The sequence below is a fragment of the Erythranthe guttata genome, chromosome 6 (genome assembly GCF_056151865.1).
Source record: "Erythranthe guttata isolate IM_541 chromosome 6, IM_541, whole genome shotgun sequence".
Taxonomy (NCBI): Eukaryota; Viridiplantae; Streptophyta; class Magnoliopsida; order Lamiales; family Phrymaceae; genus Erythranthe; species Erythranthe guttata.
This window is the reverse complement of record NC_142538.1, coordinates 13,437,985-13,582,163: the sequence shown is the minus strand read 5'-3', so window position 1 is coordinate 13,582,163 and position 144,179 is coordinate 13,437,985. Positions and strand designations below refer to the sequence as shown.

Here is a 144,179-nt window from a genome sequence, read left to right as displayed (position 1 = left end):
GCAGGTCCCCGTGGATGTAGGGTACAGTTGTATCCGAACCACATTAAAATTTGTGTCTCGTTTATTACTGTTTTTACGAACTGCTTCACGAACTGTTGCAACACTTCACGCAACAGTAACGAAAAACTGAATCTGACACAAATAATTTATATCTGCACGAAATAAATTCTAACAATTGGCATCAAGAGCCTGTCACTAGATACACTTAGTGAGATTTTGGGATTTAATTTTTTAATTTGTTTTGTGCAGATATGTTCCATCGTGAAGGAGCGTCTACAGTACGACCACCTCTCTTGGATGGATCAAATTACTCTTACTGGAAATCGAAGATGAAGATGTTCATCAAGTCCGTTGATGAACGAGCTTGGCGTGCTATCGTGACTGGTTGGACCCCACCCATGGCTAAAGGAACGGATGGTATGCAAACGGTAAAACCAGAAGAAGCATGGACTAATGAAGAGATATCACTTGCCAATTACAACTCAAGGGCGATAAACTCAATTTTCAGTGGCGTTGGTGACAATCAGTTCAAACTGATAGCATCATGTGAATCAGCAAAAAGGGCATGGGAGATCCTACAAGTGACGTATGAAGGCACATCAACTGTTAAAACATCTAAGCTGCAGATGCTAGCCACGAGATTTGAGAGTCTTCATATGGAGGAGGACGAGACGATTGCTGATTTCCACGCTAAGCTGTGTGATATTTCAAATGAATCGTATGCACTAGGTGAACAATACTCGGAAACAAAGTTGGTAAGAAAGGCACTACGTTCATTACCAGAAAGATTCGCTTACAGAGTTGCAGCAATCGAAGAAGTGAGAGATATCAACACACTGAAGCTAGATGAACTCATGGGTAAACTGCAAACCCAAGAAATGAATTTTAGAGCAAATATTCGAGAAAAGAAAAAGGTGAAGAATGTGGCATTCCAAGCTGAAGCTTCCCATGGCATCTCACAAGGCCAAACATTTCATGAGTGTGACATTGATGTTGAAGAATCCTTAGCAATTATGTCAAATAACCTCGAAAGCCTGCGTCAAAAAATTGAAAATAGAGAAAATTCCTCTCAATCAGGTAAGTCTGTTAACCCTAACAAATTTAAAAAGTTTTCTAATAATGGTTATTTTGGTGATGCAAAGTCTAGGAGAAAGCAATGTCGAGAGTGTGGGGGTTTTGGACATATTCAGGCCGAGTGTGCGAACACTTTGAAGAAAAACAAGATGTCACTCACCACTGTTTGGAGTGATAAAGAGGACAGTGATGAGGATGAGAACAACAAAGGAGATCAAACCACTAACTTTATGGCATTCAGCGGTACTACTTCGATGAGCAGAACCGAGGGACGAACTGTTGCAACAGTCTGTCCGACAGATTTCAGGTATGATGAATTATCTTTAAATAAGGACAATAGTCTGACTTCATCATTTAATTTTGCAGGTGAATCTGAGAGCAGTAGTGATGATGAAGAGCCAACCCTCGAAGAGGTGAAAGATGTATATGAAAAAATGTACCGGAAGTGGCTTGAAGTATCTGACGTAAATAAGCGCCTTGAAAATGATAAGCATGTTCTCATAGAGGAAAATAAAGTGTTAAAGGTAAGAATTTCTACTCTTGAACAAAATGTTATTTCTTCTAGTAGAGAAATAGATAGCTTGCAGGCTAAATTTGCTCAAACCCAAGATGTTATTTCTAAGTTTAATACTGGTAGAGTAACTTTGAATGAAATTTTGAACAAAAATCAGCCGAACTACTGTCGTATAGGTATAGGGGGTAATCAACTATCTAATGATGCATTGAAACAGAAAGAAGATCCAAAAAGAAAAATCAATTTTGTTAAACAATCCACTGTTTCACAAACTGTTGCGACAGTTGCACCAACACAGCCATTTCAAAGAAAAGTTTTTGTTCCTACCTGTCATTTTTGTCATGTTTCTGGTCATATACGACCCAGGTGTTTTAAGTACTTGAAAATGGTTAAAAGAATAATGGCCCGCTCACCACTTTCCGCTAAAATTGATCACACTTTTGTGTCGTCTCAAAAACCCAAGATAAAGGTTGATTTAGTGAATAAAACTCAACAAAAAATCTGGGTAAAGAAGTCTGATCTTAATTGTTTATCTGCCATTACTTCTTTAAACTCATGTGATGATAGTACTAACTGTTCCAACAGTTCTGGTGACAAAGCTAGTTTTGGGAATAAAAAACTTGGTAATCTGAATTGTGATAATTTGAATGCGAAAAATATGTTTATGAATCCTATTCAGCATTCGAGAACTAAGCTTACTGATATCTGTCATTGTTTCATAAGGGGCTTGGTCGAAAAGGGGGTTGTCTCAATTGATTATGGTGCAATGGAGAATGAATTAACTGATGCTTTTGCAAAAACCCTTGATGCACAGAAATTTGATTCCTTGCGAAAATCGCTGGGAATTTATGTTGTTTAATTTGATGCAGTTGCATGAACTGTTGCAACAGTCTGTGTGTCCAGACTTGCAACTTTTAGAGGTAGGACACTTCATATGTTTTTGCATCTCATATAGGACCTGCATTAAGCATATTGCATATGATTGAGACAAATGTGAATTTGATACTTCGTGTATTTCTATATTTTGTGGGGTAGAACTTCACCAATTCCCAAAATGATTACTTAAAAGGCTCCAACTTATTTATTTCTCTGAATAGTCTTGTCATGGTTGGATGTTTATATAGGGAAAAGCTGCCTCTTTTAATGAGTGAAAGCTACTCTTGAACTACTGTTACTAATATATATATCTACAACCATTTGGTCAGTGAATAGTTCGAAGCCTTTTTGAGTCGAGTCAGTAAATCACGTGGCCGAAAGCTCGCTACACGGCTCAATTAGAAAGCCCAGGGGACTACACATTGCACGGCCAATATAAATTATACATATGGTCAGTGAATAGTTCGAAGCCTAGTTGAGTCGAGCCAGTAAACCACTTGACCGAACACTCACTACAAGGCTCAATTAGAAAGCCCAGTGGACTACACATTGCACGACCACCATAATCTCGTTCATTTTAATTGCTCTGTTTTTCATGGGAAAAAGCTACCATTAGACGTGTGTGTACGCTACCTAATAAGAGCATCTTTGTGTTTGACTTGGGATTATTAAGTTTGTTGGTTGCATTGGCAGTCGGATTTTTGGGGATTGCGCTTATCGTGAATGTGAAGATAAATCCCATATGTTTTGTTTGTCCATGCAGTATCCTATTCACATATGTCTCTTCACTCATGTCTATTTCTCATGTTTACTTTTTGTACTGCATTAGGCATTATTTAAAAAAAAAAAAAAAAAAAAAAAAAAAGGAGAGAGAGAGACGGGATTTTTGTTTATGTGCCGGTTAAATTTGATTTTTTTTTGTTGCAACCGGATCGATTGGGCTTACTCCTCACATTTCCACGTTTCTTATGAATTTTGGCAAAGTCTGTAGTCTTTGCTATTTAATGTTGGATTTGATATCACTATCCTTTGATTTTCGCATTGCAATTATCGTGTGGTATTGAGTTTGTGAGTTTGTGATTTTCTGTGCACGTTATGTATAGTGATTCTTCTCACTTCCTTCCAAGATTCTCTCTTCGTTTTGATCTTTTTGTTAAGTGTTTGAACAGCTTGCTTGAATCATCAAGATCATTAGTCCATGTTGAGTTATCTCTGCATGGTGATTGCCCAGAAAGGGGGAGAAAAGAACAGGAGAAAAGAACAGTAACGATGGCATGAACACAGGGGGAGTTCCGACAACTGTTGCGACAGTGCATCAGACAGTTGCTGGAACAGTGCAGGAATGCAGGGGGAGTTCAGACAACTGTTGAAACAGTGCATGAGACAGTTGCTGGGCAGAAATATAGGACAAATAATAAGCATTGTGAAGAGAAGTTGTTTCTGCTACTGCATATCCTTTTATCTCGTGCTTATCTGAACGAATTATCTGCTTTTATTTTGGAACTATGGTTTATTTACGGTTTACACTATCTGGTGAACTGTTTGATAAACTGTTGCAACAGTTTATATGTGCAGATGTTATTCTGAATTTGCTAACCCTTGTTCATGCAGGTATCATATATTTAGGGGGAGTAAATATTCTGACCAATCAATGCCAAAGGGGGAGAGTGTTAGAATCTCGGTGGGATTCTAAGTCCACAACACCAAGTGGAATTCTGTGGAGATGTGTATTAATATGAGGAACATATTTTCCTTAGTTATCTCATTAGATAATTTGAGAAGATATAAATTATCTCTCCACACTAACACCTGAACGTGTGTATTCAAAAGAGAAGGAATTTCACTTTTTCTAATATTGTGTTTATTGTCATTAATTGGTTTAGATCTTCACAAGAATGAAGTCATTTACAAGAGGAGCTGCCTAAGGATCATTCACAGAGGGAGATACACATGCAGGGGGAGCTGACTCCGTTGTGAACCACCTGCCGAAGCCACTACTGTGGGAACAGTTGCTGAAACTGTGGCACTGACTATTGCAGCAGTTGATGCCACTCTTGTTGAAAGAGTTGATGATGATCTTTAGTTTTATTTGTTTTCCGTCTAATCATCTGATTGTTTTATTTTCAGGTTTTTTACTCAGTGAGAGAAAATGATTATAATCAATAAACGACAAAGGGGGAGATTGTTAGAATCCCATGGATTCTAATTATACGAGAATTAAGGAAACTTGTGCCACAAGTTTGCATATACCGTGAGCTAAAGAAGGGAAGAGTCCTTGTAGCTTTTAATTCTTTTAATTTGTCATTAATTGATTCATAATAGGAATTATTGTTCTAAAGAGTTTCCTTGTATTGAAAATATTGTTTCCTACGTAATTAAGAGTTTCCTAACCCTAATGGACTCTATTTTCCTTGTAGGATTCTTATCACCCGTAGATGTATAAACACAGCAGAACGGCGCCTCATACTTTATGTTTTTTGTTTTGGAGAGAAAAATTTTATTTTTCTGCTCTTATTTTTGCTGCTCCCGGAACGTCTTTGATCGAGAGAAATTTTTCACAGAAAATATTTTTCCTCTCGTTTTTATAGTTCCATCGTGATACGTGATTTTCATAGAAAATATATCGGCTTCAAGGCTTTGTGGTGAAGACACCAAGATTCAAGGAGTATCACAAGTTTGCTTCTTCTATACAAAAAGAAGATCGGTTCTTCGGGAGAGGGGCTTAAATAGATCTCGGGAGGAGATCGATCCGCCGACTGAGGGATTCAACGTTGAAGGGAGTTCAACCGTGCGGAGCAAGGGACGTGCTGCAAATTAAAGATTTATAATTCAGCGTAGTTTACAAGAACGGCGTCAACAAAGAGGGAGTCTTTGTATTTTGATTAAGTCCTATTATTGTATTCGTAAAACTAAAAATTAGTAAATTTTATTTGCAGGTCCCCGTGGATGTAGGGTACAGTTGTATCCGAACCACATTAAAATTTGTGTCTCGTTTATTACTGTTTTTACGAACTGCTTCACGAACTGTTGCAACACTTCACGCAACAGTAACGAAAAACTGAATCTGACACAAATAATTTATATCTGCACGAAATAAATTCTAACACTCTCTTAGTCTCCACCTCGAACCCCTAGGGCATAGAGTCTGAATCAGCTGCTCATAGGTTGTTGCCATCTTCAGTTGTTGAAACGGCTCGGTCAGGACATCGGGTACGTGGAAAAATTTGTTGATTGTAGCGGCGTCATAGCGCACCTCCTTGTCTCGAAGAACGACCACCGGCCCCTTGTGAAAACCGGCATTGGCATAGAAGAGCCTCACTAGATTCTCGTTGTAGTCCTCCGGTCTTTTGGCCAGTTACTTCCATTTTCTACGATCAAAGTTTGTTATGATCGATTCTTTTTCCATGCCGTAGATATCCAATTCCCTTTCGGGAACAAACGGTCGGCTATGGCGACGTATGAATTCTCTCTTGGCCTCGACGTTCACGTACAAAAATTCATCGCCTGGTTCGAGGACTACGTGGTCAAGGATGAAGTGTTGATGGCACCTCCGACGCTGGTGGTGTGCTCGAAGTGACTTCTTGGCCTCCCTTGCCTCGAGAGTTTGCCTTTTTGTTTGGTGGGGCTTTTCCCTTTGCCGGAGCCTTCTCCTTGACATTTGGTTGGGCCTTCTTGGTGGTCTCGCCCGTTTTTAAGAGTTTCTTAGCCGGTGACATCATTTCGTTTGAATTTGCGCGAGATGGAGGGTCGAAAGCTTTCGGAAGTTCGTTCGAGAATTTTGTCGAACAAGTGGCGTGCCCAACTTGGTATGTCTTTTGGATTCCACCGGTTGTTCGGTACCTATCCCTCCTACATCAATCACAACACCTTAAAGTGAGAATCCGCCACTACAAACCACAATAGATAGTTAAACAACCAACCCAAGTCATTCAAATTTTTTTATTTTTTTTCATTTCGAAATTAAGAACAATAGGGCAATTCCTATATCTAAACATTGGTTCACCCACAATTCATGCTTTGAATCTCAACACCAAGTACACAATCACGTAATAGCACACACATTTAACAAACAAGGGGAAAATCATGAAATTTTTGGGGAAATTCGAAAGAGTTGAAGAAAATCAGAAAAAAAAAAAATGAGGACTAGATTGAAAATTTACTTTTTCTAGAAGATTCACCCACAAATTCTTGAAGTAAATGTAACACCCCGCATTTTCGATAAAATAATTTTTACCACCTTTATGTGCATAATTGCGAAATTAGAATTTATAATAATTCTTGCATGGTTAGTATTTAGGTGAATTAGGTAGTTATGTGACATATATGAATTATGTGATTATGTGAATTATGTGAAATATGTGATTATGTGAATTATTGTGTGCATTATGTGATTATGTGAAATATGTGAAATATATGAATTATGTGATTATGTGAATTATGTGCTTAGGAAATATTTCGAGATATTATTTCGAAATAAATTATTTTCATGAATTAGAATTTTAATCTTGCATGTAATTTAAATGAGCATTTCATCATATTACGCATGCACAAAATTTTAAAAAACTGAATTTTCATCATGCATTTTAGGATTTTTAATTAATGTCGAAAATTAGAAAATGCTCCCCACATTTTCTTGAATTTTCGGACATCACTCACACACACACACATGATTTTTAAATTGCATATTAATTAGTATTAGACATGCATTGGTGTGGTTGTACTTTGAGCATAGAAAGAAATACTCAAGCCTAGTTCCCTACTCTATAGACTAGGCATGCTTTTCACTCCTTTAAGTAAGACCAAAGGTCTTTCTTCTCCTCCCTTCTTCCCCTTCATTTCGGCAGCCACCACCACCACCATAGCCACCACCTTCTCAAGCTTGAACCACCCTAGAACCACCACCACCTCATATTTTCGGAAATTGCAAAATCACCCCCACAAAAAGATGTATTTCCCTTTCTTCTCCATTGGCTTTGAACTCTCCAAAAACTCTATAAATACCTCCAATGCCCAAGATCAAAATACACTCTCCACTTCCAATCTCACTATCTATAAGTTTAAGGTCTCCTTCTATTTCAACAAGAGGAGAATTTTCGGCCAAGCTTAGGAGTAAGCTTCTCCTCCCTCTTCTTTCCTCTCATTTCCCGAAAGAGCAAAGCTCTTCCTCCTCCTCTTTCTTTTGTTCATCTTTTTATTTTCTTAATGCCTAATCTAACTCTTAATCTCTTGTTGTATTAGAGAGAAAAGAGCTAACAAATCATTCCCCTAAAGAGTATAGGTGAGAATTCTTGAATTCTTGCTCAAACCTACAACACCACTAGTATTTTCGGTTTTTATGTGTTTTTATGTGTTTCTATGTGTTTTATTGTTTATTATGTGATTATATGTTTTAGATGATGATTGCATGTTAGTGTTTTGAAAAGATGACTTTGTTCTTGAAGTTCTATGATTTTTCTAAAATTGGGGAAAAATGTTTTAAATAGCTTATTTGGCTTAATTAGTGCCTTGCATGTGTTGATCTAGTATTTGATTGCTGATTTTTGAAAAGAAAATGAATTTTTGGCCTAGCCATGAAACTTTCGAATTTTTGGGGAAAAATGTTTTAAATGGCTTATTTGGCTTAATTAGTGCCTTGCATGTGTTGATCTAATGTTTGGTTGTTGATTTTGAAAAGAAAATGAATTTTTGACTTAACTAAGGAACTTTCGAATTTTTGAGGTAAAAATGCTTGAAATTGCTTATGTGGTTTATTTTGTGTTTTGCATGTGTTGATCTTGTGTTGATTGATGTTTTAAAGCCTTGCATGTTAAGATTGGTGATTGATTGTTGATCTAAGGTCTTGCATGTTAAGATCTAGTGATTGATGGTTGATCCAAAGTCTTGCATGTTAAGATCTAGTGTTTTCTATGAAAAATGGTTTAAGAACTAAGAATTTGTGCTAATTTGGTTTAAAATACTCTTGCATGTGAAGATCTAGTGTATTTGCTTGAATAAATGTAAAGATGGAAGTCTTGAATTTTATTCTTGTAAAAATGCTAGATCTAGTGAACTTTGATGTTAGATTGTTTTTGCATGTTAAGATTTCGGTTATTTCTATGTTTTTATGACTAAATGATTTTGTGAAACTTTATGTGAAATTTCTATGTGCTCCTATGTGCTCTTGCTTGCTTATGTGAATCATTGGGTGTGAGGATGAGAGAAGGGTAAGTAGAAGGGTGCATGGGTGGGTGCATTAAGTGTCATGAATTTTTAAAAAGATAAAACTATGTTGGAAAGTCTTTCGAGGTTACGGTAAATTTCTCGGGTACGGCGAGCCGGTACCGTAGGGCCTAGGGGTGGTTTGATCCCACGTAGTTAGTCATGGTTCGAAATATATGGGGTTATTTACCGGTAACTTAGATTGGCTCCTCCGAGGGATTCCCGACAATTTTTCATGTCATGCATGTTGCATTATGGTGTTGATGATATAGGGGGAAAATCTCACTCTATGGTCTTGGGATCGTAGGGTTATAAAGGTGGGAAATTCCTTCTATAATCTTGAATACGTGTCATGGCATAGGGTTATAAAGGTGGGATATTCTCACTCTATGGTCTTGGGATCATAGGGTTATAAAGGTGGGAATTATCTCACTCTATGCGTGTGGCAAATATGTGAATGAAGAACGGCGACGAAAAAGGGAAGTATTTGATTGTTTTACTTCATGTTGTATATTCATGTATAAGATATATGTATGTATATATATGTATAGATATATGTATGCTCTATGTGCTATGTGTATTCGATATTACTTCAAGATTCTCATTGAGTCCTCAAAGACTCATATAGGTGTTGTATGTTTGTAGGTATACCCGATTTAGGGCCCGAGGAGTGAAGTTGGGAATCGAACTCGAGAATCGGAAGGAGATCGTATGGAGGGGTTGTGGATAGTGTTGGCTCTAAATTTAGTTATGTGGTTTTATTTGTATAATATGCTTGTAAACACTTTTGATACGGTTTTAGGTATTTTCTACCGATCGCTTCCTCCGATCGGTGGGAATTATTAAAAGACGGCATGTGTAATAGTAATTAGGATTACCCTATTTTGGATAATTAATCGGTAATCCGTAGCCTTTTGTAAGCGAAAGCAAATTTTCACTATTTATATGCATGCATGCTTCCGACTAGTAATTTCTTCGTGTTTTGTCTCCATGTTCTAAAATTATTCTCATATAGGTGCTCTGCTTAGAAAATTATGAAATTTTAGGAGTCTCTGCATCTCTCTGTTCTCATCATTTAGATAGGTCTTGTGCATGATTTGGGTAAGTATCCATTTAGTTATGATTTATTTCTCACTGCTGCATTGAAACAGGGCCATTCGGGTGTTTTCTGGTCTAACTGGAGTTTTACTCACTCAAATGCCTTGTTTCCACTTGAAAAATGTTAAACGTATTTTTCGGCCTTGGGGTAAAATTTTATAGTTTTTGGGTCAGTAAGGAATTTATTGTGAATTTTCAAAACTCCCTCCCCTGTTCTGGATTTTAAACCGAGTGACTGTGCCATTTTATTTATTTCTCCTAAATGGCCATGCACATTTCAAAACCATTTTAACTGAGTGATCTAGACCCGTGTTAGGTGGTATGGTATTATTTTGGGGTCATTTTCATGAGTGGTGTAAGAGGAATTAATTTTTAAAGCTTCTGCATTGAATCTGTCCGCATTTGCATTAAGTCCCTCATGCCTAGTTACTTTCTAGTCTTGCATTTAGCATGCATTGGTGTTAATTGATCGATTAGGGTTTAGCAAGCTGTGCCCTCTCTTCCTCTGATTTTAAAAGAAAATTTTTACGTAATTTTATATCCACAAAAAAAAAAACATGTTTTCAAAAGTCTTCCGCTGAGATTACATATAATAAAGGTAATGAACGACAACGACCGAATCCATTGCGCACTATTCTTGTTGAAGAACGAAGCCCGAAATTGGTGGGAAGGCGCAAAGAGTGGAATCGATCTAGCAAATACCACTTGGGAAGCTTTCAAAGTTCTTTTCTTCGAAAAGTACTTTTGCAAGAATGTTCGAGCCCAAAAGCTAAAGGAGTTTCTCGAACTCAAGCAAGGAAACCTAACCATTGCCGAATTCACACGCCGTTTCAAGCAAGGAAGCCTCTACGCACCTTTCATATCCAAAGACGACACCGAAAAGATGAATCACTACCTAAGAGGCCTCAACCCGATAATCAAGCGCGACGTTCGACTAACCTCTGCCTCTACATTCCGCGGAGTAGTGGACAAAGCCTTAGAAGCCGAACAAGACGAGATGGAAATCCGACAATGGAGACCTCCTCACGATGCCTCTTCTCGACCATGGAAGAAACCGAACCTCAACAACGCCAAAGGAAAGAAACCGATCAACCGAGCAACCGTGATCCCGAGCAACAAGCCCTTTTGCCCCAAATGTAAGCGAGAACACTCAGGCGAATGTGTTGCCGCAACCGACCATTGTTTTCGATGCAAGAAGCCTGGACACATGGTCCGAGACTGCCCTATCGCCCCGAGACAAGTGCCGGGACGAGTATTCGCCATGACAAGAGACCAAGCCGAAGCTGACCCGTCAATGATCGCAGGTACCGTTAACGTGTATAGTAATTCCGTGTATGCCCTCATCGACTCCGGATCAACTCACTCATTCATCTCAAGTACCCTCGTTGCCGAACTCCGCCTAGTCCGTAGTCAAGCCGATGCCTTGTTTAGCATACTCATTCCTTCCGGTGATGAACTTAAGTCAAATTTCATCATCAAAGATTGCCCTATTCAGATTCATAGCCAAACCCTAGCCTCCGATCTGATCATCCTACCCATTAAACATTTCGAAATAATCCTCGGAATGGATTGGTTGTCAAAATTCGACGCCCAAATCAATTGCGCTCACAAAACCGTTAGTTTCTCCTTACCTACCGAATGGAAGTTTTCTCGAATTCCGAAGCTCGTACAATCCGACGATTCCTATCATTTCCGCCATCAAAGCGAGCAAGCTTATTCAAAAAGGGCATCTATGCCACTTGGTCGACATAGTGGAAGCTCTCAACGAAGATAAAGCCGATATTTCCAAAGTGCCAACCGTTTGCGATTTTCCCGATGTCTTTCCCGAAGATCTCCCCGGTCTTCCGCCCGATCGTGAGATCGAATTTGAGATTAACTTGATCCCCGGTTCCGCTCCTATCTCGAAGGCACCTTATCGCATGGCGCCGTTAGAACTAAAGGAACTCAAGGACCAAATTCAAGATTTATCGACAAGAAGTTTATCCGCCCTAGTATTTCCCCATGGGGTGGTCCGGTACTCTTCGTGAAAAAGAAAGATGGAACCCTCCGAATGTGTATCGATTACTGAGAACTCAACAAGGTCACCGTCAAAAACAAGTATCCATTGCCACGAATTGACGACCTTTTCGACCAACTTCAAGGCTCCACGGTCTATTCCAAAATCGACCTCCGTTCCGGATATCATCAATTGAAGATCAAGAAGGAAGATATTCCGAAAACCGCGTTTCGGACTCGCTACGGCCACTACGAATTTGTAGTGATGTCGTTTGGTCTAACCAACGCCCCCGCCGCTTTCATGGATCTCATGAATCGAATCTTCCGCAAATATCTCGATCAATTTGTGATCGTATTCATCGACGATATCTTGGTGTATTCAAGAAATGATGAAGAACATCGAGATCATTTGGAAATGGTGCTCCAAACCCTCCGAGAGAACCAACTCTATGCGAAGTTTTCCAAATGTGAGTTTTGGTTAAGACAAGTCCACTTTCTTGGTCACGTAATTTCCAAGGAAGGCATAGCCGTCGATCCAAGCAAAATTGAAGCCGTTTGTAATAGGTCAATCCCTCGTAATGTCGGAGAAATTCGAAGTTTCCTCGGCCTCGCAGGCTACTACCGACGGTTCGTTCCGAACTTTTCCAAGATAGCCGCTCCACTGTCTCGTTTGACCCGAAAGGAAGTCTAGTATCAATGGAGTCCCGAATGCGAGTCTAGTTTCGAAGAACTCAAGAAGCGATTAACCTCGGCACCAATCCTCGCTCTACCGGACAAAACCGGAAATTATGTGGTCTATAGTGACGCCTCCAAGCACGGGCTCGGAGCCGTCCTAATGCAAAACAGGAATGTAATTGCCTATGCCTCTAGACAATTAAAAGACTACGAGAAGAATTACCCGACGCACGACTTGGAACTCGCGGCAGTAGTGTTCGCCCTCAAAATTTGGAGACATTACCTTTACGGCGAAAAATGTTCGATCTTCACCGACCACAAAAGTCTCAAGTACTTCTTTACTCAAAAAGAGCTCAACATGAGGCAAAGAAGATGGCTTGAATTAGTCAAGGACTATGATTGCGAAATCCTTTACCATCCCGGTAAAGCCAACGTTGTCGCCGACGCTCTTAGCCGAAAATCCATGTCCGCCTTGATCATTAAACCGCCGCTCGAATCAACTATCAAGTCCGCTCAAGACCATGATGATCAACTTGTCAAAATCCGAGAAGGCTTAGCAACCGGTCAAAATCCAAATTTCTCAATGACCGACGACAAAATCTTGAAATTTCAAGGGAGAATTTGCATTCCGACAAACAATGAGATAAAGGGATTAATTCTCGACGAAGCTCACAAAACGCCCTACTCTTGCTATCCGGGTGAAACCAAAATGCATCAAGACTTGAAGAAGTTGTACTGGTGGCCAGGCATGAAGAAGGATATAGCCAAATACGTATCCGAATGCCTAATTTGTCAACAAATCAAAACGGAACACCAAAGGCCCGGTGGACTTCTACAATCCAACCTTATTCCCGAATGGAAATGGGAAAGAGTAACGATGGACTTTGTTCAAGGTTTCCCGAAGACTCTTAAAGGATCCGATTCAATATGGGTAATCGTCGATCGCCTAACCAAGTCCGCACATTTCATACCGGTCAAGACCATTTATAGTCTCGAGAAGCTAGCCGAACTCTATATCGGAGAAATCGTCCTGCTCCATGGCGTTCCAATATCAATCATCTCCGACCGAGATCCCCGATTCACTTCCAAATTTTGGAAAAGATTGCACGAAACGATGGGAACCCATCTATCCTTTAGCACGGCCTACCATCCCCAAACCGACGGACAATCGGAAAGGACAATCAAGACCCTCGAAGACATGCTTCGAGCATGTATAATGGATTTTGGTGGAAATTGGGAAAGCCGTCTACCGCTCATCGAATTCTCGTACAACAATAGCTTCCAATCTTCGATCGGAATGGCACCTTACGAAGCCTTGTACGGAAGAAAATGCCGTTCTCCAATCCATTGGGACGAAGTAGGAGAGCGAAGATTATTAGGACCCGAGCTAGTCCAACACACCGTCGACATAATCAAGAATATTCGAGAGAAAATGAGAACCGCCCAAGATCGCCAACAAAAAAACGCAAATAAAAGAAGACGGGATTTGGAATTCCAAGCTGGTGATCATGTATTCTTGAAAGTCGCTCCGCTCAAAGGAATCATGCGATTCGGAAAACGAGGAAAGTTAAGCCCTCGATTCATTGGACCCTTCGAAATACTCGACCGAATTGGTGGCCAAGCCTATCGCCTCGCCCTACCGCCTCAACTATCCAAGATCCACAATGTCTTTCACGTCTCCATGCTCCGAAAATATATTCCCAACCCCAACCACGTCCTTGAAACCGAACCCCTTGATTTATCCCCGAACCTATCCTTTACCGAAGAACCCTCCCAAATATTAGACCGAAAAGTTAGGAAATTCCGAAACAAAGAAATCCGCCTAGCCAAAGTCCTTTGGAAAAACCATTCTCCGGACGAGTCAACGTGGGAACTTGAGGATGAGATTGTGAGTCGTTATCCGGAACTAATTGAAAAAGGTACAAATTTTGGGGACAAAATTTTTTTAAGGGGGGAAGATTGTAACACCCCGCATTTTCGGTAAAATGTTTTTTACCACCTTTATGTGCATAATTGCGAAATTAGAATTTATAATAATTCTTGCATGGTTAGTATTTAGGTGAATTAGGTGAATTAGGTAATTATGTGAAATATATGAATTATGTGATTATGTGAATTATGTGAAATATGTGATTATGTGAATTATTGTGTGCATTATGTGATTATGTGAAATATGTGAAATATATGAATTATGTGATTATGTGAATTATGTGCTTAGGAAATATTTCGAGATATTATTTCGAAATAAATTATTTTCATGAATTAGGATTTTATTCTTGCATGTAATTTAAATGAGCATTTCATCATATTACGCATGCACAGAATTTTAAAAAACTGAATTTTCATCATGCATTTTAGGATTTTTAATTAATGTCGAAAATTAGAAAATGCTCCCCACATTTTCTTGAATTTTCGGACATCACTCACACACACACACATGATTTTTAAATTGCATATTAATTAGTATTAGACATGCATTGGTGTGGTTGTACTTTGAGCATAGAAAGAAATACTCAAGCCTAGTTCCCTACTCTATAGACTAGGCATGCTTTTCACTCCTTTAAGTAAGACCAAAGGTCTTTCTTCTCCTCCCTTCTTCCCCTTCATTTCGGCAGCCACCACCACCACCATAGCCACCACCTTCTCAAGCTTGAACCACCCTAGAACCACCACCACCTCATATTTTCGAAAATTGCAAAATCACCCCCACAAAAAGATGTATTTCCATTTCTTCTCCATTGGCTTTGAACTCTCCAAAAACTCTATAAATACCTCCAATGCCCAAGATCAAAATACACTCTCCACTTCCAATCTCACTATCTATAAGTTTAAGGTCTCCTTCTATTTCAACAAGAGGAGAATTTTCGGCCAAGCTTAGGAGTAAGCTTCTCCTCCCTCTTCTTTCCTCTCATTTCCCGAAAGAGCAAAGCTCTTCCTCCTCCTCTTTCTTTTGTTCATCTTTTTATTTTCTTAATGCCTAATCTAACTCTTAATCTCTTCTTGTATTAGAGAGAAAAGAGCTAACAAATCCTTCCCCTAAAGAGTATAGGTGAGAATTCTTGAATTCTTGCTCAAACCTACAACACCACTAGTATTTTCGGTTTTTATGTGTTTTTATGTGTTTCTATGTGTTTTATTGTTTATTATGTGATTATATGTTTTAGATGATGATTGCATGTTAGTGTTTTGAAAAGATGACTTTGTTCTTGAAGTTCTATGATTTTTCGAAAATTGGGGAAAAATGTTTTAAATAGCTTATTTGGCTTAATTAGTGCCTTGCATGTGTTGATCTAGTATTTGATTGCTGATTTTTGAAAAGAAAATGAATTTTTGGCCTAGCCATGAAACTTTCGAATTTTTGGGGAAAAATGTTTTAAATGGCTTATTTGGCTTAATTAGTGCCTTGCATGTGTTGATCTAATGTTTGGTTGTTGATTTTGAAAAGAAAATGAATTTTTGACTTAACTAAGGAACTTTCGAATTTTTGAGGTAAAAATGCTTGAAATTGCTTATGTGGTTTATTTTGTGTTTTGCATGTGTTGATCTTGTGTTGATTGATTTTTTAAAGCCTTGCATGTTAAGATTGGTGATTGATTGTTGATCTAAGGTCTTGCATGTTAAGATCTAGTGATTGATGGTTGATCCAAAGTCTTGCATGTTAAGATCTAGTGTTTTCTATGAAAAATGGTTTAAGAACTAAGAATTTGTGCTAATTTGGTTTAAAATACTCTTGCATGTGAAGATCTAGTGTATTTGCTTGAATAAATGTAAAGATGGAAGTCTTGAATTTTATTCTTGTAAAAATGCTAGATCTAGTGAACTTTGATGTTAGATTGTTTTTGCATGTTAATATTTCGGTTATTTCTATGTTTTTATGACTAAATGATTTTGTGAAACTTTATGTGAAATTTCTATGTGCTCCTATGTGCTCTTGCTTGCTTATGTGAATCATTGGGTGTGAGGATGAGAGAAGGGTAAGTAGAAGGGTGCATGGGTGGGTGCATTAAGTGTCATGAATTTTTAAAAAGATAAAACTATGTTGGAAAGTCTTTCGAGGTTACGGTAAATTTCTCGGGTACGGCGAGCCGGTACCGTAGGGCCTAGGGGTGGTTTGATCCCACGTAGTTAGTCATGGTTCGAAATATATGGGGTTATTTACCGGTAACTTAGATTGGCTCCTCCGAGGGATTCCCGACAATTTTTCATGTCATGCATGTTGCATTATGGTGTTGATGATATAGGGGAAAAATCTCACTCTATGGTCTTGGGATCGTAGGGTTATAAAGGTGGGAAATTCCTTCTATAATCTTCAATACGTGTCATGGCATAGGGTTATAAAGGTGGGATATTCTCACTCTATGGTCTTGGGATCATAGGGTTATAAAGGTGGGAATTATCTCACTCTATGCGTGTGGCAAATATGTGAATGAAGAACGGCGACGAAAAAGGGAAGTATTTGATTGTTTTACTTCATGTTGTATATTCATGTATAAGATATATGTATGTATATATATGTATAGATATATGTATGCTCTATGTGCTATGTGTATTCGATATTACTTCAAGATTCTCATTGAGTCCTCAAAGACTCATATAGGTGTTGTATGTTTGTAGGTATACCCGATTTAGGGCCCGAGGAGTGAAGTTGGGAATCGAACTCGAGAATCGGAAGGAGATCGTATGGAGGGGTTGTGGATAGTGTTGGCTCTAAATTTAGTTATGTGGTTTTATTTGTATAATATGCTTGTAAACACTTTTGATACGGTTTTAGGTATTTTCTACCGATCGCTTCCTCCGATCGGTGGGAATTATTAAAAGACGGCATGTGTAATAGTAATTAGGATTACCCTATTTTGGATAATTAATCGGTAATCCATAGCCTTTTGTAAGCGAAAGCAAATTTTCACTATTTATATGCATGCATGCTTCCGACTAGTAATTTCTTCGTGTTTTGTCTCCATGTTCTAAAATTATTCTCATATAGGTGCTCTGCTTAGAAAATTATGAAATTTTAGGAGTCTCTGCATCTCTCTGTTCTCATCATTTAGATAGGTCTTGTGCATGATTTGGGTAAGTATCCATTTAGTTATGATTTATTTCTCACTGCTGCATTGAAACAGGGCCATTCGGGTGTTTTCTGGTCTAACTGGAGTTTTACTCACTCAAATGCCTTATTTCCACTTGAAAAATGTTTTCAACGTATTTTTCGGCCTTGGGGTAAAATTTTATAGTTTTTGGGTCAGTAAGGAATTTATTGTGAATTTTCAAAACTCCCTCCCCTGTTCTGGATTTTAAACCGAGTGACTGTGCCATTTTATTTATTTCTCCTAAATGGCCATGCACATTTCAAAACCATTTTAACTGAGTGATCTAGAACCGTGTTAGGTGGTATGGTATTATTTTGGGGCCATTTTCATGAGTGGTGTAAGAGGAATTAATTTTTAAAGCTTCTGCATTGAATATGTCCGCATTTGCATTAAGTCCCTCATGCCTAGTTACTTTCTAGTCTTGCATTTAGCATGCATTGGTGTTAATTGATCGATTAGGGTTTAGCAAGCTGTGCCCTCTCTCCCTCTGATTTAAAAAGAAAATTTTTACGTAAATTTATATCCACAAAAAAAAAACAAGTTTTCAAAAGTCTTCCGCTGAGATTACATATAATAAAGGTAATCGAGAGAGGGGTATCACAGTAAATATGCAAATCGTGAATTTTTAATGATCAAGTGTGTGATTGATGTGCGTTTTATGAAAGAATTTGAAGATTTTGGAATTGGGGAGGGGTTAGGGCTTGGAATTAGAAAAGGGAGAATAAGAAAATGAAAGGGGTTTGTGCCTTTTCAATGTATTTTTTCGATCCCAGATCGCGATCCACAATACCCGGATCGCGATCTGGAGGCTTACCTTGAAGCTTCTGGAAAAAGGCCCCAGATCGCGATCCGGTGATAATGGATCGCTATCAGGCCCCAAATATCGTAGCTTCTGGAAAAATGTCCCAGATCGCGATCCGAGCCCAAAATTCGTTGCTTCTGGAAAAACGCCCCAGATCGCGATCCGGTGATGCTGGATCACAATCCGGGCCAAAAATTCGTTGCCACTGGAAAAACGCTCCAGAACGCGATCCGACCTACCTGGATCGCGATCTGGTCCACCTAAAGCCTGCCAAAAAGGAAATTTAAATGGAAGAGATAGAGATATTGAACCCTAAAATATAAAAATGCACGAAAAGGCTAAAAATAAAAACAAAAACAAGAACAAAAGGAAAATGACAAAGAATGAGCAACAATGGGGTGCCTCCCATTTAGCGCTTATTTTACATTCGACGGTTTGACTTCTTTTGGATTTATTGGGAGAAAATTAGTGCGACACACTCAACTTCCTCGGGAGCACCATTTGGGTAGTAATGCTTGACTCATTGCCCATTCACTTTGAACGATGGACCGTCTCGTCCTCGGATTTCGATAACTCCTTGTGGGGTTGTGCTCAGGACTACGAATGGACCTGACCAACGGGACTTGAGCTTTCCCGTAAATAGTCGTAGCCGAGAATTGAATAGCAGGACTTGGTCACCTGCCCGGAACTCTCGCTTTGTAATTCTTTTGTCATGCCACTTTTTTCGTCTTTTCTTTGTAAATCTTGGCATTCTCGTAAGTATCGTTTCTGAATTCCTCCATTTTGTTGAGTTCAAGAAATCGACGATCGCGGGTAGCTGTTTGATCGAAATTGAGCTTTTTGACTGCCCAATAAGCTCGGTGCTCCAATTCCACTGGCAGGTGGCACGCTTTCCCAAACACGAGTTTGTACGAAGACATCCCAATCGGTGTCTTGAATGCGGTTCGATAAGTCCAAAGTGCATCATCGAGCTTCAACGCCCAATCTTTTCGGTTCATGCTCACGGTTTTCTCTAGAATCTGTTTGATTTCTTGGTTCGACAATTCAGCAAGGCAATTTGTTTGTGGATGATAGGCTAGCGCAATTTTGTGTCGGATCCCCAACTTGTTCGTGAGATTAGTGAGCAGTTTGTTGCAGAAGTGGGATCCTTCATCGCTAATGATTGCCCTAGGTGTCCCAAACCTTGAGAATATATTCTTGTGGAAGAATTTGAGGACCGTACGAGCATCGTTGGCAGTGGTGGCAATTTCTTCGACCCATTTGGACACGTAGTCCACAGCAAACAGAATGTACAACTTCTCGTTCGAAGACGGGAATGGTCCCCCATGAAGTATGTGCCTCAAAAATCGAAAAGCTCCACCTTTTGCATGTTGTTCAGCGGCATTTGGCTTTTGTTGGATAAGTTCCCTGTCCGTTGGCATCGATCACACCGTTTCACGAACTCGTAACTATCTCGGAAAATGGTTGGCCAATAGAAGCCTGACTGCAGAACCTTGGCGGCTGTGTGAGATTCCCCGTGATGTCCGCCACAAGGTGAAGAGTGGCAATGTGTGAGAATCTCACGTACTTGGGTTTCCGGAACACATCTTCGGATGACTCGATCGGGGCCGGTTCTGAAAAGCAACGGCTCGTCCCTTACATAAAAATGACTGTCGTGAAGGAATTTTTTCTTTTGGTGATAAGAAAGATCGTCAGGAATGATTCCACTGGCCAAGAAGTTGGCCACATCAGCATACCACGGAGTGTGAGTACTAATGGCGAGCAGTTGCTCGTCTGGGAATGATTCCTGAATATTTCCTTCGGCTGGAACTTCTTCTAGTATGAGCCTGGAAAGATGATCTGCTACCACATTCTCGCTCCCTTTTTTGTCTCTGATTTCCAAGTCGAACTCCTGGAGTAGTAGTACCCATCTGATGAGTCGGGGCTTGGCGTCCTTCTTTGCGAACAAATATCGAATAACTGCGTGGTCGGTATAAATGATCACCTGAGAGCCCAAACTATACGGTCTGAACTTGTCAACGGCATAGACAACTGCAAGCATTTCTTTTTCGGTCGTTGAATAGTTCTTATGTGCCTGGTCAAGTGTACGACTCGAATTGTAGATAGCTTTGAGGATTTTGTCCCTCTTTTGTCCCAATACTGCACCTACAGCATAGTCGCTTGCATCGCACATGATCTAGAATGGTTCCTCCCAATTGGAACTGTAATCATAATCGGTAATTGGGTTAGCTTCTCCTTGAGAAACGTGAAAGCCTGCAAACAAGCAGAATTAAAATCAAAGACGGCTTCCTTCTCAAGCAAATGACATAATGGTTTTACTATTTTCGAAAAATATTAAATGAATCTACGGTGAAACCCGGCATGCCCCAAAAAACTTCTAACCCACTTGACATCTGTCGGTGGAGGCAATTTTTCAATTGCTTCGATTTTTGCCCTATCCACCTCAAGACCCTTTTTCGAGACCTTGTGAACTAGAACAATACCTTCACGAACCATAAAATCACATTTTTCCCAATTTAAAACAAGGTTCGTTTATGTACATCTTTTCAAAACAAGTTCTAGATTGTGCACACAATGATCGGAAGACGATCCAAACACAGAAAAATCATCCATAAAAACCTCAAGAAATTCTTCTACCATATCATGAAAAATAGACATCATACATCGTTGAAAGGTAGCAGGTGCATTACACAAACCGAAAGGCATCCTATGAAATGCAAAAGTACCGTAGGGGCAAGTAAAAGTAGTTTTCTCTTGGTCTTCCGGGGCGATTGAAATTTGATTCTACCCCGAATAACCATCAAGAAAACAGTAATACTCGAAACCTCCTAGCCTGTCTAGCATTTGATCGATAAAGGGAAGGGGGAAATGGTCTTTTCTAGTGGCTGCATTCAATAATCGGTAATCGAAGCATACACGCCACCCAGTGACTGTCCTAGACGGAATAAGTTCATTTTTATCATTCACAATAACCGTCATCCCACCCCTTTTTGGCACAACCTGCACTGGACTGACCCACGGATTGTCTGAAATTGCATAAATCATACCAGCGCCTAACAGTTTTAAGACTTCTTTTTAGACTACCTCTTTCATTGACGGGTTCAACCGCCTCTGAGGTTGGACTCTCGCTTTATAGACGTCTTCCATTAGAATTTGGTGTTGAACAATAGACAGGCTAATTCCCTTAATATCCTCAATAGACCAACCTATAGCCGACCTATATTCTCTAAGGACCTCCAACAGTGTGTTTGTTTCGGCCTCGCTTAAACTGGAAGAAAGGATCACCGGATAAGTCTTGTCTGCTCCAAGAAAAGCATAACAAAGATAATTCGGTAATTGTTTCAATTCCACTACGGGGGCCGTTTTCACACTAATTGGTATCTCGGGGACGATTCCTACCTCGTAAAATCTCGGCACATTCGAGAAACAACACACGATCAAGCACATCATTTTCAATAGGAGTTTCAGGGGAGGCACAATGCAAATCAATAGAGTTAACAATGCAGTGCTCAACAGAATCACATAATTCATACAAATCAAAAAAGGAGGAAACACAGTCCTCGATCACGTCTATTCTACTGCAATGCTCAACATGCTCAGAGTGTTGAAATGCATCTGTCAAATTAAAAACAACTTCTTCCCCATTTACCCTAAGCATTAAAGATCCTAATTTCATATCAATCATCGCCTTACCAGTGGCTAAGAATGGACGACCTAAAATGATTGGTGCTTCATCATCTTCAGGCATTTCAAGTACCACAAAATCAACAGGCCAAATGAATTTATCTACTTTAACTAGCACATCTTCTACAATCCCATCGGGATATTTCAATGAAGGATCAGCTAGTTGTACAGTCATGCGAGTGCGGTTCAAATTTCCTAAGCCCAGTTTTAGAAATACAGACATAGGCATCAAATTAATACTTGCCCCCAAATCACATAAACCTTTATCGAAAGTAGAGTTTCCAATAATACAAGAAATAGTGTAACTCCCTGGATCTTTCATTTTCGGTGGTAGATTTGACTGAAGAATGGCACTGGAAGTTGCCGTGAGTGTCACTGGTGTGTCTTCTTCGATCCGAATTTTCTTGGATAGGACTTCCTTTATGAACTTGGTGTAGTTTGGCATTACCTCCAAGGCTTCTGCAAAAGGGATGTTGATTCGAATTTGTTTGATCTTTTCGATGAACTGCTTTAATTGATCCTTGAACTTCTTCTTCTTCTGTCTTTCTGGAAAATGAATAGGAGTTATTATAAGAGGAGGATTATACGGAAAATAAATGTTATTGGGCTTACTAGCCTCTTTTGTACTACTCCCTAAAATGGTGATTTCCGGCTCGATCGGGATCGGTTGTACAGTTGGCCTTGGTGACTCGTCTGTCGGATAAGGAGGATCGGTCATTTGCAAACCACTTCGGGTGGTTATGGCTTGACAACTTTCTTTTGTGTTGACTTGGGTATTGCTTGGAAATCCACCCTTGGCCATCGTGGACATGGATTGGGCGATTTGCCCTATTTGCTTTACCATGTTCTTCATTGTTGATTTCAGGCCCTCCATCTCTTGTTCTTGTCGGTGAAGACGCTCGTCATACGTCGGTCCTCGTTGCTCTCTTTGATGGTTAAAATCGGAAGGTTGTTGGGGAGCGTTCCTGGGTAGTAGTGAGTAGGGTTTTGGTTATGATTGTTGTTTCCCTGGAAATTGTTGAATCGGTGGTTCATAAAGTGTGTTTGCTCCCAATCGTCGTTTGTGGCTTGCGAAGTACTTGCCGCTGCTACTCGTTCGGTCTGTGGCCCTCAAACTGATAATTGGGCGACATGATTTGTTAGGGTCGCTAACTGTGCTGAAACCGAGGCTAAAGGATCGAGTTGGTGGACTTCGGCCACCTTTTGTATACCACTTTGTTCGTACGGCCAATGGTAAACATTCTCACACATTCGCTCGACAATGTCTCGAGCGTCTGTGGAAGTGTTGTTTTGCAATGATCCACCTGAGGCAGCGTCGACTAGATATCGGGCAGGTTGATCGAGCCCATTGTAGAATAACTCCATTCGATCCCACGGGTTGAATCCGTGTTGAGGGCATTGTCGTAATAAGTCCTTGAACCTCTCCCAAGACCCGTGCATCGGCTCTTGGCTCATATGTCTGAAGTTGCCTACATCTCTTCGTAGTTGTGCGCTCTTCGAAGGTGGAAAGAATCGTGCCAGAAAGGCTTGTGATAATTCTTCTCAACAGGTGAGTGATCCTGGATGAAGACTCAGAAGCCAACTCTTCGCTTTGTCTCTGACAGAAAATGAGTATAGCTTCAACCGAATGGCATCATCAGAAACACCGTTAACTTTGATCGTGTCACAAATCTCCAAGAAATTAGCAAGATGGAGATTCAGATCTGTAGTGTCTGCTCCGGAGAATTGGTTCGCCATAACCATATTGATAAGCCCCATCTTTAGCTCAAAGTTGTTTGCTGCTATCGTTTGTTTCCTGATTCCAGAATAGTTCTCATTCACAGATGGCGTTCGGTATTCTTGCATTGTTAGCTCGGGTGGTAGGTTCGGTCTTGGTTGCTCGTGATCTCGCCATGGCTCTCGATCGTACTCAAAGGCCAGGTGCTCTGGATTTCCTTGATCGTCGGCCATTGGTTCACTTTGTTGTTTGCGCGTGGCCCTTCGTCTTCGAAATGTTCTTTCAATCTTGGGATCGTAACGTATGATTTCCAAATTTCGACGCCTGGGCATAAACAAAGTGATCGGTTAAAATCAAGGTAAAAATCGAAAATAAAACAGGTAAATAGCTAAATTAATAATCAGATAATTGGTAACACTATCAACAAAGATAAAATCAAATTGGTCCCCGACAACGGCGCCAAAAACTGATACGCATTTTCCTCACGTATAAATTACCGCAAGTATACAGTATCGCATTTTGCAGAACAGTGGTTCCGGATATGGATCCACAGGGACCTTGTAGATTCACATGTTAAGTAGAGTAATTATATTATCGTTATATTATCTAGCCAATCATAAATATTTGGAATGGTGATAAACCCTAATTTAAAAGCATGCAAGATCGTAAACATGCAATATAGAATGTACGTAAATAAAATAGCGACAACTCAACGCGGGAGGGCTTCGGTTTAAAAGGGACTTATAGGGCCACATCCACCTATGTATAATCAACAACGATCTACAAATCCGTTATCTAACAGCACATTCCTATTCGTTAACCCAGACGCTAAAGTACTCTAACCCCCGTCTCCAGTGTAGTTAGAGTCTACCCACAGGTCCGACGTCTCCCTTCAGAACCTCCTATTAAGAGAGCATTTAGGTCAAGTCCTTAAGGACTACCCGAAGTGCATCACGTCTCCGTTTCCACACCCCGAGCTATGTTTTCCTAACTTCAAACAAGAAATTCTCTCTCGAGTTCATTCCTATTTAATATCAATCCGAGAGCTGATCAAACAATCAGAAGCATTTAATACAGGAAAACATAAACGAAATCGAAACACGACAAATAGATAACAGAAATGACGATCGAAATCAATATATACAATGCTTCATTGCCCTAGAACAAAAAAGTTCTTAGTTCATAACAAACATAGTGTCAAAAGAATGTACACAAGAAATGAAGAACAAAATGTAAAGAAATTGCGTAAGAAAAACCCAAGTCGAAACCCCCGTTGATGATTCCCGTGAAGAACTGTCGAAAACCGTAAAAAGTCAAAGAAGAAATGAATAATGAAAGGGCCTTTCTATTTAAAGTAAATTGCAAAGCTTCCTCAAGAAGCTTTGCTTTTGAAAATATCTGCCCTCGAAAATCGTGCCAGATCGCGATCCAATAAAGTCAGATCGCGATCTGGCTTCTCGTAAAAAAGTGAACCGCCTTCCGGATCACGATCCAGGAAGTGCGGATCGCGATCTGCCCCAATTTCTTGATGCTACTGGAATTTGCACCAGATCGCGATCCGACCTTCCTGGATCGCGATCTGGGTCTTAATTTGCTGCTCACTGGAATTTGCATCCAGATCGCGATCCGACTTTCTTGGATCGCGATCTGGGTCTTAATGGCCACTTTCTTGGCTTGAAAAATCGGTTTCGCTTCCAAATGGCTTCGACTCGGCAAAAATAGCTAACAAAACCTAAAAAAGGAAATAAAACAAGAAACGCAATAATATATACAAATAAAGCCGAAACTCGGACGAACGAAGACCAAAACTCGAAGATTTGATAAGCAAAAATCGTACAAAACGAACACTTATCACTCACGCTCTTTGGCGTCTTCTAATTCTCGTGCTTATAATGATGGAACTGTTATTCCTTCGGATTTGGGCGACTTTTACCTGATTTATACATTTGTGTTTCATAAAAAAAAATTAACATAAGGTAAGGAAAATAGCAGAAGAAAAAAGAAAAAGAATTGTTATTTGCAGCTCACATAAACAAAAGTTGCAGTAAAAAAGAGTATGTTGCAGGATAGATACGGACATTGTAATAGCTTGTTCAAAAATATTCAAACACTGAACATCAATCTCCAGTTTCCACAAAATCCAAATAAATGTACGAATTCCGCCGAAACTCCGTAATTTCCTTTGACGAGCTTGTTCGAACTTCTTACCAACGGGAGCTGAACTGTTGTCGACATCGGATTATTCCTGATCCGGTTTGTGATCAATGTGGCCACCATATATAAATGTGTTTGTGGTGGGCAGTTAGAAAAGTGGTGGGCCGCTCAAAAGCTGTGGAGTGTGAGGCACATGCGGATCTAGAAACCATAACAAAAGCTCGAGCTCAAGGATGGAGTTCGATTATCTTAGAAGGAGATTGTCAACAACTAACCGAATCTCTCAAATCAGGGGAACATTCATTCTCTTCATTTGGAGCATATGATGAAAGCATTTCTCTCATTTTTTCTTGGTATATCCACATTTTTTAAATACCTTGATTCGAAGAACAAAACTTAGGAACCCAAAAATGCAGAATAGTGATGTGTTGGGATGAAGATGATTCAAAGGTGTTGGACCTATTTTTCCTTCTTAAAACATGACCAATGGAGGTTGTTTGACGGTGTTTGAAGTGGAATGCGTATATTTACACCCCAATACCTGAATAATCAAAAACATGCCTTGATATGGTTACTGCGTTGAAGGGGATAAAATCATATTCAATAATGAGTGAGAGGGTTCTCACTAATAATCCAATTAAAGAAACATGTCATTGATCATGTATCACTTTCACATATTAAAAACGAAGTACGCCCTTCGGGACAAAATTTTAAAAGGGGCGTGCAAAATGACATTTTTCTTGTACGGATTGAACTCAAAGTCGAAAAAAAATTCAAAAACTAACCCCAAAAAATTCTAAAAAACTTCCAACATTAATCTAAGTATGCAACAACTACCAAGAGCCATAAACATACAACTTGTAACACTCTTCACTACCACCATAGAAAGACTGCAATATGTCTTAGCTTCCGAAACATCATTCGCCAATCCTCTTATAACCAACTTCTCGATACAATTCCTCGTGACATTAGTCATATCCACAAGCTTCCCCCGAAAATCCATCAACTTATCCGAAGGAAAATCGATATTGATGTATTTTACTATCTCCTTGTCATAAAATTGTTGAAGCTTTTCCACGACAGCCTCCGCCTCCTCTTGCAGGTTATGTAAAGATACAATCTTTCGTTTCTCGGTTGAAGGCAAGTAATATCCATACGCAAAACTCCATTTCAATACTCGCTTGGATTCAACTATCTGCTCCAGAGCTTCGATCACAAACTGCAATTCAGAGTCCGGTACGTTCTGAATTAGACCGTTTTTCACCCGACGGAGATTTTCCATAGCAGTTTCCCAGGATTTGTCATGATTCGAGGCCCATTTCTGGTAGTAAAATGCATAAAATGTGTTAGCCTCTTGACCCCTATCCTCGTACTCTTAGCAATAAATGTGGGTGTCGTCGTGTTTCCAGGGCCCGAGGCACAACCAGAAAAAGTGGTGCCCGCAGGGGATTCGACAGGTCATGTGATTGCAGCCCTTGTTTTTCTCTATGTTCCTGCCACACTTGGGGCATGGCTTTGTGAAAGCCTTTATCCACGTGTCATTGTTCTCCGACCGCCACTTGTCGACTATTTGGCAGTCGACAAGGCGGTGGGGCTCTTCCTTGAGTTCCAGCAAAACCTATGAGAACAATCGCAATTCACTTCTTCGTAGTTGTTTTCGGAACCATCAGTAATCTGGACCGCTAGATCGCATGCGGGGCCCGGGCACCACTTCCGGTTCTGACAGCCCTCCACGTAGGACCGAAGAAGATACCGATAGTACTTGTCTTTATCTTCTTCGGAAGCCAAGGAATCCACGAATTCTGGGCTCACCACAGCTTTGCATTCGGGCTCTGGACAGCGTAACGACAAGCATCCGGGTCCCATCTTTGATCGAGAAAGACACGTAACTCTTCCAGCAATCGGGACAAAAGGGATGGCTGCATGGGCCGCATGACAACATTTTTACATGTGGCTCGATTTTGTCGAAGCAAATCATGCAGAGGTAGTTATTGTCCGGTTTTAATGATTCTTGTGGCGGCCGACAATAAGCCGACTGACTTGCGAACTTTGTCCACATCGGAAAACTATTAGTCGAAGATGGAGTTTGTGCTCCAATTGTTACGGCGCAAGAGTGTGAAGGCTAAGCCTCTCGAAATGAAGAGATGTGTGGAAACTATGGAGATATCATTATTTTGGAGTTGTCTGATTCTTTTTTCATTGAGGATTGTGTAATTTTTCTGATTCATTTCGCCGCGACGTGTGTTGGATGTAAACAGTAAATTAATAACCTAATCTTTTTTAAATTTTTTTCTTTGAATGTTAACTAGTAATCGTGCCCGTGCGTTGCACGGGGTCACATTCAACAAAGGAAAGAAAGTAATTGTTTAAATAAATAATAGTACAAATTTTAATAAAAAATCTTTAATATTGAAATATATATGTATTACGCTGCTATTACCTTATTTTATTGGAGCATTTATTTTTCTTTTTCTTCCTACAATAACTATATAAATATATATACACCGAGTGTCAATATATAAAATATATGTTAAACGATAAATAACAAATTTAACAAAGGGGACGACTATTTTAAATACTAATTGTTTCTCACTTTAGTACCGCCTAAATAATAAATAAGTAATGACATCTATACTATTAATGAAAATCCGTATCACACAAAAATAAAAAGATCTCATTTTTCTTTCTTTAATACCACACACACAAACCCATCCCCCTGTTTCTTCTTCACAAACATTCCCTCCCACTCGTGTTTCTTCTCCTTTTTCTCTTTTTTTTTACTTCTTCGTTTCCTCCTACTTTTACTTCCTTCTTCTTCTTTTCCTCCTGATTCTTCGTTCTTCTTCTTTATTGTTCTTCTTCTTCTTCTTCTTCTTTTCCTCATCCTCCTTCTCTTCCTTCTCCTGCTCCTTCCTGTTTGCTTTCTTCTTTCTCTCCTTATTCCTCCTCCTTCTTCTTCTTCTTCTTCTTCTTCTTCTTCTTCTTCTTCTTCTTCTGCTTCTTCTTCTTCTCCTCCTCCTCCTCCTCCTCCTCTTCTGCTTCTGCTTCTACTTCTACTTCTACTTCTGCTTCTCCTTCTGCTTCTCTTTCTCTCATTCTCCTTCTCCTTCTCATTCTCCTTCCTCCTCCTTCTCCTCATCCTCCTCCTCCTCTCTTGCTGCTCCTCCTTGTGCTCCTCCTCCTACATCCTCTTCCTTCTTCTTCTCCTCATCCTTCTCATTTTGCTTCTACTTCTGCTTCTCCTTCTGCTTCTCTTTCTCTCATTCTCCTTCCTCCTCCTCCTGCTCCTCATCCTTCTCCTCCTCCTCCTCCTCCTCGTGCTCCTCCTCCTCCTACTTCTCCTTCTCATTCTCCTTCTCCTTTTGTTTCTCCTTCTGCTTCTCTCCTTCTGCTTCTCGCCTTCTCCTTCTCGCCTTCTCCTTTTTCTTCTTCTCTTGTCCATCTTCATCATCTTCTTGTTCTATATCATCTCCTTCTTCTTCTTCTTTTTGTTGTTCTTTTTCTTGCTGGAAATACAAACATAAATCTCATATTTATACTAATAGGAATTAAGTACTGTTTAGATATATGAAAATACATAAGACTAAATTCATTGTTCTTCAAGATACATCTTTAATTATCCAAATTGAGGAACTTCGCTTTCTAAATGTCAAATAGTCAGATTCACCTTATTTTAAGTTGAATTATCCAACATAGCCTCAAATGAAATAAGAATACATATCTCGTTCCATATGTTGATGATACACAAATAGACCACCAAAAACAAAATTTCACGAATTAAGATAGTATTTACTTGGTTGTGGGGTGTTAACATTTGGCTAATTAGTAATCATAATGCAAGAGTCTTATGTTTATTTCACATAAAATGATCTTTTTCTTTGAATATGAAGAATCCACATTTGAAATAAAGCTAAAACCGAGTCAGAAGTAATCTATTGTTGTAGAAGAAAAAAAATTATGAATAAATTTAATAACCTCTTTTTTTTTTGTTTTTTAAATGTTGTGATATTGCGCCAAAAGAACCAAAAAATAGGGGGAATATGAAAATTAAAAATACATCACATAATATATAAATGGCATATTAATTTATGAAAATTAAAAATACCATGGTCAACCAAATAATGAAAGAGATGAACATTATCTGAAAGTATATGGCTATCACACGGGGAGTCATTGTGAATGGAAATTATGCCTGAGTTGTACAAAAAAATCAAAATCGTTAGCAACTATTATGTGATGTAAAATTTAAACATATGATAAAAAAAAAATCTAAATAGATAATTGTATTGTTTACCTGTAGAAATCAATTGCTTATGTTCTAAGATGTTGTAAAACGAAGAAGAAAACGAACAAAATTTTAAATGAGCAAGAAGAAGAAGCTTGGCAAAAAAAATGTGATTTTTTGTGGAGTCCTCATGAGTTTAAATAGATTAGTGGGATCGGTAGGGGTTAAGATCATGGTATGATAACTTCTACCATGATGAGTTAGTGGGTGGTTAGAGTGGAAAAGAACAATAAAAAAAAATATATAAATAATTAGAAACATACCTACGGTATATGCAAGTATAGGAGTTAGTGTTAAATTAGAAATTTATTAATTAGTGTTTAAATTATACATTTATTAATTTACAAAATTAGCCCTAGGTTTAGATCTAGGTTTTAGTTCAAAATATCTTCCTTTTATATATAAGATTACCGAGTCAAATGCAAAAAACCACCCGTCTAACCCCAAAAGGCCAAAAAAGCCCACGTGAAAAATTAAGTGAACCAAATCCATAACTCTTCCAGCAAGCGCACTCGACCCTTTTATTTTTGGGGTAATATGCATGACATCCATCAAGCCAAACCTAATTAGATGTAGGTGACAAGCCCAATTAGAATTTTTTTATTAAATTCTTAATTCTGAACAAAAATTGATATACATCATTTTATTTTTTTTAAACCCAAAACTACCCGTGATGTAATTAATAAAAAATTACAGTATAATCTTATTATATTACTTCTCTTTTTCTCCCCTCTCTCTATTTTCCGACCGCACAACTACTCATCTTCTACTCTCTCTCTCTTTCTCTCTCCTTCTCCCCATCTCTCTCTATTATTGAGCCGTCAACTCCTCTTCTCACCCTTTCTCTACTTCCCAGTCACAATCACTCTAATTCAATGTTTTTCTTTCTTTTGATTTCTTTTTCTTTCTTTTTAATTATTAGATCTGAATTTTTAAAAATATGAATTCACTGTTTTTCTTTCTTTTGATTTCTTTTTTTTTTCTTCTAAATTATTAGATCTGAGTTTCTAAAAATATGCGGGGGAACAGTAGATCTGCAACGAACGGTGGTGGCCATTTCAGACGCGCTTGTGCGGCGGCGCCAATGTCCCTGACTCGCCTTGGGTCGGGGAAGTGGCGATTGCCTCACGGAAGGGTTGGCGAGTGTGTGCGTAGATATTTTCGTTGCTTTTTGAGCGATGGTTAGGGCTGGTTATGATGAATTCATGGTATGTGTGCGTTGAATTGCATATACAACGGGAACGGTGGTTGATCTACGTTTGCTAGCGGTGCTAAGGTTCCAAATGGCAAAAGTAAGGTTTTGAAAATGACTCTAGTTGTCTACGAGACTACGAGTGTCTAACACGATTGTGAATCAAAGAATCAACTATTATTGAAAGAAACAATTTTTTTTTTGACTAATTGCATTTGAATCTGATTATCTTTTATGAAATTTTGCTTGGTATGACTGCTAGAGTTTGGCGGCAGCTTCGTTTGGCTGCCAGGGTTGGCGACGGCTGAAAGTTATTGGCAGCTAGGGTTTGATAGTACACAGTATACCGTAGTATACAATTGTACTATACTATTGTATATTGTAGTATACTATAGTTTACTACAAAAAAATATGTATACTGGATTAAAAAATGAACAAAAATAATAACATGCTTTTGGTTTTTGTAATAATATTATTTAAAAGAAAAAGGAAAAAAATAATTTTATTTTTATAATTTTGTATAAATGCTAAAATAAGAAAGAAAAGTAAAAAAATGAAAAAAAATGTTAGAATTTACTAAATGCAAAATAAAATAATAAATGAAACTATTAAGTGCAGAATAAAATAATAAATGCAGTTTGAATTTACTAAATGCAGATTTTGAATTTGTAAGTAGAAGGGCATTTTTGGAATGAATTTTATAAAGGATGTGAAGCAAAGGTTTAGTTGGACTTGTCATTTATTTCTAATAAGTTTTGTCAACAGGGACCTATATCTTAAGGCCCCTTTATTTTTACCCAATCGGATGACTGCTTGCAAAAAGACGAAACTAGAAATGTCCAACCTCTACAATCTTATGACCCAAATGAAGTTTTCAAAATTCTCAATTCAGTTCCTAATATTTTTAATTAATCCCTTTTCTCTAATTGAAACAAAAGAACACAACAGGGAATGTTTGGTTATATTTTCATCTCAATTTAATTTTTCCCATGAAACAAATTCGTGTCTTTTAAGGTTTTCAAAATAAATTCCAAAACAACTTCTAAAGTTTCTCTTTGTTTAAGCCATAATGTAACTCCTATAGTAAAAAAATTGACTGTTACAGTAAAAATTATCTTCACTAAAAAATAAACCAACATCAATCTTTTTTTTGAAATTCTACTTCTAGAATACATTTTTGTAACATCTTTTAACATGATTTGACCCTACAGTGTATTTTGTCTCATTTCTATTATAAACAAACATTACTTTCATTCTCCAATTATTCTCTCAAAACAATATTCCCCAAATAAAATAAACATAACTCCCAAAAAGTATCCAAACGTTGCCACATAACACATAAATACACACACTTCAATTTTAATTTATCTGCGTACATATACACATCTCATCCCACCACTGTCGTCGCCGCCACCTTCATATCATCGTAAAAATCTCAAACCCACTCGAGATTCAACCCATCTCTGTCTCGCTCTCGCTCCCGCCACCGCCACCGTAGTCAATTTTGGATGAGACTTCAACTTCCCTGCTGTGCCGAATCATTAATGAGCGGTGGCGTTGGAGAAGATCTGAACTAATGCCAATGACGGCGGCAGAGGTGGGCCATTTGCGGGTGAAGACGACAATTTTGAGAGGGGTTTGCGGTGGATTTTGCTACTCGTCAGAGTCGGTGAAGCGGAGGTCGTCAAACCTTGAATTGGGGATGTTGGAGAAGATTTGAACTAATGTCGGCGACGGTGGTAGCTGGCATGTTGGGCAGGGGCGGACCCAAGGGTTTTGGATGGGGGGCTAGAAAAATTTTTGGACTAAACTGGTGTAAAATTTAAAATGTAGGGTCAAACGTGTATAAATTAATAGATAAATAACACAAAATATTAAAAAAATAATTAAAAAAAAGGTAAAAAAAAGATTTCCTGCAAGGGCGGGGCCCTCTTCCAAGACATTCCTTGGGTCCGCCCCTGATGTCGGGGAGAAGATGGGTATGTTTTGTTGGGGAGGGGGCGTTGGTTTGACGGGAAAAAGAAACTCCTTATCCTGTTGGTTTTTTTTTTAGTTATTTTTTAATTACTAGCAAGCACCATGTGTGTTGCATGTGATTGATTACGTATGATTTTACTTAATATATAGGGTGAATGACAAATAGGTCCATCACATGGGACGTAAATGCATATTGATCCACAAAAAAACAGTCTTTCAAATAAATTCATCTCCATGTCTTTAGTCTAAAATACCCTCCATAATATAATTCTTATCAATTCCATCCATTATGCTCTAACTTCCTTAATATTACACATTGACCCCGGATATAAACAAATATATCACATTAACCCCCAAAATAATAATTTTTTGAATTTTTTTTTTCAGAAAATAATTTTTTTTCCGGCCAGATTCCGGCGTTGACTTTTTTTTTTCTGAATTTTTTTTCCGGCCGGTCAACCATTGTTGACCGCCGGTCTCCGGCATTGACTTTTTTTCCGAATTTTTTTTTTCTAAGAAAAAAATATTTTAATTAATATTACTGTCTTGGCTACTAAATTACTGTCTCAGACAGTAATATTACTGTTTGGGACAGTAATATTATGAATATTAATTTCCCGAACAGTAATATTATTAATATTACTGTCTGAGAGAGTTAAATTACTGTTGTAGACAGTAATTTAGCAACCAAGACAGTAATATTATTTAAAATATTTCTTTTAAGAAAATAAAATTTCAATAAAAAAAAGAGTCAATTAACAGTTAAATTACTGTCTCCGACAGTTAAATAACTGCTGGAGACAGTAATTTAGCAGCCAAAAATATTTAAATCAAGCACATAATTTCATATTTAAAGCAAGCATTAATGGAAAAGAGATAGATTTTAGACTGGGAAAGAAATTCTTACCAAGTTGAGATTCATGTAGTTCTCCGAAAGTTGTTGATTGAGGAGCCGAGCAATTAACACCCATTGATCATGAAAATATCTGAGCAAATACGCCAGCAATTTTGAAATCCCTAATCTGTGAAGTGAGGCCGACGATTCAATGGCGGAGAGAGAGAACGGTGTTGGTGGTGTGATGCATCGCTGAGAAGGAGTGACTTCTGCCACCTAGAGAAATAAAGTATTATTGCGTATGAGATCTGACCAAAATGAGAAGGGCAATTCCGTCTGGCTATTATCAGAGCTCGATTATTAAGTTGGACCTCAGGAGACCCAACTAGTTACCCTCTCATAAGCCCATATTAGCCATGATAAAACTAATTTTTGCGGGTCGACCCGGAAAATAGTAATGTTAACCAAACATCATATTAAATCCAACTATTTAGTTAATCTTGACTTACTTTGGCAACCAAACGTGGTATAAAATAATTGACTATTATTTAATAAGATGTTTGTTATCAAATTTTAAATTTTTTTATTTCCCCATTATTTAAAAGTGTTTGATGTTTGGTTTCCTTAACATCAACCCAATTACATGAAAATGACCGAATTACCCATTCTTATTTTACAATAGTTTTTCTTCTTGTTTTTAATATTTATACTTTGTTATTTTTTATTTTTCGAAAAGAATATTTTATTTTTAATTTTTCGAATTTTTTGTCTTCTTCAGTTTTTGAAGAAAAAAAATCGATTTTTTTGTTTTATGTTTTTTCCAAAAAAAATTAAATTTCGAATTTTTGTTCCAAAAAAAATTAAATTTCGAAACATTTTTTTTTTATTATTTGTTAATTTTTTTCAGATTTTTTTTTTCCGAATTTCTTTTTCTTCAGTTTTTCCGATATTTATTTTATTTTTCAATTGAATGTTTTTCACTGTCATATTAGTTTTATCTGTGATTTTAAAGCAGGTCAGTTAATAGGTTCCAAATATTTAATAATCTGTACTTTCTTTTTTTTTTTTCGGTTATGACTGTTTTCGGTTAAGATTGATTGTGCCTATGTTCTGCACAATTTTTGAAAAGTATTTAACTTGGGTGTTTTATTTAGTTGAAATAACATTGAGCATTTCACACGTTGTTCAGATAACCGCTTTCGCCACTATACATCTTCTTTATTTCGTTTCTTGCATCGCACGGAGAATCCACAAACGAATGTGTTTTTTGTTGTTTAAAATGTTCATGGGATCACACAAGACATCGTATCCATTAAGATAATATAGAATCACCATTGTTATCCCTAGCTGAGGGATTGTATTCGTATTAGTGAGTCTTCGTCTACGCTTAAACAAAGTGTCGACGACGAAACCAACTTACAATATCCACCATACATATATATATCATGTGAACCAATCAACAGATGCTTGCAAATGATCTCGGTTTCTACGCATACGACACCGTGTTGACAACCTCAATGTTTGAAACTTCCCTTCCATCTTATATTGAAAATGCCTCTTGATCATGTTCACATTTTTAGTCGTTTTATTATATTACTCAAAAATAAAAATAACAACCAGAAATAACAAGGGATATGATCAAATTTTCTTTGATTTATTCAATCTATTTCTCATTAAGAAGTAATTACAAATTACATTATTTTATTTCTTTGATTTATTCAGAAAATGGAATAAAATACTTATGATACAACTCGATCTATATATTATTATCAAGGGAGCCAATTCAAAAATTATTCGCTCCATGAATTGAAAAATTCCTCTCTCCAGCTCTATTAGTGATACATACAAATTATTATCTAATAATAATAATAATAATAATAATAATAATAATAATAATAATAATTATAATAATAATAACTTGAAATTCTTATAATAACTTGAAATATTTTCTGTTAGAAAAATTAACACGTGGGTCAATTAAAACCTAGAGGGCTATGTAGCACGAAAACTTCAATTTCTCAACGTTTCTGCGTTTTGGACACATTTCGTGTCCGACACTCTAGAGTATCTACAAGACACCTTATAAGTCATTTTGCAATTTGTGAAAAGTTAGAAATATGTTTTGATAACAAATTTTCAATTGCATTCCTAATTATTTACATGATTAAATGATCAACTGCAAATAAATAGTTGATAATAATATTTTATTTTGAATACATTTGTATGGAAATATATAAAATTAATTTATATATAAATAAAAACGTATATATGTTCATATAGCATATTTACAAATATGTGCTTATACTTTTAATATTTATACGTTTCCCCCAAATTCTCGTATCCCCATTTTTTGAGACATGTTGTTTCTCCGTGTTCTGTTCGTTGCATCCCTATTTCCGTGTTCGTGCTACATAGCTAGAGGGAGATTTAATATTTCAATTATATGCAAAAATATAAAATAGAAAGATGAGGTTAAGATAGATACTTCACGCAAAACCTTAAAGTTATAGATTCTAGCCAGTTGACCCTGTCAAATGATGGTCTGTACATAATTCGAGTCGTTGACCTGACTTTATGTATACATACAAACATATATATGTATATATGTAACTAGTATATATAAGAAGATATATATAACTCGTTAAACTCTCATTCATAATAATCAGCAGAGCATATATACATACACACATATATATAGAAGCAACTGTACACAGATGGCGCCACCACCATCGACAGCCGTTTCACCGGTCGTCGTACTTATTATAAGATTGATGACTTTAATTTCCTTAGTTATATGTGTGATCATCGTCTCCACCAACACCGCCACCACGTATACCCGTTACGTAACAATCAAGGTCAAGTCCACCGACTTGTATGCATACCGGTAAGTATGTTATACATTTATGTAATTGTTCTGCCCTTAACAGTAAATTAACGTAATATTATTATTTTTTATTTTTTGTTAGTTTTTTTATTTTTTTTATTTGTTGGCAAGTCAACGTAATTATATTACTGTCGTTGACAGTAAAATAACTGTAAACACAATAATATTACTGTCAACATCAATATTATTATTTTTTTGGATTTTTTGTTTTGTTTGAGTTAGTCACGGAGTAACGTAATAATATTACTGTCTATTATTGTAATATTACTGTAAACACAATAATATTACTGTGGTTGACGGTAATATTACTGTTGTTATAGTAATATTGTTGTCAACCACATCAATATTATTATTTTGTTCGGATTTTTTTGTTTGTTTGAGTTATTCACGGAGTAACGTAATAATACTACTGTCTATTATTGTAATACTATTGTGGTTGACGGTAATATTACTGTTGTTATAGTAATATTACTGTCACTCACATTAATATTAAGTTTTTGGCTTTTTATTATGTTTACATTCGTTAAACGGTCAACATAGTAATATTACTCTATTACACAATAATAATGAGTTTTGTTGTGTTAATATTACTGTGCTAGAGATTAATATAGCAATATTATTGTGTTAAACTGTAGTTTAGTTAATTTTACTGTGCTTATTAGTAATATAGTTAATATTACTGCCAATCAAAGCAATATTGTTGTTTAAAGGAAAAAAAAGTAACAGAACGAAAGAAAAGAAAAAGTAAAAAAATTAAATTCGAAAAAGTCAACGCCGGAAACCGGCGAAAAAATCCGGAAGAAGAAAAAAAAATAAAAAATATATATATATATATATATATATATATATATATATATATATATATATATATATATATATATATATATATATATATATATTTTTTTTTTTTTTAATAAGTCAACACCGGAGACCGGCGTGGTCAACGCCGGAGTCCGGCAGGAAAAAAAATTTGAAATTTTTTTTTTTGAAAAGAAAAACGTTTTGGATCAAAATTGAATAATTTGTGAAATTTGAGGTCAAATTGAGGTTAAATTAAGTTAAGGATGAAATTGGAGCATATTAAAGTATGAGGGGTTATTTTAGTCCTTAACAAAAATCTGGACCATGTGTGGACTTATTGGTAAATGAGATTTTTGTTTAGATCTCTTTATGAATAAGTACCCGTTGATAGCTTTTTTTTCCCTTTGGCAATAAATTATAAATTATATAGTAACTTTTGTTCAAAGTTACTTTATAGTATATTTCAGGGTTTTTTGCAAAATCCACCCTTGTGTAATTTCGAATGGTAAAAAAAGTTCATGTGTTAAAAAAATTAGCAAAATCCCCCCTATGAAAATTAGTCAAAGCCAAAACCCACTAACAGCCTATCATGTACTGCACGCGCGAATTGCGCGACTGGGTGTTTATTTTTTACCCAAAATACCTAAATGCTCTTACAAATAAGTTTCAAAAATTATATATTCACCCCAAAAAAATTTAACCCAGAAAATTCAAAAGTTTCAATTCAATCCTTAGCATTTTCAAAACATCCATCTTCCCAAATTGAATAAAAAATGTCCCCTCCAACATCTAACTCATCGAAAAACATCAATCTCAATTTCTACCTCCGAAATGGTATCGTCGGGCTCAACCCCGACCAGAACCCGAATCTCTAAAACCACGTTGTTTCGAAGCTGGCAGGGAATGGTTTGCAGAGCTTTTCGAATTATGTAGGTAATTTGCAGAGCTTTGAGATGTGAATCTCCATTGGTAACTTCCAAGCTTTGAGATGCAATATCCGTTGGTAAATTGCAAAATTTTGAGATGCAGTGTGGGGGCGATTTCAATGGCTGGTGGACAGTGGCGGTGACGGTGATAGAGAGTTGTCCGGGTTTGGGTGTTGGTGGGTAGGTGGGTGTGTTGGGGGCGGGGCGTGGTTTGACGGGAAGATGGGGAAGATGAACAGTGCTTCAATTTTAACATTTTTTATGGGTTGGGTATTTTTTTAATTTTTAATTAAGGATATTTTGGTCATTTTATCCAAGTCAACGGCAACAAAATGAGATAAGGGGCAGTGTGCATTTTAAATGATAACATGGGGGGTCTCTTGCTAATTATTTTAACACGAGGGCTTTTTCGGCCATTCGAGATTACACAGGGGGGTCTGTGCAATTACCTCTAAATTTCAGGACTAATTATACAACACACTGACTTTGACTTGGTGCAGATACATGTTGGCGAGTGCTGCGATCGGAATAGCATATACGATCCTTCAAACTGCATTCGCAATATTTCACGTGACCACTGGACATCGCCGTGGAGGCGATGGATTCGCTCTCGTTGAATTCTTCGGTGACAAGGTATACACTTTAAAAATTTATTTTATTTTCATGTATTTTTTTTCTCAAAAACCTTATGCACTTAGTTAAAGAATCAATTTAATGTCAAAATTTACGAGAAAAAATAGAAAATTAAATATATTTGATGCATCGGGCAGGCACTATCGTACGTATTGGCAACTGGAGCAGCTGCATGTTTCGGGCTATCGGTGGATTTGAACAGGATAGAAACGAGTGATGCTGAACATAATTTTCTGGACAAAGCAAATGCGGCAGCTGGTGTTCTCTTCATTGGATTCATATTCTCTGTCGTTTCATCCGTATTTTCTTCTTTCTCTCTCCCCAAAAGAGTAACCTAGCTAATTAATTTATGTTTTTCTTGAAAGATAAGATTTGTATTTGGGGTTTAATTTAATTGGTGTTGGAATTTTAATTATGTATTGTAAAATGTTTTATACATGACGGATAAATGATTGATGAAATAAGTTTGTATTGATTTATTTAATGGATGGGTATCTATGATTTTTAATTATGGAGATATTAAATATTTAATAAATTTTATTTTTTGTCAAAAAGATTTTATTATTCCATTATTGTAAAGAGTTTGGTGACTTGTTTAAACCTTGTGGGGTTAGACAAAGGAAAAAGAGCAATGTTTTGAAAACCTGACCGGAGATTGAACCGGACACACAACTGGATCACGGTTCAACCGGTTCAACGAGGTTCGACCGGGTTTTTTTAATTTTTAATTATTTATAAATATTTAAATAGTTATAAAATAATGAAATTATGTACATTTTTTTATACTGGCAGGTCCGACAATTCATGCGCAGACCGAAGCCAGTTGATGGAGAAGCGCAACCGGCCAGGATTGCGGTGGAATTAGCTCGACAGAAAGGATGTAATTCGGTTATTGTGTAAGGAGATTGCCTTCGAGTCTTTAGAGACCTCCGTGTTTGCATGAAGTCACTGGCTAGTTAAGGTGCTACTCTTGATAGTATTGTTGGTTTGATTCAATTTTTCACTTTCAATTTGTTAAGCATACTGACAATCGGCTAGCTCACGCTTTGGCGTCTTCTAATTCTCTTGCTTATAATGAAGGAACTGTTATTCCTTCGAATTTGACGACTTTTGCCTGATTTATACATTTGTGTTTCATAAAAAAAAAATAACATAAGGTAAGGAAAATAGCAGAAGAAAAAAAAAAAAGAATTGTTATTGCGAACAACAAGCAACATATGCAAGTTCAAATAAGATTTGCAAAACGAAAACTGAAAATACTAATAGATAACTTCTTGCAAACATGTGGGAAAACAGAAAAAAAATAATCTAAAGTTATGCCTATAAAATTAGATTTGAGTACAACGCATACTAAAGACACACGAGGGAGACCCGTCTACTGGAAAGGCCCACGCATGAGAAACCACATCTTGAAATGAAGGGTGATCAGCCCACATACTTTGGAAAATAAAACCCCGACGAATCGTGCGAGTACCGTGTTCAAATCGCACGCTCATAGGTGCATGGTGTGACACAGTCCTCTCAAGATGATGCACCTTCGGAGACGGAAATAGAAGGTGATGAAACCCGTGGAATTCCACAATTTGTTTTTAACTCTCTTATTTTTGAAACTAAATTTTAGTTATAGAATAAGTAGTGCTTAGTAGGCTAAGTATAATGCTTAGTGGGCTAAGTTGAGGATATTATCTTATCTACTAAACTAACCCACTAATCCATGTTCTTGAGTGCTCTAGTAGTCGGTTTTCTTGCAGATCATGGGCTGATGAGTGGAAGCTTGGAATGTCTATAAATACCGGCTTCAAGACTCAAGGAAGTTGATCGATTCTAAGAAACAAAAACCGAGAGCTGAAGAGAATACATGAGAGTTTTAGTGTGTTTTTAGAATCTGTTGTGTACTCCTCATGAGTACATTCTTTGTAGTCCAGATTGTTTAGTATATAGTTTTTATGTTTCTAGATTTGGTTGTAAGAATGATCAAGATAGTGATTCATTCATAAGAAAGAGGTTCTTGTACTTCTTCTCTTTGTATTCTTGTAATACTGTTTTTAATATAAGTTTTACGTCCTTTAAAGGGCAAGTTCACAAGTTTTACTTGTGAACATTTTTAAATCTGAGTATTGTTTTTATATTTCCGTTGCATGTTTATACAAGTGTCATAACACTTAATATAACACCTCTGTATTAAAAGAATTCGGGACCATAAATTCTTTCAATTGGCATCAAGAGTCAACACTTGACGTATATACTAAGTGTTTGTTCCTATTTCTTTTCAGAAACGAATTCCTTATGGATACTCAGATGACTGCTACTATGCGACCTCCTGTACTTGATGACGCAAACTACACCTACTGGAAAGTCAAGATGAGGGCATACATCAAAGCCATTGATGAGAGGGCCTGAAGATCTATTCTTACTGGATAGAAGCCACCAACTAAAACAGATGCGGATGGGGATGTATTTCCAACACCAGAATTACGGTGGACAGCAGACGATCTATCAAATGCCAATCAAAACTCAAAAGCGTTAAATGCAATCTTTAATTCAGTAGATTTAACAATGTTTAAATTGATCTCAGTGTGCACTTCTACGAAGAATGCATGGGAGGTTCTTCAGTTACATTGTGAAGGATCACACAGTGTCAGAAGAACTAAGCTCAGATTACTCTCTTCCAAATTTGAGAGACTGAGGATGGAAGAAACTGAAACAATTTCTCAATCCAATGAGAAATTGATTGATTTAGCTAATGAATTTCAATCCTTAGGTGGTCCTTTGAGCAATGCGACACTGGTGAATAAGGTACTGAGAACTCTTCCAGAAAGATTTAGCATGACAGTTACTGCAATTGAGGAGGCCAGAGACACATCATCTCTACGTCTGGATGAATTAATTGGTAGCTTAAAGTCTTGAGAGATGAACTTTGAAGATCAGAGAAAGGAGAAAGGTAAGGCCGTCTCAAATGCATTCCAGACAGAATTAGAAAATGAAGAAGTTGCTCCGGAGTATGAAGAGGATGCAGAGGAATGTCTCAACAATGTGGCATTTGAGATTCAGAAATTCAATAGGGCATACAGACGAAGTGGAATCAAGCCGAGACAGTTATTTCCAGATGGCTCTTCACAAAATCGAAAAACTCAGCCCCGGAACAGATCTATTCCACAGAGAAAATTTCCTCAAACATCCTCTCAAAACACCTTAAAAAATTCTCCATTTATTCGTTCAAATTCTGAACCACCTAACTTGGATCATATTAAATGCAGGGCTTGTTCAGGATTTGAACATTATACTAATGAATGTGCAAATACCTTGAGAAGAAGAGGAATGAGCCTGATTTGTGCTGTCAGTGATGAGGAGGAAGAGCAACCTGAACAGACAGAGGAGCAGCAACCCACTAAACAGGCTCTTTCTGTCAGATATATCACTGAAAATTGTCCTGAAACAGAATCACAGGGAGTTTCTCTAGATGCTGCAACACTTTGTGAAACACTTTCAGTAACTGAAATTTCTGAGTTAGATAATAGTCATTATACATGTTTGAACTCTATTTCTTTGAATGCTGCAGAATACAGTAAATAAGCAGTGGGAGATGAGGAAGCAATGTATAAGAAATTGTTCAGCGACTTGGAGAAGAAGACTCATGCTCTAGATGCAGCCAACAAGGAAAATGCTTCCCTTAAATAAACAATCACTCATTTGGAGGTTGGAATCACCAAGAAGGATCTTGAACTGGCAAAAGTGAAAGATGAACTCAAAAAAGCAACTCTAGCAATCAAGAGGATGAATACCGGCACAACTAAACTTGAAGAGATTGTGTCACTGGAGAAATACAACAAAAATGAAGGTCTAGGGTTCAAAAAACAAGTGAAGAAACACAAGCCAATAAAGAAGAAGGAAATTGTCTTTGTAAAAGAGAAAGGTTCAAATGGAAAAGAATGCAGAAATTCCACAATCACCACTCCAGAGTCCAGAATAAGGAGATACATTTGTCATTATTGTTTCTCACCAGGACATATCCGTCCATTTTGTAAGAAACTAAGTAGTGACAAAATGTTGTACAGAATGAGTCACTTCACTCCAGGGAACACCTCCAAGAAAAATGTAGAGTTTACCAAAAAAGAGTGTAGAATATGGACTCCCAAAGGTAAACTTATGTGCAAAGCAGTATACACTTCTTTAAATGCTAACATTTCAGGTTCATGGTACTTTGATAGTGGATGCTCTAGGCACATGACTGGAACTAAAAAGTTTCTATCAAACTACTATACACTCAATGGTGGAAGTGTAACCTATGGAGGAGGAGCTAAAGGCAAAGTGGTTGGACGTGGAATACTCAATGTTGAGGGACTTCCAAAACTTTCAAATGTCTTACATGTTGAAGGATTGGGGTCAAATCTCATCAATATTAGTCAATTGTGTGATGATGACTACGTGTTCAATTTGATAAGTATTGTTGTTATGTGTTTGATAATCAAAATCATTGTGTAATGACAGGTTCCAGGTCAATGGATAATTGTTATCAAACAGGTGACACCATCTCATGCAAGAGCTCAAGAGTAACTGAAGTAGAGCTGTGGCACCAGAAACTAGGTCACACAAACTTCAAAAATCTGAAGTTGCTCAACAAGTACAATGTCATAAGAGGAATTCCAGATCTCAAGATCAAGGACATCCCTATATGCGGAATGTGCCAGAAGGGGAAGCAAACTAGAGTGCCACACAAAGTGTTATAGCACGTTGGGACCACTATTTGTTTTGAACTTGTACATATGGACCTTATGGGTCCTATAGAGGTAGAAAGTCTAGGTGGTAAAAAATATGTATTTGTGTGTGTTGATGATTTTTCGAGATATACTTGGGTGCATTTTTTAAGAGAAAAATTTTATACTTTTGAAGTTTTCAGAAATTTGTACAGGTTTGTTAGAACTCAATTTCAAGTTTCTATTCGAAGAATAAGGCCTGATCATGGAAAACAACTTGAGAATGCTTTATTTCATACTTTTTTTAATAAAAAGGGCATAATGCAAGAATTTTCTGCTCCAAAAACTCCTCAGCAAAATGGTAATGCTGAAAGAAAAAACAGAACTATCCAGGAGATGGCTAGGGTAATGATGAGTGCAAAAAATATGTCTAAAAGATTTTGGGCTGAGGCTGTCAACACTGGTTGTCACATCTCAAATCGTGTGTATCTAAGATTAGGGTCTATGATGACTTCATATGAAATTCTTTATGGTAAGAAACCTAATCTAGAATACATGCATGTGTTTGGATGTGTTTGCTATGTCCTAAATGACAGAGATCATCTAGCTAAATTTGATTCAAAAAGTGATTTGAGTTTATTTGTTGGATACTCTAATAACAGTCATGCCTATAGAGTATATAACTTAAGAACTCGAACCATTATTGAATCTGTAAATGTGGTATTTGATGATTTTGCTGATCTGTAGTAAAACATCTGAAGATGAAGTTGATGACCTGATTGCTGAAGGAGAAACAACCGGTGGAGACACTACTGCCACATATGCTCTAGATATAAACAGTCCAGTGTCAAGAGAAGAGAGTGTTGAGCTAAGTGTTACCACATCTGAATCAATACTTCCTACGGAGAACACAGAAGCTGAAACGCAGCCAACTCATGATGTCTGCAGAAATGAACCATCAAGTAGAATCCAGAAAAATCACCCCTCTACTCAAGTTGTGGGAGATATCTTTGATGGGATAAGGACCAGAAGAAAAGAGAGGGTGAATTACAGAGATATGGTAAGATTTGCAAATTTAACTTCTGAATGTGCACTAATTGGAACTACTTGCTTTGTATCTTCAGTTGAACCAAAGAATATTGCAGAAGCACTGAAGGATGAGTTTTGGATCAATGCAATGCATGAAGAACTGAATCCGTTCATCAGGAATGATTTTTGGTACTTAGTTCTTAGACCAAGTCATGTTAATGTGATAGGAACTAAGTGGATCTTCAAAAACAAAACTGATGGAAAAGGTACAGTTGTTAAAAATAAGGCTAGGTTAGTAGCACAAGGTTACACTCAGATAGAAGGTATAGATTTTGATGAGACCTTTGCTCCAGTAGCTAGAATTGAATCTATTAGGTTACTTCTTGCTATAGCCTGTTTTCTTAAAATCAAACTGTATCAAATGGATATCAAAAGTGCATTTCTAAATGGTGTATTAAATGAATAAGCATATGTAGAGCAGCCCAAGGGTTTTGAAGATTCTGCCAAGCCTAATCATGTGTTTAAGCTTAAGAAGGATTTGTATGGTCTTAAAGAAGCTCCTAGAGCTTGGTATCAAAGACTCACTGACTTCTTACTTGAAATACAGTTTAGTAGAGGAGAGGCAGACAGAACTCTATTTGTTAGAATAATAAATAACCATATCATTATTGTACAGATATATGTTGATGATATTGTTTTTGGTTCTACTTGTGCTAACTTATTACAATCTTTTTTAGATTCTATGTCTCGCACTTTTGAAATGAGCATGGTAGGAGAGTTTAATTACTTCCTAGGACTCCAAATTAAATAGACCGGTGAAGGAATTTTTGTAAATCAAAAGAAATATGCTCTCAATCTGGTCAAAAGGTTTGAGTTGGAGTCAGCCAAACACATGAAAACTCCAATGGGATCAAGTCAAAAACTGTACAAGGACGATGTTGCTGAGGATGTTGACAGCACCCTATACAGAAGCATGATTGGAAGCAATTTGTATCTAACTGCAAGCAGACCTGACATTATGTTTAGTGTTTGTGTGTGTGCCAGGTACCAAGCTAATCCCAAAGTCACTCATCTAAAAGTTGTGAAAAGGATTATTAGGTATGTTGCAGGTACAGTAGACTTAGGTATTTAGTTTTTCAAAGACACTAATACCAATTTGATAAGTTTTAGTGATTCTGATTGGGCTGGGGATATTAGTGACAGAAAAGCACATCAGGTGCATGTTTCTTTTTGGGGAATAACCTGGTTTCATGGTTTAGTAGAAAACAAAATTGTGTATCACTTTCAACAGCTGAATCAGAATATGTAGCTGCTGGAGGATGTTGTGGCCAACTAATTTGGATGAAACAAATGTTGGGGGATTACGGGTTAACTAGTGACACCTTGACCATATATTGTGATAATTCAAGTGCTATTGATATTTCAAAAAATCTTATTCAACACTCACGAACTAAACACATAGATATTAAACATCATTTTATTCGTGATATAGTTGAGAAAAATATAGTGTGCACAAAGTACATTCCTACAGAAGATCAGCTGGCTGACATCTTTACAAAGGCATTAGATTATGAGAGGTTCTCTAAACTTAGAAAATCTCTCGTGTTGTGTACTCAATAAACATGTCCTGAAGCATGTTGCAGCACCTCATCAAACATCTTAAGCTGCAGCATACTTTACTGAAGCTCAGCTTCCTTGAATAATGGCTTCACTGTGATATATTATTCTCTAAATAAGTAACTTGAAGTCTTTCACCTTGAAACGTGATCATGCTTCATGTAAACATTCTGAGAACAATCATAATTATATAAGCCAAACTTCTCTATCTAGAATAGTCAAATCTTAGTAACTGAGGAACTTTCAAACTGAACACTTGATCATGTTTCATGTGAAATGTTTGACTTGAAAATAAGAGTTTAAAAAAAAAAAAAAAATTATATATATCTATGCCTGCTAGCCATTTTTTCTTTCACTATTAATCATTAAAAGATATGTTTAGTAATTATGTGTAAATTTTCGTGATTATTATTATTATTATTATTATTATTATTATTATTATTATTATTATTATTATTATTATTATTATTATTATTATTATTATTATTATTATTATTATTATTATTATTATTATTATTATTATTATTATTATTATTATTATTATTATTATTATTATTATTATTATTATTATTATTATTATAATTATTATTATTATTATTATTATTATTATTATTATTATTATTATTATTATTATTATTATTATTATTATTATTATTATTATTATTATTATTATTATAATTATAATAATTATTATTATTATTATTATTATTATTATTATTATTATTATTATTATTATTATTATTATTATTATTATTATTATTATTATTATTATTATTATTATTATTATTATTATTATTATTATTATTATTATTATTATTATTATTATTATTATTATTATTATTATTATTATTATTATTATTATTATTATTATTATTATTATTATTATTATTATTATTATTATTATTATTATTATTATTATTATTATTATTATTATTATTATTATTATTATTATTATTATTATTATTATTATTATTATTATTATTATTATTATTATTATTATTATTATTATTATTATTATTATTATTATTATTATTATTATTATTATTATTATTATTATTATTATTATTATTATTATTATTATTATTATTATTATTATTATTATTATTATTATTATTATTATTATTATTATTATTATCACAATTTATATGGGTCATGGGGTGCATGGGTTAGTCTTTTTTCTTCCACTAAGTCCACTCCTTATTGTGCCATGTGTCATTTTTTTTTAAGCTGACGCATAACTTTTATTCCCCTTAATCACACTCTCTCCAAGAAAAACGCACGCCACTTCTTCACCTTCTCCACTTCAATTTTTCTGCAAAAATTTGGACTTATAAATTTCTTGTTTCTCTCTCTGAAAATTAACCCTCAAAAATCAAAAGCACAAGAAGCAATTCAATTTTTTTTACCTTCTCTCTACTGTACCATGGCATCTCCTCCTAGAAATCCGCTTCTGGCCGTTGATGATGTGCACAACGATGCTGCAGCACCTGAACCAGCAGGCCCTTATTTAGCCATCATCGTTCATCCTGTCAACCTTGAAGCCATGCTGATCAGCTTCATTGAGCCCGGCAACGAGCTGAATCCGATTGACCCAGACGTTTCCCAGAACATGGGTCCCTCTTCCACTGCATGAAGGTTCCCTACTCGCCGGTCTAAGCGCATGAATCCCTTCCCAGATCTGAATACTACTAGGTCATAACGCCGGAGGGGAGCAAACTCTCCCAGCAGAGGCAGTAGAGGTGGAAGAAGAGGTGGCAGAGGCGGTCGTACTCCAGTTAGACAAAACCCACCAAGAGGTCTCCATTTGGTTGATGAAGAAACAAATGATGAAGAAGGAGATCCTACCTTTGCAGAACCAGAAGCCCAAGCTCTCTGCTCAAGCTCCACTGAGTCATCTTCTAAAGACTCGACTCCACCAGCATCAACTCAGAGGGAGACACTTCAGACTAACATGGCAGCAGCCTCTTCTCAACATCCTGCTTCCGAAGATGTTGCTGCACATGTTCCTGAAAATGCTGGTGCACCTAGTGTCTCAGACAATGCCCCTCAGAGTGTTGCTGAGGATGCTGTTCCTTATCAAGATGAGGAAATGCAAGATTTTTCTGGGATGTCCTCTACTGAGCATGTAGATATCCCCACTGTTGATGCCCAGGATTTTGCCACCACAGAAGAAACCTCACTTCCTACACCCTCAGCTTCAAATGAAGATCCTCTAGAAACTCTGGCAGAGGCAGCTGTTCAAGTGGATGCACCATCTTCCCAGGCTGAAGAGGAAGAGAAAAGTGATGACAGTTGGGATGTGCCCCTTGCCTCTTTCCTCAAGAATCTGCCATCCTCAGAGTCAGACATTGACTCTTCTGAGGACTCATTCCAGATGGAAGAAGATGCTGCTCCACCTGTTGCATCACCTGAAACAGCATACATCCCTAATGAGCTTGAAGACTCAGAAGAAGAGGAACCCTCAGAGGATGAGGAGCTAGACTTGGATGGGAAGGATCTGTCAACCCCTTTTGAGGTAAACAATGCTTCCAGTCCCATTTTTTTTTTGAATCTGATTCATACATAGGTCCTCAAATCATGAATTGCCAATTTATTGAGGAAAAGAAAATTTCCAAGGATGAGTTTGATAGGCATAGGATCACTGCTTTTCTTTATCAAAGAAACATCCTTAGTCTAGTTGAGATTGCCTGTCCTTATGATCCCTCTGTTGTGAAGGAATTTTATGCCAATTTACAAACCTTTTTTTTAAAGAAAAATTCTCCAAATTTTGGAAAAGTTTTTGTGCGCAATTCTATTTTTTCTTTTTCTCCCAAAATTATCAACTCTCACTTAAAAAATCCTACTGTGATTGATGAGGATAATTATGGTGATTTCACTGAGGTTTGTAATACTCTTTTTGGAAATCGTCTCAAATATTGGCATGCTCACCCCAAAAAATTCAAAGTTTCTCAACTTACTGCATTTTACTCTGTCATTTTTAGACTCACAGTGATGAATTGGATTCCATCCAAAAATGTCTCTGTGATTACTAAACCTCATGCAATACTCATGTACAAATTGGGGGTGGGGTTACCTGTTGATTTTGGCAAACTTTTCTTCAACAACATAGGTAATCTTGCACATAAAATTTCTTCCTCCACTCATCTTCCCTATCCTTCACTCATCTACTTTATTATGCTTTCTCAAAATTTGGGCCAAGATGAATCAGAATATCTTCACACTCCACTTGGCACCAAAACTGTCTCTCCCAATTTTCTCAAAGCCCCTCATGTCCAGGATCTTCCCTGGAATGGAGATAATTTTCTCCCAACTGAATCAGGTCAAAATAATCTTGGTCCTGAAGGTGTTGCTCCTCATATTGACAACACCCCTGACATCTTTGCCACTAATATCTTTGTTCCTCGAGATCTTTTGTTAAGACAGCTTACTCACTCCCTAGCTCAGATCACCTATCATCAGTCCATGGTGGAGATGCTCCAGATAGCTCTTTCTGATAAAAAAAGGGGGATAACAAGCTAGTCATGAAGTTGAAGAAAGAACTTCTCATCCTTTGGATGCTAGATGCAGAGCGCATGGAGTTAATGAAGAAGAAAAAAAGAATGAAGGTGAAGAAGAAGAAGAAGAAGAAGAAGAAGAAGAAGAAGAAGAAGAAGAAGAAGAAGAAGAAGAAGAAGAAGAAGAAGAAGAAGAAGAAGAAGAAGAAGAAGAAGAAGAAGAAGAAGAAGAAGAAGAAGAAGAAGAAGAAGAAGAAGAAGAAGAAGAAGAAGAAGAAGAAGAAGAAGAAGAAGAAGAAGAAGAAGAAGAAGAAGAAGAAGAAGAAGAAGAAGAAGAAGAAGAAGAAGAAGAAGAAGAAGAAGAAGAAGAAGAAGAAGAAGAAGAAGAAGAAGAAGAAGAAGAAGAAGAAGAAGAAGAAGAAGAAGAAGAAGAAGAAGAAGAAGAAGAAGAAGAAGAAGAAGAAGAAGAAGAAGAAGAAGAAGAAGAAGAAGAAGAAGAAGAAGAAGAAGAAGAAGAAGAAGAAGAAGAAGAAGAAGAAGAAGAAGAAGAAGAAGAAGAAGAAGAAGAAGAAGAAGAAGAAGAAGAAGAAGAAGAAGAAGAAGAAGAAGAAGAAGAAGAAGAAGAAGAAGAAGAAGAAGAAGAAGAAGAAGAAGAAGAAGAAGAAGAAGAAGAAGAAGAAGAAGAAGAAGAAGAAGAAGAAGAAGAAGAAGAAGAAGAAGAAGAAGAAGAAGAAGAAGAAGAAGAAGAAGAAGAAGAAGAAGAAGAAGAAGAAGAAGAAGAAGAAGAAGAAGAAGAAGAAGAAGAAGAAGAAGAAGAAGAAGAAGAAGAAGAAGAAGAAGAAGAAGAAGAAGAAGAAGAAGAAGAAGAAGAAGAAGAAGAAGAAGAAGAAGAAGAAGAAGAAGAAGAAGAAGAAGAAGAAGAAGAAGAAGAAGAAGAAGAATAAGAAGAAGAGGAAAGCAGTGGGTCCAGTGCTAGTGATGGAGGAGCAGCAGCTTATACTGAGGAGACTTTGGATATTCTGCTTTAAAGTTATTTTTGTTATGAACAATATTTGTTTTTTTTCAGTTTGTAATTTTCCCTCTGAACTTTTATGTTAGGATTGCACTTTTGTTGGTTTATATTTGTTGAATTGTGTTGGATTATTTTTGATGAATTTGTTTTTGAATTGATCTTAAATATTTTGTTATTGCTATATTGGTTAACGAATTCAGGGGGAGTTCAAGCAATGACTCAGGGGAATTAAGCTAAAATTTAGTTTTGATCAGAAAGTTAAAAATGGGGAGTTTGAAACACGTGGAATCCACAATTTGTTTTTAACTCTCTTATTTTTAAAACTAAATTTTAGTTATAGAATAAGTAGTGCTTAGTGGGCTAAGTATAATGTTTAGTGGGCTAAATTGAGGATATTATTTTATCTACTAAACTAACCCACTTAACCATGTTCTTGAGTGCTCTTGTAGTCGGTTTTCTTGCAGATCATGGGCTGAGGAGTGGAAGCTTGGAATGTGTATAAATACCGGCTTCAAGACTCAAGGAAGTTGATCGATTCTAAGAAACAAAAACCTAGAGTTGAAGAGAATACATGAGAGTTTTAGTTTGTTTTTAGAATCTGTTGTACGTACTCCTCATGAGTACATTCTTTGTAGTCTAGATTGTTTAGTATATAGTTTTTATGTTTCTAGATTTGGTTGTAAGAATGATCAAGATAGTGATTCATTCATAAGAAAGAAGTTCTTGTACTTCTTCTCTTTGTATTCTTATAATACTGTTTTAATATATGTTTTACGTCCTTTAAAGGGCAAGTTCACAAGTTTTACTTGTGCAAGTTTTACTTGTGAACATTTTTAAATCTGAGTATTGTTTTTATATTTCCGCTGCATGTTTATACAAGTGTCATAACACTTAATATAACACCTCTGTATTAAACGAATTCGGGACCATAAATTCTTTCAGGTGAAAATCATAATTAATTATCGCCATGTCCAATCGCTTCCAAACCCTAGTAATCCCCGACCGGTTATTGCACCATGCAAACAGACTACCAATGGAAACCATGCATCCGAGAGACATCGGCAAGACCTCTTTTTTTCTCCGGAGCCTTCAAAGTGACAAGAACTGTTCCGACGTCGGATTATTCCTGATCCGATTTGTGATCGATGTGGCCACCATACAGAAACGATACTTCATGCGATTTTTATTGTACATGCATTCGACGAATTTGGAATTCAGCTCCATTTAATTTTCATTCGATGGGGTCGTGCTAACTCAATGTGGCAATGGATGAATCGTATGAGGCTGCTACTCTCGGAGGACAACTTTCTGCTGGCAATGGTAGTTTCTTGGAAATTATGGGGTCTTCGTAACAAGGTATTGCATGGAGAAGAGGCCATGAAGGTTGACGATATAGTTGGTTGTTGCAAGTATTACAGCGAACGAAGGAGTCACAGGTACGCATGGAAGCCGCCTAATGAGGGTTTGATAAAAATTAATTCTGACGCGGCGTGGGGCGGATTATTCCTCATTGTCAATGGTTGCTCGTGATTGGGCGAGAAATGTGTTTGTGGTGGGCCGCCCAAAAGCTGTGGAGTGTGAGGCACATGCGGATCTAGAAACCATAACAAAAGCTCGAGCTCAAGGATGGAGTTCGATTATCTTAAGGAGATTGTCAACAGCTAATCGAATCTCTCAAATCAGGGGAACATTCATTCTCTTCATTTGGAGCATGTGATGAAAGCATTTTACATATTGCTGGTTCTTTTAATTTCTGTGAGTTTTCCTTTGTTAAAAGATCTGGAAATGTTTTGACCCATGAATTAGCTACTAAGTTTGGTTCATCTTGTAACGAAGGTTCAGCCCTTTCAACTATTTTGGTTTCCTATACCTAATAATATTCTATTTCTCAAAAAATAAAATCCTCCTCCTCTCTCTAATCTGCATAATTTATTTCACTCATGGCAGAACTATCTTCTTTCTCCCTCCCATTTCTCTCTTTTTTCTTGGTATATCCACATTTTTTTTAAATACCTTGATTCGAAGAACAAAAATTAGAAACGCAAAAATGCATAATAGTGATATGTTGGGATGAAGATGATTCAAAGGTGTTGGACCTCTTTTTTCTTCTCAAAACATGACCAATGAAGGTTGTTTGATAGTGTTTAAATTTTGATATTTAAAGCGGAGGGCGTATATTTACACCCCAATACCTGAATAATGAAAAACATGCCTTCATATGGTTACTGCGTTGAAGGGAATAAAATCATATTAAATAATGAGTGAGGGGGTTCTCACTAATAATCCCATTAAAGAAATATGTCATTGATCATGTATCACTTTCACATATTAATAACGAAGTACGCCCCTCCGGACAAAATTTTAAAAGGGGAGTGCAAAATGACATTTTTCTTGTACGGATTGAACACAAAGTCGAAAAAAAAAATCAAGAATTAACCCCAAAAAAATTCTAAAAAACTTCCAACATTAATCTAAGTATGCAACAACTACCGAGAGCCATAAACATACAACTTGTAACACTCTTCACTACCACCGTAGAAAGACTGCAATATGTCTTAGCTTCAGAAACATCATTCACCAATCCTTTTATAACCAACTTCTCAATACAATTTCTCGTGACATTGGTCATATCCACAAGCTTCCCCCGAAAATCCGTCAACTTATCCGAAGGAAAATTGATATTGGCGTATTTTACTATCTCCTTGTCGTAAAAATGTTGAAGCTTTTCCACGACAGCCTCCTCCTCCTCTTGCAGGTTATGTAAAGATACAATCTTTCGTGTCCACTTGAAGGCAAGTAATATCCATACGCAAAACTCCATTTCAACACTCGCCTGGATTCAACTATCTGCTCCAGAGCTTCGATCACAAACTGCAATTCAAAGTCGGGTACGTTCTGAATTAGCCCGTTTTTCATCCGACGGAGATTTTTCATAGCAGTTTCCCTGGATTCGTGATTCGAGGCCCATTTTTGGTAGTGAAATGCATAATATGTGTTAACCTCTTGATCCCTATCCTCGTACTCTTTGCAATAAATGTGGGTGCCGTCGTGTTTCCAGGGCCCGAGGCACAACCAGCAAAAGTTGTGCCCGCAGGGGATTCGACAGGTCATGTGATTGCAGCCCTTGTTTTTCTCTATGTTCCTGCCACACTTGGGGGTTCCTTCGATGCTACACCCGGTGAAAAACACCGGGTGGGTCTTCTGCTGCCACGTGTTCTTTTTTTATTTTTCTAAAACCCCTAAAGTTAAACCCTAGCGGGGAATCTATTATAAAATACAAAAAAAGAGACACGTGGCAGCAGAAGACCCACCCGGTGTTTTTCACCGGGTGTAGCATCGAACAAATCCACACTTGGGGCATGGCTTTGTGAAAGCCCTTATCCACGTGTCATTGTTCTCCGACCGCCACTTGTGGACTATTTGGCAGTCGACAGGGCGGTGGGGCTCTTCCTTGCAGTTCCAGCAAAACCTATGAGAACAATCGCAATTCACTTCTTCGTAGTTGTTTTCGGAACCATCAATAATCTGGACCGCTAGATCGCATGTGGGGCCCGGGCACCACTTCCGGTTCTGGCTGCCCTCCACGTAGGACCGAAGAAGATACCGATAGTACTTGTCTTTATCTTCTTCGGAAGCCAAGGACTCCACGAATTCCGGGCCCACCACAGCTTTGCATTCGGGCTCTGGACAGCGTAACGACAAGCATCCGGGCCCATCTTTGATCGAGGAAGACGCGTAACTCTTCCAGCAATCGGGACAAAAGGGATGGCTGCATGGGCCGCATGACAACGTTTTTACATCCGCCTCGATTTTGTCGAAGCAAATCTTGCAGAGGTAGTTTTCCGGTTTTAATGATTCTTGTGCCGCCGGCAATAACCCGACTGACTTGCGAACTTTGTCCTCATCGGAAAACCATTCGTCGAAAACGGAGTTTGTGCTCCAATTGTTACGGCGCAAGAGTGTGAAGGCTAATCCTCTCGAAATGAAGAGATGTGTGGAAACTACGGAGATATCATTATTTTGGAGTTGTCTGATTCTGTTTTCATTGAGGATTGTGTAATTTTTCTGATTCATTTCGCGGCCGTCTTCAACCAGTTCCAAGACGTGTGTTGGGTGTAAACTGTGAATTAATAACCTAATTTATTTATTTTTGTGGTCGAATGTTTTTATTTTTTTTGGTTGAACGTTAATTACCCAGTAAAATGCAAAAAACCACCCGTGTAATCTTGAACGGCCAAAAAACTCAAGCAAGCTTCGCTCGACCCTTTTATTTTTAGGGTTTATGAGACATAACTCCTCATCAAAAAAATATTAGAACTAACTACTCCTTATCTTATCTTATGTATAAAAGAAAGAAACGCTTGTCAATCCTAAAAAACCCTAATGACATATTTGTAAAAAGAAAAATCTTATGTATAAAAGAAAGAAACGCTTGTCAATCCTAAAAAACCCTAATGACATATTTGTAAAAAAAAAATGGAACAAATTTTGTTTTCATATTTTTATCACATTTTTATATCCTCCATATTATTTGTATTTTTTTCATTTTCGTTTTTATCTCCTGCATATTATTTGTAATTTATTTATTTATTTTCGACCACTCCTAATTTTCATCTATAAAATCTCAAAAAAAAAAAAAAAAAAATCCGATTTTTATCACATTTTTATCTCCTGCATATTATTTGTAATTTTTTTATTTATTTTCATTTTATCTCCTGCATATTATTTGTAATTTTTTCTATTTATTTTCGATCTCAAATTTTTTTTTCTCCGATTTTTATCACATCTTTATATATTATTTGTAATTTTTTATTTTTTTCATAAAAGAAAGAAACGCTTGTCAATCCTAAAAAACCCTAATGACATATTTGTAAAAAAAAAATTTAACAAATTTTGTTTTCATATTTTTATCACATTTTTATATCCTCCATATTATTTGTATTTTTTTCATTTTCGTTTTTATCTCCTGCATATTATTTGTAATTTATTTATTTATTTTCGACCACTCCTAATTTTCATCTATAAAATCTCAAAAAAAAAAAAAAATCCGATTTTTATCACATTTTTATCTCCTGCATATTATTTGTAATTTTTTTATTTATTTTCATTTTATCTCCTGCATATTATTTGTAATTTTTTCTATTTATTTTCGATCTCAAATTTTTTTTTCTCCGATTTTTATCACATCTTTATATATTATTTGTAATTTTTTATTTTTTTCATTTTAATCTCCAACATATTATTTGTAAATTTTTTTTTATCACTCCTACTTTTCAGCCATAAAATCTTTAATGCATAACTAATTAAATCTCCTAAATATTATTTTATATACTGCATATTATTTGTAATTTTTTATTTATTTTCATTTTATCTCCTGTATATATTATTTGCAATTTTTTTTTTTTTTCGATCTCAATTTTTTTTTCTCTTATTTTTATCACATCTTTATATATTATTTGTAATTTTTTATTTTTTTCGTTTTTATCTCCAACATATTATTTGTATTTTTTTTTATCACTCCTACTTTTCAGCCATAAAATCTCTAATGCATAACTAATTAAATCTCCTAAATATTATTTTAGATTTCTATCTCCTAAATATTATTTTACATCCTAATTTTCGAACGTTGGACAACCCTAAAAAACCCTAACGGCATATTTGTAAATTGTTTTTTTTTAATTTTGTTTTCCGATTTTTATCACATTTTTATATCCTCCATATTATTTGTATTTTTTTATTTATTTTCAGTTTTATCTCCTGCATATTATTTGTATTTTTTTTCGACCACTTCTAATTTTCAGCCATAAAATCTCAAAAAAACAAACAAAATCCGATTTTATCACATTTTTATCTCATGCATATTATTCGTAATTTTTATTTATTTTCGTTTTTATCTCATGCATATTATTTTTAATTTTTTTTATTTATTTCGATCTCAAAATTTTTTTTTCTCCGATTTTTATATATTATTTGTAATTTTTTTTATCACTCCTAATTTTCAGCCATAAAATCTCTAATGCACAACTAATTAAATCTGCTGAATATTATTTTAGATTTGTATCCCCTAGATATAATTTTATATCCTAATTTTCAGCCGTAAACATCTCAACACTAAATATTATTTTATGATGATAAAATACTAATTATCACATTCCCAAAGATGGAGTCCAGATTCCAAAAAACAACCACTAAGACTATCAAAATTTTCAACTTCTCTCTTCCACTTCAACACATTTGTGTTTTCTCTTCTTATTTATATTCCACCTCTCAACTTCTCCACCCATTCATATTTAACTATTTTGCAAAGTGAAACCCGAAGACACCGTAAGGATTCCCCTTTCGCCTTTTTTCACTCGCTCTGCATATGTTATTTGCATTTGTTTTTCTCTCATGTGTTTGAATTGAATTGCTTAAACATAGTGATTGGAGTCTCATTAAGGTTTTTCAATTTTCCCGTTTTTGGTTTTACTCTCTCTCTCTCTCTCTCTCTCTCTCTCTCTCTCTCTCTCTCTCTCTCTCTCTCTCTCTCTCTCTCTCTCTCTCTCTCTCTCTCTCTCACTTGTTATTATGCCGATCGATTGGAGTTAATTATTCCTATATGTTATGGAGTTTGGCTATTTGAACCTGAGTACGGTTGTATAGATGGAAACGTAGAATACATGTCTGAAATGGTGGAGTTGATTTTGTTCATAGTTCATGCGTGGTTCAATTTTTACAAAAAAAAGGGTATATAAATCTGATTTCCATCAATTGTGAATTTTTTTACATCGTTTTACAGTATGTGTGCAACATTTGAATTTTATTTATTCGTCCTACATATGGGCTTTGTCTTTTGGTAATCCGATTTTAGAATTTTTGTCTTATTTTCTTCTTCATCCTATTGATTGTGTGGTAATTAGTTTGCATCTTTTTCCATCATAAATGATATTGTTATGTTATAGTATTTTGACATATTTATTTCAACAAGTTCCGTACATACATATTATATTGTTCAATTTTCAATAATCACCAACTATGTTGGTGAAATTTAATTTTCTGACGTCAGATTAGCCTGTAAAACTGAGACTCATGATCAGTAGTGGCGTTTTTTTTCAAAACATATAAAACTTATATTTTTTGTAATTAAAATATTTATTAATGGTTTTTGAATAAAAAGTTGGACTATATGAATAGTCTGTTTTACCTTTAAAATTAGTAGCATGTTTGTTATTTTCCCTATTGATGGTATCCTCCGTTTTTCGTTCATCTTCAGTAAAGTAGCAGGATCAAATAAATAATATATTGCTTTCTATTTATAGTGGCAAATAGGAAATCAGTTGTTGATGACTCTATCATGGAAATTCACTGCTATCATCAAGCAAGGTATAATAGTCTTTAACTTTATTGTTGTTAATCTCCAGTTTCTTTGCAATTAGATAGAAAACTTTCTATCTTGGTTGTTTCTGAGGTGAACTTAATGTATGTGTTTTAGTACTTCCAAATATTTGTACTGTGATTTTAGTCATAAGTTTGGTAAGAACTATTATGTCTCTTGATTACTATGTATATCATTCATTATATGCAGTTGCGTGAACACTCTACACCTCGCAAAATTGCATTATTTTTCTTACCGTTCTGATTGTGTAATAACAAGACCAAAACGAGGTAATGGAGAAGAGCTTAGTTACGATGCAAGATGTAGAGATGGTCTTTTCCGATGGTATGCTGTCGATAATTTAGTTTTGATTATGTTAACTAAGTTATTAAATCTAATTACGTTTAAGCTCAACATGAAAGACATAGTTGATGATTTAGTTCCTGGTTTAATTTTTCAATCTACTGGTGATTCAATGCATTTGAAAATTTATTCAACAGTAAATTTATTTGCTTTTTTTTTTTTTTTTGGTTTAGTAAATATTCTTAGTTAATATGTTCCACTGATGAATTATTAATGAATGATTATAATAGAATTTTCATCATACGATACATCAACCGTTTGCTTATATTCTTACAACATCAAAACATGCAATTTGTTGTCCTGTGCATCGCACAGTCACAATTACTAGTTATATTTAAATAAGTTACAATCAACCTCTGAGGTATGGTCAAATCACGAAAACCCCTCTCATGTTTGGGTAGTTACAAACATCCACTCAACTATAAATTTTCTTACACGTCCATCCTTAAGGTTTCAAATTTAGTGGAATCTTCGAGATTATATGTGATATTATCACTTTTGAACCCGTTTGAATTTCTCACATTCAAACTCCACATTTTGAAGCAAGATGATCATAATATGTGTTTTTTTGCTTGTATATATCACATTGTGGTGCATCAGAAACTGTATTTTTGCACAAAATGAGTACGAAATCTAGAGCACATTCCACGAAATCTACATGATATGTTGAGTTGACAACATAAGGGTGAAGGTGTAAGAAAAAAAATCATAGTTAAGGGGTAGATGTAATTATCCAAATAAGAGGGGTTTTTTCGTAAATTGGCCATACCTCAGAAGGTTGGTTGTAATTTACCCTTATTTTTAATAAGTCAAACCCCTCAATTTATCTCCTATTCAAACTACCCTCACATATTGTGTTAGAAAAGACCCCCATCATTTTACCAAATCAACGGATATTCATAAGAAAATAAACCTCTTCCTAAACCTCCAGGATTCAGGAGAATTTCTTCAAAAAAAATTCGCTAGAAAATCTACCCATTATCTACGGCCTTCGTTGGAACCCTAGCTTCCTACATCTGTTCGAAAAAAAATCACATTCGTGTGAATCACGGAGAACCAAAAACGAAAATATGGTGAAATTAACAAATCGAATAGATGTAGGTTGCTACGAAATCCAGATTTGGCTGCCACCACCTCCTCTTTTCGCTGCGTGCTTCAAAAAATGGCGTTCTTTCTATAATCCTTCCATGGAGTCGCACGCCAGAATGATAGATGTTGGCGGAAGACGTTCGAGCGCTACCGTGAAAACGAGATGATGCTAGCGACAGTGGCGTGAAAGGGCATGCAGAGAACGCGTTTGCTGGGCTTGTGTAGCAGTCGGTGGATGAGGAACAGTGATTCGAGACGGCAATTCAATTTTTACTGTGTAAATTTGATAGTCAACTATATTGTTCCGATAGTCAACTATGGTGGCTGCCACCACCTCCTCTGTTCACTGCGTGATGCAAAAAATGGCGTTCTTTCTATAATCATTCCATGGAGTCGCACGCCAGAATGCCAGATGTTGGCGGAAGGCGTTCGAGCGCTACCGTGAAAACGAGAAGATGCTGGTGATGGTGGCGTGAAAGGGCATGCAGAGAACGCGTTTGCTGGGCTTGTGTAGCAGTCGGTGGCGGAGGAACAGTAATTCGAGGCGGCAATTCAATTTTTGCTGTGTAAATTTGATAGTCAACTATATTGTTTCGATAGTCAACTATGAAAAGTGGATAGTCAACTATAAATTTTTCGATGTCAACTATAAAAAATTGATAGTCAACTATAAATTTTCAGATGACAACTATAAATTTTCCGATGTCAACTATGAAACAACGATAGTCAACTATAATTTTTCGTCACTTAACCATGTTTTTTTTTTCAATTTAAGAATAAGGTTAGAGTATTTTCAAGTGGAATCCCCACAACAAAAACCTCATCTCATGGAAAAAAATGACACATGGTATCCATACAGTAGAAAAAAAGGCTGGTTCTCACAAAGAGAAAAGAAGATAAAGAAGAAAGAAAGAAAGACGGGGAAGGAAGAAATACAAAGAAAGAAAAAAAACAGAGAAACGAAAGAAAAAAAAACAGAGAGAAGAGAGAGAAGGCTGAAGAGTTGGATAGAGGAGAAAGATGTATAGAACGTGCAATAGAGTAAAAAGGGGAAGAGAGAGAAGGAAAAAAGAATGGAAAAGAGAGAAAAAAAAGGGAAGAGAGAGAAATATGGAGAGAAAAAATGAGGAAAATATGTAAATAAAGGATATAATGGGCATTAACATAAGACTATGGGACATAATTCATGAAATATTATATAGACTTGTTCACAAAAGGTCAATTATAAATGGATACACACTCTATTATTTTATGTAATGAGGGAATTATCCCTCATTTTCCCTTATTTTTATCCGTTAACTGCTCACAGAAAGACAAAAAATCCCTCCAGAAAAATGTCCAACCTCTACAATTTTATGACGTAGATGAAAACTTCAAAATTTTCAGTTCAGTCCCTAATGTTTTAATTAAGCCCTCTTCTCTACTTGAAACAAAAGAACACAGGGAATGTTTTGTTATGTTTTTATCTCAATTTAGTTTTTCCCATAAAACGAATTTGTGTTTCTTAAGGTTTTCAAAATAAATTACAAAACAATTTCTAAAATTTATATCTGATTCAGACATGATGTGACTTGCTATAGTAAAAAAATTTGAGTGCTGCAATATAAATTATCTTCACTAAAAAACAAACAAACATCATTTATTCTTACAGTTCTTTTTCTACAATATATTTTCCGAATACTTTTAAACATGATTTGGTCATTACTGTATATTTTGTCTCATTTCAAATTATAAACAAACATTATTTCAATTCTCCAATTATTCTCAAAACAATCTTCCCCAAAATAAAATAAAAATAACTCTAAAAAAGTATCCAAACATTTGCCTCATAAACATACAAATACACACACTCCAATTTAATTTATCGGCGCACACATACACATCTCAACTCACCAGTCACCACTGTCGTCGCCGCCACCTTCATATCATCGTAAAAATCTCAAACACACTCGAGATTCAACCCATCTCTATCTCGCTCCCCCCACCGCCGCCGTAGCCAATCTTGGATCATACTTCACCATCCCCGCTTTGCCGGATCACGAATTGGCGGCGGTGTTGGAGAAGATCTGAACTAATGCCAATGGTGGCGACAGAGGTGGGCCATTTGCAAGTGAAGACGACAATTTTGAGAGGGGTTTGCGGTGGATTTCGCTATTCTTCGGTGGATTCGGTGAAGCGGAGTCATTAAACCTCGAATTGGCGACGATGTTGGAGAAGGTCTGAACTGATGCCGGCAACAGCGGTATCTGACATGTCGGGGAAGAAGATGGAGATGTTTTGTTGGGGAGGGGTTGTGGGTTTGACGTGGAAGAAGAAACTCCTTATCCTATTTTTTTTTTCTTTTTTAATTATTTAATTATATTTAGGGTTCTTTAATATAACGGCAATACATTTTTTTTATAAGACAGGAACCGGAGTTAATTATATAAGTGAACTGGATAAACTTACTAATTGTCTACAATTCACTGTAATAGCTTGCAAACCATACGAGAGGGATAAACCACATTAGGCTAACCATGTGTAACAAGCTCTACCTAGCGACCATTGAGAAGGTTATTTGAACCTGGGACAATTGACAAAGTCTCACTTGCTCCAACCGCTAGACCATCCCTTGCGAAGCTACTAAACGACAATATATGCAACAATGGGGAGATACCCAAACTATTTTCCATCATTTGAGAAAAGCTCATGCTCATTTCCCTTCGTTTATTATCCCAAAATTGCCCCTCCACTATCTTCTTCCCACTACACCCATCCCCATTTTTTGTTTCTCATTTTCTTAATTAATTTTTTCGTTTATAATTTTTTAATTATGTATTATTATTTTATCATTTTTATTTTTATTTTTATTCTTTTAATTTTTTTTAGTTTCTTTTTTATTTTATTAATTTTTTTTTAAAAAAAATTAATCGTTTTTTTTAACTGTTAGGTGTACTTATCAACTACGATATTAATCGACTAAGACATAGTCGATTAACGAACTGACTCCTAAAATCGTGGTTGAATAATGAAATTTACTACTATAAATAACAAAAAAAAAATACGGTAATGTCGTCAATGAAAGCCCGATACGATTCAACAAAAAGAATCCAAACAAATAACAAAAACAACTAAAAAAACAAAAATCAACTATTTTTTTACAAAATAACAAATATACAAATATTGTATTGATTTATATAGATGGACGATGGATTGACAATGGCCGCATAACACAAACACACCATCGATGTGCCCCAAGTCCAACTACACGTGGCGAAATAGGCGATCAATATTCAAAAATCCAAAAATGAATTAAAAAACATAGTAATTAACCCTAATCGACTACTGAACATATATAGTCGAATAAACCTTAATCGACTAAGCACATAGTCGATTAAACCTTCAATAGTCGATTACGGGTCCAACCTACACGAATTTTCTATGTCCTCCGCCCGATATCGATCTACCCAGAAAACCCTATATATGCCTCCCCACACTGTCACCATCAATCCATTCATTCATACAACACGAATGCATAATATAATATCCCATATCAACCAGCCTATTTTATTACTCGTCTGCAGTTATAAACCATAGTGTTGATTTATATGCATATAAATTCAGTTAATCCTAACTTGTAACGGTTTGAGTTATCGAAACAGTATTTAGTTACAACTATAATTCTTGTGTTAACACAGTTATATTCTACTGAAAGTGATAAAAAAGACACAAAAATTAATGTGGTTCAGACACAATTGTGCCCTACATCCACGTGGATCTGCAAACACGATATCACTAGTTCAAATTTACAGTGTACATTAATAGGACTTATTAAAAACAATTAAGACTCCATCTTTAATTCTTTATGCCGTTCTTGTACACAACTTGAACTTCGTGTCTCTTGTAACAGCAACTCCACACCGCGTGCCTCGAACTCACTTCAAACCTGAACTCCCTTCAGAAACTCGGTTGATCTCTCTTGAGATCTATACAGCAAATTTGTATCTGTTGACACATGCAACGACGGCACAGTCCTGCTCAACAGAACATCTTGGCAATTCTTCAATGCTATGCAGTGATTTTTCTCCCAAAAAAATGTACGGTTCTTGTGAGTCTAGGAGCGTTATATAAATGCGAGATCAGCCTTCCAAGACTTATCTTGTACCCAAAGAAATCGATTAACCTAGAACAAAGACTCCTAATCGATCTCTACTTCTATTCTAGATAAATACAAAAGATACCTAACTAAAATAAAGTACATGGAAATAAATCTAAGTCCTAATAAAAGTATTATTAAAGTAGGACTCTAATAAATTCCAAAATAAACATGGAATACAAATCTTTGTCAATCTTTAATTCCCAAGTGTGGCGGATTTCTTTACTCGTGGAAATCTGGCGCCAACATCAAATGTATACCAACAGCAGGCTACTCAAAGAGTGCACAATAAAAATAAAATTAAAAAAATGTGAATAAATTTATGTTTATATCTTCAACATACAATGAATGATGGGTGTGAATAAATTTATTTGACACTTAGTCATGTATTAAATAGATTTTTTTTTGGAAAATCATTTTTGACAAAAGAAATTACACTTAGTCATACTCGTTAGCAAGTAACGAAAAACACTATTTTGGGGCTAAAATTGAAATTGAATTTTTTTTAGAGCTGAAAAATAATTGAAAATTTAAAGCATACTACCTATAATTAAAATTTTAATGGTAAAAAAAGTAAGTTATCTAAAAAAATACTTTTAATAATTAGAAACTCTCTGACACCATAAAACAAATCCCTAACCTTAAAACTCCTTAAAAATCAAAATCAAATATATATATATATATATATATATATATATATATATATATATATATATATATATATATATATATATATATATATATATATATATATATATATATATTTTTTTTTGGGCTGGAAAATAATTAGAAATTTCATTTATACTTAATATTATTAAAAATTTAATTATAAATAGTATATTTTAAATTTCTAATTATTTTTCAGCAGGGCTGGGCATTTAGGATCGGGATTCGGGATCCCGTCACGTCCCGATCGGAATTTTATTATTTGTGACTGAAACTTCGGGAATTCGGGATTACGGGATTCGGCATCGGGATTAGGAACAAATACGGAATCGGGATTCGAGAATTGGTTCAATCCCGATCGGGATATTTTAATCCCGAATTAGGAAAAAAAGAAAAAAAAACTAATAAACACACACACACACGTATATATATATATATACATACATATATATATATACATACATATATATATATATACATACATATATATATATATACATACATATATATATATATATATATATATATATATATATATATATATATATATACATACATATATATATATATATATATATATATATATATATATATATATATTTATATTTATATTTGTTTAGTTAATTACAACCACCCCCAACTATAAATTTTCTTACACGTCCACCCTTGCGGTTTCAAATTTAGTGGAATCTTCGAAATTATATGGAATATTATCACTTTTGTACCCGATTTATCCCATTCGAACTCCACATTTTGAAGCAAGATGATCATAATATGTATTTTTTCGCATGTACATATCAGATTGTGGTGCATCATAAACTGTATTTTTACACAAAACGAGTACAAACTAGAGCACATTCTACGAAATCTAGATGATTATGTTGAATTTGACACCATAAGGGTGGAGATAAAAGAAAAAATCATAGTTGAGGGGTAGATGTAATTATCCAAACAAGAGGGGTTTTTTCGTAAATTGACCATACCTCAGGGGGTGTTTGTAATTTACCCTATATATATATATATATATATATATATATATATATATATATATATATATATATATATATATATATATATATAGACAATCATTTTATTTTTTCTATCTTTTTATTTCTTTTGGTGTGTGGTGTGCCCGTGAGTGTTCTAACTTTTGTGTGGGAAATAAAAAAAATGATTGTTTAACTTTTTCTTTTAATTTATGGTAGATTGCATCTGTAATTTATATATAATGTCAAGGAAATGAGAAATACAATATAATATATTGTTTCAACTTATTTTTATTTTTTTTTAAATTTTATTTGTTCCAAGTTTTGTGGTAAAAATAAATAGTGCAAGAACAATAGTATGTATATAATATATTCAAGTTAGTTTAGTGTATAAAATAATACTAATAGAAAAAAATGCAATATTTCTTACTTTTTAAGCACCTATAAAAATAGCACGTGCCTCACACGTGTTTAATTAATTTTATAATGTTAATTATGCATGTGATTTAAAATAAAATTTTGTATTAAAACAAAAAAATTGTGGACTATTTATGTTTAACAATGCTGGCTTGAAAGAACATTTTATATTTATACAAGAATGATGGATTATTTAATTGCAATATTTAACTGCAAAATTAATTTTATAATGTTTACTTAAAGCAACATGATTTCATAATTTTTTACTATGCTATTTTTCAAAAGCACACAACATCTCCTTTGTTAAGATGTCAAACCAACATAATCATATAATTTATTGCTCATTTCTTTTCCAACATGTGTTTATACATATTTCTGTATGTTCTCTTAGAAAAAAAAAAATAATAGCAATTTTAATTAACTAGGTAATAAATAATGAATATAATTGGAATTAATTTGGTCATGTAATTGAAGCCTAAATATGTAATAAACAAAAGGACTAAGTACATGTGTAGGTAAGACTATGGAAGTATAATGAGAGAGGTGAGCCGCTGAAAAAACTAAAATGAACCTCCCTCCCCATTTTGCAGAGGAAGCATAAAACCCTCCTAAAACCCTCCTAAAACCCTAACAGTCTTAAAGCTCGTTTCTTAAACCCACAAAATTGGTGGATTAATCGAGGGAATCAAATCATGATGAAAGGGGGGAAATCATCCGCCATCAAATTGGCCGAGAAATGCAAGGTTTTATTATCAATTTATGTTTCATTTTTGCATAATTGGCCCAGAAATTCAAGGTTGTATATATGAATTATGTATATGTTTTTTGCAGAATATACTGGCTTCTAATTGGCAAGGTAACCTTAACACCATTAAAGCTGATGCCCAAGGAAGGTATTTTGTGTTACGAATTCGAATTGATTGTTATATATATGTTATTTTTTGGTTTTGGTTGTCTGATAAAATATGGTGGATTAATTGGATTCAGCAAGGACGAAATTTACAGTTCGAAAGTGAAGTATTTTGTGAAGAAAGGAAAGCCGTATATTTGGGTACCCGAGAAGGAGTTGCATAATGTGGTACGCACGGTTGCTTTTGCTTCTATTGGAATTATGATTTTTTTTCATGGCCAGTGTTGCTTTAGGTGTGTTACTCAGGTTAATAACCGCTATTCTGTAATGGCGTTCGAAATACGAAATATGCATGTTGTCTTTTACGATATATGGATTGACTCGTTTGGTTGGGGAGATTAGCCATGATTAACTAAATTATTGGACGTTGTTTGATGTTTGGTATCCACAATAACTTGCCGGGTCGACCCGCAAATATTATGTTATCATGGCTTAACTTGCCTTATCTTGCTTTTTAGGGAGTTTTTTTGTGGGATGTTCCGGGGTCCGATAAAATAATTGGGTTTTCATTAGATTATTTAATCTTATCTTGGCAACCAAACGAGGCCTAATTGTATGTAATAGTTGGTGAAATATGACTGCTTTCGGTCCAATAATGAATCCTCTCTACTAATCAGTTTGCAAATCTCTGTCCAAAATGCTAGTATGTTCTTTACTCTTTAGCTTCATTAGACATTGGGTTAAGTGAGATTGGATTAATATCCTACTGAGTAACTAATTATTTAGTCAGTAAGATGTTTGAATCCTTAAATTAAACTCTGTTATTAAATATGAAATGCCTAAAAACTTTTTAATTAACAAAATTAAGATATTGTTTTAAGGATATCGTTTTTTAATCACCCCTACAAAATTAATTTCAGAGGGGAGAGGTGCTACTAATTTAACCAAATAGTAGCATTTAATTGAGGACTTTAAGTGTAGTAGCGGATTTGACTAAACACGAATCTTATTAACCAAACATCTTGCTAGCCCTTATTATTTAGTTAATAGAACTTAGTAGAACTAAGCAAACGATGCCTTATAGTGTATTAAAGTTCTTAAAGAAGCATCTACTTTTCTTGTTTTTGTTGCAAGAGAATACTTTAACACGTCATATTTCCTAATATAATGCATTTCCTATGTAATTTAGTTGCTATATAACTCGGTTCCGCACAACATTTCTTCATTAAAAAAGTTATACTTGAGCCAACACAATTTTTGTGCATTATGTGAATTAATACAGTAAATAAATATCATTTCCTTCAAGTCGACTTTTTTCTTTGTTATAAACAAGGTCAACCTTGTAGACCGACCGATCTCCAAAAAATATCGGTTTGTCTGTTGAAGCTAAGCTTTCAGCATATAGATAAAACAAAAGTGATAAGTAGTCAAACAAGTTGCTTGTTATAGTAGTATGTGAGCTAAGTCAGGTTTTCTATTAATAAGTTGTCATTTCTTCTCATCTTTTTTCTTTTTCTTTTACAGAACACTATTGTTGACGAACGTGGCTCTTTTGCCGTGAGCAGCCCATTTCCGGGCCCACTTGTACAAATACTTAAATCAATAAGAAAGGTGGGAATTTGGTAAAACATTTTTCTTGAAATTTGTTTGCACCATAAAAGTCCAAAGATATTAATTCCTTTATATCCTTTATATCATGCAGCTACCAGCTAGGGTTGCTCTTGTTGGTGATGTCGTGCGCCTCGAAGATGAAAAGGTATATAATTGTTTGATAGATAACACTTTATAATATTGTTGTCGCTATATCGAAACTTTTTCTTCTCGATGCTGATATGTTAGACTAATTGGCAATATGAATTCTAACTTTCACCGAGCACTATTTTTTTTCATCAACATTAGTACTACTTGCAATCTGCTTATGCTAATGCATATTTTTTTGCGGTATCAGAATATCGTTATTATGGTTTAGAAAATCGACTGATTTAAAACTATTAAAATACTGATTCTGCAATGTAACGAATTGCATGAGAAAAGAAGTTTCCATAGTAAATATCGAGTCACAGAAAATATTTTTACGAGCTTACTGTTCTTTCTTATTGTTGTCACAGGCTAACTCAGCGGCTGAAAGCCTTAGGGAAACTGTATTAGCATACCAGAGAGCTGTCAATGAGTCGAGCTATTCAGTTTCTGGAATATTGAGTTCGCCCGAATTTAATTCCACTTCTCGGATTGAAAATCTGCAGGACTTATTCCAAGGCAACGATCAATACTCGGTGTACAGGTTCAATATAAGGTTAGAATCTTCAGAAAAAAAAAAACCCTTTTACTATGTATTATTAAACGGCATTGTGAGTGAACTCATGTAAAGATAATTCTTAAATTATTACTGTGTGAGCTACGTGTTCGAACAATTTAGTTGTACAACCAGACATTAATTTGCTGGGGTAAATTACAACCACCCCTGAGGTATGGTCAATTTACGAAAAAACCCCTCTTGTTTGGATAGTTACATATAACCCCCTCAACTATGATTTTTTTCTTACACCTCCACCCTTATGGTGTCAAATTCAACATAATCATCTAGATTTCGTGGAATGTGCTCTATTTTGTACTCGTTTTGTGTAAAAATACAGTTTCTAATGCACCACAGTCTGATATATGATCATCTTGCTTCAAAATGTGGAGTTCGAATGGGATAAAGCGGGTACAAAAGTGATAATATTCCATATAATCTCGAAGATTCCACTAAATTTGAAACCGCAAGGGTGGATGTGTAAGAAGATTTATAGTTGAGGGGGGTGGTTGTAATTACCCAAACATGATGGGGGTTTTCGTAATTTGACCATACCTCAGGGAGGTGGTTGTAATTTACCCTAATTTGCTGGCAATTGATGCACTTTAAACTATGCAGTTCGTGCATGTATATTGATGGCAAGGGCGCAACTCATGAAGTAAATCTCGAGGATATGGAAAAGTCTAAGGCGGATCCTTTATGTAATACCTATTTTCTTTTGTAATAAAGTTGATGGTCTTATCTCATAACACGAGCTTATTACATAATAAAATCTATATTCTGACTTAACATCTTTACACTTTGGTGTGTGTGTAGCTCCATTTTTGACGAGCCTGATTGATGGAATTAATCGAAGTGAAACGAGGCGTCGAGCTCTAGTTCTTTTCTGCATTGCTTTCCTAAATGAAAATGCAAAGGTATTACCTCACTTGCCTCATGTTGATAAATTGGCCAAGTAGTAATGATTATTTCTTAGGTGCGTTTACGTTTTGGTTCCCATTTTATAACCTTTTGAGTTTGATCTTTATAGCAAATTAATTCGTACAGCTTTAAGCTTAGTATAGTAACCAATAAATTCCGGGTGCCGCCTTAGTGCCCACGCAATTCTTGAAATATTACATTTTTATGATCTATGTATCTGTTTTCTGTCTGAACTAAGAAATCAATAGGTTTTAGAAATGGAATATGAAATCAAGAGAAAGTAATAATAACCCAAGTGAAACTTAATTTTTTCCCAACGGTTTATGGTACATATCGAGCATCAGGTCAGTGGTTAAAGAGAGAGTTCACCCGCATTCTAGAAATACGTTTTAGTAATTCTTGCTAGATTAACGAACTCTAACCAATATTCAGACAAAAACCCCGGGACTTTATTTAAGCGTATTAAACTTTGAACTTTGTGTGCTGTCTTCTCTTTTGTTATGGTAATGCAACCAAATGCTCTTTTACTATTTGCAGCTGTGTATTATCCCCTTATACGGTATGCGTATTTACTGACTTGTTTGTGGTTTTGGGTCGAAGGATGCTTTTCTTCTTTCAGCAGATAGGAAGGGATTTGAAGTGCTGGGAAAAGTTCTCGGTTCGTTGAACGAGGATGGTTCTCGTGAGTATCAATGGAAAGAGTTACGATTCACGTTCAAAGACGAGGCACGCGATTTAGAAATATTCTGTCAACACCTGCTTCAAATGGAAGAGGAAGCCCTCAAGAGTATCTCACATTCCGCTGGTATATGAGTTTGACCACAAACTATTAAAGAGTTATTTTGTTTTTAACATATATCATACACGACAATACTGAAGTCTTCTCGTGAAGTAGGTATGATTTGATTCATGCAGTTATTTACACTTTTTAGAACTTACTCTAGAAATGCATAATCAAGTGATTTGAATTGTATGTATAAGTAACCTTGAAATGATATTTCGATCTTATTAGGTACAGTTGGAATATGGGATTGATATTTGCTTTTTAGTATACGGTGTTAACGTTTCAAAATACATTCGTTGCCCGAAAGAAAATTGTGGCATTTAAGTATATGAGAACATAGAGTTTTAGGCTTTTCTGCCTGCAAAATGGGCAAGTCGGTATTTTTTCGCATACGGTTCATCTGCCGCTTAGCTACGTGATGCGACCACTGTCTACAACTCTACATGATTGAATTAGTTTGAATTGAATTAGATTGTACTATTTTTCTATTAAAAAATTAATTAATTAGTTGATAGAATGTTCGGATCCTTGTATCAGATTATTACATTTATCTCACGTAAACGATGCAAGATGTCGACGATACTCAAAAAAAAAATAATTCTAGCTCATTTGGCACTTGGTGTCCTAGATGCCCGCCTCAAGAAAATAATTGTTTTTCGTCAAATACCCAACTGGAATTCAAACCCAACTTGGGCCTGGAATTGAAATCTCTATGCTCAAACTAGGTTAAATCCTATTTCCCGACCAAGTTGGTTGTGGATTAGGGTTATTGACGCCCAATTTAGGTGTGGACATTTCAATTTTATGCTTACTTGGGTGTTGGATCGCATTCTCCGTGCCCAAATCTTGGGCGTTGGCCGACAAAATTTGAAAAAAAATTGGGTGTGGGCAGATGAAGTTTCAAAAACTAAATCCCAAAAATCCATTTTTTTCATCTCCAGATCATATGAAAACAAAAAACAGAACATAATCGAAATGTAAGCATGAATATGTAGAAATTGCCTTGTTATCTTCAACAATTTTCAGGTTTTGAGAGGATTTGTGAGCTGATAAGTTTGGGAGGTTTTAAGAGAGTTTTTGAGTGTTAGATAGAGAAACAATTTGAAATGTGAAATAAGTAGTACTAGTACAAATGAGACCCTCGTTCACTATGTTGCTGCCAAGAGGTGTTTATTGGCATACAGTCGTTTTCTAGATACACCGTTTAGACTTTCAAATGCATTTCAATTTACGGCCTAGACAATTCTATAGTTGAGGTTATAATGTTGCCGGTGTCGACGATGTTGATTGCTGACGGAGGATGTGTTGGCCTGCCTCCAACTCTCTCGACTACTACTCCCTCAACTGCTACTCGTGGATGACGGTTGTCTAGTCCAACACTCGGTGATTATACTGATATTGAGTTGATTACAATTTTGGTAACACGTTTACGACATGTAGGAGGGAAACTAGTTGTCTTTTAAATTTTATTTCATATCTTAATTTTTTAAACTTAATGGTATAACTTAAGGCTGCGGCTATATGCAATACTAATTCCACTTGTGCAAGACCAAATTAAAAGAAAGATTCCATTTTATTAAGATGAAATGACAAATATACCCATAAATTAAATTGACTTTTGTTTGCTCATGCAAGACCAATAACAAATAATAATAAAATATAAAACAACTAAATTTCGACATTAAGGTGTCTAATATATGTCCATAAATTCGACACCTTAATGTCGAAATTTAGTATATTTGGACTAATTTGCTAACAGTTAAATTTCGACACTAAGGTGTCGATTTTATACTCCAAAATCGACATCTCAATGTCGATTTTTACCTATAAAATTCGACATGTACATGTCGACCGTGTCTGCGCGGGATTTAAAAAATAAAAATAAAAATATGAAACAACTAAATTTCGACATTAAGGTATCGAATACATGTCCATAAATTCGACACCTTAATGTCGAAATTTAGTATATTTGGACTACTTTGCTAACAGTTAAATTTCAACTAGGTGTTGATTTTGTACTAAAAAATCGACATCTCAATGTCGATTTTTGCCTATAAAATTCGACATGTACATGTCGACTGCGTCTGCGTGGGATTTTTTTTGGAAAAACGATATTCTAGCTAAAAAAACACATAAATGCATATTTTCTTGGGTCTTTCCACCGTAGATTCTTCTATTTTGATGTCTTATGTCTCCATACTTGCCATCTTTGTAAGGTTTGTTGAGTTTTGATGATTTTGAATGTTTAGGTTTTGTGGGTTTATAGATGAGGAAGGAGAAAGGTTTTGATGGAGAAGATGAGAGTTGGTCTTGTGGTTTTGTGATAGGGTTTTTATTGTTTTTGAGGTTTTGGTATTGCACATTTGAAATTTTTATTTTTTTTAACAAGTAAGGGTATTATAGTTTCTAGACATTGAAAATTTTAATTTGGTCTTGCGTAAGTGGAATTAGTCTTGCATATAGCCGCAGCCATAACTTAATTGTTCATATTGCGTATCATGTACAAGAGCATGGTATGGTGAGTCAGCCTCGCATTTCGGCTCGTCTGAATTGGCGGGGCCCTTTTGTTGGAGCATATACGTGGTTGTACTATCTTCGAGATTGTGTATCTTCAACACAACAATCCACTGATGGAGGCGTTTTTGGAGAGCTTTTAGCCATATACACACACTTCACATATGTCATTTGGAGAGATTATCTCACCTTCCGTAATGTACAATATATCATAGGTTCCGAGTTGGTAGGGCACGACCCCACACTACGGCATATCGAAATACTCAGGTAGAGAGTGTTGCGAGGATCTTCGATACATGTAAAATATAGAGGCATGACTGGTAGTTCAATAACGATAGACATTCGATTTTAGGACATCTCAAGACTCTTTGTGAGATGTTTCTGAGTTTTAATCAGAATATCAGCACGAGTACACATCATTTATCTCACTAGAGAGCAAGGTTGTAAAAAGCGGTAATCGGGTCGGAGGCGGTCAGGGACCGACTCACGATTAATCGGTGCGGCGGTGATTAATCGGAAATAAATTGGTTTTTAAAATTTAATATAATATATTTGTAGGTATTATTTATAAATACTCAAAACATAGATAAAAAAATATTTAAACATAATTATATCTCCATCATGTATATATCCTAATAACATAATAAAAATTTAATAATAATAATAAGATCGTAATACATAAATATTCTTATAAAATATAAATAAAAAGGCATTTTTTTTAAATTACATACATTCCTGGCATACATCATTAGTTCTTTAACAAAAATAGTTAACATAAACAAAATAAAGCATAAACTCATTTTTTTTTTTATTAAAATCCCAACTTTTATTTTGAATTATTAAGAAAAATAACGATTTTTGACCGATTTTTGGCCGATTTTTGCCACCAAAGTTTGACCCGCCTTAAAGGTTTGACCGCCTCGGACCGCCTAAAACCGCCTCACATGCAAAAAACCGATTTTTCAAACCTTTACACTAAAATCGTAAAGGTTTTGCACCGCCTCCGCCTCGGAGACCGATTAATCGGCCGCCTCGGCCGATTTTTAGAACATTGCTAGAGAGTCATTGTCCGTTGGTAAGAGCTCATAAGATAAAGTCGATTTGCAGCCTACTAATAGACAATATTCATAAAATTTGTGATTATTTTTGGAGATTCGGCATCGGTACATTGGTGTTTTTGTACAGACATTTGAGCATGGCTTCGCGAGTTAAGGCAAAGTAAATTGGTTGTTTAACGTTGTTGGAGGCAATGTTTTTTATTCTGTTAATATTTTTTTTTTTAAATTTATGCAATCTTAAATATTGGAGTATTACCTCCTCCAAGTAGATCCCTATCTCATTCGATGAAGAAACTTTTGTCTGAAAATTATTTTAATAAGATAATTTTTTTAATGAATTTAGAACGAAATTGTTGAGAGGATTTCTTTGTAGATAGAAATAAAGAGGGAATAATGAGAATATCTATAAAATAAGCGATATCGGTAAAAATAAAACAATAAAACGACAAATAATTATACAAACTACCAACTCTTCCCCATTTTAGTTGTTGTTTTAGGTTGTTAAGAAAACCAATAAATATTCATGGATTGTAGCGAATAATATATAAAATTATGAAAATACCCTCATTATTAAATTTTTGTCTAGTTATCTTATAATTAATAGTGATAAAACTGCAAAATTGACAGAAGTGCTATGACTGGCAAACAATATTTGGGAAGGACAAAGCCATCGGTGAAAATGTCGAGTCACTTGTTGATGTTGTGAATGACTTAAACCAACTAACACATTGTTGCAAATTATGTATCTGGAGGAGCAGAAGACGACCCTAAAGGACATCGAACGACACTCAAAGTAGAATTCGATTACATGTCTTCTATGTATGGTGATGGCACATCAACCTTTGATCAAAATAGGGGTAAGCATAAAATTCAGAAGTGTCAATAGAACCACGACAATATTGACGGTCTTCTTGTCCAAGCTATGGCTGCTGGGGTTTAATTTTGTCGGCGGCTAGGTTTTGGTAGATATGATTTGCCGACGGTAGGGGATTGTTGGTTGCCTCGGGTTTGGGCGACGACTGTAATTTGTTGGCTGCCGGTTTGACGACGGCCGGAAAACATTGGGTGTTAGCGTTTGGCAGCGACTAAGAGTTATTGGGTAATAGGGTTCGGGGAAATCAAAGTACACCATAATATATCATACTACACCACATTATTTTTACAATATGCTATATTATTAAACAAAAACGACTTTTTATTTCTATATGTTTTAATATAATGTAAAAAATAAGGAAAAACATAAGTTTTTTTATAAAAATGTAAAAAATGCTAGAATGAAAAGAGAAAAATAGAGCTGACAAAGTCAGTAAAAATAAAATAAAATATGTTACATGAAAAAATGAAGATATTAAGACGGTGTTTTGGCTAAATTTATAAGATGTTAAAAGGAGCTCATAAGATGTTTTAAAGCTTATAAACTCTTCGAAAGTGTGTGATATATAAATTTTTAAAAACAGATCTCAATTTTTTTTAAATAAGCTGCTGGAGAGCAAATAAGATATTTTCAAAAAAGTACATTTACCCCACATTTTTATTTAAGATCTTATAATGAGTAAAAATAGAAAATAAACTCATTATTCAAACACTCTAAAAATTAAGTGTTAATATGTTAGAGGTCCCTAGTTGGAAACATAATTAGATGTGGGATACAACCCCAATATTTTTTTCTGAACTAAATCATTTTTACAAAAATAAATATGACCCACATCCTTTATTTTTTTTATCCCTAATTTGCCCCCAACCTAAATCCATAAATTCTACAGTCGCGTTTCTCTCAGATCTATTTTTCTTATTTCTTCCTTCTTCTCTCTTTCTCGGCTCTCTCTCACTGTACGCTATCTCTCTCTCCCTCTCTCTTTATCTGGTTCTCGCTATCTCTCTCCCTCTCTCTCTCTCTCTCTCTCTCTCTCTCTCTCTCTCTCTCTCTCTCTCTCTCTCTCTCTCTCTCTCTCTCTCTCTCTCTCTCTCTCTCTCTCTCTCTCTCTCTCTCTCTCTCTCTCTCTCTCTCTCTCTCTCTCTCTCTCTCTCTCTCTCTCTCTCTCTCTCTCTCTCTCTCTCTCTCTCTCTCTCTCTCTCTCTCTCTCTCTCTCTCTGAGCTATGGCGCAAGCGGCGATAATAAGGGGATGGTTATGGAGGCAGGAGACGACGACGACTATGGTGGTGGATGTCAGATCTATAGAGGATGGTGGCGTCTAGATTTTAATTTGGTCGATGGCTAGGGTTTAATTTGGTCGACGGCTATGGCGGCTAGGGTTTAATATGGTCGATGGCTAAGGTTTAATTTGGTCGACGACTAGGGTTTAATTTGGTCGACGGCTATGGCGGCTAGGGTTTAATTTGGTCGATGGTTATGGTTTAATTTGGTCGACGACTAGGGTTTAATTAATTTGGTCGACGACTAGGGTTTAATTTGGTCGACGACTAAGGTTTAATTTGATCGGCGACTCGGGTTGGTGGACGACTATGTTTTTGCAAATAGGGTTTGGCGGCGGCTGAAATTTGTTGGCTGCTATGATTTAACGGTGGCTTGAAGATGTTGGAAGTTAGGGTTTGGCGGCGGCTGGAAGTTGTTGAATGATAGAGTTTGGAATAGTAGTTCACCATAGTATTTTTAAAATCTGCTGCATTATTTGACAAAAACGAAAAAAATATTTTTTCGTAATTTTCAATAAAATGTACAAAAAACAAAGTTACTTATAATAACGTAAAAAATGCTAGAGTCAAAAACGAAAAAATAAAGATGACCAAGTTGGTAAAAATAAAATAAAATATATTATTATTTGAAGAAAAAATGAAGATATTAAATGCATAATAAAATGATAAAATGCAGTTTGAATTTTACTTAATGCAAATTCGAATTTATGTGTAGAGAGGCATTTTTGGAATGAATTTAATAAAGGATGTGAAACAAAAGTTTAGTTAGACTAGTCATTTAGTTCAGATTAGTTTTGTCACCAGAGACCTATATCATAAGATCCCAAAAATTAATCCTGAAAATAAGAAAGGTTAACTAAATCCTCTAAATCTTTATATATAAAAGAAAGGTTTGCCCCGAACCCTTAAAACAATTTTTTTTTTAAAAATATTTTTGTGAAATATTTGTTTCCTCTATTTTCACATTTTCTACAGCACATTCAAAATTATTTGTTTTCTCTTCCTTTTTTACTTTTTTTTTTTCCTTCTGCTCGAGCACAAATTTTCTTTCCTTTTTTAGAGGACATGTTTTTTTTTTATAATTATTTTTTTTTCTTTTTTTTTTTTTTCCTTCCCCACTAAACACGACCAACTTTGAATTTTTTTTTTCGCGTTTGGTTTTTCTTTTTAATTATTTTCTTTTTCTTTTTTTCTTCTTTTTTTCCCTTCCAGCATTTCTCTCCTTTTTTTTATAGCACACGTATGTGTATTAAATTTTATTGTTAAAATTGATATATAGATTATGATTGCAAGTAGTGGAATTTTTACATTTTCGGTGTTCCATTGTTTTGCTATTGTATATATCATATATGTTTATTAATTTCTAATTTTGCTTATCATATATTTTTTTTTCAATATCCGCCCGTGCGTTGCACGAGGCAAAATACTAGTGCATAGTAAAAAAAAATGATAAATGCAGTTTGAAATTTACTTAATGCAGATTTCGAATTTGTGAGTGGGTGTGGAGTGGGAGTGAGGTTATTTCATCTTGTAAAAGGGCCCTAAGGCACATATAATTTGAAACATTTATTTTTTGGATAATATATACTAGAAGTTACTGGGTAGAAACATAATTCGATGTGGAATACAACCATAATATTTTTTTTCTTAACTAAATCCTTTTTTGAAAAACAAATATGACCCACATTCTTTATTGATTTATTTTTTGTATTCCTAATTTGCTCTTAACCTAAACCCATAAACTCTAGAGTCATGTCTCTATCAAATTTATTTTCTTTCTTTTTTCTTTTTGTACGTCTCTCTCTCTGTACTCCACTCTATTGTTGAGGGGGATGGTGGGATGGCTATGGCGCAACTATAACAATGGAGACGGCAACAATAAAGGGGACGGTTATGAAGGCAACAACTATGGGTGTGTAAGGTCAAATCTATAGTGGGAGGCGGCAACTATGGCGTCTAGGGTTTAATTTGGTAGGCGGCTAGATTTTGGTAGATAGGGTTTAACGACGGCTAAGGAGTTGTTGGTTGCTAAGGCTTGGCGGCGGCTGGAATAAGTTGGCTGCTGGTTTGACGACGCTGGAAGATGGTCAATCGTGTCGGCCGTCATAATTCTCTCTCGAACCCTAGAACTTTTGGGGATGATAGGGTTTGACAGCGGCTGAGAGTTACTAGGTGACATGATTAGCATAATACACCATAATATACCATAGTACACCATAATTTTTTCGCAATCTGTTATATTATTTAACAAAAATGAAAAAATATGTTTTTATTCGTAATTTTTATATAATGTAAAAAATAAAGAAAAAAATAAGTTGTTTATAACAATATAAAAAATTTTAGAATGGAAAAAAAGAGAAAAATAGATATCACAAAGTTTGTTAAAATAAAATAAAATATGTTTGATGAAAAAAATGAAGATATTAAAGACATTAAAATAATAACAAATGCAGTTTGAATTTGTGAGTGGGACATTTGTCAAATAAATTTAATAAAGAATATGGATAAAAAACAAAAGGGAAGTATACGCTTTAGATCCACATATATCTCTATCTGCTGATAAAGTAAGAAGATTAATTGATCAAATTCGCGGACGTTATGAAACATTTATGATACTCGAACTCATGCCCCATAGAGCATGTTATCTGAATTTTAAATTGGTTTATTCGAAATAATTATCTTCTAATAAATGTAAGAATCCTAACAAATCCCTAATACAAAAGAAAAGAGACTTCAATTCTTCCGGTTACTCTAAAACAAAACCCTTAGGACATGTTTGTTTATGTTTTCAAATTCATTTCCAACTTTTATACTATTCGTAAAACCGAGATCATGTTTGTTTCAAAAATTTACTTGAAAACACACACTTTTTCCAATCAAAGTTCCAATGAAAATACACTATTCATACTTTTTTACACTTTCAAACCTACTAATACCTACTAACCTATATATTTTATTTATTCAACTCATCTCTCTCCTTATATTCATCTTTAACCATTAGGGAAACTCCAACTGAGGCCCTAAAAGCAATAACTGCCATTTTGATGGCTAAAGTCTGATTTTTTTTATTCCAACCGAGCCATCAAAACATGCCCCATTTTAGGACCTCCCCTACTCTGCCATAAAAAATGGGGTATGAAAATTGGGTAATCATAAATTGGAGGGAAGCTCCCAACGGATCTATTTCCTCCCAACGGATACGTTTCCACCCAACGACTCTTTTATTCTGCAGATTCAACAGTAATAAAAAATGAAAAAAAAATTCCTTTATGATTTTCCTTGTGAATCGGAGCACGGAAAAAACAGTGAAAGAAAGATGAGAGAAAAAGGGTTAAAAAAGGAGAGAAGATGGGGGAGATTGAGTGAGAGAGAAAAAAAGAAGAAGAAAATAACGAACATAGGGGAAGAACAAGAGAGATGAGAGAAGGAGAGAATTAGAAGATAGAGAGAACATAGGAGAAAAGAGGGGTGTGGCGGCTCATAGTGGTGGGGGTAGGGGATTAGGGTTATTTATTTAAATTTTTATTTTTGTACATTATTACATTAGTTTTTGTACATTATTTTTTATTTGTATGTTAATCATTTTTAGGTTAATTAATTTTATGTGTATGCTAATTCATAATTATTTTCTTGCTTTTGTAGATGGATGACGATATGTATCATTCTTACGCTGATTTGCTAAACAACACGTCATCGGAATTTGTGGAAAATAACCAATTCGACGAGATTTCTATACACCTCTCGAAAGTGTAGTGGTAGGGCAAGTATTATCAAAAAGAAAAAGGAAATTTTCTCTCGATGAGGATATAATTCTTCTTTCAACATGGCTAAATACAAGTAATGATGCTATTACTGGAAATGATCAGAGATCCACTACGTTTTGGGGAAAAATATATGATCTATTTATGAGTCATGGCGGTGACATGGGGCGTACCGAGAAAAAACATAAAATATCGTTGGGGACAAATTAACGCACGATGTGCTAAATTTGTTGGTTGTGTCAAACAAATCGACGATAGGCATCAATCTGGTCAATCGGCTCATGGAAAGGTAAATATTTATTTCTTAATTTTTGTTCATAGAATACTATTTAATTATTTTTCACCTTATTTTTTTTTTGCAGTTGATTGAAGCAAAACAACTATACGTTGCCGATGAAGGTAGAGCTTTCCAACTAGAACATTGCTTTGAACTTCTTCAAAACGAGAGAAAAGGGCAAACTCTAAAAAAAAGTAAAATTGTCGACCTCGATGTTGATGCAAGTCCATTTGGTGATAGTAGTGATCATTCCACTACTCACGTTCCGCCTCTCGGTAACAAGGCGTCAAAAGAACAATTTTCGAGGAAGAAAGCAAACTTAAAGACCAGTAGCTCATCTACGATGTTTGTTACGGATGAGCGTTGGGCAAAAAAGATTGAAATAGAAGAACAAAAGTTTGAGCAAAGCAAAAAAATGATAGAGGAGTCTCAAAAAAGTCGTGAGATTGCAATTATAGGGACAAACACTTGCGGAATGGATCCAATTCATGCTGCTTATTGGGAGACCCAGAAAAATGAAATACTTAGCAAAAGAGGTTTGAATTGATTAATCTTGTATGCGAGGTAGCATTGCACTGTTTATTTCTCTAGTAATTTCAAATTGTATGTTTACTGTTTTCTAGATAAAATGAAAAATTATAATTACACTCAACTTTATGTTAATAATATTAAAGAGTAGCGTTGAGATAAACTGAAACATTATAAATAGAAATAAATTGGAACACTACAAATAGAAATTTTGCCACAAATTGAAATATTACAAATACACCTATCAATTTTCTTGACCGTGCAAATTTCAAAGTTGCTCAACAAGATGACGTTGGAGTATTAAATGAGTACCCCTATCATGAATTTGATGATGACTTTGAATAAACTCAACAAACTCATTTGTGTGCTCGTGTGACGGAATAACATCTGGAGTTGCATGGTCAAAATTCACATTACTTGCACCTTTTTTTTTTTTCATTCTCAACAATCATATTATGCATTATGATGCATGCTTTCCTTATATTAGATAATGTGTTTTCATCCCAAAACCTGGCTGGTCCACACACTATACTGAAACGAGCTTAAAGTACTCCAAATGCCCGTTCTACATCTTTTCTAGCACCTTCTTGGAGTTTTGCAAAATGTTAGGCTTTAAAGCCTTGTGGTGCAGATATTGTCTTAACAAAAGTAGCCCAAGATGGATATATACCATCCGCTAGATAATAACCCATGGAATAATTATTACCATTGACGATAAAATTGACTGGAGGAGCACGGCCGTTGGTTAGTGCTAAGAAGACATGAAATCTATTAAAATATTTATATCATTAAGTGAGCCTGGCATTCTTAAAAAAACATGCCATATCCAAAGATCCTGAAGCAACTGCCTCTAATACAATAGTCGGTGAACGAGAATGGCCGTGTAAATTCCTTTCCAATTCAGTTGGAAATTTTTTCCACTCCCAATGCATGCAATCAATGCTTCCAAGAATCCCTGGAAATCCACGTTGCTCGTTAGCTTGGAGCAGTCGCGATAGATCTGTTTCGGTTGGTGTTCTTAGATATACTTCACTGAAAAAGACAACTATCGCTTCGACAAAATGACGTAAGCTATAAAGGGAGGTGCTTTGACCTATGCGTATATGATCATCTAGAAGATCAGCTGGAATTCCATAGGCAAGTATTCTGAGTGCAGCTATTACCTTTTGAAGAGATGATAAGCCACGGACCCCGATTGCATCATGTCTTTGCACGAAGTAGGGATCATATGATTCAACTGCATTTAGAATTCGACAGAAAAGAGGCCTCCGCATCCGAAATCTTCTTCTGAATTGATCATCAGAATATGTTGGATTATCAGAAAAATAATCCTGATAAACCCTTTTGTGCCCTCCAGCCCTGTTACGATTAATTACCCTTCGGCCCGGAACAGAACCACGACGACGCGTATTTCGCCTTTCGGCTTCCTCATTTTGAGTTGCTATTAAAAGCAATTCAAGATCGTCATCAGACTCAGAAGTTAAAGAAAGTGTTTAGCAACTCAAGATTTTGATACATGGTGAAATGATGAGACGAAAATTTCAAAATAGAGAACAAATGTTATAATATGAAGAAGTTATTGAAGTGTTGAAAACTGCATCCTATGAACCCTCCTAAATAGATGTTTGAGGATGAAGATAAGATGTACGATATGGACACAAAATCTCATCAAAAATTTTAACGTCCTCTAAAAAATCGACATGTGTCCCAAATCTTATCGCCTAAAATATAATAGTAATTTTGACGTCCTCTCGAAAATTGACAAGTGTTCCCGAAAATCTTATCGGATAAAATGTGATAGTTGAAATATGTAGAATAATTCTTGAATCGACACCACGGCAAGAAAAAGATAAGAGGTGTGACGTGACATAAATTAATATTTTCGTATTATTAAATTTATTTTATTTTTATTTCATTTAAATTTAAATTTAAATATATTTTTTGATTTATTTACTTCTAACAAAATATAGTTAGTTTTCATTTAGATTTTATTAAAATAGATTAAATTAAATTAAATTTAAAAATGAGGCCCCAATTTGATGTTTGCTATTGGAGTGAAAATCTTTTTATGAAGCCCCAAAACACTGTAGAAAGCCCCAAATGAGTGTTTGAGATCTTCAATTTGGGGTCGGAGTTGCCCTTAGTATATACACTCTCTCTTCTCCAATTTCTCGCTCCTCATTAATAATTCCACCCTCTCCCTATTTTTTTACCTTATAATAATAATAATAATAATAACTACCACCATCATCATCATTCATCATCACCACAACCAGTGGCGGAGCCACCCTTTGGCAAGGGTGGGCTCCAGCCCACTCTCATTATTTAAAAATTTATACTATATATTACATCTATATATAATTAGCCCCCCAAATAGTTTAATTTAGCCCACCCAAGTAATTTAGTTTAGCTTATCTATCAAAAAATTTATGTTATATTAGTTGAAGTTTATAATTTGTGGTTATTTTATGCTATTTTATGTTAATGAATATAAAAAAAATCGGGGGCGCTGCCCCCGAACCCCCGTCAATGTTAAGCTCACCCACCCAAGTAATTTAGTATAGCTTTTATGAGTTTAAGTTTATAAATTTGTACTTATTTTGTGCTATATTTTTATGTGAATGAATCAAAAAAAAAAAATCGGGGGCGCTGCCCCCGAACCCCCGTTAATGTTAAGCCCACCCTGTCTCAAACTCCTGGCTCCGCCACTGACCACAACCAAACATATTCTCATTTTCGTGTAGAAAACACACAACCAAACATATTCTCATTTCACACCTATTAAAACTAAAAAAATTACTTCATCCAAACATATTTTTATTTTCTACACAAAAATCAATGCATCTACTTTTTCCATCAGAAACTATGAAAACTAGAAAATTCATTAAAAACATAACCAAACATCCCCTAAAAATTCTTGAAATTGTATGAGTGGAGATTACAATTTTTATCATTCAATGAGCATCTTGTATTCATATTTAATTAGAGTTGTCATTTAGTTCTACGGTAAATTATAACCACCCCTGAGGTATGGTCAAATTACGAAAACCCCCTCCTGTTTGGGTAATTACAACCACCCCTCAACTACAAATCTTCTTACACGTCCACCCCTGTAGTTTTAAATTTACTGGATCTTTTAGATTATATGGAATATTCTCAATTATTGACCCGTTTTATTCCATTCGAGCTTCACATTTTGAAGCTAGATGATCATAAGATGTGTTTTTTTGCAGGTATATATTAGATTGTGATGCATCAGATACCGTATTTTTGCACAAAACAAGTACAAACTAGAGAACATTCCATGAAATCTAGATGATTATGTTGAATTTGACACCATAAGAGTGGAGACATAAGAAGATTCATAGTTGAGTAAATAGATATAATTATCCAAACATAAGAATTTTTTTTTCGTAATTTGACCATACATAGTAGTGATTGTAATTTACACTTTAGTTCTAATATGAGTTAGACAAAGTGTTGGGAAGTGCTTACTTCAAAGTCAAATGAAATGACCCAAATTTAAAAGAAAAAGAGAATAATTGCTATTAACATTTGTACGCAACAAAAGAAATCTTGGATCGACAAACGAACTCTCGGGGTTGAGTGAGTATGGAGGAGGAAGATCCAGCAGTAAATTGGGATTCTTCGGATAAAGAATCATTCGATAGAGATCGGCACATACTGTATCTACAGATGATGTATCAACTCCTTCCATCTCCGTATCAATCCCAAGAAATCAACCGCCTCACTCTCGCCTACTTCGTTATCTCCGGCCTCGACATTCTCCGCGCACTCGATCGTGTATCTATCTCCATCTCTCTCCTCAATTTTAATTTTATTTTATTTTTTGCAGTTTGTTTTATTACTGTACGATTTTTATTGCCTTAATTCAGTCGAAGGTTTTAGTTTTGCTTTCATGACACCGTTTTAAAACCCAGACCTTAATTCTCGATCTATTAGTTTATATGAAAACTAGGAAACAGTTATAATGCAAGGGTGAACTTCAAACTCGCATAGTATTTAGCAGATTTTAATTGATAATTCAAAAAGGAAATCATGTCAAAATCTGTATAGAGCTCACTGGCTGGGGTTTAATTTAATTGTTATCTAAGTAATTAGCACTAACAAGTGCGCGAGAATCAATCACAAATCGAGAAGCTAATTATAAATATTGGATTTAGCTATAGATAAATCTCTATAATGCATTAGAGATGGGAAATCTCTTAGTCCGTCTTGAATTAACCCAAGTCGAAGAGAAATTTGTTTTCCATTCTGCATTAATCAAGATGCAGGAGTTGGCATTTTTACTTTTACTTTTTAGACAGAAAACACTCGTTTTTTTTTGTCTAGGATTATAAGTGTTGTAAATGGATAGGTGAGTATCGAAACTCGAAAGGGGTTTAGAATTTTGCGGTTTTCTCAAAGCGAGAATGGTTTTGACGAAGTCTTGGCCTAGGTTTTATTCGTTGCATAACATGGGACAGGGAGTTTGAGGTGGCAGAGATTTCAGTGTTGATCGCAGTCAAGATTCAGTTTTTCTACTTCTTATTATATTATATACACCTTTTTGATTGTTTAGGATGCGACAAAATGAGTGGATTTGTAGTTAGTAGATAGTGTTAAGTTAAAGTCTACAGAAGACGACTTCCTTGACTATTTTGTTTTTCCATTAGGTTGACAAAGAATCGGTAATTAACTGGGTCTTATCGCTGCAAGCTCATCCAAAGAACGAGGGCACCCTGGAAAATGGTAAGGTAGTTTGTTTCCTAGAGTTGAATCGTTACTTTCTGTACGGAAGTAAGGTTATAGTTGAGAATTTGAAATTTGTTTACATGAAAATGTATATCTGTACAGGGCAATTTTACGGGTTTCACGGTTCAAGAAGTTCCCAATTCCAGTCAAATGACAGTGGGGTACGAAAGCTGGTTACACATTCATTAAGGAAAAAAAAAGAATGAAATTGTCTTCATTTTCTTTTGTGTTGCATTAGTTGATTATTTTGTTTCGAAATTCATTAATGCAGGCATCAACCCCCAACGGCAGTCACCTCGCAAGCACGTATTGTGCACTGGCTATATTGAAGTCTGTTGGCTATGATTTATCTCTTATTGACGCTGAATTATTATTGAAATCAATGAAAAACCTCCAACAACCTAATGGATGGTACTATTGGTTTTCTCTTCATTCTTAGTTTTATTGTTTTTTTTTTTTTTTCTGTTAGTTGTTATTACTCTGGATTGTGAAGAAATTATTTCTTATGCGGCCTTCCGCTTACCCTTGTTCGTTATTACTATGATTACGGTGATTCCCACTTTATTTTTGTTACGTCGAAAAGGCTGTGCTTTATTAGTTGCACACATTCACATGTTTGTGGCTGAATCGAGTATCTGACTTTTTGCGGCTTGCATGTGACAGTTTTATGCCGATTCATACTGGGGGAGAGACAGATCTCCGCTTTGTGTTTTGCGCAGGTAACAAAATTCGATATAATTAATTTTGAGTATCATTTTTTCGGATGATAGTATTTATGTAGTTGATTTATCAGCGGCAATTTGTTCCATGTTCAAGAACTGGAGTGGCATGGATCGAGAAAAAGCTAAGGAGTATATAATTAGCTGTCAGGTGTTTTAACTTACGACTTATCTTGGCTCATGTTACGTTTTTCCTATTTGATAATATTACCCTTACCTTTATTCTCTATGAGGTCGCGTCCTCCGACCTTAACCAATATTATGTTGCAAAACATGGTATTTGATTTTAGTTTTCTTGCAGTCGTATGATGGTGGTTTTGGACTAATTCCCGGTTCAGAATCTCATGGTGAGTGGATACAGAAGTCCTTATTGTTTTCGATTTATGTAGTCGATTTTCAATGATTTTCAACTCTATTTGCTAGCCAATCCTTTTCTCAATTTTCACTATCGTAGTTGCAAGAAGTAACATTTCAAAGTTTATGATAACCTAGATATTAATCATGGTTATTATACAATCTGCTTTCCATCCATGATTGGTTGCTTCTTGCAGATTTTTGTTACACTTACGGACGGGATTTTATTTAGTGTCACAGGTGGTGCTACTTACTGTGCTGTTGCATCTCTTAAACTGATGGGATTCTTAGACGAAGATGCACTGTCTGAAACTGCTCGCTGTCACTGCATCAATGTGCCATTGCTTCTCGAATGGAGCTTGCAGGTTTATCTTCTCTTAGGCTATTGTTTCACTTCCTTCCTAAAAAGCAAGAAAGAATAAAATTGAGTTCTTTAATTCCATCAAATCGGTGTATTACTTACCGAGAAGCCTTTATTAACTGGTCAAAGCTTGGGCCTCGTAAAGGAGAAATGTTGTTCCTGTAATCAATTTTATCCTCGTCTCTGTAAGTCTAACTTGAGTTTGGTGACCTAGAGTTTATGTCGGTAATTATCTGTCTGCTGCAGAAAAAAATAATTATAAAAGAAATTTTAATTATGCTAGCCAAAGAGTAAGAAGATAAAATATATTCGGAAAACACAATCACAGTCAAAAGTAATCGAGAAACGATGTTTGATGTTCTAAATATTTCCAGGACAACGTGTAAATATCTTCTGTTCTTAATTTGCATTGGCCATGCAAGTAATTTACTTCAAGCCATGAGGAAAGTTCTACCTGGTTTGAATCTTCGTTTGCACAATGAAGTCTTTCTCACAGTTGTAGGCACGCACCGTACGATTCACACTTTGACAAAATACCAAATATTTTATTTTTCACAACTTCAAATTGTAGAAGCAAATGGTTTTGAATCTACGTTTGCGTAGTGTCATCATACCCCGTGGCTAAATATGTGTTAAGATGGCCTATATCTACTGCCAGAGAAAAGAGGGATTTTTTTTTTTGTGATAAATTAGGAAAACCCCTCTGAACTTAGGCTAAATTACGAAAAACACCCCCATCTATCCGTAATTACGAAAATCCCCCGATGTTTGTTTCCGTCTTACATCGACCCCCTTATGGTGTGATTTTTCATGGGATCTTTTTGAGTCAATGGATTATTGCGGAAAAATGCCGATTCTACCCCCTTAAACGTGGCATTTCTTTATGCTATATTTTTTAAAGACAAATATTAACCTCAGAGGGGCCTTTACACGGAATCGTTATTGGTCTTATAAAATAACAACTTCACAACTTTTTAGTATTACCATTACCCCTCTGAGATTAATTTTTGTCTTAAAAAAGTAGCATAAAGAAAATATCACGTATCCTAGGGTAGAATTAGCAATTTTCGCAAAATATTCACCGTAATCTAAAAGATTCCGTGAAAAATCACACCGTAAGGAGGTCAGTGTAAGACAGAAACAAACGTCGGGAGGGTTTTGATAATTATGGGTAGGTGAGGGTGTTTTTTTTGTAATTTATCGTTCAGGGGGGTTTTCGTAATTTACCCGTGTTTTTTTTTCCTTTCCTCTTTTGGTTTTTTGAAATTTTACGAATTGAGGAAGAATTAGGTGATCCTAGAAGGGTAGAGGTTAGACTCCTGGTTTGTCAGCACGCTGACAAACCAGATTGAAATCCTACAATTCTCATTCATTTAATAAATATCTTCCTAATTTACTCTCTGCTCATTTTTAGTTACCACCACTATCTTATATAAGATTGGTCTTTCATCTCACGACGAAACCGACTTGATTGTGTTACAGAAGCAGGCAGTAGATGGTGGTTTCCAAGGCAGATCTAACAAGCCAACCGATACTTGTTACGCCTTTTGGTACGCAATGCAAACAATCGTTATCTAGTTTTATTTTAATTTATGTTACTTATTATGATCACATTGAGATAGCATTTATCGTATGTAGGATCGGAGGAGTTCTAAGGATCCTACGAGCAGATAAATTCATCAATAAGAAAGCATTACGTGAATTCTTGTTAACGTGTCAATCCAAGGTGGTTTAATCTTCTTAATTTTGCGACATTGATTTACATATAATAATACATAACATGTTATCGAAAGTAATTTATTCACATATAATTTGTTTATATTGTTGTGGCAGTATGGTGGTTTCAGTAAATTTCCGAGGTTGCTGCCAGATATTTACCACTCTTATTATGGATTCTGTGCATTCAGTCTGTTGAAGGAACCTGCTCTCAACTCTTTATCCGTTGAACTTGGTTTAACCGATGTTGCTGCTGTTGGTCTTCTATCTTTCGGGTTGTCATAACAAGGAGAATATTTAGTTCAGACATCATTAAACATCTACGTGCACCAAGGTCTCTGTGTGTGTGCGCGCGTGCGTGTGTTGTAAGGCTATTTATAAGATTTTTTTTTTTGTTCGATGATGTTGTTTACCGACTTTATGTTCTTTATACGACACAGTTAGTATTTTGTTATCACATTGATCTTTCATATAGCTGAAGAATTTGCATAGATGACTGGTTTTTCGTGTTTCTAATATATAATATCCCTTATCGAAGAATACAGAAACTAGAGGTTTGGTATAGTTTATAAAAAGATCAATTAACAAAATTACAAATGGGTTGGCTATTTGCAATGCCAAATTTGTAAGAGGAAAGATCACAAATCAATTTTTGGGAACAATAATATTATATGAAAATAGTATGATACTCTTGCTTAAGAAAAAACACAAGTATTTGCAAGATCATGATGACGCAAGAAATATGCTCGGACAAACCCACAAAAAAATATTTCCCTATAACCTTGGTGGAGGGTGACCCTGTCGACGCACAAGAAATATGCTTGGACATTCCCGGGATGAAGAGGTTGGATATAGGAGGAGGAGAAGCAGAGAACGGCTCCGTGTAAATTTCCCGAGAATTCAACATTTGCAATATTTCGACACTTAATGTCGAATTATATATCAACATTTGCGTGGGTCGAAACTTGTCAAAAAATTCACATTCATGTGCTGTGCCGATTGTTCGCCAGAATTTCGCCAATTACAGGTCGGTGTGAGGTGATGACAGAGGACTTCTTTTCCGGCGGTGGTGGAAGACTTCTTTTTCGTCCACAGAGATGGCGACGCAAGCTTGTCGGTGTGTGAGCGGATTCTCAGCAGCAGGCGAGATTCAGATGAGAGTTGAAGAGGAATAGAATATTGGGTGAATTACAAAAAGCCCCATTACAAGGTCACTTAATTAAAAAAAAAAAGGACGTCCTACTTTTTGTTGTAATTCTAACCTTTCTATATCTAGTGCTATAGAGTAGGTGGATCAAATTATACGAAGTGAAACCTGATTCGGAGTTTCAAAGACGACAATGAAATCCTTATGGCGAAAGAAGAGTTGATGAATCCAAAATCTGCTCTCGGACGTTTCTGCGCACTCCCACATAAAATTTTGGCAGCAGCTTCCCAACTCAGAGAGATACAATCTCGCCAAAATAATTGTCCATCATATCAATAATCAAGGATATATTGGAGCCGGAACATGTCTGAAAATTCCAGACAAAAAAACAGTTTCATTTACGAATCCCTCCCGGAGTCTCATGCTTCAATTATAAGATTTGAAATTCTGTAAATTTGATCATCAATTAGATTATATGATTATTTGTATGTTGTTTACTATTTGATTTGAAATCGATTTTGTATGATAATTGGTTTCGAATTCCATGGCATGCTTGTTCGTTTAATTAATTATAATGTGCGAATTCTTGAAGCATTATCATATGATTTAAATAAGTATTTTTATTTAATTTGGAATTAAATCAATATGTATGCTTATTTTTGTGGGAGCCTTAAGGTACATAATTAATTATTATATGCGCGTATATATGTTAATATGTTATCATTTGATAATCACATGAATTATCGAATTATGTGATTTTTTTTTTGTTTCCGCTGCGTATACGTGCATAGATATATAGAGATTACGAGACTATTGATTTTTAAGGATTTTGTTGGGTTTTTTAGTAGAATTTTAATATGTATAAATATGATTTTGAGTTATATGCACTCAGGGTTTTAGTTAAAAATTATTTTAATTTACTACGAACTTGTAGAATAAATTTATTGTTGACAATTGAAGAAAAAATTGTATGAGTAAACAACTTTTATTGCACTAACAAATAAGCAGAATTGAAATTAGGAAGAAGAAAAAAAAACTCAAGTAACCAAGTTTTTAATATATTATATAAGAAAAAAATAGAAAAAGAAGAGTGCTAGTTCAAGTTGCACGTCCTCGAAGAATGTCACAATTGCTTTCATACTACTCTCTGAATTGTAATACGCCACGTTTATTGAAAGTGGAGTACAATTGGGTTCGTTTGTTTGGGATATGAGTGATATACTCATATTTTTTGATAACAAATCGATGGATGTGAGGATGTTTTTATTTGGGTTTTAGAAAAAAAATGAATTTCGATTTTTTTATTCCTTTCTATGATTAGAAATTATAATTGTATCAATGAAACTTGCTTAAGGACAATATAGTAAAATCATACAATTCAGATGTAATAAGCATTGAGTTAACAAACAAACTTAATTGCTCAACATTCAGTGTTCAAACATCTGTTTTAATCTTTCAGATATGTATTCAACATTCAGCATTCAGTGTTTAAATCTATCAAACATAGCTTAAATATGACTACTAAAGAAAAATGCCTATGTATGACCTTGATTTAAATTTATCATATAATTCACAATCGGGATCGGTAAAGGGCTAGTTTTTAGGCTTGTTCTCCTATGATTGTACACGAAATGCAAATGCCATCAATACAAATGAAACTGACTACGTATAACACGATCACATAATTTCGAAGTCATAAAACTGTTGCTAGCATCGAAATTCATGATCTCATTTGGAGTGGGTATTCGTTTGCGGTTAGAAAATTCTTTCGTCTTTATTATTTCTGCTGAGAAGCAAAACATAAGTCTATATGTGACTGCCGGTGTGCTTCCCAACATCCACTACATAAATTAACCCTAGATTCGCCGGCGACAATGATGAAAAACGAACTAGACCTGACTACTGATTTTTGGGCGATGGAGAGAGTATGGAATGGATGGTTTCGGTTTTTGTGTTTACCGCTGCAAGTTTCTCTGCGATATGAATCTAATATTAAACTTAATCGTCATTACTGATTCTGGAACGGTTATACAATGACGGCGAAGAGAGTATGGAGTGGATTCGGGAGACTTGTCTTCGGGAAGAAAGATATTAATGTCGATCTAATTTATTTGAGAGGTATTAATGAGATAAAAAAAAATACTAGGGGTATCACAAATGATGAATTTTACGGGTGGACCTACTGCTATTTCTTAGTGGTTTGAAGGACCTATAACCGATGACTCCATTTATTATTTATTAGTAAGGTATCGTTCGGGTTTTACTGTATGACAATAATGAGAGAAAAATCCACTTAAAATTACATTTACAATCATTGGTTCATAAAAATGGGGAAATTCGAGAAAATTCTTTTAAACTATTTTGATTTGAGGCACGGATACCATCTTTTTTCGACAAAATGAATTTTTTAGTCCTGTAAGTTTACTAGTTGAGAGATTTAATCCTATAAGTTACCAAGTTTGAAATTTTTGGTCGTATGACCTTCTATAACAGGTAATTCAATGGTTGTTTCAATGAGTTGGTATTTAATGTATAAAAATAAATAGATTAAAAATAAAGTTGATGATGTGGCTAATCAATAGGACAATTTTGGAGGGAAATTCCATTTTCAATGTCAAAGACACCAAAACTGGGGGAATTAATATTTTCATTTATATATTTATTTATTTTTTGTGTTAGTTCGCGATAAGAAAACCGCAAGAAACCTCTCGTTCCACTTAATATAATATAACACAAGATATCTTTTTTATTTGATTTCGGAAATAAGCATTTGTTTAGTAACTAATTTTTTAATTACCTTTTCATCGTTTATAATTGATAAAAGTAGATAATTAACTTCATTATTATCTAAAAAAATTCACTTTACAATTTTCTAGTTTGTGATCAAAATGTAAGTAAAAAAAAAAAAGTAATGCTAAAACACAAAAAAAAAAAAAACAAATTTAAGATATTGAAAATAAAATATGTTGCAAAGTTAAACGACATAAGAAGATTTTAAGATATTGAAAATAATATGTTGCAAAACGAATACACATTTACGAATTAACCACAAAATAATAATACAAATATTCAAAGATATATTAAATTAAATGTACCAAAAATCTTTAATTATATAAATTCATTAATTATATTTTTAATAGCAAAGTAAAGCAAAAAAATAAATATATAAATGAAATGCTAATTTTATCCATTTTGATGTCTTTGATGTATTTTCCCTCCAAAATCGCCACATCATCAATTTAATGTTTAATTCATTAAATGCCAACTCATTCAACCAACTAATAAATCATTTGTTATAGCCGGTCATAGGACCAAAAGCCTCAAATTTTATAACTTATAGGATTAAAATTCTGATTTTAAAAATGGTGAACCAAAGTCTCAATCAGTAAATTTACAGGAGTAAAAAACTCATTTTGCCTATTTTTTCTAGTCCCACGCTTTGCCTTTTTACAAAAGTACCACAACAATTTTGCTTGCGAAAAATCCCTCACACTCTCAAAATTGTACATTTTAAAAATGTTGGTCCCACTAATTTGTTTTCCCGACTCAGTTAATCAACTTACATTCCCACTTAATTGGCAAATTGATTCACAACAGTCAATTATAAATTGAGATGCTAACTGATCTAAATCGTCTGACTCAATTGTAAATTATAACTCAACTGATTCAAACTAATCAATTGAAATCAATAAACTAGTTAGCCTACTGATTGAAAATTAGTTGACCAATTGATTAAGAATTAGATAAACATTTTGCAAGAACAAATTGGCAAACCCAGAAAAAAGATTGCACGAGGAACTAAGCTGAAATAAAAATATGGTGTTTTTTTGAGAAGTTCCAAAATTCTGACCAACCATCTTTATTATTATAGGTTTAGGTGTTATGTCTCTTCTGTCAATAAGCTCATCCCTTTGATATGTCTTATAAATAAGAGTGGTGTTATTTCCACCTCCAAAGTATCTCAATTCACCACCAAAGATTATAAAATATCATAAATACCCCTAAAATTTATAATCCACCACCCTTTTTATATTCACTTAATCCTCATGTGTTCTAAGTTATTTCTTTTTTTTTTTTTTTCTTTAATTTTTTTTAAAATTTTGTTTTAACTTTTTGCAATGAAATATTTATTACAAGATATTTAAACTTCCGTATTAGATGACCTACATATTATTTAACTTTTTGTTTACGAAACGAAATTATATTAAGCCAAACTGGCCAATTCTTGAGGAAGTTCAGGACCTTCCATACAAGCACTCTTAATTTATTTCTAAAAAAACGTGAATTCCCGCTCTTTTCGACCTTCAGAATTGTTTTTCTCTAACAAAAGTATTATTCACTTAAGGTGGAGAGGGTGAAATTTCCAGTGAAAATGGTGGGGATGTTTTTATAAATATTTTAATTAGTTTAGTGGTAGATGGTTTATTAATTTGTAAAAAATATAGGTGAAAGATGAAGAAAGAGGTAAAATGGGAAATATATTTAATATGGTGGTGAAATAAGATATTTTGAGGGTGGAAATAGCACGTCTCATAAATAAAGGCAAACTTAATGTATATGACAAAATTACCTCCAACCCTTTAAACCAAATTCGTAATTGTAACCCTAATTAACTTCAATTTCATCATTTTGACAAAAAAAAAAAAAAACAAAATCCAATTTTGACTTTTTCCTTTTCAAACTTTTTTTTTTGCAAATTTTTTTTCATGCGGCTGATTTTCGGCGTTGAATTTTTTTCTTTTTCTTTTTTTCTTTCTTTTCTTGATTTTTCCCCCCGGTTGCAGGCATTGACCGACTGTCAATGCCGATCTATGGCATTGACTTTTTTTTTTGAAAACCTTTTTTTTTTCCCGCACGCCGCTGGTCGGTAGCAGTAATATTACTGTAAACACAACAATATTACTGTCAACCACATTAATATTTTTTTTTTTTTGTTTTTTTATTTTGTTTGATTTGACCGTGATGATAGAAGATATGATGTGACGTCTGCCACATCAAGAAGAGTTAATATAGGACGACGAGTTCAGTTCGGGCGACCAAGACGAGGTCATTATGAGTATTACGAGCGAGAGTTGGTTGATCATTCTGGATCATCTAAGTCCTCTGTTCATTTATCACACTCGAATGAGTAAGAAGAGAGTAGTTCGTCGAGTTCGGAATAATAGTGGAGATCTTCAACAAACCGAGTGGGAGAATCGTTACCAAAACCCAAAAAGGACAAATTCAAATCCGAGCTTCAATTCGAGACGGAAGGACAAGATTACTAAATTTTAAAGTCTCACAGAACTTATGGAACTAAATGTTTTCGGCGTTTGGGTGTCGGTCATGTTGCTTCAGATTGTTTCAATAAGTCATTCATGAATTTCTGATCGGACTGCGAGGAGTTAAAGAGAAAGGGTGATTCTTTATCGTCTGTTGTAATGGAAGATACTCAACAAGCTTTGAGAATGAGAACACCCAAACTGATTTGAGAATTATTGATGCGTTAGTTAAGGAAGAAGTAAATGAGAATGTTGAGATCGAGTTTGATGGGGAAGAAATAGAAGGTTCTGATTCGAGGACGAATTCTTTTGAAGAGGTGGAGAATTATATGATCCAGCGATGCATCGAAACTAGTGCCGAGCTCACCGGATTGCAAACTCTTTCAATGCAAGACAAAGAAGATGGTGACATAATGCAAAGAAAGAATATTCTGTATTATTTGTGCCATGACGATGAATGAGGTTTTACTAATGAGGGATCTGATGACATCTTCTTCGGAAGGCTAACAATGAATTTGCCAACAATCACAATGGCTGGTCATGAACAAAGACTTATCAATCAATCTTTGACAATTGATTGTGGCGTCTTCGACTTTTCCTGGAAGCATAAAGGCTTGAATCAGACCTTTCAAGAGTCCGTGGTGTGGAATTGGAAGAATAGAAAGAGATTAATTCGTTGTACAAGCCAAATTCCATGCATCTAAGATTCTTGCCGATCTTTGGCAGTTTTAACATTCGAGTTACAACTCACTCATCTGATGTCCAATTAATGTGATTCGAATTTATGGGTTAATCCAACTTAAAGATGTACAATTTTGATTTTTTGATCGGAGAGATATTCAGAATAGAAGATGGCAGAAATCAAGCTAGAAATTTCTGCACGTGCAGAACAAAATGTCGAAGCGAGCCTAGAAGGGTAATAGAGAAGTCGCCTTGATGTTCAAGTTATGTAATTTAGTTATGCACGTTTTTATTTTAGGATTTATTATTTTTTTAATATTGTAGAGTTCTATAAGATTATGATTTACTTATTTATTAGTTTCCCTTATTATAGTTTAGGTAGGAGTTATTTGACTTGTGAAAAGGGAGTATTTTTAGGTTTTATAAATAGGTGGCCTATTTGGCTTATTTTAATAGACGATTTTTAATGAATATTTTGAGATTATTCTCTCCAGTTCTTTAAAAACTGTTCGAACATGTCGGAAGATTCCGTGCATTCACCTCAACTTATCCATCAATCTTTCACAATTGATTGTGGTGTCTACACATATCAAGGTTCTTGTCTCTTTATAGACAACGGGCCGCGTTCACCCCTTTGATACCTTGTTTTTTGCATGTTTCGATCTTGCTTCCGTTTAAGGTATTGCTTCAGATTTTTTGAATAAGTCATCATGAATTGGTGGTCGGACGGACTACGAGGAATTGAAGAGAAAGGGTGATTTTTTTATCGTCAAGCTTTTTGAGAATGAGAACACTCAAACTGATTTGGAAATTATTGATGCGTTAGTTGAGGAAGAAGTTAATGAGACAGTTGAGATACAGTTCGATGGGGAAGAAAAAGAAGGTTCGGATTCGAGGGCGAATCCTTGTGAAGATGTGGAGAATGATATGATCCAGCGATGCATCCAAGCTAGTGCCGAGATAACCGGATTGCAAAATATTTCTACACAAGATGAAGAAAATTATGACATAATGCAAAGAAAGAATATTCTGCATTATTGGTGCAGTGAGGAGGAAGGCGGTTCTACTGATGAGGGATGTGATGACATCTTCTTCGGAGGGCTAACAATGAATTTGTCAGCAATCACATTGGCTGGTCTTGAACAAGGAAGTATCAATCAATCTTTAACAATTGATTGTGGCGTCTTCGACTTGGACTTGAAGCACAAAGGCTTGAATCAGACCTTTGAAGAGTCCGTGGTGTGGGATTGGAAGAAAAGAAAGAGAATAATTTGTTGAACACGCCGAATTCTATGCATCCAAGATTCTCGCCTATCTTTGGCAGTTTTAACATCGGAGTTATAACTCACTCATTTGATGTCCAATAAAGGTGTACAACTTTGATGTATTGATTAGAGAGATATTCGGAGTAGAAGATGGCATAAATGAAGCTTGAAATTTCTGCACGTGCACAACCAAATGTCGACGCGAGTTTAGAAGGGTAATCGAGAAATCAACTTGATGTTCAAGTTATGTAATTTAGTTATGCACATTTTTATTTTAGGATTTATTATGTTTTTATTATTGTAGAGTTCTTTATGGTTGGGATTTGCTTATTTATTAGTTTCCTTATTATAGTTTAGGTACGAGACATTTGACTTGTGAAAAGGGAGTTTAGGTATTATAAATAGGTTGCCGATTAGGCTTATTTTAATGGACAAATTTTAATGAATATTTTCAAATTATTCTCTCTAGTTCTTTAAGAACTCTTCGAACATATCGGAAAATTCCGTGCGTTCTTCCCAACTTATCAATCAATCTTCCACAATTGATTGCGGCGTCTTTACATACCAAGGTTCTTGTCTCTTGACAGACAACGAGTCGTCGTTCCACCTCTTTGATTCCTTGGTTTTTGGATGTTTCTATATTTCTTCCGCGTAAGGTATAGCTTCAGATTGTTTGAATATGTCATCCATGAATTTGTTGTCGGACTACGAGAAATTCTAGAGAAAGGGTGACTTTTTATCGTCAGTTGGAAAGAAAGATACTCGTCAAGATTTTGAAATGAGAACACTCAAACTGATTTGGGAATTATTAATGCGTCAGTTGAGGAAGAAGTAAATGAGATTGTTGAGATCGAGTTCGATGGGGAAGAAAAAGAAGGTTCGGATTCGAGGGCGAATCCTTTTGAAGAGGTGTAGAATGATATGATCGAGCCGAGCGATGCATCGAAGCTAGTGCCGAGCTAACTGGATTGAAAAAATCTTTACTACGCAAGACGAAGAAGATTGTGATATAATGCAAAGAAAGAATATTCTGTATTATTGGTGTTGTGAGGAGGATGGCAGTTCTACTGATGAGGGATGTGATGACATCTTCTTCGAAAGGTATGCATTTGCCAACAATCACATTAGCTGGTCATGAACAAGGAATTATCAATCAATCTTTAACAGGAAGGAAAGAAAAAGAATAATTCGTTGAACAAGCCGAATTCGATGCATCCGAGATTCTCGCCTATCTTTGGCAGTTTAAACATTCGAGTTATAACCCACTCATCTGACATCCAATTAAGGTAATTCAAATTTATTGGGATATCCAACTTAAAGATGTACAACTTTTATGTTTTGATTGGAGAGATATTCGGAGTAGAAGATGGCATAAATCAAGCTTGAAATTTCTGAACGTGCCCACCCAAATGTCGACCCGAGTATAGAAGGGTAATCGGGAAATTGACTTGATGTTCAAGTTATGTAATTTAGTTATGCACGTTTTTATTTTATAATTTATTATGTTTTTATTATTGTAGAGTTCTTTATGGTTATGATTTACTTATTTATTCATTACCGTATTATTGTTTAGGTAAGAGTCCTTTTACCTATGAAAATGGATCGGAGTCTTGTTAGGTTTTATAAATAAGTTGCCGATTTGGCTTATTTTAATGCACGTATTTTAATGAATATTTGGAGATTATTCTCACTATTTCTTTAAGAACTCTTCGAACATTTCGGAGGATTCCGAGCGTTCACCCCGACTTATCAATCAATCTTTCACAATTGATTGCGGCGTTTACACATACCAAGGTCCTAGTCTTTTTATAAACAACGGGTCGTCGTTCCACCCCTTTGATTCCTTTTTTTTGGATGTTTCGATCTTGCTACCGCATAAGGTATTGCTTTTGATTGTTTGAATAAGTCATTCATGAATTTGTGGTCGGACTACGAGGTACTGAAGATAAAGGGCATTTTTTTATCGTCATTTGGAAAGGACGATACTCGTCAAGCTTTTGAGAATGAGAACCCTCAAACTGATTTGGGAATTATTGATGCGTAAGTTGAGGAATAAGTAAATGAGGATGTTGAGATGGATTTCGATGGGGAAGAAAAAGAAGGTTTAGATTCGAGGGCGAATCCTTTTGAAGAGGTGGAGAATGATATGATCCAGCGATGCATCGAAGCCAGTGCCGAGCTACCCTGATTGCAAAATATTTCAACGCAAGTAGAAGAAGATGGTGACATAATGCAAAGAAACAATATTCTGCATTATTGGTGTCGTGAGCACGAAGGCGGTTCTACTGATGACGAATGAGATGACATCTTCTTCGAAGGGCTAAGAATGAATTTGCCAGCAATCCCATTTGCTGGTCCTGAACAAGGACTTATCAATCAATCTTTGAAAATTGATTATGGCGAGCGTCTTCGACTTGGCCTTGAAGCATAAAGGCTTGAATCAGACTTTTTAAGAGTTCGTGGTATGGGATTGGAAGAAAAAAAAAAAGAGAATAATTCGTTCAACACGCCGAATTCCATGAATCCAAGAGATATTCGGAGTAGAAGATGGCAAAAATCAAGCTTGAAGTTTCTGAACGTGCACACCCAAATATCGACCCGAGTATAGAAGGGTAATCGAGAAGTCGACTTAATGTTCAAGGTATGTAATTTAGTTATGCACGGTTTTATTTTAGGATTTATTATATTTTTATTATTGTAGAGTTCTTTATGGTTATGATTTGCTTCTTTATTCATTAACTTATTATAGTTTGGGTAGGAGTCCTTTGACCTATGAAAATGGAGTCTTGTTAGGTTTTAAAAATCGGTTGCCGATATGGCTTATTTTAATGGACGTATTTTAATGAATATTTGGAGATTATTCTCTTTATTTCTTTAAGAACTCTTCGAACATATTGGAGGATTCCGAGCGTTCACCCCGACTTATCAATCAATCTGTCACAATTGATTGCGGCGTCTTCAAATACCAAGTTTCTTATCTCTTTATAGACAATGGTCCTCGTTCCACTTCTTTGATTCCTTGTTTTTTGGATGTTTCGATCTTGCTTCCGCGTAAGGTATTGCTTCAGATTGTTTGAATAAGTCATTCATGAATTTGTGGTCGGACTATGAGGAATTGAAGATAAAGGGGGATTTTTTATCATCAAGTGGAAATAACGATACTCGTCAATATTTTGAGAATGAGAACACTGAAACTGATTTGGGAATTATTGATGCATTAGTTGAGGAAAAAGTAAATGAGATGTTGAGATCGAGTTCGATGGGGAAGAAAAAGAAGGTTTGGATTCGCGAACGAATCCTTTTGAAGAGGTGGAGAATTAAATGATCCAGCGATGCATCGAAGCCAGTGCCGAGCTAACCGGATTGCAAAATCTTTCAATGCAAGACGAAGAAGATGGTGACTTAATGCAAAGAAAGAATATTCCGCATTATTGGTGTCGTGAGCACGAAGGTGGTTCTATTGATGACTAATGTGATGACATCTTCTTCGGAGGCCTAAGAATGAATTTTCCAGCAATCACATTGGCTGGTCATGAACAGGGACTTATCAATAAATCTTTGACAATTGATTGTGGGGTCTTCGAGTTGGACTTGAAGCATAAAGGCTTGAATCAGACCTTTGAAGAGTCCGTGGTGTGGGATTGGAAGAAAAGAAGGAGAATAATTTGTTGAACACGGCGAATTCCATGCATCCGAGGTTCTCGCCTATCTTTCGCAGTTTTCACATTCGAGTTATAACTCACTCATCTGATGTCCAATTAAGGTGATTCAAATTTATGGGGAAATCCAACTTACAGATATACAACTTTTATGTTTTGATCAGAGAGATATTTAGAGAAACTTAAAGATGTACAATATGTTTTGATCGGAGAGATATTCGGAGTAGAAAATAACATAAATCAAGCTTGACATTTCTGAATGTGCACACCCAAATGTTGACCCGATGATAGAATGGTAATCAATAAGTCGACTTGATGTTCAAGTTATGTAATTTAGTTATGCACGTTTTTATTTAAGGATTTATTATGATTTTATTATTGTAGAGTTCTTTATGGTTATGATTTGTTTATTTATTCATTACCTTATTATAGTTTAGGTAGGAGTCCTTTGACCTGTGAAAATGGAGTCTTGTTAGGTTTTATAAATAGGTTGTCGATTTGGCTTATTTTAATGAATAGTTGGAGATTATTCTCTCTATTTCTTTAAGAACTCTTCAACCATATCGGAGGATTCCGAGCGTTTGCCCCGACTTATCAATCAATCTTTCACAATTGATTGCGGCGTCTTCACATACCAAAGTCCTTGTATCTTTATGGACATCGGGTCGCCGTTCCACCGCTTTGATTCCTTGTTTTTCGGATTTTTCTATCTTGCTTCCGCGTAAGGTATTGCTTCAGATGGTTTGAATAAGTCATTCATTAATTTGTGGTGGAACTACGAGGAATTGAAGATATAGGGTGATTTTTTATCGTCAGTTGGAAATGATGATACTCGCAATCCTTTGAGAATGAGAACACTCAAACTGATTTGGGAATTATTGATGCGTTAGTTGAGGAAGAAGTTAATGAGAATGTTGAGATCGAGTTCTATGGGGAAGAAAAAGAAGGTCTGGATTCGAGGGCGAATCCTTTTAAAGAGGTGGAGAATGATATGATCCAGCGATGCATCGAAGCTAGTGCCGGGCTAACCGGATTGCAAAATCTTTCAACGCAAGACGAAGAAGATGGTGACATAATGCAAAGAAAAAATATTCTTCATTATTGGTGCCGTGAGCACAGAGGCGGTTCTACGCATGACGAATGTGATGACATCTTCTTCGGAGGGCTAAGAATGAATTTTGCAGCAATCACATTGGTTGGTCATGAACAAGAACTTATAAATCAATCTTTGACAATTTATTGTGGCGTCTTCGACTTGGACTCGAAGCATAAAGTCTTGAATCAGACCTTAGAAGAGTCCGTGGTGTGGGATTGGAAGAAAAGAAGGAGAATAATTCGTTGAACATGCCGAATTCCATGCATCCGAGGTTCTCGCCTATCTTTGGCAGTTTTCACATTCGAGTTATAACTCACTCATTTGATGTCCAATTAAGGTGATTCAAATTTATGGGGAAATCCAACTTACAGATATACAACTTTTATGTTTTGATCAGAGAGATATTTAGAGTAGAAGATGGAAAAAATCAAGCTTGAAGTTTCTGAACGTGCACACCCAAATGTCGACCCAGGTATAGAAGGGTAATCGAGAAGTCGACTTGATGTTCAAGTTATGTTATTTATTTATGCACGTTTTAATTTTATGATTTATTATGTTTTTACTATTGTAGAGTTCTTTATGGTTATGATTTGCTTATTTATTCATTACCTTATTATAGTTTAGGTAGAAGTCCTTTGATCTGTGAACATGCAGTCTTGTTAGGTTTTATAAATAAGTTGCCGATTTGGCTTATTTTAATGGACGTATTATAGTGAATATTTGGAGATTATTCTCTCTATTTCTTTAAGAACTCTTCGAAAATATCGGAGGATTTTGAGCGTTCACCATGACTTATCAATCAATCTGTCACAATTGATTACGGCGTCTTCACATACCAAGGTTCTTGTCTCCTTATAGACAACGGGTCGTCGTTCCACCCATTTGATTATTTGTTTTTTGGATGTTTCGATCTTGCTTCCGCGTACGGTATTGTTTCAGATTGTTTGAATAAGTCATTTATGAATTTGTGGTCGGACTACGACGAATTGAAGATAAAGGGTGATTTTTTATCGTCAGTTGGAAAGGACGATACTCGTCAAGCTTTTGAGATTGAGAACACTCAAACTGATTTGGGAATTATTGATGCGTTAGTTGAGGAAGAAGTAAATGAGAATGTTGAGATTGAGTTCTATGGGGAAGAAAAAGAAGGTTTGGAATCGAGGGCGAATCCTTTTGAAGAGGTGGAGAATGATATGATCCATCCGATGCATTGAAGCTAGTGCCGAGCTTACCGGATTGCACAATCTTTCAACGCAAGACGAAGAAGATGGTGACATAATGCAACGAAATAATATTTTGCATTATTGGTGTTGTGAGCACGAAGGCGGTTCTACTGATGACGAATGTGATGACATCTTCTTCGGATGGCTAAGAATGAATTTGCCAACAATCACATTGGCTGGTCATGAACAAGAACTTAATCAATCTTTGACAATTGATTGTGGCGTCTTCGACTTGGCCTTGAAGCATAAAGGCTTGAATCAGACCTTTGAAGAGTCCGCGGTGTGGGATTGGAAGCCGAATTCCATGCATCCGAGGTTATCGCCTCTCTTTGACAGTTTTCACATTCGAGTTATAACTCATTCATCTGATGTCCAATTAAGGTGATTCAAATTTCTGTGGACATCCAACTTAAAGATGTAGAACTTCTATGTTTTGATCGGAGAGATATTCAGAGTAGACGATTGTAGAAATCAAGCTTGAAATTTCTAAACGTGCACTCCGAAATGTCGATGCGAGTTTAGAAGGGTAATCGAGAAGTCGACTTAATGTTCAAGTTTATTTAGTTATGCACGTTTTTATTTTGGGATTTGTTATGTTTTTATAATTGTAGAGTTCCTTATGGTTAGAATTTTCTTATTTATTAGTTTACTTATTATAGTTTAGGTAGGAGTCCTTTGACTTGTGAAAATGAAGTCTTGTTAGGTTTTATAAATAGGTTGCCGATTTTGCTAATTTTAATGGTCGAATTTTAATGGCTTCTTTAAGAACTCTTCGAACATATCGGAGGATTCGGTGCGTTTACCCCGACTTATCAATCAATCTTTCACAATTGATTGTGGCGTCTTCACATACCAAGGTTCTTGTCTCTTTATAGACAACTGGTCGCGGTTCCACCCCTTTGATTCCTTGTTTGGATGTTTCAATCTTGCTTATGCGTAAGGTATTGCTTCTGATTGTTTGAATAAGTCATTCATGAATTTGTGGTCGGGCTACGAGGAATTGAAGAGAAAGGGTGTTTTTTTATCGTTTGTTGGAAAGGAAGATACTTGTCAACCTTTTGAGACTGAGAACACTAACTTATTTGGAAATTATTGATGCGTTAGTTGAGGAAGAAGTAAATGAGAATGTTGAGATCTATTTCAATGGGGATGAAAAAAAAGGTTCGGATTCGAGGGCGAATCCTTTTGAAGAGGAGGAGAATGATATAATCCAGCGATGCATCGAAGCTTGTGCTGAGCTAACTGGAGGATTGCAAACTCTTTTAACGCAAGATAAGAATGATGGCATAATGCAAAGAAAGAATATTCTGCAATATTGGTGCCCCAAGGATGAAGGCGGTTCTACTAATGAGAGATGTGATTGCCTCTTCTTCGGAGGTCTAACAATGAATTTGCCAGCAATCACATTGTCTACTCATGAACAAGGACTTATATATACTCATTTTGATATTCTTCCGGATTCGAGGACGATTCCTTTTAAAGAGAGGGAGTATGATACGATCCTAACAAGCTCCATGATGAAGAATCGGAAGAAACGAAAACACGTGAATTTAAAGAAGTTATTCTAGTTTTCCATGAAAAATAAATGCTTGAAACAGACCTTTGAATAGTCGTGGTGTGGAATTAGAAGAAAAAAGAGAGAATAATTCGTTGGACAAGCCGTATTCCATGCATCCGAGATTCTTTTCTATATTTGGAAGTTTTACCTTTTGAGTTATAACTCACTCATTTGATGTATAATTAATAGGGGTGAACACGGGCGGGTTCGGGCGGATTTGCACCAAAAAATCAACCCGACCCGCCATAGGCGGGTTGACATATTTGCAAACTGCAACTGCTAATTTATATTCACAAACTGCTCGGGTCGGGTTGATCGGGTGTGGCGGGTGGCGGGCGGGTTGAACAAATGCTCAGTATCAACAAATTAGACAATATTAAGAAACTATCTCATGAAAATCCCTAATGGCTGCCATTCACGTCACAATTTTCTCAATGAATCTTCTTCAGATTCCTTGTGTCTTCATTCTTCACCCATTTCCTCTCTCATTCCTTTTTTTTTTCTTTTCTTAACAAACAATTTAATAGCTTCTTGTCGGATTTACCACCACTCCACACTCAACGATTAGGTCGTTGTCAACAATTGGGTCGGCATCAACATCGAATTGCTGGGAGAGAAACAAAATGCTTGTGGAATTATGTTTTAATTTAATGCCGGTCGAAATAGGGAAAGAAGAGAAAGAAACTATGCGAAAAGAGCTTCAAGTAAAGAGGAGCGGCTGAATTGCAAAACCTACTGACCTAGTTTTACTTATATATATATATATATATATATATATATATATATATATATATATATATATATATATATATATATATATATATATATATATATATATATATATATATATATATATATATATATACACCGGGCGGGTCGGGTGGGTTGCGGGTTTTAATTGTGAAACCCGCCAACCGACCCATTCTAATCGGGTTTCCACATTACTAAACTGCCCATGAATATTTTATATCTAAAATCGGCGCGTTTCGGGCGGGTCGGCTCCGGTCAGGCGGGTCAAGCGGGTGGAGCGGGTTTATGTTCACCCCTAATAATTAAGGTGATTCAAATTTATGGGAAAATCTAACTTAAAGATGTGCAACTTTGATGTTTTGATCGGAGTTATATTTGGAGTGGAAGATGACTGAAATCGAGCTTCAAATTTCTGCACGTGCACAACCTAATGTCTACGCGAGTTTAGAAGAGTAATCGAGAAGTCGACTTGATGTTTGATACGAACCCCGTAGAACTTATTACCGGACCCAATAATCTTATGCGGGAGCAAGAACGGAATGTCCAAACCAAAATTCGATTGGCGGAATTCAGAATATTGACCCCATAGCTATAGAAAGATAAAAACCAATATTATCAAGGTGGAAGTATTGACCCCGTGATTATAATGAATCATAAACCAATACTATATTGCTAAGAATAATTTACAAGAATCCACTCGCAAAATATCCCGAAGAGTTGTTGACGAACAACAAAGGAGAATTTTAATATCTCAAAATAATGCTTAAAAATGTCCAAAATGTAATGACCCTAAAACAACCTATTTATATGTCTCAAAGAGACCTAATCTAGCAAGGAAAATATCCTAACTTATCTATAATAAGTAAATAACCAAATAAACTCAGTCTAGTCCAGATCGGACTCTAAATCGCAAGGAATAACTGTCTCAAAATTAAATACGAAAATTAATTAATTCTTATTCTCCAAGTCACGTCTTATCGATTGGATGACTAAACGGGTTCAAGTCTTTGAGCTCGGTTTGCTTCACGATCTGCTCCGATAATTCACTCACATTAAGTTCAGCAAGGATCAAACTAGGCTTCATTGATTCTTCCCTTCGGAGCTTGTCTTTCACTAAGTTAAGCAAGGCTGCTTCAATCTGCTTGGCTTGAGCTCGTGTAATCGGTCCTCTTGGCACATGCAACTCGTCTGAAACATCAACTCTTTCATCTAACTCGGCACTAGCTCGTGTACTTGGCTGGTTCGTATCAATGTTCAAGTTATGTAATTTCGTTATGCACGTTTTTATTTTAGGTTTTATTATGTTTTTGTTATTGTAGAGTTATTTATAGTTAAGATTTCCTTATTTATTAGTTTCTTTATTATAGTTTAGGTAGGAGTCATTTTCCTTGTGAAAAGGGAGTTTTTTTAGGTTTTATAAATAGGTTTGCAATTTGGCTTATTTTAATGGACGAATTTTAATATAATGAATATTTTGAGATTATTCTCTGTAGTTCTTTAAGAACTTTTCGAAAATATCGGAGGATACCATGCGTTGACCCCGACTTATCAATCAATCTTTCACAATTTATTGTGGCGTCTTCACATACCAAGGTTCTTGTCTCTTTATAGACAAGGGGTCGTGGTTCCACCCCTTTGATTCCTTGTTTTTTGGATGTTTCGGTCTTGCTTCCACTTAAGGTATTGGGTCTCATAACAAGATCTACAGGGTTCGTATCAGTTGGTAACCAGAGCCAATATCCAAAATAGGTTTCAGCCGAACTGAGCCCTTCATCCCATATTAACTCTTCTTGATGTGGCAGACGTCACACCATATCTTCTATCATCATATACCTCTTTATCACGGATATGTATAACCAGTGTTCACACCATATCAATGGATCTACCTATTTTGGATATTGGCTTTACCGACTGATATGAACCCCGTAGAACTTGTTATGAGATCCAATACCTTACGCGGAACCAAGATCGAAACATCCAAGAAACAAGGAATCAAAGGGGTGGAACCGCGGCCCGCTGTCTATAAAGAGACAAGAACATTGGTATGTAAATACACCAAAATCAATTGTGAAAGATTGATTGATAAGTCGGGATGAACACACGGAATTCTCTGATATGTTCGAAGAGTTCTTAAAGAACTAGAGAGAATAGTATCAAAATATTCAATAAAATTCGTCAATTAAAATAAGCCAAATCGACAACCAATTTACAAAACCTAAAAAGACTCTCTATTTACAATGAAAATGACTCCTACCTAAACTACAGTTAGGAAACTAATAAATAAGCAAATTCTAACCATAAATAGCTCTACAATAATAAAAACACAAAACTAAATCAAATAACTTTAACAAAAAGTCGACTTCCCGATCACCCTTCTAAACTCGTGTATACATTTAGATTTGCAAGTGCAGAGACTTCAAGTTCAATTTCTGCTATCTTCCACCCCGATCAAAACATAAAAGTTGTACATATTTAAGTTGGCTTTCCCCGTCAATTTGAATCACCTTAATTGGACATCAGATGAGAGAGTTATAACTCGAATGGTAAAACTGCCAAAGATAGGCGAGAATCTCGGATGCATGAAATTAGGCTTTTCCAACGACTTATTCTCTTTCTTTTCTTCCAATCACACCACGAACTCTTCAAATGTCTGATTCAAGCCTTTATGCTTCAAGAACAACTCGAATAACTTATTTAAATTCACGCGCTTTCGTTCCTTCCAATTCTTCGTCTTGGAGCTTGTTAGGATCGTATCAATAATAATATTATTGCATTACACAATAATTATTATGTGACATAGTGATTTTGTTGTGTTAATATTGTTGTGCTAGATAGTAAAATAGCATATAGTAATATGACTGTGTTAAATAGTATGTTAATATGCTGTCAACCACAGTAATATTCCTGTTTTTTACGGGGGCCAAAAAAAAAATTCGAATATTGAACAAAATAATCGAATATAAAAAAACTATCTCATTAAATGTGCCATTTATCTTTTGTTCTGGAAGGGCATGCGAAAAATGAAAAGTCCAAGAAAAAGGTTTGTTTGGAGGAAATGATATGATAGTGTTCAAGTTGCGGGGCACTTTCGGTTAGCAGCACGCACCACACTGAGTCACGAGAAAGTATCCAACCTGTTTTTTCCCATAACGCCAAAATTCACTTCAAATTCTGTCCCTCAACTCTCCACTAATTAATAATATATCCTTTTCTTTTTCTTTTGTGCAATGTTGCTACGTGTCCACTATTCTTTATAACAAGTCAGAACTTCCATTAATTAAGTTTATCAATTTTTGAATTTATTTATGATAACAAATTTGAAATGATGGGAAATTACATTTAGTTAAGTAAAAATTAAAAATTTTGCCATGTAAAAGAAGAAAAATAAAATTAAAGCCGATAATTGTTTTGTTTGTAGAACCTGCACTGTTGAAATACCCTACGTAGTTTTAGGCCTCGTTAGTTTGCTACTATTATGTTAGATTAACTAAATAGTAGGATTAAGTAAGATGTTTGGTTGGTAGGATTTAACATTACTCAAGCCCGTTATTAAAGTTGAAACCCGCAATTAAATGCTACTACGTCATGAAATCAGTAACACCCCTCCCCTGCGATTAATTTTGTAGGAGGGATGACTAAAATGGAAAATTACTAATTTATCCTTAAACTAATAATTTAATTTTGTTAAATAAAAGACTTTATAGACAATTTACATAAAATAACATAATTTAACAAATTTATTACAACGTTTAATATAAAGAACCAATCATATTATTAACTAATTAATTAATCCAATAGAGAATTAATCCAATCTAATCTAATAATACCTAATCCAATATAGGTAAGCAAACGAGGCCTTATATTATTGATCTACACATAATAACACACACCCATGTATATGTGTCCTTAGTCGGCAGTTATTTATGTATTTCACCAAGTATAGGATCTCATAAGCGATAATTGTTTCTCAATTTTTTTTACCTCTTCAACTTGAGTACATAATTGTAATTAAACTAAAAGGCCACCACATAATTAGCATACTTGACAAAATTCTCTTTCAAAAGTTAGATTCTTGTTTTAAAAACAAAACATATAAAATCAGAAAATGAATCAAGTCATCATTTCATTACTGCAAAAATGAACTAACACCATGGACTATATTCTCAAACTAAAAAAAAAAAGAAAAAAAAAGAAAAAAAAAAAGCTTTTCATTGTATAAACAAAAAAGTAGGAAACAAAAAAGAAAAGCTGGCAGGTGAAGAAAAAAACTTATCTAACATTATTGAGTTGTTCTTCTTTCTCATCTTCTTGGCTCTTGGCAACAATGATTGTGATGAACGGCCCATTTTCCTCTTCTTTACACACCGCTGAATCCGAACTATCATCGTTAATTTTCCGTTCACGATTCCCCGTTTCTTCGATATTTTTTCTTCTTTGATTAACAAGCTTTTCCTCAGCATCCCTCAAGAATTTAAACTTTGGAGGTGGAGAAGACATTAGCCTATTGAATGCTGCATCCCTTTCCGATTCCGAAAACGGGCTATTTATTAACCGATTATCGTAAGTAGTATTCGAAAAAGACGACGGAGTTATCGGTGGTGTGAAATAATGCGGCGAACCGATAGGCGTTAAGTACGGAGTCTCCAAAATTTGAAGTAAATCATTCAAATTGCTCCTACTCACGATATTCCCACCGTCTTCAGACGACTCCAAATCCTCTCTCGTTTCTTCGGTTATCGTGAACAGGAATCTCGGCAAATTCTCTCCGTCTCTAAACGGCTTGAGCCACAACTCCATTGAAGATTGCGGCTCGTGAACCGATGACGAAGAAGAGCACAAATCTTGAGCAGTGCATCTCAGAGAACAAACAGTACTACTAGGGTTTTTCCAACATCCTTCTTCGTCGTCGTTGCCGTTAATATTACTGTTGTTGTTTCTTCTTCTTCGTCTCTTAGCAATACTCTTCTTCTTCCACCATAGCAAATAGTAGAGCTCGCCTAAAAGAGCCACTAAAAGACACCCGAAAACAAGGCTTAAACCAAGCCCTACTCCACTTAAGGACTTCATGTATGTATTTATTTATAACCTTCTTTTCTCGTGTTGTCGTTGATCTAAGTTCGATTCGGCTGATCTATCGAAAGGTTGGCGGTTTTGTAGCGATCGGCGGACTTATAAGCAGGTTTTCCATGATTGAACTCGAAAAGTTGGACTAGTTAATAAATATTATGGATGCTTAGTTAGAGGGAAAGAAAATGTTTAATGGTAAGAGAAAGGAAATTGAAGAAAGTGTGTAAAGCTTTTTGGAGATGATAATCTAATGTGTATGTGTAGTGCTGAATAATTGCTGCCCAGGTGTGGATAATCACTTTTGTAGAAGCACTTTAATAACTGGTGACAGGCAAACCACGTATACATATACATATAAATGTATGCGTACACTATACAGATTGGGCAAATTACGATCACCCGTGAGTTATGGTCAAATTATGAAAACTCCTCTTCTGTTTGGGCAATTATAGTCACCCCTGAACTATGTATTATCTTACGAAAAGACCTCTCTAAAGGTAAATTTAGGGATTTTAATTCAGTAAAACCGTTTACCGAACTAAATATACGATTTTGTTCGGTAAATAACCGAATTACATAAATTTTATGTAAAAATATTTAAAACGAGGAGGTGACTGTAATCACCCAAACTAGAAGGTTTTTTCGTAATTTAGCCAAACCTCAGGGGTCGCCGTGATTTGGCATATATCTATATGTATAACTATATATGTTTTATTTTTGCATATATGTAGTGGACAAAAAGGCTGAGAAAACAAAAGTGTTGTTTGTCTAGTTTTTTATGGTTGGAAAAGTTTGCTAAGTTCGAGAGATGCTCACATGGGATCATATGGAAACAAAGGGTATGTTAATTGCAATGAACAAACCTTTCTTTCTTTCTTTCTTTCTTTTTTTCCTTTTCCTTTTTTTATTCATGGTCAGACTTATTTGTTTACTTTTTACCACTTGACTTTTCTTATGTGGCTGAGTTGTAATTTTTTTTCTTTTTTTTTTTTTTCTTACAGCTTGAATTTGCATCGGAATATATATAGCTTGTTTCAGGGGCGGATCTAGGGGGTGGTCAAGTATGCTAAGGACCACCCCAAATAACGAAAATAAATTTGCGTTAGTGGCCAAAATCTCCAATTTGTTAGATGAGGTCATGAGTGTTCGACTCTATTATGGTACAAACAAATATTGTTTAATTTTTTTGTCTAAATTTCTTTTGAGTCCCTCTCCCATAAACACATTATATTATATCTATATTACTATTTAGTCCACCCAAAATTCAAAATATACAAAAAAAGTCCTAACTTTTTTCTTTTTTTTTTTAGCCCCTCTCCCCAAAAACACATTATATTATATCTATATTATTATTTAGTCCACCCAAAATTCAAAATATACAAAAAAAGTCCTAAATTTTTTCTTGTTTTTTTAGCCCCTCTCCCCAAAAACACATTATATTATATCTATATTATTATTTAGTCCACCCAAAATTCAAAATATACAAAAAAAGTCCCAAATTTTTTCTTCTCCTAATTTATCCAAAAAAAAAAAAAAGTTTCAATTTTTTTTCCCTTCTCCTAATTTATCCAACAAAAAAAGGTTCAAATTTTTTTTTCCAGGGGCGCTGCCCCCGAACCCCCAAAAAGTTAACCCCACTATACAGTAAATTCTTGGACTCGGCATACCCTGAATTTTCGTCCTGGATCCGCCACTGGCTTTGTTCATACGAAAACAAATATTAATCATCAAATTGGAACAATTATATGAAATAGTAAAAATTTATCTTTCTTAAGGTTTTTTTGCGGACATGTGAATATTAAAAATAAGTGAGCCGTTGATATAGTGAATTTCTTGGAATTGATTGAGTTTGAGTAGGCAGTGAGATTTGAAATTTTGATCGGGATCGGCGTATATCCAACTTGAAGTTCAAATCATTTGGCTCTAGCCCATCAAAATCAATAATTTCTACTTTGGGTTCCAATATTATCACTATATTATTTGACATATTCTTAGGTGGTGTTTGCAAAAACTTATTTAAAAGCATAAGTTGGTGAGTGTGAGTTAAGTTAATATTAAGGTGGTGTTTGCGAAAGCTTTTTGAAAGTGATTATGAGCTTTTATTTACTCATAATCTGTTTTTAGGTGTTTGTAAAATCAACTTTTTGCTTTTGCTTCTCTTAAAATAATCTGCTTTAAGCTATTTTTTTAAAAGCACCTCTAACCATGTTTTTTCATTAAAGTTCATTTTCCGGAATATTTGCAAACACCCCCAACTTTTAGACATAAACACTTAAAACTGACTTAACTCACAATCACTAAATTCTGCTTTTAAATAATCATTTGCAAACACCACCTAAGTGCGTAATTCAAAAGGTTGGGGGTGTTTGCAAAAAATCGGGAAAATCAATTTAAATAGAAAAAGAAGATACATGAGTGTTTTTAAAATTATAACTTAAAGCAGCTTATTTTAAGAGAAGCAAAAGTAAAGTCCATTTTGTAAACAATAAAAATAGATTATATGGAGAAAAAAAGCTCATAATCTATTTTTAAAAGCTTTTACAAACACCACCTTAGTAAGAGTGTGGGCCGTAGACACGGCCACGGGCCGGTTCACGGTTCACTTTTTCCGGAACCGGAACCGGAACCGGCCCGTAATATGCACGGTTCGGCGGGCCGGGTCGGCCAGCCGGTTCGGGCTGGTTCCGGGCCTATCCGGGCCGGTTCCGGGTCGGCCCGGAAAATTTGAATTTTTTATTTTATTTTTTTTTTATTTTATTTTTTGAAATATTTGATGAATAAGTAAATTATAGGAAAAATTCGGGGGGGGGGGGGGGGGGGGGGGGGGAATTCAAAAAAAAACAAATAACGGCCGGTTCGGGCCGGTTCACCAGCCGTTATTTGCTTTTTTTTTTGAATTTTTTTGAATTTTTTTTTTTTTTTTTTTAAATCCGGGTGAACCGCCGGGCCGACCCGTCCCGGGGACGACGGGCCGGTTCACGGGTTCCGGGCCGGTTCACCGGTCGACGGGTTGGGCCGGGTCGTCAACTGGCCGGTTCGGGCCCAAAACCGGCCCATGGCCGTGTCTAGTGTGGGGAGCTCGGGTTTGTCACATTTCTAGAACCTAAAACCACTACACCGTCTTTCTTGCTCAATTTACAAATCTTTTTGATACACAGTGCTATGCTACCACTAGACCATTTGTGCTTTTGTAGTGTAATCAAACATTATTTATATCAATTAACATTAATTTTTACAATTTTTTTTCACAGTAACACTAACATTTTTTACAATTTGTTTTCTCTACATAAACATTATTTTTTTATTTTTTTCATTCTATTTCCGGTAATGTTATTGTTTTCACCACCAACTATTTTATTGTTGATCACAATATAATAGAGCTGTTTTACTAGTAACCACAACATAGTACCGTTATTTTACTTCTAACCACAAAATAATAGAAGGAAAAAAAAGGATGAAATTTCAAAAACAAAAATATATACAGTAGAACATCGATAAATTAATATTCGATAAATTAATAACCTTGATTAAAGAATAGTTTCTTTCGGTCATGACTCGGTGAAAACGTATTAAATTATTAACTCGATAATTTAATAATTTGCTAAATTAATAGAATTTCCCTAATCCCGACTGTATTAATTTATAGAGGGTTAACTGTAGTTGTGTTGACTATTGCCGGTTCGTTTTGGTTGTGCTATTGTCAACAATGACATTCTAAAACTGATTCCAAAAACATTTATAAACAGAAAAAATTATCGAAAAAACAATTCAAATTAGTGAAATTGAAGTTATATTAGAGTTTATATCATGAATATACTAGAGTTTAAGAGGGTGTTTGGCTAAGCTTATTTTAGACAGTTGATAAGCTCTTATATCTGATAAGATGTTTTAAGAGCTGATAAACTGTTATATCTTATTTTTAGGATTAATTTTTAGAGTGTTTGGATAATGGGTTTATTTCCTATTTTTACTCATTAAAATATCTTAAATAAAAAGGTGGGGTAGATGTACTTATTTAAAAAGATCTTAAATAAAAAGGTGGGGTAGATGTACTTATTTAAAAAGATCTTATTTACTCTCCAAAAACTCAACTACTGCATTTCATTACATAGATTAATGATCAACTTCATGTTTTCAGAATATGTAATTATAATGAAAATTCTTAGACATTTGCAAGATCAAAATTCAAAAGCACTTAGTTAGTTACCATTGCCAAAAACCACAAATCATGCAATTGCTTCAAGCATCCAATATTTGTATATGAAAGATAGAAAAAATTTATGCTTACATACATATGTTTGTCTCCAAATACTCACAAAATTCATTTACTCTTCTAATACCGAATATTAAGCTATTGGGATCATTGGAGCTTTTTGGCTTTCAATTGTCAGGCTCTTTGGTTCGAGGTATGTATAGCTAAAGTTGTTATGCTTATTGAATTTAGGTGATTACGCCAAAAGTTGAAAGATAGGCGTTTGGAACAATGATTCACCTCTAAGGACTTTAATAAACTCGATTCTCAAAAGTTCAAAAGTCTCCACTTTTGCTTTTAAGACAATGGATCGAGCTTTCAAAAACAATTCAACAATTAATCATTTTTTCTCCCTTCTAGTCTCTTCATCTTCTTCCCTTCTTCTTCCTTTCTTTTTATATATATATATATATATATATATATATATATATATATATATATATATATATATATATATATATATATATATATATATATATATATATATATATTTGTTTGAAGGACTTGTATAAAATTTTCCAACCAAACTTTAAGGGGTAATTTTTTTTTTTCAAGAATCTCCATCAATTCTACCTTAAATGTATTGGCTAAAAGAGAGAATATCTTTTCTCCGAGGCTCAAATCAAGGTTCTAAGGATAATTTCGATAAAAATGTCGGCTTGAAAGGCTCAAACGGTTCAAAGAAGGCCTAAATCATATCCCAAATCACTCACTACTCAATACTTCGTATCATAAGTTTCCTAAGGTGAGTTCTAAAACCGAACATAGCATGATCTAACACAAATTAATTCTAAATTTAAAATACAAAACATTCAACCAAAGCAATGCACAAAGTGTGATTCCTAACAATAATTCGTTTCTAAGTTCCGTTGAATGGAAGGCTAAACAAACATCTAATCCTTATCACAACAAAACAAGCAATCTCATCATCAACATTGGCCATCTCTCATCATCATAACTCATCGATGCATTCGACTCAAGCAATTATTATTATTATTTTTATTTAATTTTAAACAAAAAAAGCAATAAAATAAAAAAATAAAAAATCTAAAATAAATATCTAAAAATAATATATTTGACTTTTATTATGGTATATACTGTTGCAACAAAATTGTCAAAGGTCTATAGTCTTCATTTTGTTGTTATAGTTTGCATTTTATTATTGTTATTTATATGCAAATAGCAAAAAGAAAAGACAAAATTAATTTGAAAATGCAAACCAAATTATAAGTTCAATCTAAATAAATATTGAGATAGGTGAGAGATACATATATATGTAAAAATAAAAAAAATAAAAAGGGAGAGAGAGAGAGGGGGGTATTAGAAGAGATATATAGTGAAATTTCAGATTTGTTAATATTTTCCGTAACCAACTATCTCAATATAAATATTAATTAAGGGCATTTATTTGATTAGAGTAATAATTTAATTAAATATCTGTTATTTTTATTGGTCAATGGACGTATAGCTAAAATCAACTAATAAAATTGACTTATAATTCATATAAGTTCCAAATAGGGGGTCAGACCAATTATCCCTTCTAGTATATATGGTAAGTGTTAGATGGATGTTCTTATTTGTGAAAGCTAGAATAATAAATTCTTGTAGAACCGCTTTATTAAAATATAACTCTAGTTAGAAACCGAAAACGGATATCCTAGTTATATTGCAAAATTAATTACAACTACTTACTACAGAGACACGTGTCAGCATGAGACGGACCCGGTGATTATCACTAGGTGTAGGATGGAAGTCACCTTCTTCAAAGTTCAACCATAAGCATCAAATAGATGTCAAATTTTCGATATATGAATAATCATATTTTTGAATGAAATGCCACATGTCACTTAATGATGTCAATAGTAAACGAGAGCTTATTTTTCGTTAAAAAAGTTGTAGTAACTCAAGCATTAAAAACATTAACTAATCAAATGAAAAAAAAAATTGAAAAAAAATTGAAAAAAAAATAGAAAAATATACCTAAATCACCATAGCTATTCAAAACAAAATAGCTTCGATAAGGATTATACTGTTATCATACTTGATTGGCGCTTGTACAAGTTTTTCCATTTTCATATCCTAAGTTTCTAACTCAAAATTTTTAAGCCCCATTATGTCAAGAGATAATCAATCTATTTCACTATTAGAGTATATAAGAGTTGATTGAAATGAGACCAGTCACAATTGGTAAACCTCTACAAATTAATACAATCGGGATTTGAAAAATTCTATTAATTTAGTGAAATATTAAATCATTGAATAAATAATTTATCACGTTCTCACTAATTTGGGACTAGAATAATTTATTATTTTAGTGAGATTATTAGTTTATCGTGTATTAATTTATCGATGCTCTATTTACTGAAAGCTAGTAAACCGTTTGTCTGCACCAAAAAAGAAAAAGGAAAACAAACAAAGCGAAAAATATCGAAGAGACTGACAATAGAAATACTCTAAATTTTATAGATGCACAAGACAACTGAGAAAGAAAACCAAAACAAACTTGCAAATCTAATAATACTTCACCAAACTAATGTTCAAACAAAATCTTCCCAATAACTAAAATTTTGATATCTAATCAACTTCCTCAATCTTGGGGCCAGCACCACCACCGCTACCGCCACCTACAGAAGGACCATCCTCATCCATGCCACCAGCCATACCACCGCCAGCACCACCAGCCTGATACATCTTTGCGATAATCGGGTTACAAATCCCCTCAAGCTCTTTCATCTTGTCGTCAAATTCGTCAGCCTCCGCAAGCTGATTCCCATCCAACCACTGAATAGCCGACTCAATTGCATCCTCTATCCTCTTCTTCTCATCCGCCGCCAGCTTCGAAGCAATCTTCTCATCCCTAATCGTGTTCCTCATATTGTACGCATAATTCTCCAACGCATTCTTCGACTCGACTTTCTTCTTGTGTTCTTCATCCTCAGATTTATACCTCTCAGCTTCTTGCACCATCTTCTCAATATCTTCCTTCGATAACCTCCCCTTATCGTTCGTTATCGTAATCTTGTTCTTCTGACCGGTCGTCTTGTCTTCAGCCGACACGTTCAAGATTCCGTTAGCATCAATGTCGAAGCAGACGGTGATTTGAGGAACACCCCTCGGTGCCGGCGGAATCCCGCTAAGCTCGAATTTTCCGAGCAAATTGTTATCCTTTGTCCTGCTTCGTTCACCCTCGTAAACCTGAATCAAAACACCCGGCTGATTGTCTGAATACGTGGAGAACACTTGTTCCTTCTTTGTAGGAATAGTCGTGTTTCTTGGGATTAAGACGGTCATTACACCTCCGGCTGTCTCCAACCCGAGGGACAGAGGCGTAACATCCAAGAGAAGAAGATCCTGCACCTTCTCGTTGCCTTCGCCACTCAAGATTGCCGCTTGCACTGCGGCTCCGTACGCAACAGCTTCGTCGGGGTTTATGCTCTTGCACAGCTCCTTACCATTGAAGAAATCCTGCAGTAGCTGTTGAACCTTCGGGATCCTTGTGGAGCCACCAACAAGGACGATTTCGTGGACGCTGCTTTTGTCGATCTTTGCGTCGCGTAAGCACTTCTCGACGGGCTCCATGCACTTTTTGAACAAGTCCATGTTGAGCTCCTCGAATCTCGCACGCGTGATTGTGGTGTAGAAATCGACACCCTCATACAAAGAATCAATCTCGATGGTGGTTTGTGCCGTCGAAGAGAGAGTCCTCTTCGCCCGTTCGCAAGCGGTCCTCAATCTCCTCAAAGCTCTAGGGTTACCGCTAATATCCTTCTTGTGCTTCCTCTTGAACTCTTGAACAAAGTGGTTCACCATCCTATTGTCAAAATCCTCTCCTCCGAGATGAGTATCACCGGCTGTGGCTTTGACTTCGAAGATTCCCTCTTCGATAGTCAAAAGCGATACATCAAAAGTGCCGCCACCAAGATCGAATATAAGCACGTTCTTCTCACCAGAACTTGTAGCCTTTTTATCGAGACCGTAAGCAATTGCAGCCGCAGTTGGTTCGTTAATGATACGCATAACGTTGAGACCGGCAATAACTCCGGCATCCTTTGTGGCCTGACGCTGCGAGTCGTTGAAGTACGCCGGTACAGTAACAACGGCGTTCTTGATTGTGGAACCGAGGTACGCTTCGGCTATCTCTTTCATTTTGATGAGTACCATTGACGAGATCTCCTCGGCGGAGAATTGCTTATCTTCGCCTTTGTGTGATACAACAATCATTGGCTTCTCGGCGGGGCCGGGAATCACCTTGAACGGCCAATGCTTCATGTCACTCTGGACAGATGGATCGGAGTATCTTCTACCAATTAACCTCTTGGCATCTACATCACAAAATCACAAACCATTTAGAATCTAGTTTAAAGGATTAAAAACGGAACAAGAGCACTCTAAATTAAATATCCAATATTGAAGAAGCAAACATATTTTGAGTTAAACACTATAATAGAACCTAATTATTTGTCATAGTATTCCAAAACACAGTCATTCGAGAATCATGCAGCAAAATTTGGACTATTTTATAATTTTTTTCAAATAGTAAAACTAGATAGATACCCACAGAAATCTCAGAGTTGAAATTCAAAACCAATATCATATCATGCAATCCAAAAACAGAGAACCCTCACTCAAATTGAAAAAAAAACATACAAATTCTAAACAAGATACAATTAAATCTCTATAAATTAACAGAGTCGGAACTAACAAGAATCTATTAATTTAGCCAAGTATTAAACTATCCAAACTAATAATTTAGCATATTTTTATGGCCGTGACCAAAAAAATTATTATTTAAATAATTTATCGAGTATTAATTTATCAAAATTATAGTGTACAATGTATACATTGAATATACAACTACAAGCACCAAATAATCAAATCAAGATGAAGGATAGAGTCAAACAAACGACAAAATAAAAACACAACATAAAAACTCACCAAAGACAGTGTTGGTGGGGTTCATTGCAACCTGGTTCTTAGCGGCGTCGCCAATGAGGCGCTCGGTGTCGGTGAAAGCCACGTAAGACGGCGTCGTACGGTTGCCCTGATCATTGGCTATAATCTCAACGCGGTCGTGCTGCCAAACACCCACGCATGAATATGTTGTTCCCAAATCGATCCCGATCGCCGGTCCTTCACCCTTTCCCGCCATTTACAACAACAATCCTCACCAAAAACAATTAGCAACAAAACTTAATACGAAAGCAAAGGCACACTAATTCAATTTCGAATGCTAGTACTTTTTTTTTTCTGTGTATTGAATAATAAAATTGGGAAGAAAGGGGTTTAAATACTGTGGGAATTGGATTTGTTCTAGACTATTCCGCTTTCTACTTGAATTCCTGAGTTTCGCGTCTCTGGTTTCTTCCAGAGGATTCTTTTCCTTTCTAGGACCTACGAGTTCCCGTATTACAATATTGGCCTATTCTCTTTTGTGTTTTTTGCATTTGAGTCCCTCATGTTTTCGAATGTCTACAGTTAGTCTCAGGTATGTACAAACAAATCTCTATAAATTAATACAGTTGGGACCATCAAAATTCCATTAATTTAACGAAATATTAACTTATCGATAAATTAATAATTACTAATTTATACATTAATTAATAACTTATTAATTTATTAAATTATTTTTATTAACATTTTCAATAAATACATTTTGTTTTGTACGTGTATATTATTCACTATACCATTAGTTCAATGCATTATAAAGCTCGTTTCACAAACGGATGTTCCTAAAGAAGCAATGATATAGAACAATTTTCCGTTGAGTTTTGAGAAAACTATACCGAAAGTTCTAACCAAGTTAAGAAAAGTGAGGGACGAGATTGATAGTAATGTGAACTTCAACAAGAAAAATGCGACAAGTAAATTATATTGTATTAAACCTTCATAGATCTGTAAAATATGTAATATACCATGTAATTTAAGAATTATTTTTATGCATTATTAATTTATATATTATATGAGGCTTCTTAAATTTTTTGAATCTGTATTATCTTATAAATTTAGCGAATTGTTAATTTAACACGTTGTCTCTAAACTGGGACATGAAATTTTTTATTATTTAAGCGAAATTATTAATTTATCGAGGTTCAACTTTACTCCTCGTTTTCTCTCTCTTTTTTTTTTTTTTTTAAATATAATTTATATTATAATATTTATATTACGTACTAAGCATTGAAAAGCTTGACATATCAAACCATCCTCATTAGATGAAACTTGTCGGCCATTTGTCATAGACATCCTAAATAAAGCATGCTTCAAAATTAATTGTATAAATAGGGTGTTGGTCAGAGACAGAGTGAAATAGAGTAATAGACACATTAATATCCACAGCCTTTTAAAAAGCAATCTTCTTTCTTTTATTCGTGTGATAAATTTCCTTCGTACACAGAGAGTTGTTTTGTTCTAGCAAAGTTATTATATTTAATTATATATCACGAATTCACGAGCTATTTATTTATATTTATCATTAAAAAATATTTATATCGTCTTAATTGTTTTTTTTCAAATAAATGTACTAAAGATGAAACTTAATTACTATTTTACTTAGTATTAATAATAACTAAAATTAAAAAAAAAATTATCATTTTAATTAAAATAAATAAAATATTTCATTAAGAATTATAAAATTTTAATTTTTATTAATATATATCAATTAAGTTATTGAAATTTATTTATCAAATTTAAAATTAATTTTGTATAGTTATTAATTAGTATTATTAGTTATTAGTATAGTAACTAAAATAAAAGTCAAATAAATTTGTAAAACAAAAATTATTAAAGATTCAACATATAAATATATTGTTTAGAATAATACGCATTTTAATTTTATTAATATTTTATAATAATTGAATGTCATGTAGAAACTATTTAATAAAAAAATAATTGAATACAATAATTGTGTAAAATATAAACAATGTTGTTGGAGGTGCAGTGTAAAAAGTGGAGTGCCAAAACACTGTTCGTTGGTTATATTATAAATATAGACAACCGTTTTTAGACAAACTATTAGAGATGGTCTAAGAGATGTTGTATGCTTGTCCAAGTATTTTTTAAGCGTTCGAGTGCATTATTATATATTATTTATATTATACTGAAAATAAAAGAATAATTAAAAAGTCCGCGCGTCACTTCCTAAGTTTATGAACAACTAAAAATGGCCTCGAACTAGAATTTTTTACTACAAAAAAGAAAGTCAACTTGAAGCACTACAAATTTGGTGTTCTGAATTTTGTTAAATTCGTAGTGAAAATGGCCAAATAGCACCATTTTTCTATAGGTATAATATAATATAACATTTATTGAAAAAGTAATAGAGTAACAAATATCGAGCTATTCGCACAGATTCCCATGTGTAATATCTAATTACCAAAAAGTCCCATGTTAAAAATATTGGCAATGACCCTCTTATGTTGCATTTGATTGACTTGAAATGACAAAACTACCCTACCATGTTTTCAATGATATCCCAATTTATATATAAAAAAAATAAAAAAATCACCAATCCAGACCCAGTCATCCTTCCCGTCCAAATTGAACATGGTTTTGCAATTCTTTGCCGAAATGGTCGAGCGATGTGGTTCAGCTTTGGTCTTTTAGGATCGATCAGGAGTTGCATCCTGCTCTTGTTAAGCTCTCACATCATCATATATAATAATAATAATAATAATAATAATAATAATAATAATAATAATAATAATAATAATAATAATAATAATAATAATAATAATAATAATAATAATAATAATAATAATAATAATAATAATAATAATAATAATAATAATAATAATAATAATAATAATAATAATAATAATAATAATAATAATAATAATAATAATAATAATAATTAGGGTTTTTATTAATTTTGTGGTTTTGGAGTTTGATCATCAGATCATAAGTTTTCGATATTATTAGGGTTCATTGTTTGTTTGTTTTGGATATTATTAATTAGGGTTTATTGCTTGTTTTTGTTAATCATATATAAATCCTGATTTAATTTGGTCTTGTCTATCATGGATGAAAAAGGCTATAATATATGTATCAGCCTTTGTTAATTTTATTCTATGAGTTTATTATTTTGTGTGTGTTCTTCTTAGCTATGTTCATGTTCTTATATATATAATTTGTTTTCTTGCTCCTTAATTAATTAATGTCCAGTCTTGCATTATCGTTAATTGTTTGCATATATTATTCAAAAGTTAGTGAAGCAACCAAATATCAAACAATAATATCGAATTATTTAATTGATTAATTAATCATGACTAACTTTGCAATGCTCATCTTGAATTGGTAGCACATACTCTGACTAAAACTCAGAATTCTCACTTCGAGAGATTCTATGTACAGTTCAAACGTCGCAGTTTACCCTTTGAATGGTCGTGGTCTTTCTCTTCACCAACTCTAGCTTCGTTAAAGAAAAAATGAGTGGTTCGAACTAACGATCCTCCAATTTATACGGCGTTCTTACTTTGCTAACGAGTCTTGTCGAGTGTGTATATATCGAAACGAGTTACGGTCCTCCAATCTACACATCCGGTGATTTGCTAATTAGGATCATGTAAGGTACTTTCCTAATGTGCCATTTCGTCATTCAAACTAATTACTACGGTTTTATGATCCTCCAATATAATTTACACGTCCCGTACTTTGCTAACGTGTCATGTCATGTATGGGGGTAATTTATGAATATATATATATATATATATATATATATATATATATATATATATATATATATATATATATATATATATATATATATATATATATATATATATATATATATATAAGGGCTTAATTCCACTTTGCACCCTCGAAATACATTTAATCGTTCAAAACGCACCCCACTCTATTTTCCGACGTTGACTGATTTTTTATTGTCAACAGGGGTATTTTTGTCTCTTCACTGTATAATTTGAAGTCACGTGATGATCATGTGATTAAGGGCAAAATTGATTTGTGTACAATAAAATAAAAAGTGAAAAAAAAATAAAAACATAAAACCCACCAACCTAAATCACTCTTCACGAAGTACATTTAGGGTTCCCAATTCTCTATTTTGCCGTTGATAACAAAAGAACAATTACTTGGTGTTTATTCATAAAGTGCAAATCTTTGGTAAATCATACAACTTTGTGAGAAAAATGGTTTGGATTCTCAGGGAAGAAAAGTTTGGCAATCCCTTCAATGGTAATTTTTTCAGAATTGCTCGACTGTTTGAGTTCAACAGCTTTAATATTTATTTATTCTCTCTTCTTGATCCAACATTCTATATTTTATGTTTTTATGTACATATTCCATGAGATTTGTCGGGACCGTACAATACAAATCGTCTTATATGTTAAACATAAATAATGAGTAGAGCATTTGCATTATTTATTGTTTTCTTTCGTGAATAGCACAATATTGTCATATTTAATTAATATATTTTTTTATGAAACAAATATGTTTACCATAAAGATGCAACACTCTGGTGTTTTTTCACAGTGCAGCAGTGGTAAATTCTATATTAGTGGTAGAGAAGACTATTTTGACTTTTGTGAACCTGGTGTTATGACAGTAGATGCATTACACGCCATGGCTAGGGTGATTGGTGAGACTAACTTGTTGAAGTTTTATCGTAGCAGAAAAGGCCACAATGATTTTCTCCTTTTGGACAGTGATGGTGATGTTCAGAATTTAGTGAAGTTTATGGATGAGAATAGAGTTGTGAGTGTGCTTATTGAGAATGTTGATCCAGTATCAACTATAGAGAGTCAAGCTGCTTCTAACTATTTTTTATTCGATGACCAAGCTAGTGAACAAGATGTGGAATTGACTGAAGATTTTACATAAAATGTTGAAGAAAGTTACAGAGGTGCTCATGAATCTAATGCAAATGATATGGTGGACTTTGATAACAATACAGTGACATCAAGTAGTGAAGAAGAATGTGATGATGTTGATAGTGATTATGAGTGCGACGATGAATTTGAAGAGAATGATTTTGAATTTGATGACCAACTATTCGATGATAATGTTGACAAAGAAATTGAGTGGGCTGATATTGTGGATGTTCAAATACCCGAGGTAGGAAACAATTTTGGACCAAGTAATAGTGGAATCGTTAATATGAAACAACCGACAACCACAATGCATGGATGCAAAAACAAAAAGAGGAGATCCAAATTGCCTGATTTTTCGGTTTACCAAAATGATGCAGATAACTCTGATTTTGAATTTGAAATAGGCATGAAGTTCAAAGATGCTGCGGAATTCAGAGATGCTATAAGAAAGCATTCAAATAAGCAAGGTAGACCATTAACGTTTTATAAGAACTGCAGCAACAAGATTCAGGTTACATGCAAGTGTGGATGGGTCATATATGCATCATTTATGTCAAATATAGACAAAACTTTTCAGGTTAAGTCTATTAAAGGGCACCATACTTGTACTAGAGAACCTAGTTCGAAGCATTGCACATCAAAATTTTTGGCTTTGAAATATCAGAATCACATAAGGAGTAACCTGGAATGGCCTGTGGATTCAATACAAGAGATTATGCAAATGGAAAACCGAACACTACTATCAATCTCTAAGATGTACAGAGCCAAAAAACATGCTGGCAAACTTATAAATGGCACAGAAAGTGAGCAATATGCAAGACTTTGGGATTACTGACGAAATCAAGAGAAAAAATCCGAACACCACAGTGAAAATTAAGTGCAAGCATATCTTGAATTATGGAGAATGTACATTTAAGAGGATTTATATTTGTTGGGGAGCTCTAAAGAAAGGTTTTAAAGAAGGGTGTAGACCTGTTATCGGGTTGGATGAGACTCATCTCAAGACAGAAAGGGGTGGGGTGTTACTCACGGCAGTTGGTATAGACGAGAACAACAACATGTACCCCATTGCTTATGCTGTAGTTTTGAGTGAAATTAGGAAAACATGGGATTGGTTCATCACACTACTGATTGATGACTTGGACATTAAGAACAGTTATGCATGGACTATAATTTCTGATAAGCAAAAGGGGTTGATTAGGGCCGTGGAGGATTTGCTACCCCACGCTGAGCACCGATTTTGTGTGAGATATATGTACAACAACTTTAAAACGAAACACAAGGGGCTGCAATTAAAGGATTTGATATGGAGAGCTACTACATCAACTAGAGTGGTTGATTTTGAAAGGATAATGGAGCAAATAAAAGCCACTGATCATGCTACATACAAGTGGGTGATGGAGAGACCTCCCAAGCAATGGACAAGGTCACACTTCAATACTTGGCCAAAATGTGACCTTTTACTAAATATTTTTTGCGAAAGCTTCAACAAATCAATTATGAAGGCTAGGAATAGGCCAATTATCACGATGTTGGAGATTATAAGAATGATAATATACAAAAGATTGCCAGCTCAAAGAGATAAAATCATGAAGGTAAATGGAGAAATATGTCCTACAGTGCAAAAAATATTAGAAAACAAGAAGAAAAATGCACATGAATTTATTGTACAATGGAATGGTGAAGATAAGTTTGAGGTTAAAGGCTGATTTGGTGACTCTTGGACAGTGGAACTACCGAAGAGAACTTGTAGCTGCAGAAAGTGGGATTTGACTGGATTACCATGCGTGCATGCTATAGCATGTGTGTTCTACAAAAGGGAAAAAGTGGAAAATTATGTGTGTCATTGGTACCAAAAGAACACATACATGAAGGCGTATAACTACATGTTGCAGCCAATCAAAGGAAAAGATGAGTGGCCAAAATCTGAACTTTTATCATTAGTTCCATGGCCTGAAAAGACAAAGAAAGCTGGAAGACCAAAACAACATGCAAGAAGAAAGGATCCAGATGAGCTAATCCAAGAGCAGGATGGTGGGAATAAGTTGAAAAGAAACGACTTCAAATACCGTTGTTCTAATTGTGGACAATATGGACACAATATAAAAGGTTGCAAGGAACCATCAAAAGTGTGTTCTTCAAAAATGTCAAAAATTTCGGTACGTGTACCAATATTTAAATATGTTTCTAATTTATTTTAATTTATTATGAAACTTCGTAGTATGATTTTCTATATGTTTATCTGTAGGAGAGAAAAAAAGTTAAGAACATGTGTAACAATATCAAGAACTAATTTGCAGGTTTGATTATATTATTTTTATCTATTAAATTATTATTAATCACTAATACACTAATAAAATCTGTCTTTGTTTGTAACAGGACACAAATTAAGGACCATCTAAATCTACTGTGACAGGTCTTTAGGCTGAACAAGTTGGATTTTATATTCTAATAGTATTGCCATTTTATTTTTCATGTCAGAACTATATATATGAATTTAGTACTGCGGTTATGATCTACTTTGAATTTTCAAACTTTATATGCTTTTGATTTTGACATATTTGGATATTGCTATTGCTATAGTATTATGCAATTATTTTGATCTTAGAATATCTTGGTTCAGATTTTCATTTTCTTATTCTATATTTTTTTTTAATTTTTTTTTGATACAAGTACTGTTCTGGTTATAATTATTTTTGATGAATTTGATGTGGTTAGTGGTTACTATGGAACAATACAAATTTAAAACCAAGTAAAAGTCCGTTTAAATTTATTGTCTAATTTCTAACAGTTTAAAAGATATTAGACTTTGTTTATTATGGCCAAAAAGCTGATAAAAAAAACAAACGCAAGCTAATGAATAAAATTAGTTAATATGATTAAAATACATTTTTTTTCATTTTGCACTCTCGAAAAAATAATTTTGACACTTTGCACCCTTGAAAATACATTAGCACTTTGCACCCCAAAGAAAAATTCGATGAAGAGAAAAAAATACCCCTGTTGACAATCAAAAAATCAGTCAACGCCGGAACATATGGCCGGAAAATAGAGCGGGGTGCATTTTGAATGATTAAATGTATTTCGAGGGTGTAAAGTGCCATAAATTGTTTTTCGGGGGTGCAAAGTGCCAAAATGGTGTATTTCGAGGGTGCAAAGTGGAATTAAGCCTATATATAAGTAATGAATGTGATCTTTATTTCCACGCACACTGATATATGTATTATTTGTTTTTAAAATAAATCACATAATAGAATCATTGGAAGATAAATTTTGTACCATTTTCTTTATTATTCTAGGTTTAGGGGCTATATCTCTTTCACCAATAAACTCATCCCTTAAATATTTATTATAAATAAATGAAACATTCATGTATATGACAATATTACCCCCAACCCTTTATACCCAATTCTTAATTGTAACCTCAATTTAATCAATGGTGTCCACAAAAATCCAATTTTAACCACAAAAATTCAATTTTAACCTTTTTTTTCAAAACTTTTTTTTTTCATTTTTTTTTGCTGCCGGATTCCGGACTTTTAGATAATTCTTTTTTTTTTATTTTTTTTTTACGTCCGCCGCTAAACGTTGACCGTAGTTGTGCTGTCACTGACAATAAATTAACATAATTATACTGTCAATGACAGTACATTAACGTAATTGAGGTTGTGATGTTCTGCTGGTTTTTCCAGGGTCTTTTACTGAAAATGTACATTACGTAAGTTAAAGGTGTATTATCTTGTAATTTAAAATGTAGAAAAAAGAAAAAAACAATGACTAATGGAAAAATTACCAGTTCCATTGCTTCTGCACAAAAATCTAGTCAATACAGAAATGATTAAGGTACAATATAGACAAAGAAACAATTTAAGGGCAACTCCAACCGAGGCCCTAAAAGCAATAACTGCCATTTTGATGGTCAAAGTCTGAATTTTTGTGTTCCAACCGAGCCATCAAAACAGGCCCCATTTTAGGACCTCCTCATCTCTGCCATAAAAAAATGGGGTCTGCAAATTGAGTAATACAAAATTGGAGGGAAGCTCCCAACGGATCTATTTCCTCCCAACGGATACATTTCCACCCAACGTGTCTTTTATTTTGCAGATTCAACTTTAATTGAAAAAAAAAACTTCCAATAAAGAAGACCATTTCGGTTTGAAAAATTACATAATTTCAAAACTCAAAATTAAAAGAAAAACAACGAAAAAAAAGGTAACCTTTATGCGTTTCTGAGTTCTGATTTTCTTTGTGAATCGGAGCACGAAAAAAACAGTGAAAGAAAGATGAGAGAAAAGGGGTTAGAAAAAAGAGAGAAGAAGATTAGGGAGAATGAGTAAGAGAAAAAAAATAGAGGATGAGAATAAGAGAAAGGAGAAAAGGAGAGAATTAGAGAGAGAGAGAGAGAACAGAGGAGAAAAGAAAAAGAAATAAGAGAGAGAGAGAGAGAGAGAGAGAGAGAGAGAGAGAGAGAGAGAGAGAGAGAGAGAGAGAACAGATGAGAATAAGAGAGAGGGGTGTTGGCGGCTCAAAGTGGTGGGGGTGGGGGATTAGGGTATATATATTAGGTTAATTAGGGTTATTTACTTAAGTGTTTATTTTTGTACATTATTTTTTATTTGTATGCTAATTATTTTTAGGTTAATTATTTTTATGTGTATGCTAATTAATAATTATTTTTCTTGCTTTTGTAGATGGATGACGATATGTATCATTCTTACGCTGATTTGCTAAATAGCACGTCACCGGAATTTCTGGAAAATAATCAATTCGACGAGATTTCTACACCTCTCGAAAGTTCAGTGGCAGGGCATGTATTATCAAAAAGAAAAAAGAATTTTTCCCGCGATGAGGATATTATTCTTGTTTCAGCATGGCTAAATACAAGCAAGGATGCTATTACTGGAAATGATCAGAGAGCCACTATGTTTTAGGGAAAAATATGTGATATGTTTATGAGTCATGGCGGTGATGTGGGGCTACCGAGAAAAGCATAAAACATCGTTGGGGACAAATTAACGCACGATGTGCTAAATTTGTTGGTTGTGTCAAACAAATCGACGATAGGCATCAATCCGGTCAATCGACTCATGGAAAGGTAAATATTTATATTCTAATTTTTTGTTCATAGAATACTATTTACTTATTTTTCACCTTATTTTTTTTTGGAGTTGATTGAAGCAAAACAACTATACATTGCCGATGAAGGTAGAGCTTTCCAACTAGAACATTGCTTTGAACTTCTTCAAAACGAGAGAAAATGGCAAACTCTAAAAAAAAGTAAAATTGTCGACCTCGATGTTGATGCAAGCCCATTTGGTGATAGTAGTGATCATTCCACTACTCACGTTCGGCCTCTCGGTAACAAGGCGTCAAAAGAACAATTGTCAAGGAAGAAAGCAAACTTAAAGACCGGTAGCTCACTACGATGTCTGGTAATAACCCATGGAATAATTCTTACAATTGACAATAAAATTGACTGGAGGAGCACGACCGTTGGTTAATGTTAAAAAGACATGAGATCTATCTAAAACATTTATATCATTAAGTGAGCCTGGCATCCCAAAAAAAGCATGCCATATCCAAAGATCCTGAGAAGCAACTACCTCTAATACAATAGTCGGTGAACGAGAATGGCCAGTGTACATACCTTTCCAAGCAGTTGGGCAATTTTTCCACTTTCAATGCATGCAATCAATGCTTCCAAGCATTCCTGGAAATCCGCGTTGCTCGTTAACTTGGAGCAGTCGCGATAGATCTGTTTCAGTTGGTGTTCTTAGATATACTTCACTGAAAATGACAACTATCGCTTCGACAAAATGACGTAAGCTATCAAGGGAGGTGCTTTGACCTATGCGTATATGATCATCTAGAAGATCAGCTGGAATTCCATAGGCAAGTATTCTGAGTGCATCTATTACCTTTTGAAGAGATGATAAGCCAGGGACCCCGATTGCATCATTTCTTTGTACGAAGTATGGATCATATGATTCAACTGCATTTAGAATTCGACAGAAAAGAGGCCTTCGCATCCGAAATCTTCTTCTGAATTGATCATCAGAATATGTTGGATTATCAGAAAAATAATCCTGATAAAGTCTTCTTTGCCCTCCAGCTCTGTCACGATTAATTACCCTTCGGCCCGGAACAGAACCACGATGACGCCTATTTTGCCTTTCGCCTTCCTCATTTTGAGTTGCTATTAAAAGCAATTCAAGATCGTCATCAGACTCAGAAGTTAAGAAAGTGTTTAGTAACTCAAGATTTCGATACATGGTGAAATGATGAGACGAAAATTGCAAAATAGAGAACAAATGTTATAGTATGAATAAGTTATTGAAGTGTTGAAAACTACATCCTATGAACTCTCCTAAATAGATGTTTGGGGATGAACATAAGATGTACGATATGGACACAAAATCTCATCAGAAATTTTAACGTCCTCTCAAAACTCGACATGTATCCAAAAAATCCTATCGGCTAAAATGTAATAGTAATTTTGACGTCCTCTCGAAAATTGACAAGTGTTCCCGAAAATCCTATCAGATAAAATATGAGAGTTGCAATATGTTCAATAATTCTTTAATCAAAAACTCGTCAAGATAAAGATAAGAGGTGTGACGTGGCACAAATTAATTTTTTCGTATTATTAAATTTATTTTATTTTTATTTCATTTAAATTTAAATTTAAATATATTTATTGATTTATTTATTTCTAACAAAATATAGTTAGTTTTCATTTAAATAAAATAAATTAAATTAAATTTAAAAATGGGGCCCCAATTTGATGTTTGCCATTGGAGTGAAAACATTTTTGTGAAGCCCCAAAACACTATAGCAAGCCCCAAATGAGTGTTTGGGGTCTTCAATTTGGGGTCTCCCATTGGAGTTTCCCTTATGAACTATTTACATAATAGTCTATTAACATTCAACACAAATAGTCTATTTAATACTCAAGAACAGTAAAGACAAACATCCAAATAGTCTATTTTGCTTCACACCGTGTTATGTAATTTTTTGACTGAACAAGTTCTACATATAAATGCCCACTAATTCCAGCAAGTATAACAGATTAATAACAATTCTTAATGAACTATTTACACAAACATCTACGATACAGTCATATATTCCACAATTACATAATTTAGGAGCAATCGTTTACAATATAGCCTAGTTGCAGTATACACAAACATGATTACATTGTTTTTTTCAAAGTCATCTATTATAACTATATACCAACAAAACCATATATGTAAGATTCAACTATTCTAATTTAGCTACTTGCAAAACAACTACTCCCTCCGTTCCTTAATAAGTGTCTCTTTTTACATTTTTGCAAACATTAAGAAACTCAATAAATATATCTTGATTTTAGAAAATTCATATAGAAATGACTAAAACAACCTTTATTATTTAATGATTTATAAGAGAAGAATAATGATTAGAGTTTCATTAATAAGGTTAAAACAGGAAAAATGCATTTAATGCAGTATTGGAAATCTAAAGTGACAGATAATATAGAACAAAAATATTTTTAAAAAGAGACAGTTATTGTGGAACAGAGGGAGTATTTAACAAATTCATCTATTTTAAACTATATTAATTTCTCCATAAGCAACTTCAAGCCCATGTTTTTTCACAATTAACAATTCCCAATGGACTATTTACAGAATAGTCTATTTACATTCAACACAAACAGTCTATTTATTACTCCAAGAACAGTCAAGACAAACAGCCAAATAGTCTATTTTACTTCACAGCGTGTTATGTGATTTTTTTACGGAACAAGTTCTACATACAAATGCCCACTAATTCCAGCAAGAATAACAGATTAATTACATGCCTCGGTTTGACGAATGTCGTTTCAATGATTTTGTCCTACGTTCTCCTGTTCACATAAAGAAAATGTAAAGCAAACACATTTGTTGATGGCGTGTTTTGGTAGAATCGATGATAGGATGTTAATAAACATGGCTATTTCAATTGGGATACTTACTGCTCGCAGACGTCGCTTTATTTTCCGATTGCGCTGTGTTGTTGTCCACTGCTTTAAGAATTTCACTGATTTTGTAGCTCCGTCGACTAGTTTTTTTACCCAAGAAACGCCACAATATAGTCGTTTCACAAATTTTGGTGAGCGAGTTTAGGATTTAGGAAGCAATTCGAACTTTTGTGACATAGGTTATGTCGCCGATGTAGTCGTTTAGGAGCTTTAGAGTTTGTAGTGGGAGTTATGGAAAGATTTGCGAAAGCGAGATTTTTGGGTGTGTGTTTTCAATCACACCCGATTTCAGCGATTTCAATTTCCGGACTTGGTGTGTGTTTTTTGTTTAGAAAAAACGTGGCTCCAAGAAGGCTAGTTTCAGGATTCCTTAAAATAGTGGTTTCCTATTAATATTGAAAATATGGCTGGATCACCCATTATGAAAAAACACTAGAGGAGGTTATGGCTAATAGTCCCGAATTAATAAAAGTTACATACTATATTTAAAATAAATATATATATTTTTAAACAAAATCAGATAAGTACAAAACTTCACGTTCCGCTTATGTGTCAAAACATATGATGAAATAAAATTATTCTAAAATTGAAATCAACAAGAATATAAAACCAAAAGAAAATAAATAAAATAAATTTTTATATATTAATTCATGCATGGAAAATGGTCATATTAATTTTTATTTTATTTTTCTTGTGATAGTTGATAAGTTTCATTATCTTGAATTTCTCTGCATAATTATTGTTTGAAATAATTAAGTATTTTTTTCATGTTGCTTAGATGTTATGATTATTTTGGTCAAATTTACGAACAATTTCCTTAAAGGAAGTGTAAATTTACTACATCATGGCCATGATATTTAGTATAATTACAGCTAGAGTACTTCTAATTTGAAAAATGCATATCTCCCTTGAATCTGGATAGTAGCTAAGACTTAACTCATTTGATCATTTACTTTTTTTTTTTTTAAATTATATTTTTACCTCTGAAAAAATGTTGAGTAAACTATATTGACCTCTCTCGGTCTAACTATCCATTACACTCTTATATTAACTTTCTTTCTTTGATCACAAAATTAAAAATAGTTTTGATCATCCACGTCTATTACTTAACTTTTTTCTTTATTTTCATAATTTTTTTATTAATGTTGATGTTTGAGTTATAGTACAATACTTATAAAAGTTTGATATTCCTAATTGGGTCAACCCAATAGGCCTACAATTTCTTTACCTACTGGGTCACAAGCCCAATATTAAAGACCACTACTACCGAGGCCCAATCACCTTCAAATAAGGTTTTGACCCGATAATCTCAACTAATTAAACTTCAGCCCAATCAATGAGGTATAAATAAATGTTTGAACTCATTCCTTAAGGTACGTCCTATTATCTGAGTAATTCTATAACATGTATTCTCTGGATTATTTCCACTATCCGCACGTCTGACTTGAGCGTCGGAGGGGTTTCCACCGGATCAACCGCGGCTTAGTTTACGTGTTCTATGATCGCAGGTATCTCAAGGTCATCAAGCTCGTGAGCCAGTGATCCACTCTGCTCTTCCACCTCATCCTACTTCAACACTCTAAGGTGATCTAACTTTAGCATCATCATTTTGGCGTCGTCTGTGGGAAGGCAGACATGATCACATAGCGCGCATGATGGCCTTGACACATTTGCCCAGGGGGACTGTGACACTGCTAACAACCACCCACCTCACGGAGGCTCTGGCTTGTCGATTCTCCCTCCCCGCATTTGGGATTCAACACAAGTTCATCCTCGTGAGGCCCCACTGGGTCCTCAACAGGATCAACTTCTACTTGCTCCTCAAACGGTTCAGATAACCGATGAGGACCTTCAGCGTATAATCGCAGAAGCTTCAACAAGATCAACTTCTACTTACTCCTCGAACGGTTCGGATAACCGATGAGGACCTTCAGCGTATAATCGCGGAAGCTTCAACTCGTGCTGCCACTGAAGCAGTGGCACTATACATAGTCATAGTAGGAGCCAACGCTCCTCCTTGTGAGGCCCCATTGGGTCCTCAACAGGATCAACTTCTACTTGCTCCTCGAACGGTTCAGATAACCGAAGAAGACCTTCAGCGTATGATCACAGAAGATTCAACTCGTGCTTCCACTGAATCAGTGGCACCATACATTGCCAAGGTTGGGCATCTCATCCCAAGGGTTCGTGATCGCCTCATTCTAAGTTGGGGGTTATCCCATCCGAAAGTTGGGAATCTAATCCATAGGGTTCGTGATCGCCTCTTCCTAAGTTGGGGGTTATCCCATCCCAAAGTTTGGCATCTCATCCCTCATCCCAATGGTTCATGATCGCCTCATCCTAAGTTGGGGGTTATCCCATCCGAAAGTTGGGCATCTAATCCCTAGGGTTCGTGATCGCCTCATCCTAAGTTGGGGGTTATCCCATCCCAAAGTTTGGCATCTCATCCCAAGGGTTCGTGATCGCCTCATCCTAAGTTGGGGGTTATCCCATCCCAAAGTTTGGCATCTCATCCCAAGGGTTCGTGATCGCCTCATCCTAAGTTGGAAGTTATCCCATCCGACAGTTGGTCATCTCATCCCAAGGGTTCGTGATCGCCTCATCCGAAGTTGGGGGTTATCCCATCCGAAAGTTGGGCATCTCATCCATAAGGTTCGTGATCGCCTCTTCCTAAGTTGGGGGTTATCCCATCCCAAAGTTTGGCATCTCATCCCTCATCCCAATGGTTCGTGATCGCCTCATCCTAAGTTGGGGGTTATCCCATCCGAAAGTTGGGCATCTCATCCCTAGGGTTCGTGATCGCCTCATCCTAAGTTTGGGGTTATCCCATCCCAAAGTTTGGAATCTCATCCCAAGGGTTCGTGATTGCCTCATCCTAAGTTGGAAGTTATCCCATCCGACAGTTGGTCATCTCATCCCAAGGGTTCGTGATCGCCTCATCCGAAGTTGGGGGTTATCCCATCCGAAAGTTGGGCATCTCATCCCAAGAGTTCGTGATCGCCTCATCCTAAGTTGGGGGTTATCCCATCCGAAAGTTGGGCATCTCATCTCAAGGGTTCGTGATCGCCTCATCCTAAGTTGGGGGTTATCCCATCCCAAAGTTGGGCCTCTCATCCCAATGGTTGGACATCACCCTTACCTTTCAACACCAAGTGGGTTCACATCCCATCTCAAGAGCCGGATATGGTTTTCCTACTCAAAAAAAAGAACATTATCCCTAAGGGGTGGACACCAACCACCTAAAAAAAAAAAGTTTCAAACCGCACGGGCGAGACCCAAGAACAAGAACAAGAAAAAAGAAGAGAAAAATGAACATGTGACGCGTGCAATTCAACAAAAAAAAAAGGTGAAAAACGCGTGCAAGGCACGCGCGCGTGGCATACACACGCAAATCGCGCGATTGTAAAGACGCGCGCACGCGTCAACGACCTTAAAAAAAAATCAAAATCAAAATTTTAGCCAAGCCAAGCTGCCCGTGCGCTTCCCAGCACCCGGCTCCCTCCAAGCCGCGCGGCTCCCAGCGCGCCATCAAAGGCACGTCAGCCCCACATGGGCAGCCTTCTTCTGCCTAGGGGCGCGCGCACCACCTAAAAAAAAAAAAGAAAAAGTAAAAGAAATAGAAAGAGAAAGAGAGCAGCAGCACAACAGGGCCTCTCACCCATCACATCATTGTCCTCCTCTGCATCATGCATCAACTCCCATCAATCCCCCGCGGGACTCCCCATACCACATTAATTCGCGCGCGCGCCTCCCCTAGTCACCCAATCGCGCGCAATTTGCACTGCGCACTACCAAATCGCATGCCGATTTCACCTCCCTTCACCCAATCGTGCGAGAATTTCAACGCGGTCCACTAAATCGCAAGCCGATTTCACCTCAATTCATCAAATCGTGCGAGAATTTCAACGCACTCCACCAAATTGCGCAAGCTCTCCAGCGCGCCTCACCAAATCGCGCATGCTCTCAAATGGATAAATAAAAATTATTATTTCTCCACACCACGCCAACAATTAACGGTACACCACAACACCGATCTACTCTCGACACGATCCGGTATCCTTTTCGACTTAGCTCCCACATCGAATCGAGAGTGGGGGGCTTACGAGACAACTCCCACGAGGGGCAAACTCGCTCGGTCCTACAAACCCGTTGCGAGGCAACTCCAACAAGGAGCCAACTCCCTCGGTAGTACTTCTACTCACAGCGGAATAACTCCCACGAGGAGTCAAATCGCTCGACTTACGAACCCAGCGAGACAACTCCCACAAGGAGCCAACTCGCTCGGCACTACGAACCCACAGCGAGATAACTCCTCCGAGACAACTCGCTCGGTACTACAAACCCGCAGCGAGACAACTCCCACAAGGAGCCAACTCGCTCGGTACTACGAACCCGCAGCGAGACAACTCCCACGAGGAGCCAACTTGCTCACTACTACAACCCGCAGCGAGACAACTCCAACGAGGAGCTAACTCGCTCGACACTACGAACCCGTTGCAAGGCAACTCCCATGAAGAGCCACCTCGCTCGGTAATAAGACTCGTTGCGAGACAACTCCAACGAGGAGACAATTCGCTCAAAGCGACCTCAATTCGCACGCTCCTCAGTCGCGCGTCATCCAACGCCCCAACAACTTCGTTGCGAGACAGTTCTCTTGAGGAGACAACTCGCTCACAATTACAACCCTAAAAACACTTAGAGATATTATGAGAATCTATAGAGCCTGTCCAGCTTGATTACTCAAATTTCTTTACTTGTCTTCGACGGGTCCTTCATTAAAACGTGGCCACGGTCCTAACATACTTACGACCTACGAGGTCTAACAAGGGGTACGATCCCCATATAAAAAAAAAAAAATCTTGAGAGTTTGATCCCCTCCTCAAGTACATCACGCACAAGGCTATATGTAAACATATACAAGCAACGCGTCGAAACATTGAAAATGTCAATAAATAACAACTCCCACGAGGAGATTACTCGCTCCGTGCTACTACATTATTGCGAGACAACTCCCACGAGGAGATAACTCGCTACTACATCGTCGCGGGACAACACCGACGACTCAAGTGACTTACATCGCGACGCCAATGCGCCTTCACGCCCCTCCGGCACACGCTCCAACGCGTTTTCGCACACCATCAGGCCATACGCCAACGAGCGACCACTGCAATATTTACTCTCGACACGGTCGAGAACCCATTTCGACATGGCCCCACATCGACTCGAGAGTGGGGGGCTTAATGATATGCCTAATTGGGCCAACCCAATAGGCCTACAATTTCTTTACCTACTGGGCCACAAGCCCAATATTGAAGACCACTACTACCGAGGCCCAATCACCTTCAAATAAGGTTTTGACCCGATAATCTCAACTAATTAAACTTCAGTCCAATCAATGAGGTATAAATAAAGGTTTGAACTCATTCCTTAAGGTACGTCCTATTATCTGAGTAATACTATAACAAGTATTCTCTGGACTATTTCCACTATCCGCACGTCTAACTTGAGCGTCGGAGGGTTTTCCGTCGGACCAACCCCCGGCTTAGTTTACGTGTTCTATGATCGCAAGTATCTCAAGTTCATCAAGCTCGTGAGCCAGTGATCCACTCTACTCTTCCAGCTCATCCTACTTCTACACTCTAAAGTGATCTAACTTTAGCATCATCAAAGTTACTTAAGTAAACCAAAGACTACTTATTAAGTACTCCATATGTCCCATATATATATATATATATATATATTCCCATATATATATATATATATATATATATATATATATATATATATATATATATATATATATATATATATATATATATATATATATATATTGGTATTTTTTATCCTAAATTATTTGTCAATTAATTGCATTTTTATCAATTTTGCCCCTTGTCACCTTAATTATTTAATTGGAAAATAATTAATGACAAGTGTATTTTAGTATTTACAATGTTATTTTTTTGTATAAACTATGCATATTTACTGAGTTTCGTAATATGTGTGCACCAAAACGACATCTAATGTAGGACAGATAGAGTATATAATGTTATTACATCTAAAGACGAAATATATATTAAACGTGGATCCCTCAATTTAAAAATACGAAGTCATTTTTATGTGATTACTTCTTTATATGCATATGATATTATGATCATTGAAAAACTCTTGAAACATAACTTAAAGAAAAAAAAAACATTGTTGAAATTTAATGTATAAAACTAATTACGATAAAAAAACACACACACACACACACAAGTTTTAACATATTTTCTAGTATACTAACAAGTCCTTGACGTTATAATTATATTACTTAAAATAAGTAATACACATTTTCATTTATTTACTTATTATATTTTTATGTTTCTCCGTTTTTTACATAATTGACTGTAGTTAAGTCATGTTATCACTTATCTATTTCTATACTCTATGCTATACTTATAAAAGTACTAATGTGATAAGTGGTTTCTTCCCTTTTTTGATTGTACAAAAGTACCCCTTTCAAAGACAATATGTGGAGGACAATATGGTTTTTGTACAACAAATTAATCCGCTCAATTTTGTTGTTGTTTCTTGGAAGTTTGTATAATATGATTCTTTAATTCATAAATTAATATGTACGATTAATGTATGGGAAGATGAATGTTCATTGACATTTAGTTAGCATCAGTTTCACTGATGAGGGTATTTGTATGGTTTAGTCATTAATATGTACATTGGTAATATCCCAAACAATTGCAATATAAATCATACAAAAAAAAAAACAAAGACAAAATAACATATATTTCTTCCCAACACTCTAAGTAGTTGAAACACATCAAGACATATAAGTCTATGGGGCGGAAATCACCCAAAGTCCGCAGCCGCTGGTGTGGATAATCAGATAGGGGAGACCGATGATTTCACAGTTTCTAACATCTTCAACTCCGTTCTCTTTGTTGGCTTATGTCAAAATGGATAACTATACGCATGGTAACGACCTGACGGGGAAGATTTGATTATTGTCAAGAATATATGTATAATCCATTTATTTCTTTGTTATTTTTCTCTTTAGGATTTTTTTTATTGTTTTACTTAGGAATTATGATTGCTTCTATTTGTTATTATTCCTTTAGGTAATTATGAGATCAAATTATTGATATGTAGGGATGTATACTAACTTATAAGCAAATTGATTCAACTATTATAGAGATGGTTCTGCAACAAAACATTTATATGGTCATGAAGTATCTTTTCTTGACCGGGTACTCTTTTGTTTTCCAATTTTATTTCCTAAATATATTTGACGAGTTTTGGTTGTATACAATTTGTTTAAGTTATTGTAGATTAATTTATTTAATTTTGATAATGTTAGTTAATATCAATTAATTAGGATATTAATAATTAATAATTATCATAATTGCTATTATAAGGTGGTGTTTGCAAATGATTATTTAAAAGCAGAAGTTAGTGATTGTGATTTAAGTTAGTTTTAAGTGCTTATTTCTAAAAGTTGGGGGTGTTTGCAAATATTTCGGAAAATGAACTAAAATTGAAAAAGCAGGGTTATGGGTGCTTTTAAAAAAATAGCTTAAAGCAGATTATTTTAAGAGAAGCAAAAGCAAAAGTTGATTTTGCAAACACCTAAAAACAGATTATGAGCAAAAAAAAATCGCATAATCACTTTCAAAAAGCATTTGCAAACACCACCTAAGATTTATTGAACTATTATTTAGTGTTTGATTGATACTCCATCAGATTTTTTAATAATTATTATATCAAAGGTTTATTGAAGAATGAAATCATTCAATTTTGTGTTCGATTAGTTAGATTCAGCGTGGTGAAAATACACTTTAATATTAATTAATTAGTTGACTAATACTAGCCATCGGTGAAAACGAGAATGGGCACAATCGGGATATCTGATTCTTCACTCGGCGCCACAGTTAAGAAGGGTAAACAACATAAAACTCTCATTTGTTATGAAAAATATGCACCAAACTCAGTGCGCTGCAGTTAAGAAGGGTAAAAAAATGTTAAAATCCCTCTGTTTTCTGGAAAAAACTACACCAAACTCAGTGTTAATTTTACTGCATAGAATCCCCCTGTAATTTTATTTTATCTTGCATAAAATGTCCTATTTCGTTAACTTTTAGCACAGTTAACTATTGAAGGAATTGTATGCAACTTTTTAGTAACACAAGAGACTTTGATGTATGTTTTCTACAATATAAAGAGGGCTTATGCAAAAATAATTTGTTTATTTAAAATTCGAATTATGTTTTTCAAATTAAGTGGCAACTTAGAGCGTATATAGGGGAAGAATGTCTTATAGGACTAATTTAAATTTCATGTAAATAGGGAGATAAAAAAATATTGCGTAAACAAATTAAAAACTACCATTCTTAGAGTATATTATTAGATTTCAAAGCAAATCTTCATGTGACTACCATTCAAGAAGGTCTTATAGGATTGAGTGAAATTCTTACATTGAGTTAATAAGTGAAAGCTCAGTTCATATCAACTGTACTACTTGCATTTAATCATACTTCATAATCCTTTTTTTTTGGTAATTATTTTTGAAGTGGAATCGTCTAATTATTTATTCGTAAAATTATTTTTCTATTATTTTTAAAGAAAAACTTGAAAAAAAATGTTTACATTCCATGTAGTAAGGGATTTAAAGAAACAACATATTTCTTATATATGAGTATTTATTTTTAATTTTATTTTATTATTTTTAAATATTCATTAACTAACTTGACATCTACAATGAAAAAGTCCCGTAATTTGAAAATCAAAAGTTCCTTAACTTTCTAATACTCAGCTAAACTGTTTTTGTTTTACATGAAAGTTAACTTACATGTTTATGATACGTTACTAAAAACACTATTAAAAGATGATCATACTTTTAATATAACATAAAATAAATATTAGTAATGTATTAGTAATCGTAATTAGTTTGAGTTTACACTATTATATTTTCATACTTGTGGAGTTTACGTAATAAAAATTATATAAGAGTTAATATAAAATTTAAAAATAATTTAGGTAATGTTTAACTTAAAACAAGAGGATTTATTTTAAATAAATTTTTACATTTATATGTTTATAATATATCATTGGAAAGCTCTTCAAATCTAGTTTTAAATTACATCGAAATTTTCAATATGTAGAAAAAAATACAATAAGAAGAAAATAAACTCTCACCTTAGTATAAATATAACACATGAAAAGACATTTCATATTTAAACTACAATATTAAGCTATGTTAATTTATTATTTTCATTTTTGTTATTACACAATTGATCCTAACTAATTGATGGTATAACCTTGTTATAAGAGGCATAATAGGAAGCACAATAATATTAAGAAACAAAAAACATTCATGCTTTTAAAGTTATTAGAGATAGAGATAGAGATGAAATTGTGAAGCTACTCTTCTAAATTCTAATGCATCCGTAGAAAATAACCATATTTTATTTAGTTAGAATTTTGTTTTATTAGAGACTGTTAAGTACTCCAAACATCCTGGTTAGCAGTAAGACAAACAGAAAATTTGTCAATTAGAAAGGTGTTGTTACAGTAGACCCAAAAAAATATCCAAGTTTTAAGCAAAATCGAAAACGTATTTAAGTAATAACTTTTTTAGGTTTTACTAGTATCCCTTAATTTATAATTAGATGTGTAATTAAGAATTAAATACTCTGTATCTTTGTTTCTTAATTATCTCACGTTTCACGTAATATTGATATTTCTCAAATCTGATTTTTATTTTTCAATTTTGATCTTCATCTTCATCTCTAATAACTAAACAGTGTAGCATGCCTAAATCTAACTGGGGTTCACGGTGGTGGAGGAACTGGATCGGAAAAAAGAGGGATTTTGGTTGAAGGATATCTAATGAAACCATCCCTGGAATTGGGGAAAATTACATTTTTCGTCCTCATACTTTACTCACTTTTTCAAAACTGTCCCTAAACGTTTTAGAGTTACAATAGTAGTCCTTAATCATGCTATTTTTTGACATAATTGGTCCGCCGTTAATTTTTGCAGTTAAGTTGGATGGAAAATGGCATGTGCCTCTCACATGCCTTCAATTTACAACACTACATGAAAACTTTCAACAACACGCATTGCGTTGTTAAAACAAAATTTTTATAATTATTATTTTTAATTAAAATTTAATATAAAATCGAAATCACGTAAATTCCAAAAAAATCAACTCGTTTCGGAAATATTGTTTAAAGAAAATCAAAATATAGTCTAAAAAATAAAATATTGTTCCGAAATCGACATTTTTGGAATTCAATTAAATAATATCGTTTCAAACCAAAATAAAAACCTGATAGGAATTGGGGAATTAGAAATCTCCATTACAATTTTCACCTCTAGTCAATTCCAAAAATCCCAATTGTGTGACAATATGTCGAGTTTCAAATCATTCAATATGGGTGAAAATTGGAAATGAGTTTTCTTATGCTGCCTAGTTTGATCGAATTTTTATTTTATTTTAAAATAATATTTTCATTTAATTTCCAAAAATGCCGATTTTAAAACACAACATTATTTTTTTAGACAATATTATGATTTTCTAAACAATATTTCTGAATTTATTTTGAAAAAATATATCGAGTTTTAGATTATTAAATAAGGGTGAAAATTGGAACGGAGTTTTCTTACCCCACCTATTACGATCAGATTTTTATTTTATTTAAAACAATAATTTTCATTTGGATTCAAGAATTTCGGTTTTAAAACATTATATTATTATTTTAGACAATACTTCTAAAAATATTTTGGAACAATTTATGGAGTTTTACATTATTAAATTAGGGTGAAGATTGAAATGGAGGTTTCCTATCCTGCCTATTCGGATCGAATTTTTATTTTATTTTGAAACAATGTTTTCATTCGAATTCCGAAAATCTTGATTTTGAAAGCAATATTTTATTTTTTAAAAAACAATGTTTCAATTGTTTGAAGAGTATTTCTTAAAGTATTTTAAAACAATATATATCGATTTTGGTTTTTTGGAATTTATATAATTTCGAATTTCAATCAAGTTTTAATTATGAAAAATCTGTTTTAACAAGACGCAATGCGTCTTGT

At 35.1% G+C, this 144,179-nt stretch overlaps 8 protein-coding genes and 2 pseudogenes across 8 annotated transcripts; 4 read left to right on the top strand and 6 right to left on the bottom strand.

Annotated features, from left to right (window-relative positions):
- Positions 1–20,495: 20,495 nt before the first annotated feature.
- Positions 20,496–22,877, bottom strand: LOC148770197 (uncharacterized). The gene is made up of 6 exons (XM_088819043.1): positions 21,719–22,877; positions 21,404–21,618; positions 21,236–21,319; positions 20,983–21,103; positions 20,668–20,802; positions 20,496–20,572 (listed from the first exon to the last, which is right to left on the bottom strand). The coding sequence occupies exons 1-6, from the start codon at positions 22,875–22,877 to the stop codon at positions 20,496–20,498; spliced, it is 1,791 nt and encodes a 596-aa protein (XP_088675169.1).
- Positions 22,878–54,574: 31,697 nt separating this feature from the next.
- On the bottom strand, positions 54,575–55,327 carry LOC148770196 (putative E3 ubiquitin-protein ligase ARI8 pseudogene; annotated as a pseudogene).
- Positions 55,328–66,721: 11,394 nt separating this feature from the next.
- LOC105962738 (uncharacterized) lies at positions 66,722–71,375 on the top strand. The gene is made up of 9 exons (XM_012987063.2): positions 66,722–67,006; positions 67,095–67,156; positions 67,251–67,341; positions 68,638–68,724; positions 68,816–68,869; positions 69,222–69,406; positions 70,025–70,107; positions 70,223–70,323; positions 70,928–71,375. Exons 1-9 carry the CDS (start codon positions 66,956–66,958, stop codon positions 71,138–71,140), a joined length of 927 nt encoding a protein of 308 aa, XP_012842517.1. The 5' UTR covers positions 66,722–66,955; the 3' UTR covers positions 71,141–71,375.
- A 9,375-nt stretch (positions 71,376–80,750) lies between these two features.
- Positions 80,751–81,423, top strand: LOC148770195 (uncharacterized). Its single transcript, XM_088819042.1, has 2 exons — positions 80,751–80,888; positions 80,962–81,423. Exons 1-2 carry the CDS (start codon positions 80,751–80,753, stop codon positions 81,421–81,423), a joined length of 600 nt encoding a protein of 199 aa, XP_088675168.1.
- A 769-nt stretch (positions 81,424–82,192) lies between these two features.
- Positions 82,193–82,836, bottom strand: LOC105962658 (uncharacterized). Its single transcript, XM_012986971.1, has 2 exons — positions 82,781–82,836; positions 82,193–82,691 (listed from the first exon to the last, which is right to left on the bottom strand). The coding sequence occupies exons 1-2, from the start codon at positions 82,834–82,836 to the stop codon at positions 82,193–82,195; spliced, it is 555 nt and encodes a 184-aa protein (XP_012842425.1).
- Positions 82,837–84,883: 2,047 nt separating this feature from the next.
- PGGT-I (Prenyltransferase family protein) lies at positions 84,884–89,800 on the top strand. Its single transcript, XM_012987064.2, has 11 exons — positions 84,884–85,208; positions 86,081–86,156; positions 86,262–86,320; positions 86,431–86,570; positions 86,823–86,878; positions 86,953–87,029; positions 87,180–87,225; positions 87,473–87,597; positions 89,076–89,143; positions 89,232–89,319; positions 89,427–89,800. The coding sequence occupies exons 1-11, from the start codon at positions 85,017–85,019 to the stop codon at positions 89,592–89,594; spliced, it is 1,095 nt and encodes a 364-aa protein (XP_012842518.2). The 5' UTR covers positions 84,884–85,016; the 3' UTR covers positions 89,595–89,800.
- A 20,235-nt stretch (positions 89,801–110,035) lies between these two features.
- Positions 110,036–111,353, bottom strand: LOC105962692 (Putative membrane lipoprotein). Its single transcript, XM_012987007.2, has one exon. It carries the CDS (start codon positions 111,014–111,016, stop codon positions 110,219–110,221), a length of 798 nt encoding a protein of 265 aa, XP_012842461.2. The 5' UTR covers positions 111,017–111,353; the 3' UTR covers positions 110,036–110,218.
- A 6,352-nt stretch (positions 111,354–117,705) lies between these two features.
- On the bottom strand, positions 117,706–120,635 carry LOC105962740 (heat shock 70 kDa protein 4). The gene is made up of 2 exons (XM_012987066.2): positions 120,204–120,635; positions 117,706–119,590 (listed from the first exon to the last, which is right to left on the bottom strand). The coding sequence occupies exons 1-2, from the start codon at positions 120,415–120,417 to the stop codon at positions 117,843–117,845; spliced, it is 1,962 nt and encodes a 653-aa protein (XP_012842520.2). The 5' UTR covers positions 120,418–120,635; the 3' UTR covers positions 117,706–117,842.
- A 4,515-nt stretch (positions 120,636–125,150) lies between these two features.
- Positions 125,151–126,865, top strand: LOC148770194 (uncharacterized). Its single transcript, XM_088819041.1, has 3 exons — positions 125,151–125,895; positions 126,044–126,687; positions 126,779–126,865. The coding sequence occupies exons 1-3, from the start codon at positions 125,151–125,153 to the stop codon at positions 126,863–126,865; spliced, it is 1,476 nt and encodes a 491-aa protein (XP_088675167.1).
- Positions 126,866–130,512: 3,647 nt separating this feature from the next.
- LOC148770193 (uncharacterized) lies at positions 130,513–131,364 on the bottom strand (annotated as a pseudogene).
- Positions 131,365–144,179: the final 12,815 nt, after the last annotated feature.

Coding starts and splice junctions, on each gene's coding strand:
- LOC148770197 (XM_088819043.1), bottom strand. CDS start 22,877: ATGGAGGGCCTGAAATCAACAATGAAGAACATGGTAAAGCAAATAGGG. Junction 21,619..21,718: donor ATGTGCCGAGATTTTACGAG/GTAGGAATCGTC, acceptor TTCTTGGAGCAG/ACAAGACTTATCCGGTGATC. Junction 21,320..21,403: donor TGAACCCGTCAATGAAAGAG/GTAGTCTAAAAA, acceptor AGTCCAGTGCAG/GTTGTGCCAAAAAGGGGTGG.
- LOC105962738 (XM_012987063.2), top strand. CDS start 66,956: ATGATGAAAGGGGGGAAATCATCCGCCATCAAATTGGCCGAGAAATGC. Junction 67,342..68,637: donor AGAAGGAGTTGCATAATGTG/GTACGCACGGTT, acceptor TTTCTTTTACAG/AACACTATTGTTGACGAACG. Junction 69,407..70,024: donor GTGTACAGGTTCAATATAAG/GTTAGAATCTTC, acceptor TAAACTATGCAG/TTCGTGCATGTATATTGATG.
- LOC148770195 (XM_088819042.1), top strand. CDS start 80,751: ATGGCGGTGACATGGGGCGTACCGAGAAAAAACATAAAATATCGTTGG. Junction 80,889..80,961: donor GTCAATCGGCTCATGGAAAG/GTAAATATTTAT, acceptor TTTTTTTTGCAG/TTGATTGAAGCAAAACAACT.
- LOC105962658 (XM_012986971.1), bottom strand. CDS start 82,836: ATGAGGAAGCCGAAAGGCGAAATACGCGTCGTCGTGGTTCTGTTCCGG. Junction 82,692..82,780: donor GTTCTGTTCCGGGCCGAAGG/GTAATTAATCGT, acceptor TGATCAATTCAG/AAGAAGATTTCGGATGCGGA.
- PGGT-I (XM_012987064.2), top strand. CDS start 85,017: ATGGAGGAGGAAGATCCAGCAGTAAATTGGGATTCTTCGGATAAAGAA. Junction 87,226..87,472: donor TCCCGGTTCAGAATCTCATG/GTGAGTGGATAC, acceptor TTAGTGTCACAG/GTGGTGCTACTTACTGTGCT. Junction 87,598..89,075: donor TTCTCGAATGGAGCTTGCAG/GTTTATCTTCTC, acceptor ATTGTGTTACAG/AAGCAGGCAGTAGATGGTGG.
- LOC105962692 (XM_012987007.2), bottom strand. CDS start 111,016: ATGAAGTCCTTAAGTGGAGTAGGGCTTGGTTTAAGCCTTGTTTTCGGG.
- LOC105962740 (XM_012987066.2), bottom strand. CDS start 120,417: ATGGCGGGAAAGGGTGAAGGACCGGCGATCGGGATCGATTTGGGAACA. Junction 119,591..120,203: donor CCCCACCAACACTGTCTTTG/GTGAGTTTTTAT, acceptor TTTGTGATGTAG/ATGCCAAGAGGTTAATTGGT.
- LOC148770194 (XM_088819041.1), top strand. CDS start 125,151: ATGGTGGACTTTGATAACAATACAGTGACATCAAGTAGTGAAGAAGAA. Junction 125,896..126,043: donor ACTTATAAATGGCACAGAAA/GTGAGCAATATG, acceptor CTCTAAAGAAAG/GTTTTAAAGAAGGGTGTAGA. Junction 126,688..126,778: donor AAAGAGATAAAATCATGAAG/GTAAATGGAGAA, acceptor GGAATGGTGAAG/ATAAGTTTGAGGTTAAAGGC.